The sequence below is a fragment of the Mustela nigripes genome, chromosome 8, assembly GCF_022355385.1.
Source record: "Mustela nigripes isolate SB6536 chromosome 8, MUSNIG.SB6536, whole genome shotgun sequence".
NCBI classification, from domain to species: Eukaryota; Metazoa; Chordata; class Mammalia; order Carnivora; family Mustelidae; genus Mustela; species Mustela nigripes.
The window spans coordinates 51,897,380-52,041,558 of record NC_081564.1 but is presented as its reverse complement, the minus strand read 5'-3'; the positions used below and the strand labels follow the sequence as shown (position 1 = coordinate 52,041,558).

Below are 144,179 nucleotides of genomic sequence, written 5' to 3'. Positions count from 1 at the left end.
TGAGATATTTATTAATTCATTAAATAATGTTAACCCTACTATACGTTTACGTAAATAATATCTTTTAATGGAAAGTAAGAACATATTTTAAAAAATAGTGGGAAGAGTGGCATTGCTTTACATTTTGACAAATCTCTTAACGTCTGGCTTCTCAGTTGGATTCTCAGATCTTCTGCATTCAACCCATTGCGATATGTTGTCACGATTAAAGCATATGAAGAAAATTCAGCTTCAAACAGAAACGTAGTAGAAAAGAAGAGCATTTTAATAGCATTTTTAGATCATTGTGGCTGTTAAATCCTGCACCCAAATTCTACAAGCTGCAGTTTCCTTTTTTTTTTTTTTTTTTTAAGATTTTATTTATTTACTTGAGAGAGAGCATGAACGAGGAGAAGTCAGAGAGAGAAGCAGACTCCCCATGGAGCTGGGAGTCCAATGCGGGACTCGATCCCGGGACTCCAGGATCATGACCTGAGCCGAAGGCAGTCGTCCAACCAACTGAGCCACCCAGGCGTCCCCAAGTGGCAGTTTCTTAAATTGCATCAGTGGGGGCGCCTGGGTGGCTCAGGCGGCTGGGTATCCCAACTCTTGATTTCAGCTCAGGTTGGGATCTTAAGGTCATGAGATCAAGCCCCATGTCAGTCTCTGCTCTCAACTTAGAGTCTGCTGGAGATGCCCTCCCCTTGCTTGTGCTAAATAAATAAATAAAATCTTTTTTAAAAAATTATAATGGTGAACTTTTCATACTCTGTTATATTAAAATCCATTGGTCTGGACTTGCTTTTTTTTTTTTAAGATTTTATTTATTTATTTGAATGAGAAGGAGAGAGAGAGAAAGAGAGTGAGAGAGATCACAGAAATAGCGGAGAGGGTCAGAGAGAGAAGCAGACTCCATGCTGAGCCGGGACCCTGACATGGGACTCAATCCCAGGACCCCAGCATCATGACCCAAGACAAAGGCAGAAGCTTAACCAACTAAGCCACCCAGGTGCCCTTTTGCTCTTTGAGTGGATCATTTTCCTATGCATGATTTGTAACAGTGTTTGTCTTTTTGAAAATCTAGATCTTGCAAGTGTTAACACATTTTATATCCCTTATCAGAGAAATCTTCTGGTTAATGTCACCACCAATCTCGTCAGAGAAGTTAAGTTTATAAGTGTTTAGGAAACTATCAAAGACACAACAGCAGACATAGGTTTTCCAAAATTCTTCCTCTTGAAATCTCTGGTTTTATCATTGGCAATAAATACTGTCAGTTGGTTTCCTTGATAGTTTCAGCTCACCCCATTCATTTTCAAGAAAATTTCTGTGAAATACCGAATAACCATAGTTTGTCTATCAGTTGTTCCTCAAGCGAATATGGTGTTCTGTGAAAAGGCGGCCGGTGCAGGTCACACCTCAAGCAATCACACAAATGCTTTCCTCAAGACAAAGACCATATTTTGGAATGCAGCAGAAGCACTCTGTGTGTATTTCCCATTTTGTCATGCAGAATATTAAAAATATGTGCACTCGAGGGCCTAGATTTAATAAAATTAATTTTTTATAGCTTCATTGGGATGTTTTAAAGTGAGCCCATGGTTGTTTTTCCTGCAAAGGCATGATACTGAACAATACAGTGGCTGCTCCTGCCCTTGCTTCTGCAATTGTCAACAGAGGGGAAAAAAAAAAAGGGCCCAAATGTCAGTATTATTATGAAAATAGTTTTGGCCTGTGGATCCCTGTAAGAGTCTCAGGGACATTTCAGAATCCTGTTGACCACACTTGGAAAACTGTTGCCTTGGAGGGGAACGTAGAACGAGACCCAGAAAGCCTGGTGTTTGAGCCCTTAGATAAGAAGTTCAGCACTAAGGAGCACCAGGCTGGCTGAGCGAGAAGAACATGTGACTCTTGACCCCAGGGTCATGAGTTTGAGCCCCAGGTTGGGTGGAGAGATTACTAAAAAAATAATAACAATAATAATAATAATAATAAGATTAAAAAAAGAAGCTCAGCAATTTAACAGCTACCTGAACATGAGTAAGTTAAACTCCCTGGGTCTTAACTTTCTTATGTGTAAAAGAATTTTTTTAAGAGGGCATGATCAGCACTTTAAGAATTATATATGTAAAGTGAGTGCCTAGAATACAGACCAAAGTAGAATATGGACCAGAGATATGTGGGTAAGTGAGTTAGTTCATGAACAAAGGACATCATTGGAGAAAACTCAAGTATACCTTAATTAACATATGCATTCCAAAATATTTATAGAGAGCCACAACCAGCCTCTGTGTTCCGTGGACACACAGAAACAAGTGGCATGATCCCGGCTCCTAAATAGTTTATAGGGGCATTTACATCAACTTGGTATTTAAATCAACTATAAGGACTCAACCTGATCAGTGTTATAAGAAAGGTATGTGCCAAGTACCAAGGTCAAGCAGTGAAATACTTGCTCATAGACTACATATGGATACAGGAAACCAATTGAAACAGGAAGATGGACTCTAGGGCTAGTCCATGTGGAGAAGATGACAGACAGCCCGGTTTTTGGCCAGTTTACTGGTCACCAAGCCACTTGATAAGCTAACAGGGAGGGGGGAGCCCCATCGCTCTGAACTACAGACTAGACTCTTGAATGGGAAAGACAGTCCTAGCAATAGCGTCACAAGCACAGACGGGATTTCCAGATCCCTGCCATGGTGATGAGATTCCTCACACATACATTGTGGGAACCTCTGGAGATAGATGAACAGTGCTCAGCACAGCTGTGACCAGGACCTTGTGCTTTGACAGGTGCTGGTGTGAGTTCTGGGCCCTGAAGCTGTTGACTTTGCTCTCTACGGCCAGAAGGGCAAGGTGTGTATGGAGTAGGCGATACATGATTCATTGCCATTTGGGTAAGAATAAAAGGGAAAGAAAAACATCACTTCAAGAGTCATAATTCAAGTATCATAATTGAAGCCACTTGTCAGTGTTTCCATGGAGTTGGCTATCCGGATGAGAGTTCTGAGGGGTTAAGCCTCAGCCTAGAACATGAAAGAACAAAGCCTCACAGACACAGCAGATTAAGTCATTGCTGTTTTCTGACAAAGCAAACAGGAAGTACAGGCGGCTGTTCCATCTTCATCTGAGAGAGGAGAGAGGAAAAAGAGAGATAATGTGCAATCATGGAAACGAGTGTCATTTACGTGTGGGCTGGGGGATTTCACTGCCAAGCATTAGACATTCAGGACTGAGGACCAGGAGCCAAAAATAGCCCACATATTTCACAAATTAGGCCTAAAACCAGGCCTGCATAGTGGAGTGACTTGATTTGCTTTAATAATCCTAGAGGATGTTTCAATCGTAGGTAATACTTCGTACTAATGTAGATATTTCCCTGAATGAGGTTATGAACGAGGGAGGTAAGTTACACATTCTTATCTTTACATCATGATATCATTACTAATTGTATGGTTAAATGTTTGGATGGATGGATGGATGGATGGGTGAGTGGGAAGGTGCATTAGTGGTCGTCTGGTGTGAAATGTGAACTTTAGAGCTAAAGATGAAATAAATTCTAGGAAGAAATTAAAAACTTCTAAGGTAGGATACCTCAGGAGAGCTGTCTGGGGATCATTTACCCAAAGAAGCAAGAGTACAATTTGGAGTCCTAGCTCTGGCCTTGAACTAGAGATTAGAAATCACTTTGAACATTTCAAATACTCAAAGATATTTAACCTTTGTCTAACTGATACTACATCAAGGGAGTTAGAGACTCAGCCCCAGAATCTGTCAGGCTTGAGAGTCACTGGGTGTCTATAATCCTCCGACATAATAATTCATGTTGGTAGAGAACCCTTTGCCCTCCATTGATCCTAACTTGATGTCCACACTCATGGGTAGAATTCAGGAGTTCTGTGAATCTGATGTGGAAATTAATGACATAAAACAATTACATCTCAAACTCATTAACCTTTCATTAAAATGTAACATTTCTCTTCATTGCAAAATAAGCAACACACTCAAGTAGTAGTACTCGTACCTGACTGTCACCAAAAAATTAAACAAAACAAAAAATTAAACAAATATTTTCATATCAGATCATAATAAGTGCTGATCTCTCCGAATGTTGTGTGTAACTCATTGCTGCTCTGAGGGATGGTAGTTATTCGTCCCACAGCTAGGTCTTGTCATTACTATATTAACAAACACATATATTATTATATCACAAACATTCTTTTTGGTAACTATATTTCAATATAATGTGGGTTTTTTGGTAAACTTCTGTAATTTATTTTATGCATTTAAAACAATATCCTGAGAAGGGATCCCTGAGCTTCATCAGACTAACAAAGGCATGCGTGGCCCAAAAATGTCAGGGGGACAACAGCATGGATGGCTCTAGAGGTGTAATGCTCAGTGAAATAGATCAGTGAGAGAAAGACAAATGCCATATGATTTCACTCATATGTGGAATTGAATAAATAAAACCAATGAAGAAAGGAAAAAAAAAAGACAAACCAAGAAGCACACTCTCAACTTCAGAGAACTGCTGGTTACCAGAGGGGAGGTGGGGGTGGGGGGAGAAACAGGTGATGGGAATTAGGGAGGGCACTTGTTGCCGTGAGTACCAGGCGATATATGGAATTTTAAATCACTATACCTAAAACCAATATAGCACTGTATGTTAATTATGTTGGAGTTAAAATTTAAAACAATAAAAATGAAAAAAAAAAAAAAAGCTAAGGTGAGAGCTGCCTCTTTCCTTTGTACCTTTTCTTCCCTGTCTGGACATCACGCTGAATTCTCACGAAGGGATAGGCAGTGTTTTCATGACATTTCCAGGAAGCAGCTCAAACCCTCAAGCCTGAGGACTGTAAGCAAGCTGTTTTATCCATTAGGCACCATAGAAACGGGGCCTAGGGCCAATGAGCTTGAACAATGCCGTCTACAAAACCGCTTAAGACAGACCTAGGGGGAACATTTTTTGCTCTAAACTAAAAATAAAGCTACAGATGTGAAATTAATAAATGCCTAATTAAATGTACCAAATCGCGTATGTGAAATTCATCTGTCATTGCATTTAATATGCATAAATATTTTTGCATTTGAAAAAATTTGCAGATCAGATTTTCTCACTTTATAAGAAACCGCAAGTAAACATGATTAGGAAGAAAAGCAATCAAAAACTGAAGTTATATAAATATTTTCAGAAGCAGAATTTTATAAATACACCCACTATTTTATAGGGGCAAAAACGATACTTGAGTAATGGAGGACGTCGGTACATTCAGTACATTTTAGTTTGTTTGAAAGGATGTGTGGTGAGGCTTCAAAGAAGAGAATGGACCCAGGCCTTCAAAGGTCTCAAAACCGCGCTGGCTTGAAATGGCCAACTTGTCTTCTTGGCCCTCAAGAAGAGCATATCGTCTCAGAACCTGGGCGTCCAGAGGACTCCGACCCTTGCCGTCTCCCAGACACGAAATTGCAAGGCTTCCCAATCCTTCCGGCACTCTTCCATGCCCCTCACTGCTGGCCTCACTCCCTTTCCATGGCATTTCACCTTCTCAGAAAAGTAAGAGCGTTCCGGCCACTTGTATTTGTTTTGGTGGAGATGCCCAGGAATCCGACACAGAGCCTCGTGTACATGAGCCCCAGCACTCCCGAACTCCTTCAGGGTTTTTCAAATGGCATTTCAGGTGCACTGGGACCTCAGCTGGGCTCTCCTCCGCGCAGCTCTCTGACCCTCTCACAGGGAGAGCCTGGCCCTCCACGAGTCAGAATTCTCTTGGGTCACTTATCTTGGCTTTTCCTCTTTCCATCAGAAATGCTCTGTCTGGTTTCCTGCAGAAGCACTGGACAAGCCCTTTGTCAAGTGGAGGAGAAACTGTCCTCCATCTGGATGTCATCACGCACCCAGCTGTGGTAGGCGGTCGAGTTGGCTGGGCCGTCTCTAGAGATGAAAAGGAGAAAGATAATCGAGGTTGTAGACGTGTCTGCTTGTCCATGCCCAGGACGTCTGTAAGAAACACACGAGAAGATGCCAGTAAGATTCAGCTCTGAAGAAAGGAATCGAAACCTGGGGGCCTTTTGTGTTTAACGGTGGACCTTGTAGTCAGCTGGACTAAGCATTTGCTCAGGGCCATAAAAAAGAAGAAAAACATTTGAAAAGGACATTTGAAAATTTGCTATGTGTATTTGAAAGCACTAAAGAAGTCAAGGAAAATTCAGAACATTAGTGTTCTTTCTTATGCTTCATTGTAAGGTGAGTGTAAACAAAAAATTGTCCCAAACCAGGACTTGGGAAAAACTTCCTCCTGGGAAGAAGTTAGCACTCCTGATAAAACGCAGAGGCCATTTGCTGATGAAGGTTAGTGGGATCAAGATCTGTCCCGGAGAATCCAGGATTCTCTACCCATCCACTGGAAAATCAGGGGTCTTTTTTTTTAAAGATTTTATTTATTTATTTGACAGAGATCACCAGCAGGCAGAGAGAGAGAGGAGAAAACGGGCTCCCCGCAGAGCAGAGAGCCCGAGGCGGGCCTTGATCCCAGGACCCTGGGATCATGACCTGACCAGGCTTTAACCCACTGAGCCACCCAGGTGCCCCATCAGGTGTCTTTTTACCAAAGTTTTTTTTTTTTTTATTGATGTATCTGATCTTATGATGGTGATAAAAATGTTCTCTTCTTCTATAAAATACCCCTACTAAGAATAAATCTTTGAATTAGCCTCCTATACACCCCTTGCTTTGACTGCAAGAATGCCATAAAACTTTGATATCTGCTCATGACTAAGTTGTCTAAAAAATCTGTCTTCAACGGTATTGTTTTTATTTTAAGATAAAGGGGCGGGCATTATGATCTTTCCCAGGTTTAAGATATTTAAGATTGTTGGCTTCTGCCGAGTTGAATTGTTTTATAGTTACAAACAACCTATGTAGATTAATTCTTCTAAAGATTGTAGGCAGAAGAATTCTGTTTTAATTACATTTCCACATAGACTGTTAAGGCACAATACTGCTAAAGTATAATTTTCAAGAAAGTAAAAGTATGACTGCCATGTGAATATAAATGCAAACATGTCTGAGATTTTATTCACTTAATTACTAAAGTACCAGTACAATTAATTACTAAGAACCAGTTTCAAGAAGAATTTGAGGGACAGTCATTTATAGAAGCAATCAGGAATGTTGAAATAAATATTGTTAATAGTTGGGAAGCTGGTTAATCTTACAAAGGAAAGGGATGTATAGTACTTGGGTTATCTTTTTTTTTTTTTTAAGATTTTATTTATTTATTTGTCAGAGAGAGAGAGAGAGAGAGAACAACCAGGGGGAGCTGCAGGGAGAGGGAGAAGCAGGCTCCCCAATGAGCAGGGAGCCCGATACAGAACTCAGTCCCAGAACCCTGGGATCATGACCCAAGCCGAAGGCAGATAGATGCTTAACCAACTGAGCCATGCAGGCATCCCTGGGGTTCTCTTTCTATAGGGCAGAAGTCTGTTATAACTCTCCTGGACAGAAGCATTTGCACATCTATTGACAAGAAGCATGTCAATGATTGTTTGCGTGACTCCCAGTTTTCTGTCACTTGAATTTTGCCTTGGTTAATAGGAGACAATCAAAGGTATACACACCCTACAAAATCAGTTAATGTTCTCTTGACTGTGCCCAGCACTCTGACAAAAGATAACCCCATAATTTTTTTTTTAACCAAGTCCCAAGTCTCAAATCACTTTCCCTGCCAAGAAACCATTTTATCAACAATCGCACCCTATCAAAAACCAAAGTATAGAACAAATTAGTGAGGGGTGGGGACTATGAGAATTATAGCTGAACAATTGCTGGCTCCTCTGCTTTTCCCTCGTCCAGACTTTATCACAACCACCAAAAATGCTTTCTAAAATGATTGATAGTTACACTACAATTTCACTCTAAATCCTGTTTTTCAAAGAGGGAGAAACTGAAAAAAAAAATTCTTAAACTCAACTGGGAAAATAAATATCTGGAAATAATCAAGAAAAAAATGTTTTAAACATTTTATTTATTATTTGAGAGAGAGAGAAAACACAAAAGAGGGGAGGGCAAAGGGACACACAGGCTCCCCACGTAGTAAGGACCCGGAGGGGCTCGATTGCAGGACCCCAAGATCATGACCTGAGCTGAAGGCAGATGCTTAAGTGACTGATCCACCCAGGTGCCCCAAGAAAATTTTGAAAATTAATTGGGAGAAAGGGATGGGTGTCAGTGGTGATGCAGGAAAAAAATAAAAAGGCTTGCTTTCCCTAATGTTAGATATTAAAAGTCATTTGAAATTTATAGTAACAAAAACAGGAATAGATTAATAAAAATTTAAATCCCCAAGCCAGACCCAAGTTTAAGAATATGCTGGATGTTGGGGCGCCTGGGTGGCTCAGTGGGGTAAGCCTCTGCCTTCATCTCAGGTCTTGATCTTGGGGTCCTGGGATCGAACCTGGCATTAGGCTCTCTGCTCAGCAGGGAGCCTGTTTCTCCCTCTCTCTCTGCCTGCCTCTCTGCTTACTTGTGATCTCTCTCTGTAAGAAAAAAAAAAAAAGAATATGCTGGATGTGACATTTAAAATCAGTGGACAAATAAATGATGGTTATCAATAGAAGATATTGAGATAAACTGATACACAGTTGCTCAAAAATTTATTTTTATTTTTATTTTTTTTTAAGATTTTATTTATTTATTTGACAAAGAGAGATCACAAGTAGGCAGAGAGGCAAGCAGAGAGAGAGAGAGGAGGAAGCAGGCTCCCTGTTGAGCAGAGAGCCTGATGTGGGACTCGATCCCAGGACCCTGAGATTATGATCTGAGCTGAAGGCAGTGGCTTAACCCACTGAGCCACCCAGGCACCTTAAGATTGTTTTTTTAAGTTCTCTCTATACCTGATATGGGACTTGAACCCACAACTCCCAGATGAAGAGTTATACTCTCTATTGACTGAAAAAAAAATTTTTTTAATTACTGAAGCATCAGCCAGAATTAGCTCATTGGGGATAGGGGAGAGAGCTCTGATATTTTAGACAGAAGGCAACCAAAGCAAAGGAATTACAGTACAAACAAGGATAAAACAGTGGGTCCAGATGGAAAGCTTAATGCCCAACAGAGAGTGGTGAGCTGAGCTGAGCAGAGCAGAGTGGTAGGAACCAGCCACGTCCGTGTGGAGGTTCTGTGAAAAACAGACTTGAACTTGGTCTTCAAGTGGGTGCAAAGCCTGGACATCTTCTAAGCAGGAAATTGTCATGATCAGGCTTTCATTTTGGATAGATTACTTTGCTCTCTATTCAGAGGATAGGTTCAAAAAGGTTCAGAAAAACCATTTTGGATATAGTTGCATAAGGAGAAGTTTCCAGAAATATCTAGGAGTGGGAGCCAGATCATAAATGTTTAAGGGAGGAATAGATGGAAAAGAAATGGAAGTCGTCAGCACAATCTTCAAGTTTGAGAATTTGGAATGTGAGAAAAAGCAGAAAGGTAGGGAGTGACGTACAGGAGCAGCAGGTTCTAACAAAGGTTTTAAGGAAAGAGAAAGACCGTGCATGTTGGCAGCAAGTCTGGCGTAATGGTGGGAAGCGGGGCAAACCGGAAAGACCTGGGAGAGAAAGGTCAGGGGAGCTGTGGGGGAGCCATCTGTCCAACTATGTAGAAAAGGACGAAGCTGTTGTGCCATGGACCACACAGTCCTAGGATCAGCTCTCATGTTCTCAACTTGATCCGTTTCTGGAAATTCTTCCTTAAAAAAAAAAAATTCCCATAAAAAGGGCAAATCTGCTTGCTGCTCCAGAAGGCTCATAACTATCCAGTCCACAGATTTCCTGTCCCTATTTTATACCAGTGTTATTCTCAGTGCTGGGGATCAAGCAGTGAACTAAACAGATGAAGTCCTGCTCTCATAGCACTTGTGTCCTCATGGGAGACAAGACAAGCATCAGACATGTTGCTCTAGAACGCCATGTGAGGAAGTGGTACGTGCCCTCGGGAAGCACAGAACTGAAGGAAAGGAGGTCTAGAACAATGAAAGGTTACCATTCATGTGAGCTGGTCAAGGGAGGAATCTCTGGCCAGATCATATTTTTCTGAAACCAGCAGGATGGAATTTAGTGAGAGATGGATAGGAAGTCAAAACTCGAGATCCTATAAAACAACACCTTTTAGGAACATGACGAAAGGAAAGTAGCCTGGTCCAGTTATCAGTCACATTGACAGTGGTATTTCCTGACTAAAAAATTGGGCTGCAAATCCACTTGCTGTGAATCCCAAATGTGACCGGTCTCATTATAAAATACCACTTAATATTTCTTTCTGATCCCCAAAGCAGCTCTCCATTTTAGAGAACTGAAGGACAAAATGGGTATTATAACAGCCCGATTTCAGTTACGTTTCCACAGAAAATGCTAAGAGAAAATAACTCTTAGAAAAGCTGAAATAAATAGCTGGGATTTAAAATGTTAAAATCTCCTTGTAATTTCATTTTTCATCAAACACATGCTGTGTCCCTTACACATGCTAAGCACTGACCCAAGCCCCAAGGGTGCAGATTTGAACAAGAGTCCCTTCTTCGAAGAATGGCTGTCTGGAAATGCTAATTCTATCATGTAACTGCAGCAGATCATGGCCAAAGAGCTTTGGGACTGTCACCTCCAGAGAAAGGAGATACTGAGGGGGCCTTCTCAAAGAAGAGCCCTCTGCCTTTCCTAATTGCCCCATTCAGAGGGTAGTTTGCAATCACTCTTTTCCTGGTCCATTGTGCTTCCTTGGGTGACGTGGACTATTTTCTCATTTGTAAAATCCTCAACGTCCCTGGTTCCCCTGACACCGGTTTTTTCCCATTTTTCCAACTGCTCTAAATTCCCCCAGATCGGCAACCAGGCCTCACTCTCCGTCCGTGCCCCCAGAGCAAGATATCCGGCAGATGGCAGGCACCCACAAGTATTTGTTGAACTGAATCAAACCAGGTGACACCTTGGCAATGTTCTCACTCAGGTTCTCCATCTACCACACATCCGGCTCTCTGATTGCCCCATTCGTCCTCCTACACTACATTCCTTCATTCATTCCCTTCTCCCTCCGGTAAATACATATGCACAGTGATGGAGCGCAGCACCTGTTCTGAGAGCCAAAGAGACAGCAGGCAACAAAAACCGGCAAAACCCCCTGCCAGGAAAGCGTTTACATTCCAAGGTAGGAGACAGATGACTAAAATATGTAGCAGGGTGATGGGAGCTCCGGAAAAAAATTTAAATAGGTCTATTTGACAAGGTGCAGTCAGAGAAGCAAAAACCACTGGGACATCCTCCCAGTGGCACCCAGGACCTGCTTAGCACTGGCCTGAGAGAGCTCACTGCCAGCCTCTCTTCCCCAGTCCCCTCTTACCGCTATCCCATCAGTAGCTTAAAATGGTCAGAGTGGGAATATTTATACCAAGGAAATTGGCAGATGCTAGATTGCGGCCTTTTTTTTTTTTTTTTCCCACAGAAGCCAGTTGTTCAACATTTCCCAGCATAAAACATCCCCATACGCACGTGCACGCACGCATACAGGCACAAACGCACACGGATTTATTATAGGAATTTGACTTTATGCAACCATGGGAACTTTTGTGGCTTCCGTGTCTGGAGCTGGTGCCTGAGGTCAGCAGGGAAGGCAGGCAGAAAGGGAAGATGAATGTGCAGTAAGGGAAGTCAGGGGAAACCAGGAGGATGGACTCGAGTTCTCATCGCTCTCTCTTCATCTCCGAGCCTCTGTTTTCAGGGATGTGGGGAAGTCCTACAGGAGAAGCTAGCAGCCTTCATCTTGAAGCTAAACACATCCTTGACCCAGGAGTCCGAGACACTACAGGAGCCTCCAAGTGAGCGCTGTAAGAATTGGGCCAACCAGGTGAGCCAGTGGGCAAGCCACACTGGGGCAGGCTGCACCAGCATTTTGCACACCAGAGTGCTCCTCTAAGTGCAAAAACGGTATGGCCATTTCTTCACTTCTGCCTTCCAAATGTCACGCAGCATGTTTCTGTGGCCATCCGCCTGAGAACTCTGTAGGGAAGACAATCAGGGAACAGTTCCCACCCAGCCCAATGGACAATACAAACCCACCACACTTAAGAAAGAGAATAAAGACTGTGGGTGGCAATTTTCAATAGGATTTTCATGGCAGGACCTACTGAGAAGGTGATATTTACATAGTGATCTGAAAGAAGTGAGGGAGCAAGATTTGGGGATTGTTATGGGAAGAGAGTTCCAGGCAGAGGGGATAGCAAATGGAAGACCCTGAGTTGAAGCCACAGCTGATATGTTCAAAACACAGCAGGGATGTCAGTTTGGTGGGCGTGAGTGAGGGAGAAAGTGGAAAGAGGAGAGGTCAAGAAGGGAGTTGTGTGTGTGTGTGTGTGTGTGCGTGTGTTGGTGTGCTGAGGAGGGGGCTTGTAAGGCTTTGCCAAGAGCTCAGCTTATACTCTATGTGGTATAAAGATCTACTGCATTGCTTTTTTGAGCAAGGGAATAATAACAAGATCAATTCAATCTTAGGAGGATCATTGGGGCTGCCATTTTGGGAATAGCCTGAAAGGTCAGTGAATACAGATTATTAAAAGGTTATTGCAAAAATCAACACGGAACCAATGACAGCTTTGATCAGGGAAGTACCAGTGGGGATGGAACAAAGAGGTGGGATCCTGGTCATCTTTTGAAGGCTTGAGTCAACAGAATTTGGAGTGGATATGGGATATGGGAGAAAAGGAAGAATCAAGGATGAGTCTGAGTTCTTGGGCTGAGCAACCAGAACACTAGAGATGTATTAACTAAAATTACAAAAATTGAAAGACACCCAAGCTTGGATGAGAAGAGGGATATCAAGAGCTCAGTTTGGACAAGTTGAGTTTGTTTTCCTTTAGACATCAAATTGAAGATGACAGTTGGATGTATGAATATAGAATTTAGGGAACAGGTATAGACTAAAGTTAAAAACCCGAGATTAGCAACATACAGAGAGTGTTTAACACCATGAGACTGGATGAGACCACCAAGGTGTAAAGTAGAAGAGGAAAGAGGACTGTGTGCAAGGACTTGTGCAGAGACCCTACATACTAAATGCTCAGAGAGGTGAGGAATAAGCAAGAGATGCTAAGAAGGAGGGACCAGAGAGGTAAGAGAAGATCCAAGAGACTGTGGTAGTCTCCAAAGCAAGTAACAAGAAGAGGAGGGAGTGGTGAGTTGAGGCAGACACTGTAGATAGGTCACGAACAATGAGAACTGAGAGCTGATTCTTAGCTTTAGCCAAATAGAGGTCTTTGGACACTTGCTAAGAACAATTTTGGCAGATTAGAAGCCATAAAGCTACACGTACACGTTCAAATAAGGATGGAATGAGAAGTTAGAGAATGCATAGAGGCAACTCTTCTGAGATGTAAAAGGAAGAATAAGAATGGAACATGAGCAAGAAAGCAGAGTCGGGGTCAAGAGAGTCTTGGTCTTTCTTTGAACTGGGAGAAAGCATTGTATGTTTGTCGGCAGGCAAGAATGATCTAGTGGACAGGGAAGTTTTTGTAATGGATGGAGAGAGGGGGAAATTGTTGAAACAGTGTCTACGGTGAGCAAGGATGAGATCTAGTACTTAAGTAGAGGGATTGCACTCTGAGAAGTGACTTGGTAGAAGAAATACTTGAGGCCAGCAGACCAAGGACATGAGGCAGGTAAATAGATTCAGGGGGAGTTTATAAAAGTCCGCATTATTATTCCCAATCTTTCATTTCTACATAAATGGGGTAAAAGTATCAATTGAATGGATTTTGGGAGAATTAAATGAGTTAATACATATGAACTCCCAGAAAGTGAGTAATGAATGTAACAGCTGTTAAATATCATTACACATCAGCCTGGGTGATCTAATCTGTTCCCACGGTTTCAATGACCTCCTCTCTGCAAGCTTCAGATTCAAGATCCAACTCCTGCTGGACAGCTCTCAAAACCAACAGGCCTAGAATTCAACTCAACTTTGGTTTTCTCTGGGCAACTCCATCTTCTGCAAGCTTGTCACAGTTAAGGGATCCTTCCATGGGGGCCCATCAAGCAGAATGCTGGTTTTCTGAGTTTCTTCCTCTTCCTCATAGGCCCTCCTCAACATTTTGGAAACCCTTTCACTCCTCCCTTCTCTTCTCTATCATCTTTCCTACTGAGCCCTCTCAGACATCTCTTTCTTCTGGACTTTGACCTCCTAACTGATCCTTCCTGTCAACATGGCCCCCTGTGAATCTCTCTTCCACATGTACAGAAATGCAAATACTATGTCACTTTCTGGAGTAAACATTTCTGTGGTCCAGTCTTACAGGATAGGGCTCAAGGCCTTCCATGCTATGTTTACATTTAGCTACATCTCCTGCCCTTTCCAACCTGGTACTTTATATACAGTTATGCCAAGCGTTTATGGCTTCCCTGCACAATGCTCCCCCAAACTACCCCCCCTCAAACTGTTGAGTACAGCCATGCTGATGTCTGATTATCCTTCATTTTTCAGTTTTGGCACCATCTCCTCCAAGGAACTCTCTCTGATCCAGCTTGAGCCAAGGGCCATTCCTCAGGACTTTCATAATATCAAATCCAAACAGCCAGCATATTATAGATGTGCAATGAATTGGTTGACACTATATTAGATGAACTACATCTAATTAATTAAAACTTACTAGATGAGGGTGCCTGGGTGGCTCAGTGGGTTAAGCTTCTGCCTTCGGCTCAGGTCACTGTCTCAGGTCCTGGGATTGAGTCCCGCATCGGGCTCTCTGCTTGTCAGGGAGCCTGCTTCCCCCTGCCTCTCTACCTTCCTTTCTGCCTACTTGAGATCTCTCTCTCTGTCAAATAAATAAATAAAATCTTTTAAAATTTTTTAAAAAATAAAACATACAAAGTGATATCTTGAAATCCTTTCCATTATTATGACACTGCAGCAGGAATTTTTCTTTTGGAGATATATATATATATATATATATATATATATGGCTTATTCCTTTATTTGAGAGAGAGAAAGAGAGAGAGCATATACCAGCGAAGAGAGGTGCACAGGGAGAGGGAGAGGGAGGGGAAAGAATCTCAAGCAAACTCCACGCTGGACACAAAACCCAATGTGGGGCTCAATCTCACCCTGAGATCATGACCTGAGTCAAAACCAAGAGTGTGACACCTAACTGACTGAGCCACCCAGACACCCCATTTGGTCATTCTATTTTTTAATATCAGTATAATTAACATAAGTGTTATTTCACTTCAGATATATAATATAGTGATTCAACCATTCTATACATTAGCCAGTGATCATTACAGTAAGTGCACTCTGAATCCCCTTCCCCTCTTTCACCCATCCCCCAACCACCTCCCCTCTGGTAACCGCCAGTGTTGTTCTCTATAGTTAAGAATCTCTTTCTCGATTTGTCTTTGTGTGTTTGTTTTGTTTCTTAAATTCCACCTATGAGTGAATTCATACGGTATTTTCTTTCTCTAGCTGATTTTTTTCACTTACCATTGTACTGTCTAGATCCATCCATGTTGTCACAAATGGCAAGAACTCATTCCTTCTTATGGCCAAGTAGTATTCTGTTGGATCTATATACCTCATTTTCTTTATCTATTCATCTATTGATGGACACTTGGGTTGCTTCCCTATCTTGACTATTGTAAATAATGCTGCAATAAACATAGGGGTGCATATATCTTTTCAAATCAATGTTTTTGTATTCTTTGGGTAAAAACCCAGCAGTGGAATTACTGGATCACATGGTAGTTCTATTTTTAATTTTTGAGGAACCTACAGCAATGGCTGCCGGGGTTTGCATTCCCACCTACCATGCACCTGCTGCCGGCCACAAAAGCCCAAAACTAAGATTCTACTCTCCAGGCTCTAGGAGGGGTTTGGACCATGGCTTCCAGATAAAGCCCCAGCCATTGTTCCTCTTCATTCATCATCCACTCCTCAGTAACATCTGAATTTAAAAATACTGTGTTTAAAACAGCATGCGATTCTTGTTATTTGTTTTGTGATCTTGTTATAATTGTGTGATAAATCTATTGGCTTTAATACACTGGAATATTTACATACATACAGTAGCCACTGATTATTTGGATCATTTTTAAAAATAAAATAAGGGGGCCTGAGTGGCCGCGTTGGTTAAGCATCTGACTCCTGGTTTTAGCTCAGGTCATGATCTCAGGGTCCTGGGGTTGAGCTCCGATTCAGACTGCACACTCAGGGCAGAGCCTGCTTGAGATTCTCCCCTCCCTCTCTCGCTTGGGCGCATGCTGCTCTCTCTCTCAAATAATAAATAAATCTTTAACAGACAAAAAAAAAAAAAAGAACACCACCTAAATCTCTCATCATACCCAAACCAGCATACACTGTATAATCTCAGAAGTTCAGCTGCACCAAGTCACTGCCCTCTTCAAAGACCTTTAGTGCCTCCAGGTTCAAGGACAGATGTTTGGCTTGGCTCCTAGGGAGTCCTCTGCTCTTCGCACCTCCTTCTCTGCCTTATTTCCTGCCACACCCTCCATGACCTTTGTTCCATCCACTCTTCTCTTTTTACTGTCTCCTGAGCACACCTTCCCGAGCCTGTTCCTGGCCCCCTGCTCTAAGAACGGACCCCTCCCTGCCCCTTATTATCTAGACGTGATTCACGTTCCAAAGTCCAGGTCAATGGCACTCTCCTGTGAATGTTTCAACATCAAAGAAGTGATCTCTCCCTGATCTGGGATTCTACCGCATTTATTTCTGCCATTCTTCATTCAGGATGGTTTTATGGACATGTCGTCTTTTCCCACTAAGTTACAAGTTTCTTGAAAGCAAGATGATACAGTAACATTTGCCCTATCTAAAGGCATTGTTTTTAGCCTAGTGTGTGTGTCTGGGGAAAGGTGATTTTGCTAAAATTTAATTTTGATTTGTTAGGTACTAAACAAAAGCTATGTTTTAAGTACTATACAAATGGTTTACTATAACATTTCCTTTGAATTACTCCAGTAATTCCCTATATCCATGCGGTTCACTGCTTATCTTTTGAATTCTTTTTGGGCAGGTTGGGTTTGTAATGTACCTACTCTGTGCACAGTACTGGAAATAGGAGTTCAGTTAGAACAACTGGTGTTCAAATCACTAGAAGGCCATGTGGACATGGTATCAGTTTGGATCAAAGCTGAGGAAGATGGGGCGCCTGGGTGGCTCAGTCAGTTAAGCCGCTGCTTTCAGCTCAGGTCATGATCCCAGGGTCTTGGAATCGAGTCCCACATCAGGCTCCTTGCTCTGCAGGGAGCCTGCTTCTCTCTCTGCCTCTGCCTGCTTGTACGCTCTCTCTCGCTCTCTGACAAATAAATAATGATAAATAAAATCTTTTTTAAAATGTTCATTTCTTTAGTCAACCTTAAAACAACAACAACAAACCCTGAGGAAGAGATCCTGAGTCTCCTGGACCCTTGGATGTGGTAGGTTTGCTCTGAGAAGAGGCAGAGAAGTGGGCATTCTCTTTTCTCTTGTTGCTTTTTACCCATCTACACTATGTTGACTAGTGTGTGATTCTCCGCACCATGACCCTCTCTGACCTCTACACTGTGCTGAATTTTTGCCCTGCTGCTAAGTCTGCACCTTCTTTTCCCTGGACGCTTTAGCTATGTTTTCCTTCAGTTCAGTTTAGTAAACATACATTGAGCACCTACTGCATGCAAGGAAGGATGGAAACCACTGGCTCCCTGATTTATCAGTGTATGTTATATATTTTTATAACACATGAGACATATTTATCTATAACTATATGCACATTTATGAAAGTGTATTTTCTTAAGCAGGGTAGAGTAACATAATATAAGAGGGTTAAGTTCAAAAGTAAATACATTAGGTGAAAATCCAATAAAAGCACAATTACCCTCAGGAAATCCTTAAATAGTCTATGAAAGCGTGAGGTACATGGTAGAAAGGAAGTGAGGGCCACCTGAAGACGGCCAAGTTGGGCATGAAACATCCCAGACTCACTAAGGGGCTTCTTGAGAGTAAGGGGGACTCAATGTGCATTTGTGAGACTGCGTCTGGGCGTGTACGTGTGTGCTGGCCTGTGATTCCAGGGAAGACAAAATTATAAAGAGGTACGCAGTAAGGACTACAATCTCTTTCTCTCTTCTGATTTTGAATTGCTCTCCGAGGCGTTGGGTCTGCGAGTTTGATCCGGAATGTCCTGGTTCTAAGCTGCCACCTTGTGGCTGTTCTGTGTCTGTGCATCCGCCGGCCTTCGCCAGCGCGCGCAATTGGATGCGGTGCCTCCTACCTCCTGCCTTTTGTCACTACAGCGAAATCCACCTGGCATTTAGCAGCAGTGTGTTACTTATGTGACAGATAAAAAGTAGAACAAAAAGCATGGAGGATATGGGGAGTTAGAGAGAAGGGGGTTGGGGTAAATTGGAAGGGGAGGTGAATCATGAGAGACTATGGACTCTGAAAAACAATCTGAGGGGTTTGAAGCGGGGGGAGGGGGGGGGTAGTGGGAGGTCGGGGTACCAGGTGGTGGGTATTAGAGAGGGCACGGATTGCATGGAGCACTAGGTATGGTGAAAAAATAATGATACGGTTATGCTGAAAATAAATAAATGGGAAAAAAAGTGCATGAGAATAAAAGTTACTAAAAGAAAAAAAAAAAAGTAGAAATATGTGCTTCCTTCCCCCCAGAGCTGCCAGTTTTCCTGTCACAGAATCATGAGCGTGTGTTACAATACTTTTATATCCTTCAGGACCACAGCTTGCCCATGACTTAGGAGTCTACACATAAGTATCATTGTCCTTATTCCCAGCTGCCCTGTTATCTTTCTTCTATAATAGTGGCATCCCACAAGCAATGACAACTTCCTTTCCCAGGCGTTGGCTGAGTGCCTCTGAGCTGCAGCCTTGCGCTCCCAGCCTTGTGAAGAGACACTCTGGGCAGGGGGACAGTCGCGGGAATGCAATCCCCTACACCCGGGGGCTGGGGAAGAGTCCTGGACTCTCTCTAAAGGGGTCAGTGATGTCTTCATAGAAGAATCTAGGCTGAGGGTAAGCCAGGAGGTCACGGAGGTGAGGAGAGGTTAGGCAGTCCAGGCCAAGGGAAGGAAGAGCACCCACAGCCCATGTCTGGGACTTCAGTCCCAGAGTTTTGACTCTGAGTGCCCGAGTAGCGCTCCAGAATCTTGCCTGTCACACGCTGGTTTAAACATTCTTAGGGGAACTGCCCCTCCTGCCTATTTTCTAACGAAATCTTACACTGAACCATAGCAGATCCTGAGATACAGTTTGACCAACCAACTGCATTACCCAATGCTTGTTTTCTCTTTCCTTAATATAATTTTCCCGTTGCAAAATGATTGGGTGTCAAGCAACAACCACCCACCCCCTGAAACTGGACTGGAGACCGGCTGAGACTAATGCCTGCAGGAAGTGGCTGCAAAATGCGCTTCTGGTACTTAGTAGGGGAGGGTAAAAGAGAGAAGAGAAAGGTCTCGCTCTCTCTTTGACCCGTCGTAGATGCCCACAAATTGGCTCAGGGAAGGAGCACCCTTTCTGGGCACCAACCCAGAAAGCCTTGGAGACTATAAGGAGGCCGCACATTGTAGCAAGTATTGCCTATATAGTCAGGAATTAATATCCCACGGAAATAGAAATACGGTTCAACTGTATGAAAGTGTTGAGAGATTCGTGCATTATAAATCCATGCAGTGTCGTTGCTGGATTAGCCGCAGTGGGTATTTCATCGGCCATAAAAATCTGCCATCCCCCGTCATGTGGGGAGGTCTGAGAAACCTTCTGAAGTTTGCAAAGAGTTTGCAATGCTGGAAAGGACTGGAAGAACTAGTGTAAATCTTTACCCTGTTTTCTTCCCCCTCCCCCAAATATTTATTTATTTGAGAGAGAGTGAGAGAGAGCATGATGGGGGGAGAAGGTCAGAGGGAAAAGCAGACTCCCCAAGGAGCTGGGAGTTTGATGCGGACTCGATCCCAGGACTCCAGGATCATGACCTGAGCAAAAGGCAGTCGCTTAACCAACTGAACCACCCTGTTTTGAACTGGTTTCAACTGAATCTCTTCTCTGGGACATAATCAAATCCTGCGAGTTTGCGCCTTTACCCCGAAAAGCTTATCACAGTTGCAGTGCGGGATTTGTGTCAGTATTTAATGTCTCTCTCTCACCTGCTGCTCTAAAATGTCAGAGGGGCAGGACTGTGTCTTTCTGCTCCCAACTGTCTGCCAGCGTGCAGGACACATCCTGGCCTATATGAGTCATTCATTAAATATAAATTGTTCACTAAACAAGTAAGTACAATAAGTTTTAAAGTCCTGAGTCTTGGTCCTGGGAGATAATTATAAAGAAGGTACGTAAAAATATATCATTTTAGGGCCTTGGTAGTTGCTAAATCCTTGGAGGGGAGACCCAGAGTTGTAGAAGAAAGAGAATATGGACTAAATGGAGTAAGTGTCTTCCCCTAGACAATGAAACTCAAGGGACATTAATCTTTTGTGGACAGCCAGTGTGTTGGAAAGAGCACTGGATTAAGAACTAGGGACAAGATTCTAGTCCTTGCTCTACCTACCGTCAAGCTGGAATATAATCCTGGACTGTCACCCAAACTCATCTACCATGACTCAGATTCCTCATCTGTGAAGTGGGAATGATATTTGCCCTATGTGCACCATCGTTGTGAACCTCAAGCAAGACAGTGGGCCCCAAAGTACATTAAAATTGTAAGTATTTAATAAGCATAGGGGTGGTATTTTTAAACTGTTTTTCTTTTTTTTCATTTTATTTTATTTTTTATTTCATTTTTTATTTATTTTCAGTATTCCAAAATTCATTGCTTATGCACCACACCCATGTGATGTTCCATGCAATACCTGCCTTCCATAATGCCCACCACCAGGCTCACCCAACCCCCACCCGCCTCCCCTCCAAAACCCTGTTTGTTTCTCAGAGTCCACAGTCTTTCGTGGTTTGTCTTCCCCTCCGATTTTTTTAAAACTGTTTTTCTTTCATGATTCTCCTCTTCACTATCTCCTAATACATAATTTATTCTTTATCTTTCCTTTTCCAAGGTTTAACTTCAGGGTTTTTCTCAAGTCTCTTCATAAAATGCTTTCTATAGTTTTTCTGGATATCATCTTTTTAAAAAAAATCTTATTTGCATTTATTTTATGCAAGATTTATTCCCAGGCTGGAAGTTTTTGGTTCTTCAGTTTCTTCTGGGATAACTTTTTTCTTCTGTGCAACCTCCTCTTCTGGCTTAGGAACAATCTGCTCTTTTCAGGAAGGAGCAACTCAGTGTGGCAGGGAGGGCTCATGTGTGGGTTCATCCGGCCACAAGCCCTGTAAGTTCAACACCACACCTTGGGGGCTGTGTTTACCTGAATGTGCTCAATGACCAGAGAATCTTCATCTAACCCTTTTAAGTGCAGCATTACTCTCTGCATTTTTAAGCCTGTGCAGTAACAATTCAGCCCTCTTGTGGGGTCCCTGACCCTGTCTGTGTCCTGCCCCTCTGTTTGGCCTGGGGTGCACCTGTCAGCTCCACCACTACAGCAATGGCGTGGCACGTATTGTTTCTGCTAAGTGACATCCTTCAGATACTTGGTGGCTTTTCAGATATGCATACCCTGGATGGCCTTGGCAGCTTTACGTGTGTTCTTAGAGTGGCCCTGAAGATTTGAACCTCTCGCTTGCATATTTCGCAGGGTTTTCTGAGTCAAGTGAACAGCAGACCATTTTCAGAGATTACCTCAGGGAAGAGCTGGATATTGTCTATTACATTTTTATTGATCGTGCATCTTAATCATTATCTAAAATGCATGCAAGGGGTGCCTGGGTGGCTCAGTGGGTTGAAGCCTCTGCCTTCAGCTCAGGTCATGATCCCAGGGTCCTGGGATTGAGCCCCACGTGGGGCTCTCTGCTCAGCAGGGAGCCTGCTTCCCCTCCCCGCCACCTGCCTCTCTGCCTACTTGTGATGTCTGTCAAATGAATAAATAAAATCTTTAAAAAAATAAATAAAATAAAATGAATCCAATTTCTTAAAGTCTCCATCCATCCTTCTCAACATCTTAGTCCCTCAACAAAGGGAGAGCACATCCATTTCTCTCTACTGTCACGAAAGAGTTCAACAAACACGTATTCACTGCCCACACCTGTGTTAGGTGTTGGCAATGCCACGTGAGGATCATAATCAAAAATTTCAGTCTAGTTTGGTGCAGTGTTTGAAGATGTACTTATTTGAGAGAGTGAGAGCACGAGCACGTGCACATGAATGGGGGGACAGGCAGAAAATTTTAAGCAGACTCCACATGGAGCCTGACACGGGGCTCAATCTTACGACTCTGAGATCAGAGCCTGAGCTGAAACCAGGAGTCAGATGCTTAACCAACTGTACTACCCAGCCGTCCCCAGTGCAGTGATTCTTTTTTTTTTTTTTTTTTTTTCTTTGACAGAGAGAGAGATCACAAGTAGGCAGAGAGGCAGGCAGAGACAGAGGGGGAAGCAGGCTCCCTGCTGAGCAGAGAGCCCGATTCGGGGCTCCATCCCAGGACCCCGAGATCATGACCTGAGCCAAAGGCAGCAGCTTAATCCACTGAGCCACCCAGGCGCCCCCAGTGCAGTGATTCTTAACCCTGGCAGTATATTAGAATCATGTGGGCCTTCCCCCAAACCAAATAAATCAAAATTTCTAGAGATGGCACCTGGAATGCTTGTTTATGCGAAGTTTTTCAGGTGATCTTATGGAGCAGGCAGTGTTAAAAAACAACTGGTCTAGTTGGGAAGGAGACTGAATACAAATTGTGATGTTTTGTTAGGGGTACAAACAGATTAATCACAAATTAATCTCTAATCCAGACCTCTGATACAGTAACTTAGAAGTTAGGGTCAGCAATCTGTGTTTTAACAAGACCTCTAGGTGATTCCTATGCACCCCAAATTGTAAGAACCACTGGAGTAAACCTGGGCATGAGGAGGAGAGAGCTAGCATGAGCTCAAGATGACTGCAAGAAAACCAGGAGTGCTGAGCAGGTATCGGAGACATGGGTCTGGTGCTCAGAGGAGAGGGGTGGATGAAAATTCGAGACTGGTTAACAAAGATGGTACCTGAAACCTGTACAAATGTGATCACTGACGTACAAAAATGAGATGCTTGATTAGGGATTAAGTCTGTAGTGAGAGAAGAGAAGGGACAGGACTGAGCCTTTCCTGAATAAAATAAGTACTATCTCTGAGACTGCCGTCCAGGAAATAAGGGACGTTTCAACACGAAGGTTCTCAGGATACAAATCTGACTTCCATCTTTTCTGCTAAGGAAAATATTTACCATAAACATGGTTAATAGAGAATGGAAGCTCGAGATACCGGAGTACAAGTAAACAGCTACTTCGTGTGAACTCCTCTCTCTAATTCCAGATAAACTGCACCTCGGTTTAAAAGTGACAATCCCAGGGTGCCTGGTTGGCTGAGTGGATTAAAGCCTCTGCCTTCAGCTCAAGTCATGATCCCAGGGAACTGGGATTGAGCCCCATATCGGGCTCTCTGCTTGGCAGGAAGCTTGCTTCCCCACCCCTTCTCTGTGTCTGCCTCTCTGCCTACTTGTGATGGATGTCTGTTGAATAAATAAATAAATCTTAAAAAACAACAACAACAACAATAGAGTGACAATCCCATGATAATGGTTGAGAGCCTCCCACATGAAAGCTTCACATCCAGACTTGACAAGAATGAAAGGAGTGCCTGTGCTTAGAGGATCTCCTGATGCTAAGGTTTGCCTGAACCTAACTCACACCACAGCATACTCGTGCTTCATCACTTCTTTTCTTGCTCTGGGTCTGCTTCTATGACTAGAAGCATCTCCATACCCTCCATACCCTCTTGGCTCAGTGCTTTTGACCTGGTCACCCACAAACTGACCTCTGGCTTCACCTCAAGATTTTGATTTTTGGACCTGGCTCCACAGATAACCTAAGACACACGCACAACCCAGAGGGAGAAGGTGGGCTGAATATCAGTCTATGATGGTTATGACACTAACCACTTTTAAATTTGTGATGTTATGATAGATCTATGGCAAATAATCCTTGAGCGATAATAAAGGCAAAATAAGAGACAAGTAAACCAGTAATTTCCAGGTTTATTTTCTTTTTAAAAGCAGTATCTATGCCCCACCCGGGGCTCGAACTCACTAACTCCAGATGAAGTCACATGCTTCACTGAATGGGCCAAGTGCCCCCAGTAAGTCCCAGGTTTAGAATAACAAAGACACAACCTCCATCGATTTCATGTGCACATTTCCACCCCTGGATTAAATGATGTGGTATCTTAAAGCCAATTCAAACTGCTATAAAACAAATATAACTTTTGCTGTATTATAGCTGTAACAAACCCCAGATCAACTTGCCTCCTTAACATATTCGGCCACACCACATAACCACCAGCAGGGTCATTTATCAGGAATATGAAAGCAGTAAGCCTGCAGATAGAATCTTCCCTTCTATTTAGACATGCTTCCACTGAGAAGTGTTATATTCATATCACAAGCCCTCAATAAGCACCACTCAGGACCCAAGAAACCCTGTCTGGATCAAACGGCTCCCAAATTTTGTGCAAGAAATACTTCTTCAGAATCAGAATGTCCTCCCTAATATTCAAGTCCTAAGTAACAAATGGAAGATCCAAAAACTTCCAGCTCTATTGAAATAATACACCTATGACGACTGAAGACCATACAACATTCCACATGTAGTCCCCTTTAAGCATTCTGAATAGAATTTTCCAGAGAGAGAAACTGCCAGTGAGAGTTAAGTTGCTTGACAAAATTGTAGAGCAGCTAGCTTGTAAGCAATTAGAAAATAGTAATTAAAGGACCCACTGTATATTCACTAAGTCAAATTGAACTAAATACATTTATTTCATATTTTAGCACATTTAATGGACCAGTAGATGAAGAATTGTTAGTCTTGTGAACAATATGCAAGAGCTGGAGACTAGAATGTTTAAGCGTATTCATAAGTGGCTTGATAACTGTACTCAATTAGTAATAGATGAAATCTGACTAAAGCAGTCTTTAATGATTTGCTCCTGGGCTGCTTTGGTTGTGTGCAGTAGGGTCAAGGCCTTGTTTATCCAATTTGCAAATGAGTCTTGGAGTGATAGCTAATGTGTTTAATGCCAAAATTAAAACTCAAAATACGAAAGTAGCAACAAGCCAAAACTACAAAAAGAAAAAAGAAAATTTACTAGTCATAAACGGACAGTCCTAAATTATGAAAAACATTTTAGAGGTTATAACTGATACAAATTGCTATCAATGCTCATATACTCTTGAACAGTTTTGGTGAAAATATGGTTTCTAATACAATGCATATAATAAGGGTGCCTGCGTGGTTCAGTCCATTTAGCGTCTGCCTTCAGCTCATGATCCTGGTGTCCTAGGATCAGTCCTGCATCAGCCTCCCCACTCAGCAGGAAGTCTGTTTCTCCCTCTGACCCTCGCCCTTCTCATGCTCTTTCTCTCTCACTCTCTCTCAAATAAATAGAAGTTGTTTTTTTTTTTTTTTTTAATTAAAGATGACAAGTTTTGGTGAGGATATGGAGAAAAGGATGCCTTTGTGCACTGTTAGTGGGAATTGCTAAAGCAGTATAGTCACTATGAAAAACATTATGGAGTTTTCTCAAAAAATTAAAAATATAACTGTCATATAATCCAGAAATTCCATTTCTGGGTATATATCCAGAGGAAATAAAATCAGGATCTCAAAAATATATCTGCACTCCCATTTCACTGGAGCATTTCTAATAGCCAAGACATGGAACAACCTAAGTGTGGAAACACACACACACACACAGTTACTCAGCCACAAAAAAAGGAAATCTTGCCATTTCCAACAACATGTATAGAAGTTGAGGGCATTATGCTAAGTGAAATAGGTCAGAGAACGACATATACTGTATGATCTTACTTCTATGTGGAATCTAAAAAACAAAAACCAAACTCATAAATTGAGAACAGACTGGTGGTTGCGAAGAGATGAGGGAGATGGGCAAAAATGGGTGAAGGTGATCGAACAGTACAAACTTCCAGTTATAAAACGAGCAAGTCATGGCAATGTAATGTACAATATGGTGATTATAGTTAATACTGTGCTGTATATATGAAAGTTGCTAAAAGAGTAAATCTTAAGTTCTCATCACAAGAAAAAATATTTGCAACTATGTGATGGACGTTAACCAGACTTATTGTGGTGAACATTTCACAATATAAATATTTAATGACTATGTTGTATACTTGAAACTAATGTTATGTCAATTTTATCTCAATTATAAAGACACAAAATCAGAAGTAGTAATTTTGTTATTTTTGATCAGATTAAAATGTAGAATTATGAAGTTATTTTGTGGAGATCCCTTAGATGGGATGTCATCAGGCCAGAGCCTGAAAACATTCTGGAAAATCTCAGTAGCTCAGAAAGTGCTCCTCTTGGCTCCACAGCACTAACTTCACAGACTTAATCTTTTTTTTTTTTTTTGCTAAGCCATACTTTCTATTCAGCTTATCTTCCCCATAAATTGCCAGAGTTCTGCAGCTTGCCAACTAAAGACAGCTTAAATTTCAAAAGTCAGGGTTCAAAAAAGCAAAAAAAAAAAAAAAAAAAAAAAAGTTTTCTTGGGAACTTTAATTTGCCTAATCTGGTATAAATTACTTGTTTTTCTGTGGTATCCCTAAAGCACCTTCTTGAAGTATCCAAACTGCAAAAAGCGCCAGCTAGTACACAAGAATGAACTTTCCCACAACAAACAGGTAGGCAATGGAAGCATGTTGGATTAAAAGATTTTTACTTTACGTAGAGTTTTAAAAAGAAACAATACAATTTGCTTAAGGATGTTATTTTAGTAAGATGTTTGTTAGAAGGGCTTTTTGGTTTTTGGTTCTTTTTTGTTTTTAAGGAATAAACTTATATTAGGAAACATCTTGATTAGATTCCAGGTGAAGGAATAGCCAGTCATAGGTGGGAAGTATGTCTGCCAGTTCTACAAGAGCATTTTCTACGACTATTTGTTAATACAGCCCAACTACATAAATGTTTAGAAAATTACTGTTTTCATATATTTAGGATCATATGCTATGGCAGAATTTTTTTTACACCAATAATTGGGAGTGTCATGGGGACCTGAGACCAAGAAGGCTGAGAACTGTTGGTCTAACGGACCTAAAATTACTTTATAAACATAAAAAAATGCTCTTAAGGTGCAATATTATCAATTCTATCTAGAAAGAGAATAACGAAGTTAGCATAAAGTAATGTCAACACTGATGAATATTTCAAAAAGTTCAGAAAAACTAAACCCTTTAAGACTACTGAATAACCAAACATATATAAGCTATTAAAGTAATAATATTACAAAATAAATTTTCTTCTAGACAGTGGTTTCTTCATGTTAATTATTGGCTAAAAACTAGGTATGTTAAAAATAAAATGGGTCATAATGCTCAAAGTGAGGACTATAAACACTGCTATACGACGTCTGAAAGTTGAGAGTAAATCACAAGAGTTCTCATTACAAGGGGGTTAAACCCCCCATTTTTCTGTACGTATAGATAGGTGTTAACTAAACTTACTGTGGTAATCATTTCACGATACTGGCCAATCAGTAATTATGCTATACACCTTAACCTTCTACAGTGTTGTATGTCAATTTTATCACAATAAAATGGGGGGGCTGAATAAGTTTCTCATCAATAAATCCTGGGCATACATTACTTAGTATGATTATCCCCTGATTATTCTTCATAATGATTATTCTAAAAGACATACTGTTTTTATTTAGAAAGCCTCATTGTCTATTGAGTGTTTGTACATCTTGGAGACAAACAATGTGTCAAATCTTCCTGCAAAAGTTGAAGATAACAAAAACTAATAACCCTTTAGGATCTATATTGGGAAAGGAGGAAAACATTACTTGACTTTCCTGGGAGGACTGAGAGACCGGACAGATATAAGCATAATTGGTAGATTTGGACTGAATACACGGGAACAGTAAAGATAACAAGCACTTTGTGTGTTAGCACACCGAATCCTCACAACCCACAGAAGTGAGAGGCTAAGTAATTTGTCCAAAACCATGTTAAGTGTCAACCTGCAGGATCATCAAAAACATTCTAACCCAAGAAATTAGGCTTCTTTTTTTTTTTTTTAAAGATTTTATTTATTTATTTGACAGAGAGAGATCACAAGTAGGCAGAGAGGCAGGCAGAGAGAGAGAGAGAGAGGAGGAAGCAGGCTCCCTGCTGAGCAGAGAGCCTGATGCAGGACTCGATCCCAGGACCCTGAGATCATGACCTGAGCCGAAGGCAGCGGCTTAACCCACTGAGCCACCCAGGCGCCCCGAAATTAGGCTTCTTTTGTATCCTCTGTAACCTCCCTTTAGTTTCTGTTGGTGCATTACGCAATTCCCAGGAAATAGAATGCTTTGTAAAATCCGCTGCCTACAAAATGCTCTGCAAAGAGAACATCCTCCATGCAGCTTCAGAAAAAGGTCAAATAAGAGCTGTGGAAGGCCACTGCCTCCTCTCTTTACCTGTCTTTCCCGTTATAGAGGGGCAGGGCGGGGCGGTGGGCCAGTTTTCAGTTTTTACCTAGATCGGCTCCTGTGAGTGCCAGCATTCATGAAAAGAACCTTACAATGTATCTAACAATTCACAAAAGCTACTGTTCAGCTTTTTTTTCTGGACAAAAGAAAGGTTACTGTAGGCAGCAGTTGACAAAATTAAGATGTACATACGAAAACCTCAAAACAATGTTAAGCAAAAATAGCCAGATAAAATTTTTACTGTCCTTCCTTATAAAAAGTATAAAAGCAGGCAAAACAACCTGTGGTATTAAAAGTTTGTGATGGTAACGAGTTATGACTGCAAGTAGAAATAAGGGGATTACGGGATTTTTCTTGACCTAAGTTCTGATTACTAAGGCCACTGTTCACTTTGTGCACATTATCATGCATTATTTTGCCACACTGACAGATAATTTCTTTCATTCACCTTTCCTGTGTTTCTTCTCCCTCTCCACAGAACAGCTGTAATTCATCTGATTGGGTCTAATCCATATCCACTCCCAGACCCTGCTCATTTTGAATTCTGTAATCATATGTCCTTGACCATTATACTCTCAAGAATTCCTATTAACATAGGAAACTGTATGGTATAGCGAATGCAAGTTTGCCAGGTAACTACATAATGGAATACACACATTTATCTTTCTCATTTCAAGGGTGGGAGTGTGGCAACGGTCACCTCAGCCCCAGGACTGGACAACTGCTGTCAGATTAGAGGGGGGATGCAGGTGGGAATACTCATTTTTAGAGGATCTTGTATTCTTTTAATTTCTTAACATTAACTCCTTCCCATTCCACGCTTTTTTCGAATTGTACTGCATAATCAGAAAATTATATTGACACTAAATGGTATCATGGAATGAGTACTTTATTCATATTTCTATCATCAGTTTTATACTACATGTATTTACATGTTTTCTGGGTCACAAAGGCTAAAATGTCATCAGCTCCTCAAAAGGTTTATTCTTTTGAGCAGCAGCCGTAACAGATTTCCATAAAAGTTATGATTCAATGAAGATTAATACTTCTTAAGCAACCCAAAAGGTATATGACATTGTATTTGGCAAGATGTTCTTACAACCCTGATATCATACTTAAGGGTAACTTCTCCATATAAAAGTGTTTATTAACCAGTTAACTAGCTTTCTGCCTGGTTGCTAACAGGACTTGAAAATCTTGCGGCATAAACACTTGACAAATAACCTTATAAATTGATTAACATTTGAAATGAAGATAGAATAGGTTTATAAAGTTAAATGCAACATATAGCATCAGCATGTGGTAGCTTTCTCCTATCCACTTTTTCAAGAGCAAAATAATGAGTTATCTCCTACATGTCTTCCAGGGTGAGTTATGAGAATTAAATGCTATCGTGTTTGCCTCTAGACAAAATTTTAATTAGACACACAAGTAGGAGAAAACCACTTTTAATTGAAAAATAAAGCAATACATCTCAAATAAGACTCTGTTTAACAACATAAACTGTAACTTGCTGAGGGAAATCGCCTTCCTAGAAGTGGTATTGTGAAATTTGGGTATCAGCAATCAATAGTTTCCCTCCTTTATTTTGACTCAGCTATAGGCATATTAAAAATAAGGACTTTCTCATTAATTTAAACTGTAAATCTGTAAAGCTTGTCCCTATTCCTAACCCACTGACAAAAGGTGAGATTAAACAAACATTTCCATACTGAGGAGTTCCCAGGTAATAGCAAATAGGCAATATTTTCCTTAAGAAAAGTTTATAGGAAAGACACACAAGACTATTATTGATATTTAACTAATCCACAAACTTCCAAACACAATTTCATCAAGATGATCTCTACTACAATTTTCCTTTAAAGAAGTTCTCAAATCTCAGAATGGTTTAAAACTTGATATACTGGAAGTATTAACTTTGAAAGAAAGTAGTAAAGTTATTGCTTTAAACTGGAAAAACCTATGGTCAAAAATCTTTTTAAAAAGAGTTCATTAAACAGCTATTCTTACAATTACACTCATGTAACTGCAGAGAAAATGTTCAAGCACATAGTAAACATCACTCTTTCGAATGACAGAACAAAGGCATATGCTTATCAAGATGTATGGCTTTTTTGGTGATTGTTATTACTACCATAGTCATTGTTTGACTGAAAAAGGTTTTTACAAAACTCCACTTTCAAAATTAACATTTTTATTAAATCAAGTTAAAAAAAAAGTTCACTGTAGAAAAGTCAACAAGGGTTTTAACAAAACCAAAATATACCCTTTTCATACAATATATGTATATATTAGCAGCAAACTACTTCTGAGATTTTCTTTTATGTTCTTTTAGTTATTTTAAAGAAAGCATAAACAATGCATATTAGTATGGAATGTCAGCTAATACACACTTCCTCTTTCATTCTGTGATTTAGGCCTTCTAGTACAAATTATTTTATGATTCTTATTAATAAATACTAAGAACAAACCCAGTGTTGACTAAGAAGTAGTGAAACAGAGAGGCTGGTGGCATCCATCTCATTACTTCATAGTCATGCATTATCTTTGAGAGTAACAAATGAGCACCATATAAACAAGGTAATTTTGTGTGTAAATTCAACTTTAAGGTGTAACAGTAGCCAACTAAACCACTTAGCATTTGGCCATTGCTTTTTAAAAATTTGGTGATATAAAAAATTTTAATCAAATCAGATATTCAATCCCATATTGCTTGTCCATTTTTAAAATCTTAATAGAAATTCTGTATATAACCTGACAAATTGCATGCATATGTTGTGTGTGTAAATACACATAAAAAAGTATATGCATATATACACACACATCTTTAGCTTTGAATGAGTTTCTAAACTGAAATGAAACCAAACCTCTCATTTAAACATACCTGTAGAATATGATATCACCAACTGGAGTTTCTAATCAAAGTTTCATCTTAGCTAAAGAGAAGTACTGGCTAGAAAATTTTGAGGACAAAGAGCTATAATTTGTCTTAATATACTTTAGGCTTACAAATTAGTCGGCCAAACAAGATTTGAAATCACCAACCTCCCACCTAAGAAATAAATTTTTCTCTTAGTATTTCCTTCTAAGGCAAAAAGAAAATACCTTTACGATGAACCTTCACTTTTTAAAGAGTTATAATTATTAAAGAAATCTCACTAGTCTTCAAAAATACTAAACATTATATAAATACAATTTTCTTATAGTTGGATTCTTCAGCTAGAATCTGTATTAAAAAAGTTTCCTTTGGATTGTTTCATTTAGCACTTTAAGTCTCCATTCTGCAACTCTGGTAACTGGCTCAGATTTAGTAGGTTTCTATCAATCACATCTTTCAGAGTGTGCTACTGTGTGTTACCTGTGTACAAGAACGTCCATGGGAGGAACTGCACCAAATTCCAAAAGCAATGTAAGGAAAAATTTAAGACTGTATAATATAAAAAAAGAGAAGTATAACATGAAATCCCTTTTGTCCATTTCAATATTTTTAAAGATAATGTCCTAACTTTCATTTTTAACTTATCAAAAAGATGAAGTTTTCAGATGGCCCACCTTTATTTTTTAATTAAAAACCTAAATCAATAGACTGAATTACTTTTATTAATATACACGTCAAGTTACTGAAACGGTGACTTCATGTAGTTTTCCCCTTGAAGATGGCACTTGCAGGTACAAAGATGCAGAGATGTCTATAGCCTTCAGATGTTTACTTGAAAAGATTCTTCAACTGCAGTTTGATACTGGGTTTCCTCATCTAGCTGAAGATTCTAAAAACAATGACATTAACGTATCAATAGGAAAGATATACTCCACTACTCAATACTTTGCCCACTTAAAATGGTTTATGTTACAATATATGCTATCCTTTAAAACATAAGATTTAAATGTCTGAACTTTAGTAATTAAGTTCAGTTGTAATTATTTAAATATAATTGATAAACAACAAATTAGGATGAGCAGAAAATGAAATTTGAAAGTTATAGTGCTTTAAAATGAGGTAGTTAATTAAAAGTACAGTTAAAGGTAACCCACAATTTTAAGTGATAATAAATGTGTCATCTCTAGAAAACAATGTCAAACTATCTAAAAAATTTAATTTTAAATAAGCATTTATTGAATTAAGAGAACTAAATAGCAGCTTCTTAATCCTAACATGAAGCTAAAAACTATAGCTTCCTCAATCTTAGTTACACCAGCCTCCTTCACTTAATTCTACTTGCTGCTATCAGTTATGTTTTATGGGTTTGCTTTAAAATGGGCTTCCACTTGACAATCTCGAATAATTAAAATTACATACTCTTCTTTCGCAAAATAAAACTGGACAATTGATCAAAATAGATCACAATATCACAATAGATCAAAAGCGGTTTATAAAATATATTTTCATTTTTACAAATCATATTGTCCACAGTAAACTTTCTTAAAATGAGAATTTAAGAATCTGTATTTCATAAAAATGCTAAAATCATAAAAGTACACATGAATTTTACACATTTGAGGTGTTACTTTAAAACAATATAACTAAAAATGCAAATTCCACAAAATAAAAAAAAATTTATCGATAATGATATAATTTCAACACTGGAGAACAGAGAAAAAAATAAATTCTGTTCATGTCATTGTCAGAATTGCACATGCCTGTGCTTACCTAAACTGGAAAATAAGTATCAGCCATTCTTTATCAGGATTAATATTGAATTAGATATGGTTTTAATTCATTGCAGTTGAATAAAATGTAATTTCACAATAAAACAAAAAGTCATCTAATTTCTTTAAAAAATTATAATGACACATTTGGGAGGTAGAAAGTAACCCCATTTTTGCTTTAGGGATCTTTTTTATATAACTTCTCTCATGCCTGTTAAAGCGATCGTCTAAGACCAGAATCTACTCAATCTGGCTTTATTTAATAATTATGCTCCCTCATTTTTAACAAGGATGTGGGCACCTGGCTGGCTCAGTTGGTTGGGTGTCTGCATTCGACTCTGGTAATGATCCCATGGTCCCAGAGTCCTGGGATCAAGCCCCCTGTAAGGCTCCCTGTTCAGCAGGGAGCCTGCACCCCCCTCTCCTCCTGTCCCTCCCTGACCTTGTGATCTCTCTCGCTCTCTCAGTCACCCAATCTCTCAAATAAAATCTTTAAAAAAAATAATCTGTCTCATATGTAGACATGAAAAATCTATTATAATAAGCAACTTATACTACATGAGAACAACATTCTCCTCCCATCTGTTGCACCAGTTTCACTTCTCTAAACAGGTATAATTATCCCTTAAATCTAGACAGTTTTCACATAAATAGTTATTTTGTTCAATCTGGGGGTTTACTCATCTTACATTAATTATCTCTCTAGTACAAGGAGGTAAACAGTAAATTTAACTGTACCACTTCCACAAATATAGAACCAAAGTACACCTATATTATATAAACAACCCTGGGGTGCCTGGGTGGCTCAGTCATTAGGCATCTGCCTTTGGCTCAAGTCATGATCCCAGCATCTTGGGATCGAGCCCCATATGGGGTTCCCTGCTCAACAGGGAGCCTGCTTCTCCCCCTCTAGCTCTCCCATGCTTATGTTCCCTCTCTCAATATCACTCTCTGTAATAAAATCTTTTAAAATAATAAATAAATAAATAAATAATAAAAACAATAGCTTGTTTCAAAACTCAAGTCTAGACTGAAAAAGTTAATTTAACTTGAATATTTACAGGGCATTTTCTTAAGCTTAAAGAATTTCACTTACCACAAATTCTCCATAATCAAACTGATGTCTTTGATTTAGATGACTAACGAAATTTCTAGTAATCTGGCTAGGATCTCCCCAAGGAAGAGACACACAAATAGGACATGTCTATGAGAAACAGAATGTTTTAAATATAATGAAAATATCCAAACATACTAATTATTGGAAGTATTAAAACAACACAAGCTTATGTTACTGAAAATGTCTATATAAAAATCATTTCTGGGGTGCCTAGGTGGCTCAGTGGGTTAAGCTTCTGCCTTCAGATCAGGTCATGATCTCAGAGTCCTGGGATCGAGCCCCGCATCAGGCTCTCTGCTCAGTGGGGAGCCTGCTTCCCCCCCTCTCTCTGCCTACCTCTGCCTACCTGCAATCTCTGTCGAATAAATAAAGAAAATCTTTAAAAAAAAATCACTTCTAAGGTCCAAATTTCAAGAAATCATCATTTCCTGACCAAAGTACCTCAGATAAAGTATAGTAATCTAACACAATAAAAAAGAGAGATACATTCTATTATTTATATCTCTGACTACAAAGATTTGTTTGAACAGAAACATCATAGTCAGCCTTTAATAATGCCACAGTTGCTATCATTAGCCAGCATGTAATCTCATTTGAACCACAAGTAACTATAATCACTATTAGCTTAATTTTATTTATAAGTAAAATGAAAGTGAAGTAAACTTCAAATCAATCCTTAAGGTTTTAAATGAAGGACATGCTAAAAAGTGAATGGATGAAACACTCACATCAAGTAAGAAGAAACTTTTAACTGGACTCTAACCAAAGTTTGTGCTGTTTTGAAAATAATGCAGAACAAAAATTGGCCAATGCAATATAAAACAAATCAAGTATCTTAAATGTGAGATTTTTTCCTGGAGAGATCTTTGGCAATTGTATTTGTTTATTAACTGACTGTCCCCTAATGAACGGAGTAGGTGATGTGTCTCCCTTTGTGCTATGTAAGAGTTTAAGTGTAGTCTCAGTAGTTACTGAGGCATATCTTTCACACCTTTTCTAGCACTACCAACTAAATCTGCTTAGAAATACCTATAATCCTTATTTTATTTATGAAATGTTCTTTCTACTCTATTTCTGAAGAAAATATATATCAAAATGTACAGGTGAAAAGGAAGTATCTCTTCCAGCTCAGTTTCTCCTGTACCATCCACAGCTGAAATCACTTACCTGTGTAACTCATGTTCCAAAAGAGGACTTGTAGGACCATTAACACAATGCTGGAATCCTGCAGTCCACTGTCTCCCTCATTCATCAAAAAGGTCTCCCCCTTTCTTACACAGCCTCAAAATGGCATCAAAAAGATATGTATGCATCAAAAAGAAAGTATGATTCTTTTCCTTCCGTGCTTTATGCATTCATATACTAGATTCTGCAAGGATACAATTAAAAACACCTACTGACTTCATTCTTATTTATAAATGCTTTCACCTACAACAGGTCCACCAGGCCAGATCCAGCTGCCTGAATCCTACAGATTAAGAGATTGAGAGGTCTCAGTAGAGGTTCTGCCATTCCTCAAATGAAAATCCCCAGTTCACCTTTCATGATTTCACTCTCCTCCAGCCTATTCTCTTACATCACCCTTATAATAACCATCTCCCTTTCTATAAGTGAGTTAGTGGAATTTTAAATATCTTATTTTGCTTCTGGTCATCAATTTTTTGTTGACAAAAGTCTACCTTCTTGATAATGCCCATTCCAAGTTTAAATCAACTACTTTCCCTTATACACATGAAGTAAAATGGAAGAGCATATTTAAACAGAAGACTGTCTTTAACATAGGTACTTACCACAGGAACTATCTGAAATAGGTGATTACTGTTACAATGATCCAGTAAACGCTGTCTGGTAAAATTTGATTCTTGACACAAGGGACATTTAAAGGTAGGATGCCCAGAAGAACTATAAAATAATTTTAAATGAAATGTACTTAAGGTGAAATCGTAACAAAAATGATGCTTTTCTATTCTTTGACCAATTATTTTAAGTTTCGTTTTTTAAAAATATACTTATTATTCAAAGATTTCCTCATTTTGCAAAAACTATTTTCAGTAAATTATCTACAACAGATGTTCCCAAACAATCTCAGTTTACAGTACCCTTAAAATGTTTCAGTACATTTTCTCGTGGCGCCTTTAGCTTAAACGAAAACAAACCTAGCTGCCCCATATGTTAAGCAGTTACGTCCAAACAACTTAAATTTAGTCATTTGTGTAAGGCCAACAGATGTCTCTGTAACTCTCCTGAAAGTTGTAAACACCCTGTGGTGTCCCATATCTAGGACGTCAAAACTTTTTATTAAAAAGATTCCCATCAAGGTCAGATCCTTAGTCTATCCCAATCTCTAGGAATCTAACATCCAAAATTCATAGGAAAAGTGAAAAACAATAGTGTCAATCATCAGAACAATCAACATTTCAAAACATTTTGAGGATCATGCATCACTGAAGTTTAATACCTCAGAATTTCAGCAAAGGGACAGTTTAATACTGACATCTCTACCTAAATTATGCATGGAAGAAACTGGACCACAGTAAAAGAGGAGATCTACACTATTCTAATTTAACGTGATCTGTAAAAGCATCTGTAGCATTTATTTAATTGCTAGTCTAGCATTATGCCTGATGATTTCATTTTATAAAAAAATTTCAGGGGTGCCTGGGTGGCTCAGTGGGTTAAAGCCTCTGCCTTTGGCTCATCTCAGGGTCCTGGGATTGAGCCCCACATTGGTCTCTCTGATCAGCAGGAATCCTGCTTCCTCCTCTCACTCTGCCTGCCTCTCTGCCTACTTGTGATCTCTGTCTGTCAAGTAAATTAATTAATTAATTAATTAATTAAAAGATCGATTATAAAGTGACAGATATTATATACTAAAGTAGTAAAATTTTCAAAAGCTTACCTTGTATTCTCTTGATAAGTTTCTGTGTTATCAGATGTAGATGTTTCACTCCTATTACTTAAGAAGAATAGAGGTGGGAAAACGTTAATACCTCAAGTAAAAAAGCACATTACAGATTCACTAACTTGAATTGCTAATGAAAGGACTAGTCTGAATTTTTTTAAAAGCCTGAACTTCAGGATGCCTGGGTGGCTCAGCCAGTTAAGCATCTAATTCTTGATTTTGGCTCAGGTCATGATCTCAGCATTATGAGACTGCGCCCCATATAGGTTCTGTGTTGAGCACGGACCCTGCTAGAGATTCTCTTTCTCCCCCTCTCTTCACTCCCCCAACTCGCACATGCACGCCCTCTTTTAAAAAAAATAAAAATAAAAATAAAAAAAAAGCCTGAACTTCAAATAGTTCTGAACTATGAAATAATTATAGCATTACTTTCTAAATAAATTCTGGTAAGAAAACTGCTTATTAAATCTTTATTTACATCCTTTTCAAATTAACTTATGCAGTTACAAATATATAGAGAATATAGAATTTTGCAGAATTATCTTAAATTTCTAGCATGATAGTATTTCCCCAGGTTCTTCAGACTTTCAAAGAGACTCTTCCACCTAGACTACCTAGTTTTTGAAAGCTGAGGTAGAAGCAAGAATCTGTGAACTTTCTGACTTGTAACTAGAATGTGGTTTAAAGATGCAGCCTCCAAAGCAGAGTAGTTTTAAGAGAAGATTTAAATGTTCATTATGTTCTTATTTTCCAAAAAAGGAACTAGACTTTCCAACATTTAATATACAGAACAATTTGACATCTTCAGAGGGACCCTGTCCTGGAGCCAAATGTCATATGCAGTATTAGAGAAATCCAGAGGGATGAGTTGGTATGTTCCAAATGGGGACTGTCACTTATGCATTACAGAATATTATCAGAATGGTCAATTTTATAGAAACAAATCCTTTTAATAGCAGAAACATTAACAGAAATGAGACAGGTAGTGGGCAAAGAACTGTACCATGCAGATGTCTGCTTTTATATCTCAATACCAGAATTAAAAGAGTTGTTAAACCTAGAAAAATGCTTATTCATTTTTTATAAAAAACAAAACCGTTACTATACCAGCTGCCTAACAAATGTTCTTTTCTTTTTGAATTTTCCTTTTTTGATTTTTCATAATAGAGCTACATACAACAAGGTTTATTTAGTGTAGACACCCTCCCAAAGACTGTCCCTTCTATGAAAATAACCATGTTCTCTCTCCACACACATCTATCCAATGCTGAGCCAGCAAGCGAGCTTCCCAGTTTTCACACCCAAAGAGCAAACTAGTAAACCATTCTTTTCTGTACCTTTCCGGCAGATACTAATCTGTCTCTTCAGGTAAAGATGGCATTTTAACAATGTGAAGACTAAACACCTTTTTAAAATAAACTCAAATTATGGAAACTGCATTTATTAAAGAGTTATTCTGAATTTGTTAATGAAAACAGTATGTGTCACCTATTTTTTAAAAATCTCATATCTGTATCTTTAAACTTGGTAACAGATTTTTCTAATTGTTTTTTTAAATCTTTTTAAAATCTTTCAAATAGGGGTGCCTGACTCGCTCAGTCGGTACATCATATGACTCTTAATCTCAGGGTTCTGAGTTCAAGTCTCAAACTGGGCACTGAGCTTACTTAAAAAACTAAAAAATAAAAAACAAATAAAATCTTCCAAATAAATATAATCACTGGGTTTTGAATGTGTCCTTTAAAAACACTGTAACGAATACTATGCAGCCATCAAAAGAAATGAAATCTTGCCATTTGCGACAACATGGATGGAACTAGAGCGTATCATGCTTAGCGAAATAAGTCAAGCAGAGAAAGACAACTATCATATGATCTCCCTGATATGAGGAAGTGGTGATGCAACATGGGGGCTTAAGTGGGTAGGAGAAGAATAAATGAAACAAGATGGGATCGGGAGGGAGACAAACCATAAGTGACTCTTAATCCCACAAAACAAACTGAGGGTTGCTGGGGGGAGGGGGTTTGGGAGAAGGGGGTGGGATTATGGACATTGGGGAGGGTATGTGCTTTGGTGAGTGCTGTGAAGTGTGTAAACCTGGTGATTCACAGACCTGTACCCCTGGGGATAAAAATATATGTTTATAAAAAATAAAATAAAATAAAAACACTGTAACGACTTCTAGTTGGTTTATAAGAACAACTGTAACATCATTAGGGAAGATGAAAATTTCAACAAAGCTCTTTTGACATTTAATGAATGGAACTGAAAATTTTAGTAAGCTCAACCTGTGACATACTTCTTCTATTTGGATCTATAAGCTTTTGTATGGTAAATATCTTTTTCAGCCATGACAGTCAGCAAAATCAGTATCGCTGTAAAAAGAACTTAGTTTCAAATCTTTGATTATGTCATAGTGTTAAACTAAGATTTAAAAAATTTTAGGGGGCACCTGGGTGGCTTAGTCAGTTAAGCATCCAACTCTTAATTTTGGCTCAGGTCATGACCTTGGGGTAGTGAGACTGAGCCCTGTGACAGGCTCCACGCTCAGCAGGGAGTCTGCTTGAGATTCTCTCCTTTCCTCTCTTGCGTCTACCCCGCAAACTCATGCACGTGTGTGTGTGCTCTAAGTAAATCTTTTAAAAAATTTTCTAGAAAGTATAGTCAACAATACTAGTTTTAGTAAAAGTATTAATAAAACATTAATAAAAATATCTCATACCATTAAGCAAAATTTATTTTTAAAGTAACAATTTCATCTTTAGCTCACTTAAATTTTGCATACTTTAAATGTACATAAAGTATTTGTACTGTAAAATACATGCATGTTTTTTATTATTTTATTTTTACTTTAAGATTTGTGTATTCATTTTAGAGTGAAAGAGAGAGGGTGAGTGAGAGCACAGAGAGAGGCAAAGGGAAAGAAGCAGTTTCCTGTTGAGCTAGGAACCCGATGCAGAGCTAGATCTCACAATCTGGAGACCATGACCTGAGCCAAAACCAAGAGTCAGACACTTAACCAGCTGAGCCACCCAGGTGCCCCAGATGCATAGTTTTAAAATAAACATACATGTACTAGGAATGCATTCTTTATTTTTTTCACTGATGGGGTATACAACCACAAAAGTGATTTAAAACATTTTAATATCAAATTTAATGCCCTTTTCAAATGCTTTCTCCCTTGCCTCTCCCATTACAGTTCTCTATTTTCCATTATAACTGTCATTATCATCACTCTAGCCCTTCCTAATCATCCTGTACCATGTCTGGGCTACTACTGGTAGCCTATTCATTTACTCCAGAAATGCATGAATGGGTTCAACAACAGAAAATCTATTACAGGTACCATATTATCAATTAAAATTATTAAAAGATCATTTCATCTGATGCAGAATAACCATTCAATAAGATGCAACCTCCATAATGAAAACAAAAACAAAAACAAAAAATCCTGATCGTTCACAATGCTTCTAAAAATACAAATGCCTACACCTTAAGTACCAAAATATCTGGGAATTGTGTCAAATGTATGTAAGTTTTAATTCCATAAAAGATTCCATTTTTTGAAAAGATTTTATTTATTTGACAGACAGAGATCACAAGTAGGCAGAGAGGCAGGCAGAGAGAGATAGGAGGAAGCAGGCTCCCCGCTAAGCAGAGAGCCTGATGTGGGGTTCAATCCCAGGACCCTGAGATCATGACCTGAGCGGAAGGCAGAGGCTTCAACCCACTGAGCCACCCAGGCGCCCCAAAAGATCCCATTTTGAACAGAACCATTTAATGGGGAAATCTTAAATTCAGAATGATATCATTATGACACAGATAAAAAATACCTATGTTAAAAAACTACAGTAAACATAATACTTAATAAAATTTTAGATGCATTCGCACTTAAAATCAAGAACAAGAGAAAGGTGTCTCCTACTTAATATTGGATAGAGATCCTAGTTAATGCAATAAATTATGACATGAAACACTAAGACATAAAATTACATTAAAAAAAAATTTTCCACATAGTAAGTCCAAGAGAATCTACAGGTAAATTATTTGGAACTATGAGAACTAATAAGTCAACAGTTGCTAATACAATCTTAACGTAAAAATCTGGACTATTCCTACGCACTAGTAATAATCACTTAGATTACAAAACAGGAAAAAACATCCATATGTATACAACAGAAGTTTTACTAGGAAAAGATACAACAAAACATATTTACACATGCTCTAAATGGAATTTTTCAGCACATTTTTTAAAAAAAATGCTCTTTTAAAAAAAGAGATGGGGCACCTGGGTGGCTCAGTTGGTTAAGGGGTCTGCCTTCAGCTCAGGTCATGATCTCAGGGTCCTCAGATGGAGCTCCAGGGCAGGCTCCCTGCTTCTCCCTCTCCCTCCGTGCCACCTCCACCCCCCACATTCCTGCCCTGTCTTTCTCAAATGAATTTAAAAAAAACTTTTAAAAAAGAAAAAGGGAGAGAAGGGTGCCTGGGTGACTCAATGGGTTAAAGCCTCTGCCTTCAGCCCAGGTCACAGTCTCAGGGTCCTGGGATCCAGTCCTGAGTCAGGCTCTCTGCTCAGCAGGGAGCCTGCTTCCCCTCCTCTCTCTCTGCCTGCCTCTCTGGCTACTTATGATCTCTCTTTCTGTCAAATAAAAAAATAAAATCTGTAAAAAAAAAAGGGGGGTGGTGGTGGTGCCTGGGTGGCTCAGTCACTAAGCATCTGCCTTCAGCTCAGGTCATGATCCCAGTGTCTGTGGATCGAGCCCACATGGGGCTGCCTGCTCAGTGGGAAGCTTGCCTCTCCTTCTAGAGCTCCCCCACGCTTGTGTTCTTTCTCTTGATATCTCTGTCAAATAAATAAAAATCTTTTCTAAAAAATCACATTAAAAAAACTGGGGAAGACAAGCTGTTTCCCTGTTTAATGTAAACAGGGAAAGTCAGGATCATATGATGTCAATTCCCTACAAATCTATGATTTCAATGAATTCAACCTCTATAATGCTTCTGATCAAAATCTCTACAGAGATTTTCAGGAGACTCAAAAGTCTGATTCTAAAATTTATGTGGAATATCAAGGGGACAAGAATAGTAGAAACAATTTTATAAGTAAACCAAGGAAGGAAATTTTCCTTACATGACATTAAAACTTATTGTTGAAGCAATAATAATTAAGATAGCCTGATATCAGAGAAATAAGCAAATGAACAGAACAGAACAGAACACAGAGAGATGTGTAGGACTGAAATGGCACTGTAAATCTGTGAGGAAAAAATTGACCCACTGAATGGTACTGGACAAATGGCTAACCACATGGGGAAATTTTTTCTACCTCACATTATACATTCAAAATAAATGTGAAAAGCAGAGCTTTAAACTGTTCAAAGAAGAAAATATCTTATAACCTTGACATAGGAAAAAATTTCTCAACATGATACAAAATGCAAAAATCATTTAAAAAATTATATATATATATATATATATATATACATACAAATAAAAATAACACATTTTTGTTTGTCAAAAGATACTATAACAAGAGTAGCCAAAGACATTTGCAATCAGGAAATAAAAGCAAAAATAGACAAGTAGGACTACCTAACTTAAAAAGCTTCATCACAGCAAAGGAAACAACCGAAAGAGTGAAAAGATGACCTATGGAATGAGAGAATATATTTATAAACCACGTATCTGATAAAGGGTTAATCTTCAAAATATATAAGGAACTCCTACAACTTAACAGCAAAGAAACTACCAACCCTATTACAAAATAGGGGCTAAAAACTTGAATAATTCTCCAAAGATGAGATAGAAATGGCCAACAGGTATATAGAAAGATGCTCAAGGTCACTAATCAACAGGGAAATGCAAATCAAAATCACAATGAGCTGTCATCTCATACCTGTTATGACAGCTATTATCAAAAAAGCATATAAGACGAGTATTAGTGAGGGTGTGGGAAAAAACTGGAACCTATGTACACTGTAGGAGGGAACGAAAATGTTACAACCACTTTGGAAAACAGTAGGAAGGTTCCCCCTCAAAAAACAAACAAAACTACCATATGATTCAGGATTCTTACTTGTGGGTATTTACCCAAAACAACTGAAATCAAGATCATGAAGAAATATTACCATTCCCATGTTCACTGTGGGGCTATTCATAAAAGCCAGGAGGCAGAAACAATCTTGTGAATGTATAAAGACACAAAGATACGAATAGATAAAGAAAACGTGGCATATACATACAACTGATTATTCAACCTTAAAGGAAATCCTGTAAATGAATGAATCCTGAAAATGACAACATGAATGAACCTTGAGAATGTTCTAAGTTAAATAAGCCAGTCACAGCACAAATATTCCATGATTTCACTTATATGAACTATGCAAAATAGTCAAACTCATAGAAGCAAAGAACAGAATTGTGGTTGCCAAAGACTAAGAGACAGTGAAATCGGGAGTTACTAATCAATATGTATAAAACATTAGTTATGCAAGATAGGTTCTAGAGATTTGTTGTACAACACTGTGACAATAGATAAGAACACTATATTATACACTTAAAAATCTGTTAAGAGGATAGCTAGCTAGCTCATGTTAAGCATCCTTTCCAAAATTAAAAAAAAAAAAAAGGAAAGGGGCCCCTGGCTGCTCAGTTGGAAGAGTGTACAAATTTTGATCTTGGGGTTGTGAGCCCCAAGTAAATAGAGATTACTTAAATAAATAAAACATTTTTAAAAAGGAAGAAAAAGAATTAAAATTATGTATGACTATGCCATTTAATGCTAAATTAAGTTGCAATATTCCTTAAAGCAAAATTTTCAAAATGCTTAAGTATCTCATTTCTAGTCTTTTAAAAATATGAAGAAAGGGTGCCTGGGTGGCTCAGTGGGTTAGGCCGCTGCCTTCGGCTCAGGTCATGATCCCAGGGTCCTGGGATCGAGGCCCGAATCGGGCTCTCTGCTCAGCAGGGAGCCTGCTTCCCTCTCTCTCTCTCTGCCTGCCTCTCTGTCTACTTGTAATCTCTGTCTGTCAAATAAACAAATAAAATCTTTAAAAAAAAATATGAAGAAAAATCCCAAAGTCTATACTTATGTGTTTTACAAAATGGCAAAAAAAAAAAAAAATTTTTTTTTGAGGAAAAAAAAAATTTAAAAATTATATATACTTGTAATACATGGAATAAAGGATTGGCATCTACAATATATAAAGAATGTTTATAAATAAGGAAAAGTCATTTTACCTAATACTTATACCAGATTCCTTAATAAAGAGCTATTTAGCAGGGTGTCTGGTAGGCTCAGTTGGTTAAGCATCGGAGTCTTGTTTTTGGCTCAGGTCATGATCTCAGAGTCAAAAGATTGAGGCCTGCATTGGGCTCTTCACTTGACATGGAGCCTGCTTAAGATTCTTTCTCTCTCTCCCTTTCACTCTGCCCCCCTCCATGTCCCATATACATGTCCTCTCTCAAGAAAAAACAAAAACAAAAACGAAACCAAAGAAAGTTATTTAGCCACTTAAAATGTTCAACATCTTGGAAAGAAATCTGTAGGAACAACCTAAGACTGCTTGTAACTTTCAGTCTCTCTGAAGGGCTGTATTGGACTAAACTATATGCACCTACTGATATCTACAGATTAATATTTTCAAAGAGTCAAAATTAGTAAGAAAAACCTACAACCAGACCAAACAATTTCCAAGGAAGATAAAATGTGTCTGGTATCTCAATGATTATATGCATCTTTCCTCCCTATCCTCCTCTTCCTCACTTCTAGTGGCTAAAGAAAACAGCATATACTCTTATATGTTAAAACCAGAATTTTATTAGTATCAACTAGAGAGGGCCTTAAACAACTAGGACTGCTATATAATTATCATGACAAACTACCCCATACTAATGAAATAATTTTATTAAACATCCTCTAACATTTATTACTTTATAGTAAATAATTATACCCTGAATGATCTGACTGAAACTAGTGGGCTAGTTTATCTTGGATTATTCAACTGGAAGTTAAACTGTTTATATATAGAAAAGGGGACTGTGTTTTACTTATTCCTGTGTATTGAACATGTAGAGTGTGCCCAGTAGTTTAAAAGTACAATAAATCTATGTTGAATTAATAAAACGATCAACGGATTTATTTTGAATTTTTTTTTTTTTTTAAACTGCTGAGATAGGTACATGCAGACACCACTTTAAGAATTTCCACAGCCGGGCGCCTGGGTGGCTCAGTGGGTTAAGCCTCTGCCTTCAGCTCAGGTCATGATCTCAGGGTTCTGGGATCAAGGCCCGCATCGGGCCCTCTGCTCAGTGCGGAGTCTGCTTCCCCCCCACCCACCGCCTGCCTCTCTGCCTACTTGCGATCTCTGTCAAATAAATAAATAAACTCTTAAAAAAAAAAAAAAAAAGAATTTCCACAGCCATGAAGTTCAGAGTTTAAATCATCCATTTGTACTTACAAGGAAATACTGAAAACTGTATTCTGAGAAAACACCTGCTCTACTCTCTTAGGTAGTCCTTTGACTCTGCCACAAAGAGGTTTTATTAAAGCAATGAATTTTCATAAAATGTCACCAAATCCTGCTTAACTGTTAATTACATGATTCTGTTCTTTTTTTTTTTTTTAAAGATTTTATTTATTTATTTGACAGAGATCACAAGTAGGCAGAGAGGCTGGCAGACAGAGAGAGAGAGAGAGGGAAGCAGGCTCCCTGCTGAGCAGAGAGCCCGAAGCGGAACTCGATCTCAGGACCCTGAGATCATGACCTGAGCCGAAGGCAGCGGCTTAACCCACTGAGCCACCTAGGCGCCCCATGATTCTGTTCTTAATCAGCAATATAAAATGTACCTGTTCTCCAGTAACTTGACAAAGAGTAAGACCTTAAATTCTCCAAACTGAGCAGTTTTAAAAAGCTTAGCTGCTAGCAATGATCTTCATGGAGAACTGCATGAATTTATAGATCCTCTCCATTCTACCAATACACCTAGATTAATTAAGCCAGCATATCAGAGAAAAGACCCTGGAAGAAAAGTTTTAATAACAATAAGGCATTATCATAAGCTACCTTGAAGGGGGCCTTTAAATTACAGCCCTATGTACCTTGTTTTGTATTTACCACAGGAAAGATGACGTTTAACCGCACAGTTTTCTTTAAGGGTGCTATGGGCAAAATCATTTCAGTATCATTTCTTTTTTTTTTTTTTTTTAAAGATTTTATTTATTTGACAGACAGAGATCACAAGTAGACAGAGAGGCAGGCAGAGAAAGAGGAGGAAGCAGGCTCCCTGAGGAGCAGAGAGCCCGATGCGGGGCTCGATCCCAGAACCCTGGGATCATGACCTGGGCCGAAGGCAGAGGCTTTAATCCACTGAGCCACTCCGGCATCCCTCAGTATCATTTCTTTTAGTATCAGGAATAGCTGTGTTTTTCATTAGAAACATTTTGTTTATAATATCACAGACAATGTTAATAACATAATGGATGTTTTCTTCTTTGTAGTAGCTACTTGGAGGCTATGAAACATAGTTGATAGGATATTACAATATATTTGGCTACTAACTGAAATCTTTATATGCTGGGTTATCTTTTGTCCCTCCAGATCTTCTCTCCTCCATTTTTCACCATGCTTTGTGTACTGAGAGACTAACCTGCATCAATAGGCTCCCCGCTCTGCTTTCCAGTTGGGTTCAGCCCAGCAGGCAATTGGGAGGGTAAAACAAGAGGAGAGTTAGGGTATTTATTTCCCAGACTCCTTCCTACCAAAACTGCCTCAGCTGGCTGCATTCCTCCGAGCTGCCCTCTCTATACAGCTCACTTTCTCCAAGTTCTGGTGTCTACTTCCTCCCCTCCCCTGCTTTCAGCAGACCCAGAGTACATCGCTAACTATTGTGATTTCCAGCTGCTCACATAGTGTACCCAACACCTTTGAAAATAGTCCCCTTACTAAATTCTCCTCAAAATACCTAATTTGAGTGCATTATCTCCCTCCTCTTGGTGGAGAGGAGATATGAAGCCTTACTCTGGCCTCGTATCTTCCTACCTCCTACATTAAAAAACAAAAACAAACAACCTTCGTTTCCTTCCTTCACCAATTTCCTTACTAATAATTCATACACAAACCCAATTTTTCCCATTACAATTATAATTTTTCACAGGACATAAAAATGAATAAGACCAAGAAGTCCATTCTAGATTTTAAAAAGAAAGGCAGTAAACAAATAAATATAATCAAGTCTTAGAGGACCTAGTTGGAGAATAAAGAAAGGGCATACCAAAAGGAAGAAATTCTAGAGGTCAGGGAAGATTTTACAGAGTGATTAACACTTGGTCTAAATCTTCAAAGAAAAGAAAAAGTCCACTGACTGGCAAAGTGTGGGTTAGGGTGGCGGGAAAAGGGACTACTACTTGTAAAAGTATGGAGGTGAGGGAATGATGAGAGTGATAATTAAAAACTACCCTTTTGGAGCACCTGGGTAGCTCCGTTGGTTGGGCGACTGCCTTCAGCTCAGGTCATGATCCTGGAGTCCCAGGATCGAATCCCGCATCGGGCTCCCAGCTCCACAGTGAGTCTGCTTCTACCTCTGACCTTCTCCCCTCTCATGCTCTCTCTCTCTCAAATGGATAAATAAAATCTTTAAAAAATAAAAAAATAAAAACTACCATTTACCAAGCAAGGTACGATTCAATATACTTTGCCTTTATTAACCTATTTAATGGCTCCCAACCCAATAAGGTACTAATAGTATTATTACCATCCCCCCTTTTAAAACAGAGGAGAAAATTGAGATACAGTTTCTTGCCAAGATCATATAATTAGTAGACCCAGGTAGTTTGACTCCAACGGTTCATTTTCTAAAACTGCTAACTTATACTGCTTCTTAAGGATGGCGAGGAAATGGTACAAATAATTCAATGTAGCTAAGACATATGATATAATGATGGTTAGCCAAGAAAGAGAAAGGCTAAAAAATGCAAGGCAAGTTCCAGATCAGAAAGGGCTTTAGAATAAAGAATTCTGTCTGATAAAACAGTTGTTGGATTTTAGATCATGGAACCTCTTGAGAATCTCAACATTCTTTCCCCAGAAAAACACACACACACAAAATATTTGGCAGTTTAGGTAGTTCAGAGTCCTTGCTGGCCCATGCGATTCAGAATGAGAAGCACTGCTATGGAGTCACGCTATGGACTTCCAAGGTACACGGAGTAAGGTATAAGGACAGGGAGAAAGAGATCAGAGTTGCACTTGTGAAATACCACTTTGGCAACAGCATATAGGACAGGTTAGAGGAGGACCACCAATAAAAAGACTACCGTAATAGTTCAAATGAGAGATGATGAAGGCTCGAGCTAGGGAAGTGACAATAGTGTTAGAAGAAAAGCACAGATGAGGAATACTGCTATCAGTAATCAAACTGGATCTGAGAGGTAAAGGAGAAGGCAACAAGACTTCTGAGGAGAAACTCTGGTCCTTTAACAAGCAGTGATTACACAAATCATACATACGAGCAACTTTGCCAAGAACTGGAAATACAATGTTAAACAAGACAAACACCACCTCACACTTAAGAATAATCTATTCAGTTAATAAAAAATTGCTGAATAATTGCAATATAGCAGAGGTACAATAATAAAGAAAGCACAGAGATGAAGGAACCTGAGGAGACTTTTTTTTTTTTTTTTTTTTAATTACAAAACAGGAGTGACCCATTTCATCCAATGATGCTAAGTCAAGTAAAATGAGAATCTAAAAGAATTTTGCAGACTGGGCAATCAGAAAATTCCTAAAGACTAGACCAGTTTCATATGAGTAGAGAAGCCTACAGTACATAAGCCTAAGTACTTAAGAGCAGTTAATTACTGAAAATTAGCAACACATGAAATGAAATGCTACTGAAATAAAATCTTAAGAGACTCTGCTTAATCCAGTCTCCTGGGAGCCTTTCCACACTACTGCCAATACTGCCTTTTCCTTACACAAAAACTATGTGTGTACTTGCTATTATTGAGTGTTTAAAAACTAAGTTAAAAATTAAGCACTTTATGTCTAGGGATACATGCATAGATGGTAATATTACAAAGAAAAGCAATGGAATGAATAACCTAAAAAGGAGGAGAGTGGCTACCTCTGGGAATATGTGGTTCAAAAGGATAGGGCTATGGACTCTGAAAAACAATCTGAGGGGTTTGAAGTGGTGGGGGGGTGGGAAGTTGGGGTACCAGGTGGTGGGTATTATAGAGGGCACGGATTGCATGGAGCACTGGGTGTGGTGAAAAAATAATGAATACTGTTTTTCTGAAAATAAATAAATTAATTTAATTTTAAAAAAAAAGGATATGGGCTCACAAGGAGATTCTAAGACCCTAAAGAATGTTCTATTTTTCAATCTGGGTTATAGTGGTTAACTGGATATTTGTTTTATCACTATTTTAAAAATCATACATGTACATTTTGGTCACTACTCTGTGTAAAGTACATTTCATAGAAATGTTTAATACATACACATCAGAGACAATAAGATAAAGCAAACCAAGATCTAGTTTAAAAAGCGGAGGGGACTAAAATAGAACTAAGAATTTAGTAGTACCACATCTCACTTTTACATGACATCTTATTATGAGAATTAAAATTTTTAACAACTCTATTTCTCAGATAGCAAATAAAGATTTTAGTTGAAAGGGATTTTCTTTGGTTTTCAAGTAATTTCAGTTGCAAAAGAAAACAGGCTTCAACTCTGTTTTTTATTTAAAGAAATGTAGATTTTTTTCCTTAGAATTATTTTTAAATAACACAAGCTTAAGTACATTATAAAGATGCTCTCCCAGATGCAATCTTACATGAGTTAAACAAGCTTGAAGACAAATGTTATAAATCTGTTACCTGGCAAAATACTTTAAACACACATACATACCCCCAAACAAAAAACACTTTATCATATAGTTCTCCAAACAATTCTACTTGAACTATAAAAATTCTCTTTTTATAAATAAATATTGCTTACCTGTTCCCTACTGAATCTTGAGAGATCTGAAAGTTTGGAATGATAGAGGAAACACCATATTCATCTTGATACTTCTTACAAGATTTGTAATGATGTCTCATGCGATAGAATTTAATCTGTAAATTATTGATCAAAATGTAATGTGACTTTTAATTTCAAACAGAAGTTGTAAGATTTGAGATATTGTCAACAGAAGAAAAGCAAGATAAACATAACCAAGCAAATATTCCATTTAATTTAAGTAAATGATTTAATTCTTAAGAAGCTGAAAATAAGTAATAAGTTTCTGTCCATTAGATGCAGATGTGAACTCACTGCAAAAAAATATTAACAATAATTTTGTACTTGAAACTATGCTACTAATAATAGACCAAAAACGAGTAAATTAAAAGCAGTAATTGGTTTGCCTTATGGTATTGGCCATTTCTTTATTCTTTATTGCACTGACAGAGTTGGAAAGTGCTTTTAAAAAAAAATTAGGTTCCCAGGTTAACACCTGGAACATTTTTCAGCTTCTCACAGAGAAGCAGAGCCTGAATCTCTCAAGTGTACTTTCTGGCTTCACTTCACTGCCCTGTCAGTTAACACCTCCCTCAAAGAGATGGAAAAGCAGATCTGACTTGTGTGAATGCATGAAAAAGCAACTGGTTTTGCTCACTGACTTTATTAGCTATTTGAAAAAGTGGCAGCAATAAATCCATAAATACATGGATATACTCAAAGCCTAACCACCCCTCACCACTTCACTCCCTCTTCAAATGAACAGACTGGAGAATTAATGCCAGTTATTTGCCAACACCTGATTTTCTCACCTGTTCCTTAAAAATTAATTAGTTTTCTGCAAAATATCCTGTGATTTTTTTTTTAAACACAAACACAAGTAAAGTGGGCAGCCAGAGAGCTCCTTGACTACATAAATCCATCTGGCCCATTTCTGTGTACAAAACTGCATTACTGAAGCTGTTACCATCACAATTTGTACCAGAATGGGGTTTAAATGAGTTAAATGCCAGTTTGTTCATTTGGTTCATTTAGTAGGTAATCAATGAGCAATTACTTTGAGAAAAATACCATGCTAAAAATTATGACAAATTCACAGACTGTATCTTTCAGTCTGTTCTCAATAAGTTTATGATCTATCAAGATCTATAATCAGGTTTTTTGGCCTTTCTACCCAATTTAAGTAACTTCTTTCTCTTCAAACCAGCACCTACCAAGAAAATTCAAATAGGAATTTGATTTTCAAAGTAGAGTAGAACCTTCATTTTCAAAGAAGAGCTATGTTGCATTTACTCTACCTGTTTTGCACAGCATCTGCAGCTACCAGAAAACTTCCTCATGATATTTTCAAGGTCTAAGGCCCGTTCAGGACATGCTCTCTCTCTTCTAGTCACATTTCCACGACAGAGGGGACAATGTATTCCGCTTTCTCTCATTGCAGTCAGGAAACATTTTCTACAGAAACTAAACCAAACATTTGTGACATGTTAACTACAGAAAAAAGACTTCATTTCTATGATTAAACACACTCAAGCAGTTATAGATATATATTCAAGCTAAATGAGTTAGGCTATTCATATGTATATAACCTGCGGAATTTTAAAAACTATACATGTATTTCTCGGAGTCTAAGGCTAATAATTGGGCTAAATAGGAATATAAAAGAAACTACACTCAATTATGCTTTAAACTTTTTAACATAATATATGAAAAGTAAGTATTAACATTACGTAACATTATCAGAGGAAGCGTCCACAAAGGAATGACTGGCTTATCCTGTGTCATTTATTAGCAGTGTGATCTTAGGTAACACACTAAACAAAACTGGATCTCTATTTCCTCCCCTTATGAAATGAAAGAATAGACCACATCAGTTTTTGTCTCAAACTCATGTACTTTGAGATAGTCCATAAGATATGAATAGGTCTACCACCAAACAGTGCACAAAATGATTTGGGAAATTCTAGAATGAACCAGTTAAAGGTTTCTCCGCTAATGATAACATTAAGTAGTACCCAAACTTGTGTTGTCAGGAAATATGAAAATTTCCCAAAACAGAGTGCAATGGAACAGAATCTGAGAAATATTTAAGGATCCTTCCAGCTCTGAATTTATGTCTAAACATTCTAATTAGAACCAAACTCACTAAAATCTCTATTTCCTCTCTCCTAACCCAATCAAATACCAAACTTGATCATTCTGCTGTTAAAAAAAAAAAATTAGATAAATCATAGACATCTGCATTTGGGATCCAAAGTACATATAAATTTAATCCAATCCCCTATAAATGCAAATATTCAATCTTCCTCCTCTAACAAAAAGGGAAAGCTTGTAGTATAATAACAGATCATAGAAAATGAGTTTCCTAACTATGTAGCATTGAACAAGTCACATTTCCCCTCTACAATCAGCTTCCTCATTCATAATATACCTATAGCTGAAACAATTGTTCAAAGGATTAAAATGGGTAGTAAGTAAAATGCTTATCACAGTACTTTTGAGTTACAAAGTACCCCATAAATAGTAGCTAATATAAAACATGGCATTTGATATGATTACCAATTAAGACCACAAGTTAAAATATTAAAAATATTCATCACAGTAAAAACAATAATAATTCATCCAAGAAAATGCAAAGTAAACATGGCTGAGATACCATCTTTCAGCTATCAAACTAAAAACTAGCTTTAAAAATAATAACCACTATTAGAAGATATATAAAGAAATGAGTATTGTGTTTCTGGCTAACAATTTGTCAGTACTTATCAAAATCCTTAAAGAGAGGACATCCCGAAAGTCTGAGTGCCACTTTCAGCTTTAATAATTTTGGAAAGCATGAAAATTACAAAGTTATAAAACTATCATTTGTAAGTTCAATTATTAAAAATCTGAAATTTAATTGTCTATATATTTTGTAAATTTTGAATATTAAATGTTTAACTTAAATTCTTTGTTTTAGTCGGTGTTTGCATTCCATAATCAAAGGGACCGTAAAAGAGAAAAAAAAGAAAGATGAGTCAGAAAAAACAAAAACAAAAAAAGCAAGACCAACTGGAGCAGTAGCCTCAACCATGAAAAGGTCTATAGTAAGGCAGGGGTAGAAGAAACCGAGGTTCTCTATTTCAGAGACACAGTTGTCAGTTTGACTGTGTATACAGGGAGCTTCCTATGTTAACAAAACCAACAGAATGTTATGACAATCGTGGGAAGATAAGAAAGATAAGCATTTCTATCCTAGAAGACTGAATAAAAGGTGACTGGATTCATCAAGTTAAGAAACATTGGAAGAGTTGGTTTGACAGAGGAAAGATGGGTGCAAGTTCAAAGTACCTACAAAAATCTCAATGCGTGATATCCAGTAAACAACTGCAAATACAGATCTTGAAATTAGGGAGAAAAATATGGAGAGCTGTTCAAGTGCCAAGAGCACTACAGAAACAATCTAGAGAAATATAAGCACTTACAGGAGTGTTCAGAGAGGAAGAGCCAAAGAAAAAGAAAGACTAAGTAATATTACAGAAGCCAAGTCTAATAACCTATCAAAGAGAAATAATATAAAGATGAGAGTAAACTGTCACCAAACTATTAAGCTAAACTTTCTTCTTTAAATAAGGAATCAAAACCCATCAACAAAATTCACAACAGTAAAATTCATTACAAAGAAATAATCATGCATAAAAATGATGATACTTGAGTGAAAGAAATGAAGTAGAACACTATTGGAAGGTAAATTAGTCAAATACGCTGGCTAATTTAACAATTAATTATAAATAAAACATAAACATAGAATATTAAAAGATCTTGAGCAACCAAGATGCACAAATGAACACTGTATTTAGACGGAAGAGATAAAATAAAGGAAAATTTCAAAGCCCACTCGCTGATTAAATAACTAAAATAGTAAAAATGTGGTAACACCACATACCAACCAGAGCTACTAAAATGAAAAAGGTAGAAAATACAAGTATTGAGAAGGATGTGAACCCACCCATTTGATCTATGATAATGCAAACTGATACAAAACCATTTGGAAACTGACAGTATCTACTATAAACCAGTAATTTCATTCTAAGTTTATACCCAACAGAACTGCATATATAATCAGAAGAAATTTCTAAGAAGTTCACAGCCACAATACCGGTAACAGCCAAAAGCTGAAAATTATACAAATGTCCATCAAAAGAAGAATGAATAAATTGTAGCATATTCATAAAATTAAAACTGTAAGATATTGTAATGAGAATGAATATGGATGAATGTAATGTTGAGTTAAAGAAGCCAGATGTTAAGGGTACAACTACATGCTTCTATTTTTATGAAGTATAAAACATGCTTAAATGTTGAATGGATTTTTACTAAAAAGTAGAAACAGAGTAATTTCAATTCACCACTTTCAAAATATTGGCAGTGGCTATAAAAATAAGACTTAAAGGCATAAAATATAGAAAAGCAAGAAATAAAAATTACTTTAGAAGACAAACTGTTTTGTTAGAAAATACTCAAATAGCCCCCAAAATAATAACACATAACAACTGTACAATACAAACTCTCCAAATAATAATTACATTACTAAAGATCGATAGTGTCAAAAAATGAAAAATATTCATATAAAAAACAAAAAAAAGTATTCAGTTAAAATTAGCTTTATTTTTAAAATTTTTTTAAATTTTATTTTAGGACTTTATTCAACATGTAGACATAAATGAAGAAACAAAAATCTCTAGTGGAAACAAACAAAGTAATAAAGGCAAAGCAGGGTTTTATTAAAAAGATACTGAAACATCTTATACACTGGCAAGAATATATCTTAAAAAGCAAAAATGGGGGCACCTGGGTGGCTCAATGGGTTAAAGCCTCTGCCTTCAGCTCAGGTCATGATCTCAGGGTCCTGGGATCGAGCCCAGTGTCGGGCTCTGCTCAGGAAGTAGCCTGCTTCCCCCTCCCTCTCTGCCTGCCTCTCTGCCTACTACTTGTGATCTCTTGCTCTCTCTGTCAAATAAATAAATTTAAAAAAAAAAGAAAAGAAAGAAAAGCAAAAATGATTGGGGTGCCTGCTGAGTCAATTCGTAGAGCACATGACTTAGTCTCAGGCTGTCAAGCCTCATGCATGGCACAGAATTTACTTAAAATTAAAAAAAAAAAACTTTAAGCAAAAATTATTAACAAAGGTGCAAAAGTGATTTAACAGAGGAAAAGACAAACTTCAATAAATGATGCTAGAGCTATTTGATGTCCATAGGCACAAAAATGAACCTCAATCTAAGTCTGCCACCTTATACAAAAATTAACTGGAAACAGGTTAGACAGCAGTAAACTGGGAAATTGGCATACAAAGATACACTCACTTTCTAATGCCCAGAAAGAGTGAGTATTACCTTATAGTTCAACAGTTCTGATTAAAATTAAGGATTTGGGAATGGGGAAATTAGGTGGGATTATCCAGATGGGTTCTAAATGCCATCACAAGTATCTCTGTAAGAGAGGCAAAGGGAGATTTGACACAGACACCTGGGAGAAGGCCATGTTCAGATGAAAGGAGAGATTAGAATGGTGTGACCCCCAGGGCTTCAGAAGACCTTTGTCACACCTTGATTTGGGCCCAATGCAATTAGTTTCAGACTTCTACTCTCTAGAACTATGAGAAAATAAATTTCTGGGGACAGCTGGTTAAGCATCTGCCTTCAGCTCAGGTCATGATGCCAGGGTCCTGGGATTGAGTCCCACATCAGGCTCCTCACTCAGCCAGGAGCCTGCTTCTACCCCTGCTTAATGCTTTCCCTTTGTACTCTCCCTCTCTGGCAACTAAATAAATAAAATCTTAAAAAAAAAAAACAAAAAACTGAAGAAGAGAAATTTCTGTTGTTATAAGCCACCAAGGTTGTGCTTTGTTACAGCAGCCCTAGGAAACTAATACACAGAATTAAATGTAAAACATTAAACTACAAAAATTTTAGAAAAAAAAATAGAAAATATTCACAATCACAAAGTCAGATTTTCTATTTAGAATAGAAAATAGATTTTAAATAGAAAAAAATGATAAAGTAGACTTCATAAAAACTGAGAACATTTGCTAAGCAAAAGACTTTAGTAGATCACTAAAAGGATAAAAAGATAAACTATAGACTGGAAACATTTTGAACTCACCTAACAAAGGTACAGTTATCTACAATACTTAAGTAAGTCTCAAAGCTCAACAGTGAAAAAGGAAACAACCTAGGGGTGCCTGGGTGGCTCAGTCAACTGAGCTTCCTAGTCTTGATTTTGGCTCAGGTCATGTATCTCAGGGTCCTGATATCAACCACCACAGGATGGGCTCCATGCTCAGTGGTGAGTCTGCCAGAGATTCTCTCTCTCTCCCTCTGTGCCCCTCCCCCCACTCACTGTCACTCACTCTCTCAAATGAATAAATCTTTTTTTAAAAAAGGCAATCTATGGGATGCCTGGGTGGCTCAGTCAGTTAATTATCTGTGTTTGGCCTGGGTCATGATCCCAGGGTCCTGGGCCCAAGTCCCACATCAGGCTCCCTGCTCAGTGGGGAGTCTACTTCTCCCTCTGCCTGCCACTTCCCCTGCTTGTGCACTCTCTCTCTCTCTGGCAAATAAATAAGCAAAATATTTTAAAGAAATTAAAAAATAAAAAGGCAAACTAATTAAAACATGGGCAAAAGATATGAGGAGACAAGATTTTACATTAAGACACTACAGATGATAAGTACACGAAAAGATGATCAACATCATTAGCCTTTAGGGAAATACAATAAAATCATGAGTATCACTATATACCTACTGAAATGGCTAAAATTTTAAAATACAACATAAAATGCTGGTGAGGCTATAAAGAAACTGGATCACTCATATAATGCTGGTGGGAGGGGCGCCTGGGTGGCTCAGTGGGTTAAAGCCTCTGCCTTCGGCTCGGGTCATGATCCCAGACTCCTGGGATCAAGCCCTGCATCGGGCTCTCTGCTCTGCTCCTCAGGGAGCCTGCTTCCCCCTCTCTCTCTGCCTGCCTCTCTGCCTACTTGTGATCTCTGTCAAATAAATAAATAAAATCTTAAAAAAAAAAAAAAAAACAATGCTGGTGGGAATGTAAAATGGTTCAGACACTATGGAAAATAGTTTGGCATTTAAAAAACAAAACAAAACAACATACAACTACCACATGACTCAATAATTGCATTCTTCAGCATTTATCCCAGAGAAACAAAGGCTTACTTTCACACAAAAACTTGTACCTGAATATTTATAGCAACTCTATTTGTAACGGTAAAAAACTGGCTATTCCAGACGTCCTTTGGTGGGTGAATGGTTAATTAAAGGTGGTACATTCATACCATGCATACATGTATACTCAGCAAAAAGGAACAACTGATACACACAACAACCTGAATCTCCAAAAAATTATGCTGAGTGAAAAGAGAAATCCCAAAAGGTTTCATAGTATTTGATTACACTTACATAACATTACAGCACATAACATTCTTTTTTGGTAATAGCTCTATTGAGATATAATTCACATACCATATAATCACCCATTTTGTACTAATATTTACAGACTTGTTCAATACATAAGATTCTTTTTTCTTAATAAAGATTTTATTTATTTGACAAAAAGAGAGACAGTGAGAGAGGGAACGCGAGCAAGGGGAGTGGGAGAGGGAGAAGCAGGCTCCCAGCTGAGCAGGAAACCCACCATGGAGCTCCATCCCAGGATCCAGGGATCCTGACTTGAGACAAAGGCAGACGCTTAATGACCATCCAGGCACCCCAATACATAAGATTCTTGAAATGACAAAATTATGGAAATAGAGAACACAAGAATGTTAGTGCTTGCCAAAGGTTAAGGAAGGGCGGGGCGATAGGAAGTGGATGTAGCCCCTTTTGGCCACCCCAAAAGGGCTTTATGAAGGATCTTTGTGGTGATGGAAATGTTCAAAATCTTTACTCTACTGGAACAGATATTCTAATTATATTTATAAGATGTTACCATTTGGAGAAACTGGGTCACAGTACATAGGATTTCTGTATAATTCCTTACAACTATATGTGAATCTACAATGATTTCAAATAAATTATATAAACTTAATAATGATTTCAAATAAATTATATAAACTTAAAATTATATAAAATTATATAAACTTAAAATTCAAATAAATTACATAAACTTAAATTATATAAACTTAAAAATTAAAAATTATATAAAAAGAAAAATAAATCCATCCTACCAGACTTCTAAAAATTATGCCCGTAGACTATAAAGCATACTACTAACTCAATAAAAATGTATTAAGTACTTACTACACACAGACATCGGGCTTCTAATAGGCAACAGAAGTGACAAAATCCCTACCCCAAATGGTGCTTACAGCATTATGTATATGCAGGTACTTGTAGCAGGATTTTGTGTATACACTATATCCCCCCTCAAAATTTAATAAGTAATATTAAAAACAGAAAAAATAATGAAAGGGAAAAATCTCCAATAATCAAATTATTTTAAGAATTCAAATATACTGGGGCGCCTGGGTGGCTCAGTGGGTTAAAGCCTCTGCCTTCGGCTCAGGTCATGATCCCAGGGTCATGGGATCGAGCCCCGCATCGGGCTCTCTGCTCAGCGGGTAGCCTGCTTCCTCATCTCTCTCTGCCTGCTTCTCTGCCTACTTGTGATCTCTGTCTGTCAAATAAATAAATAAAATCTTAAAAAAAAAAAAAAAGAATTCAAATATACTAAAGATAAATATCATATGATTTCACTCATGTGGAATTTAAGAAACAAATGAGCACTGGGGGAAAAAAAGGAGGAAACTAAGAAACAACCTTTTTTTAAAAAACATTTTATTTATTTGACAGAGACAGACAGCAAGAGAAGGAACAGAAATAGGGGGAGTGGAGAGGGAGAAGCAGCCTTCCCGCCCAGCAGGGAGCTCGATGCAGGGGCTCGATCCTGGGGCTCGATCCCAGGACCCCGAGGGATCATAACCTGAGCCAAAGGCAGGTGCTTAATGACTAAGCCACCCAGGCACCCCCCCAAAAACAAACTCTTACCTACAGAGAACAACTGATAGCTACTAAAGGGGAGGTTAGTGGGAGGATAGGTTAAATAGGTGATAAGGATTAAAGAGTGCACTTGTTGTGATGAGCACAGGATGTTGTATGAAGCATTGAATCACTGTAGTGTATATGTGAATCTAATATTACACTGTTATCTAAGTGGAATTTAAATAAAATCTAAACAAATAAATAAATTTTTTAAAAAATATATTCTTTATTTATTTGACAGACAGAGATCACAAGTAGAAGAGAGGCAGGCAGAGAGAGAGAAGGAAGCAGGCTCCCTGCTGAGCAGAAAGCCCAATGTAGGGCTTGATCCCAGGATCCTGGAATCATGACCTGAGCCGAAGGCAGAGGCAATAAATAAATTTTTAAAAAAGAATTCAAATATACTAAAAAGGCTTTTTAAAACAATGGGAAAAAAAAATGCCCTTGAAGAAATACTGAAGTGAAATGAGTAAGAATGGCAAATTAAGATTCAAAGGCACACACATTAAATGTTTCAGTAAACTCCAAGTAGGTACAAAATTGGAAAAATTTTTTAAGAGATTCAACAAATAAAATCGAGTATCATCATAAACTTAAAAAGAATCAACTATCTCAAATCTGAATATATAAAATATAATACACAAAAGCGAAGCACTAAATAGAAAACCATCTCCAATCTGAATGTATAAGATGATGTAATACACAAAAGGAAAGCCCTAAATAGAAAAAACAATGTAAAGCAATAAATATAAAATAATCACTAAAATATGGTCATAGAAATGATCACAATATACTTAGAGCACTCTGGGAATAGTAAAAATATAAAAACTTAATATAGAAAAATGCACAAAGCCTTGCCAGCGACCAAAAAAAACAGATTTTAAAGTAACTTCTAGACACCATTTTGAGGGGTGCCTGGGTAGCTCATTTGGTTATGTGTCTGCCTTTGGCTCAGGTCATGACCCCAGGGTCCTGGGATACAGTCCTCCATCAGGCTCTCTGCTCAGCAGGAAGTCTGCTTCTCCCTCTCCCCTTCCCTCTGCTCCTGCCTGCTCTTTCCTTCTCTCTCAATAAAATCTTTTTTAAAAAACAGACACCTCGGGGCGCCTGGGTGGCTCAGTGGGTTAAAGCCTCTGCCTTCCGCTAGGGTTATGATCCCAGGGTTCTGGGATCGAGCCCCACATCGGGCTCTCTGCTCAGTGGGGAACCTGCTTCCTCCTCTCTCTCTGCCTGCCTTTCTGCCTACTTGTGATCTCTGCCTATCAAATAAATAAATAAAATCTTAAAAAAAAAAAAGACACCATTTTGTACTTTCCTTTTTTTAAAAGATTTTATTTATTTATTTGGTACAAAGAGAGAGACAGCTCCTAGGAGAAGGGAGAAGGGACAGAGGGAGAGGGAAAAGCAGACTCTCTACTGAGCAGGGAGCCCCACAAGGGGCTCAATCTCAGGATCCTGAGATCATGAGCTGAGCAGAAGGCAAAGGCTTAACCCACCGAGCCACCCAGTGCCCCTAGAAAAAAATGCTTAAAAAGGCGGGGGGGGGGGGCATCATTTCAGGATCCTGGGATCCAGCCCCGCATCGGGCTCTCTGCTCAGCAGGGAGCCTGCTTCCTCCTCTCTCTCTGCCTGCCTCTCTGCCTACTTGTGATCTCAGTCTGTCAAATAAATAAAATAAAATAATTTTTTTTAAAAAGTTGGCAAAGATGTCAGAATATAGATATACTTTAATCATACTAATGGCATTTTGCAAGTTACCCCAATTTTGTGCAAGGATTATAACATTTATACAAATAACAGTAACTATTTATTGAGTACTCAAAATGTGGTAAGCAGAATTCAAGATACTTTACATTTATTACCTTGAATTCTTTAAAAATAATACTGTAAATATTTTAAATGGTCCTTTATTTTACAGTTGAGGAAACTAAGGCTTAAAAAATGAAAGGTTAAGAAGCCTGTAAGAGGGTGAAGGCTAAAAGATACTTCTTCATTAAAATACAAGGCCCTGTGCATTCCCCTCCACTTCAGGGTCTTTGCCTAGAATGTTCCCTCTCCCCAGAATTTTCTATACACAACATACCACTCCACAAATTAACACCAAACATCACTTAGATCTCAGAAATGGTCTTTAATTACCTATCCATCCACCCATCAACCTCCCTAGATCTGGTCTCCTTCTTATTCTCTCTCCCTCTCAAAACCCGTGAGTTTGTAATTACAAGTTTATCTGAATTAAAATGTCTTATCAACACCAGTTTCAAGGGGAGTTATCATATCTCTCTGTTCACCACTGTATGCCCAGCACTATAACACAGCTGAGCACCTAGGAGGCATTCATTAATATTGTTAAAGCAATGAATGTCAATCTACCTTAATCCCAAAACTGTTAAATCCCTTAACTCAAAAGACAGAATCCAGTTTTCAAATCAAAACCATAAGCACCTTCCATGTACAAAACACTCCCCTAGAGTTACAATCATCCTGTGTGACATAGCTGACAAATTCCCTGTATTTATTCTTTGACCCAGCAATTTCACACTTAAGAGAATTTATCTTACAGGAAAAACTCCCTGTGAGTTTTGCTATGTGAAATGGCATTTATACAAGTTTAATCACTGCAGCATTTGAAACAGCAAAAGACTAGAGATAACCTAATATTCATCAATATGAAATTGGATAAATAAAGATACATCAAACAGGGATGCCTGGGTGGCTCAGCCAGTTAAACATCTGCCTTGGGCTCAGGTCATGATCCCAGGATCCTGGAATCAAATCCCACATCAGGCTCTCTGCTTAGTGCAGAGCCTGTTTCTCCCCTCCCTCATCTTGTGCTCACATGCTCGCTCTCTCTGACAAATAAATAAAACCTTTAAAAAAATTGACACATCAAACCATGTAATACCAGAACACTAAATATGTTCCATGAAGTCAGTGATTTTTTATCTCATTTGTTGAATATTCTAGCCCTAGCAACTACAATACTACTAGCTCATAATGGCCACTCAATGTTGGTTGAATAAATGAAGAAAACTACAACCAAAATATCTATACATGTACTGATATAGAATGATCTCCAAAAGGACATGAAAATAGCATGGTACAAAAGAATGCATACAGAATGCTGTTCTTTCTGTGAAAAACAAAAAAATATATTTATAATCTCGTTTATATACACATCTCTGGAAGGATATGTAAGGTAATAGTGATTGTGGAAAAGAGATGATTATTTCCTATTGTACCTTTAAAACTGTGAATTACAATATTCTCTGTTCACAATAATGCCTTTGGTATTAAATGTCTGGACCAAAAAACTTGAAACAGATTCCTTTCCACTTATGATAAATCTAGCTTTTGGTGTTAGATATTATAGTTATCAAACTAACAATAATTTTACACTTGTATAGCTTTTGAAAACTGTAAAACAAGTAACAAGATTATTATTTTTCACAAACATTACCTAATTTGGTCCTTGCAACAATCCTGTGAATATATGTTGTTTCTACCCATTTTACAGACAAGAAAATAGGCTGAAAAGAAGTTAAACAACTTGAAGTAACACAGATAATAAGCTATGGCCTCCTAAGACAAAACCATCTATTCCTCTACTCAATACAAAATGTGTATAGTAGACTCCAGTAGGAAAAAGGAGACATCTGCTGCTGCCTTTATAGAGCTAACAGTGAGAAGGACATTAGTCAAATCATCTGATTCAAAAAATGTTATGATTATAAACTGTGAAGAGTGCAAAGGAGAATTACTGAGGTCTTTTGTCAACCAATTCTACCATTTCTTCCTCTGTACTACCAAGCACCAAGTTTCCTCAAATACAAAACTTGCTTATTTCTCATCTCCCTTTGGCTGGACTGCTTGAATTTGCTAAATAGAACCTGTTTCAAAACAAAGTAGAAGGTGCAGGAAAAAGAGGCAAATCAAAATTACCACAATTATTTTGATGTATCAAAGCTTGCATCTTTAGGACAGTGCATTAGCCAGAAACAACTTGAAAGGTTATTTTTAAGTTTCCTTCAATTTTAAAATAACAGACACCAGATGAATTTCTATTCTTACTCACTCTCCTAACAAAAGGCGGATAAACAGACATTGGAAGAGAAAAACTTTCCCATCTATCACGTTCCTGAATTTAGTACTAATTAAAAATTTAGCATTTTTTTAATAGTTAAAATTTGTAAGGACAAATATCCCAGACTATCACAGGAAAAAGTTATAGGCGCCTGGGTGACTCAATCAGTTAAGTGTCCAACCAGGTCATGATCTCAGGGTTGTGAGACTGAGCCCCAGTGGGCTCACACTAAGCATGGAGCCTGCTTGGGGTTCTCTCTCTCCCTCTCCCCCTCCCTTCTCCTGCGCGTGTGCACACTCTCTCTGTTAAAAAAAAAAAAAAAAAAGAAAGAAAAAGGTCATAAAACAGTACCTGTAATATCATCCCACCTAGTCGATCAAATATTAATAGGTACATGACAGAAAAATAAAGATACATAAATCAGTTAAACTCATCAGTCAACCAGCCAACCTTTAGAAAGGATACATCACATTGCTCACAGCTTCCATCAGGATGCTGTGACTGTGAGTTTCACTTCATTCCTTACATCTTTTTGCACTCTGCATTATGTCACTTTTATAAATAGAAAAATAAAACTTCTAATTTTGGAAAGAAAAAAGTTGCAATTATCAAAGTAAGTTTTTGGTATTCCAATTTAGGAGATGGACAACCCAAAGCAGGTGGATAGAGAATCATACAGTAAGTGCCTAGTAAGAAGTGAAAGCTGATTTATATAGCTCATTTTTAAAGATGCCTCCTAACAGAGATGCCCCAAAACAGATTAGAGTCCATCTTTAAGGGGTGCCTGGGTGGCTTAGCTGGTTAAGCATCTGCCTTTGGCTGAGGTCATGATCCCAGGGTTTTTTGGTTTCTTATACTACTAAAGAATAGTTGACATAAAATGTTATATGGTCTTAGGTATACAACATAATGATTGGATACATTACTCAGTGCCTACCACCCTGTATCTATGGGTCTATTATTATTTATATGTACTTTTGTTTCTTAGATTCCACATGTAAGTAAAATCATACGGTATTTGTCTTTCTCTGTCTTATTTCACTTAGCATAATACCTCTAGGTCGATCCATATAGTCACAAATGGCAAGATCTTATCCTTTTTTATGGCTGAATAATATTCTTTGTGTATTTTTATATACACAAATGTCTACATATACATAGTACATACATATACATAATGCAGACACACACACCTTATTTAAAAATCTAGCATGTTTTATCTTCCTAATCAAACAAACTTATGAAAAAAAATCAGTTTGTCTTTGGGGCTTAAAACTAAGTCAACCTTGTTACACAAGTTAAGTAGCATAGTTGTTTCCTAATTATGTCATTTTATAAATATTTGTCAAGCAAATTTGGATAAAGTCTTAAAACACTTAAGAAAAAAGTCTGGAGCAGCATTTATTAAATCAGCAAGAACCTATCTGTTTGACTTTAAGAATTACACGTCCACAGGAAAGAAGAAATTTTAAAAGTACATATTTAGAGCATGACTGCTCAAACAACAAGGTATCAATAAAGTTGTTAAAATGATAAGAAATGTGGGGTACCTGGGTGGCTCCGTTGGTTCAGCCTGTGCCTTAGGCTCAAGTCATGATCCCAGGGTCCTAGGATTAAGTCCTCCATCCCTACTCCCTTCTTAGCAGGAAGCCAGCTTCTCCTTCTCCTTCTGACCCTCCCCACCCCACATTCTCTAGTGCATGCATATGTGCTCATGCGCACTCTCTCTCTCAAATAAATAAAATTTTTAAAAATAAATAAAATAAAATGACAAGAAATATATACTGAAAATTTAGGAGTTGGACAACCCAAAGCAGGTGGATAGAGAATCATACAGTAAGTGCCTAGTAAGAAGTGAAAGCTGATTTATATAGCTCATTTTAAAGATGCCTCCTAACAGAGATGCCCCAAAACAGATTAGAGTCCATCTTTAAGGGGTGCCTGGGTGGCTTAGCTGGTTAAGCATCTGCCTTTGGCTGAGGTCATGATCCCAGGGTCTTGGAATCCAGCCCCACTTCAAGGTCCCTGCCTCACTGGGAGCCTGCCTCATTCCTCTCCCTCTGCTCTTCCATACCCCCTTGTTCTCTTGTCTTGCTCACTCTCTCTTTCAATAAATAAATTCTTTTATTTTTTAAGATTTTATTTATTTATTTGATAGAGATCACAAATAGGCAGAGAGGCAGGCAGAGAGAGAGGAGGAAGCAGGCTCCCTGCTGAGCAGAGAGCTCCATGCAGGCCTGAGCCGAAGGCAGAGGCTTTAACCCACCGAGCCACCCTGGTGCCCCTCAATAAACAAATTGGTTTAAAAAAAAAAAAAAAAAAAGATTCCATCTGCAAGGCATCAACTTATTACATGTAATTTTCATTGTGATGGAGCTTACTTTTAACCATGTACAAAAGTTATTCCCTTAACCACTCAAAACAGGAAAGAGGAGAGGTTTGGTTCAAGGAGACTTTGAAGATTACAAATGAAAACAGAGAAAGAAATACCTTACGACTATGCCAGTTTGTACCTTCTTCTGAAACCTTGCTTTGACTACCTGGTCAACTTTAATATTCCCCCCTTTTTTTTTTTTAAAGATTTTATTTATTTATTAGAGAGAGAAAACATGAGCAGCGGAGAGGGAGAAGAACATGAGCAAAGGGAGAGGGAGAAGCAGGCTCCCTGTTGAGGGACCCTGGAATCATGATCTGAGCTGAAGGTAAACAGACTGACAGCCATCCAGGCACCCCTCAAGTTTAATATTCTTACTTCATCTTTACTTGCTTTCTAAAATACGACTGATCCCTCTAAAGTAACTAACATTGCTTCCTTAAAATTCTTCTCAGTTTCCATACTGTCACCCTCTATGCTGGATTTCTTCCTATCCTGTCCATTCCTCCTCAGGCTGCACTTTTCTCCACTCCAGATTTAAATATGCATTCTCCAGCACTTTGTCCTATCTAGGCCCTCTGCTTTCTTACAACTTACAGACCTCCCTCAGTGGCTCATACTCACATACTCATCCATACTCACAGCTTTAGTTCCATGTATTCCAAATCCACATACATACACTTAACTACTGGGCATCATCAGATCTTACATGATCTCTTTAAAATGTCCGGAATCTCTCCTCTCCATTCTCAACTATCATTACCTGGATTTAGGTTCTAACCCCCTCTTCTCTCAGACACAGCAATGAATCATCTATCCCTTCACTAGTCTCACCACTACATCAAGCTGGGTCTTGCTAATAAAGTGAACTTTCTAAAACTGAAACATGATCGTGCTGCTCCTCTGACAAAAATTATTGAATAGTTTCTATGATTTTCAGGAAAAAGCTCAAACTGGCTTACACAGAAAGTTCCTGCCAATATCTCTAAACTCTATCTCTACTACACTCATCCTTTGGCTTCAACCTGAAAACAGGCATCCTGTGTAACCCGCTCCGTGTGTCTGCATATGATGTAAACCCAATCAGGGTATTCCCCAACAAACCCTGAATAACTAATTCTGACCTAAAGTATTACTACATTCAGGAAATCTCCCCTTTAGTCATAGGCTGATTTAGAAGCTGCTCTCTATGCTTACATAAAATTTTCCTCCTAAGTCACTTCCGTATCAGTCACATTCATTCTTAGGTCTTCTCCATTAGACTATTAACAGTCCCCAGGGAAACAGCACTTTGTATTCTTTGTACCTGACATACAAAAACACTCAGCAATTGCTATTTGAAGGAATAAATGGGGACTATATAGAAATTTATTATTATGGTGAAGTTATTCTAATGATAATGAACTTGTTCCTTTCATTAGAATAGTCAGTGAAATCCTCTGCTGTCATTGAAAAAGTGATGAAAATTTTTCATTTTCTAACAGGTCCACAGTGACCCAAAACACTTACCACCTCATTTCTTACTATCTATGAATCAAAAACTGATTTTGAAACTAAATATATTTTTAAAGGCACAAGTTTGTCCTTTGTGAAAAAGGAAGAGCAAATGACATAATAAAACTAGATTATTTTAAATAATCCAAACTCCTTCCAATCAGTCAACTTCCGGTTCCTCCATGATCATCTCTTCCAAATTAAACTCCCCCCACCCCCCACCCTGCTTTCTTTAATTCATTGAACCTTAAAGCAACTGTGTGTGTTTGGGGCTCCCATTGATAAAGGAGGGGGATGGAGGAGGGTGATAAGGCAGTTGAGTTTCCATTCTTCTTATCAAGAAAATCTACTCTACATTTCACTTCCCCATCTACTCTAATCACATCCAAGTCCAAGGAGATGATTAGAAAAGGTCCTCAACAATCTTGTCCACTCTCTTTTCCATACGGTTGATGTCAAGCCAAATTAGACTGATTTAAAATGTCCCAAAAGGGAAGTGAACTAGAGCAAACTGCATGGAATTTTAAGGAGAGCTGAAGATTACAATGAGTTCTATGAGGTCAATGACCCAAAGGGTAACTGAAAGGATTCTGTCCAGAAACACCTACTTCCTCTCACTCTGACCTCCAACCTTCCTTTTTGTCCACCTACTGCCAGCACAACCACAGGAAAGGCATCAAGTTGTAATAATGAATACTGACATCAAAGGCCAAAAAGTTATACACTGTGCACTGAACAGCTCAAAATATTTCTCTAAACAATCTGCATTTGTGGAATCAAATAACAAAGCAATTTCAGACTGTCATTCATCTCCCATACCAGCAAAACATAACTGGCACAACTCCTATAATGAAGTCACATACTCCTAGCTCACACAACTACCGCAGAATAGGAATAAGGTAAAAAGTGCAGTCAAGATTGATGATCAGTGAGGAAAATGGCTATCAAACAATAAAAATCAAATACCTGATTAAGAACCCCAAATTCAATCCATTTTTTACAAAATTACAGAACCTATCTCTCAAAACGAAAAAAAAAAAAAAAGGTCAAAGGAGATACATTTATAAACTTGTTCCACTCTTTTCAGCTATTTCCAAGCACCCAGAACTTTCAAATCTGAGTGTATTTTTTCAAATAAAGATTTCCAGGCTTCACCTGCCAGAAATTCTTTTGTAAATTTGGAATGGAGCCTGGGTATTGGTATGTTTACTTAAAAAGTTCCCCCAAGGACTCTGATCAGCAGCCAGGTTTGTCAGATGTGCTATGGATCTTTACAAGAAGGGCTCCTGCCGATCCTTACTGACATTCTAGCCGACCGTAAAATTATCGAAGTTCTTCCTATAAATGTGCCAAATCCAACAGCACCATGCCACCTCACCTAATCCCTTTGTGTTCTCGCTCACCCCTGGAGTTACTGCCTTATCTTCTGTTCATTCCATGAAACTGCAATCTTCCTTTCCTATCTCCACCTCGTTGTAGTGACCAAGTAATAAGCAGGAGGGTAAAACAAAGGGAAACTATCACTTCAATACCCGGAAATCCTGTCAGTTCTAACATAGGAGAGAAGAAAACCCATTCTAGATCTTTCCCACATGTACCCAGTTTTAAAGGAAAAAGAACATTTTCAAGGGTGGTCCGTGAGGCAGGGTTGAAGGGTAAGTTAGGTAAGACTTCTTGGATCTGAAAAGAATAGCCCCAGGTTCTGAAAGAAGGGAAAACTTTAAAGCCGGGCAGGTCACAGACAGGAGGCAGTAGCGGGGAGCGGGCCCGTGCCGGCACCTTCGGCCGGTTTTGACACTCGACACCCCAGCCTTCACTCAGGTTGCTAAGAAACAAAAAGGCTCCACGTTCCCTGCAATTCCTCCCGGGCCTGGAGGAGAGAGGGGCCTCTGGGGCCTGAAGACACGACCGGGACGAGCCCGGCCACCACCCCGGGGGCGCGAAAGCAAGGGAGGGATACCCGGGGGACAGGGGGCTCGGGCAGAGGGGCCGGCCCAGGAAGCTGGCCCCGAGCTCGGGAGGAGGGCGGGTCGGAACGCGTCCTCCGCGCTGAGGGGCGCTCCGGCAGGTCACGGTGGGCTTTGCTCCAGCCAGGCCGCAGTCGAGGGTCTGGGGCTGGATGCGGGGCCTAAACGACCACCCGGCTCCGCGCGGGGGAGGACGCGTCTACTCACACGTGCTGACAGGCCGCGGTCCTCACAGGCGTTTTGAGCACCTCCTGACAGACAGGGCAGTAGAAATCATCTTCCGTGTACGACGTGGCCGCGGAGAGTTCCTCGGCCATGGCGGGGGATGGGGGATCAAGGAGATGGCGGCAGCAGCGGCGGCGACAGCGGCCGAGCTGGCGGTGTCGGCCCGGGGCCCGACTCTACGCGAACCCGGAGGGGGAGGGGAATCGCGTCAGGAAGCGGCTCGCGCCGGGAAGGGGGCGGGGCGGGGCGGGGCGGGGCGGGGCCGAACGCCGGGACGCTAGGTCCGCACGCGCCGGGCGAGGGCCGGCCCCTGGGGCTGCCCCTCCCGACGGGGGCAGGCCAGGAGGGCGGTGCCAGGCGGGAGGCGGCGGTGGAGAAACCGGCCGGTGGCTTCACTTTCGCTTCCACCCCGGCTCGGAGCCCCTCCACCCGGGAAGGAAGGCAACCGCCCAGCCGTCCCCAGCTGGCGGTCGCCCGCACGGGCCGCTCCCTTACCTGCCTCCACTAGGCGGCCGCGGTTACGCCCTCGGCGGTCTTCTCCGCCTCCGACTCCTTAGCCCCCACCCCCACCCCCGCCCCCGGCCCCCGGCCCCCGGCCCCCGGCCCCCCGCCCCAACCCCAACCCCAGCCCCAGCCCCAGCCCCAGCCGGCACAGCCCGCACAGCTGTTCCACTGCGGGCCTCTACCCACCCAGTTCGGCGACTGCCTGCCCCGCCCCACACCGCCTCCGCCCCGCCCCGCCCTTCCACTCTGCTTGCGTAAAGGCTCACTTAGGTGTCCCGAAGTCGCGCCGCTGAGAGATGCGTTTTCCGGGCGCGGTTGATGGAGAAGTGGCCTTGCGCCGTCCCCGGGCTTCTTGTCCGGCCGCTGCAGCCTTCGCCGCGGAGGCCGGGAGGGGAATGGTGAGCGGGGTGGTCAGTGTTCATCGGCCCGAAAGGGGGCCGGGCCCGAGGCTCATGGTGCACCGGGATCCCACCGCCCCCTCCAGCAGCTCTCCCGCGGCATTGCGCTGCCCGCAGCCAGCCCGGGGTTGTCACCGAACACAGGAGGGCGACGAACAGGGGGACAGAGGAGTGAGGAGAGGGCGGGGTGGGGAGGGCGGCCTCCATAGCAACCGGCGCGTGGCACCCGCAGCAGGTTGTGACATAAACCGCTGGGTGCCCACCTGTACCCACGTCCCGCAGTCTCCCTCCAGCGGGATCCCATTTCTCACCGCTTCTATTAAATATATTGGGTTTTTCAGGAATTTTTCCTAAAAAAAAATACCGTCTAAAGTTAAAGGTATGGATGGATGGTCCTTACTATATGCCCTTGACAGAATGTATGTCAAGATGTGTTACGAAGCCCAAGTAAAACCCGTTACGGGATTTTGATCCTTTGGGGCACAAGAATTAAAAATAAGCTCCCTTGAGAGGGTTTGAACTTTCACCCTTAACAGTCTGAGGAGTTACAGTCTCAGATGCAGGCTTCCGCCACCAACACCTTTGCTTTTTGATAGCTTTGAAGAAAAGTGAGGTAGGAGCACGGATCTAAGCATTTCACTAATTAGTTATTCACTAATTTAAATGTTTCTATTTTTTTCAGTGGGCCCTTGGTTCCCAGATATATCCACACAAATGATAAATCGGGAACATGGGGCCGCAACCACATGAAAGGAGCCGAGGAATATCTGGAACATCACAAAGCATCCTCAATTCGCTTCGGAAAAGAAAAAAAGATTTCAATTCCATGCTTCATTTCCACCACAGTCTCAGTGAATCATAAACAGAAGCCGTTGAATAGTTAATTCAATTCTGTCATTTATTGTCTACATTGTCCTTAGAACTGTTAGATGTTATGCTGGTGTCATGAACTTCGTTTTCAACTAGTTTACACTCTGGAGTGCCTAACGCTATAAAAGAACGAAAAATGGTATTTGCTAAAGTGTTGCTTTTCATAAACATGACAATAATGAGGACAGGAAGTGAGATGATTGCATTGCTATGGGTTTAGAGAAAATCTGATGAAGGAAATAGGTCTTCATGTGCATCTTAAAATGACAATTCCTAGAAAAATACAGAATTGTTTGTCCAATGAACAGCTAATTCCCTTTACCAAAATACAACATTTTGTATTTTTGTTCCCTTTCCTTCCAAGCAAGAATAGTGGAAGCAGACCAGGAAAGCTAATTTTAGCTTCACATTTCCTGGGAGGAGAAAGAGAACTAGACAGGAGGGACACCAAATAGCAGTAGTCTAGGTACTTTTCAAATTCATTTATAAAAGTGGTTCTTGGATTTCAAACTTCATCTTTTTCACCTTATGCCCAATCATATCTCACTCATTTTGACCCCTTTAGAAAAAAGTATATTTTCTGTTCAATAGCGTGTTTCCCATTACTCACTGGGAATCCTTAACCAGAACTTAATTTTGTGACTTGAATTTTATTTGCTTCATTGTTCCTCTGGCAGCTTTACTCATGCCCTAATCCTAACATGTTCGGGTTACTTCCTTATACATTCTAAGAAGTCATTTTGGGGGTACGTGTAAGCATATAGTTGTTAGTTTTTATGGAAATCCATAAAAAATGGTATAACGAAGATGTGGTTACCCTCTGAGTGTTAAGCTTTGACAAATAAACTGTAATGGCCAAAAGACACAATCTGCTGTCTTGGCAGCATTTCCTCTGAAAAATTACTTGGTATTTTTATGGCAATGTCACAGATTTACTCAAAATCCCTTCAGCTGTGTAAATAAAATATCCTCAGCCTTTGGGTAAAAGGGGGAAAACTCTACATATTATACAACTTGACAAACTTAGTCTGTTGCAATAATTTAATCCATTCCTTTGCATTTTGGTTAAAACACTTAAGCTTTTAATATGCCACCTCTCTCAGTCTGCTCCTCTCAAAATGGCATCTGGAAGGATAAGAGGGAGGACAAGGGACGGCTGACGCAAACTTGAGACACTATTGGAGAATCTCAGTCCAAGGTCTCCTTTGAATTTTTGCTGGACTATTCTGCAGAGAGGCTAATGTTGACTCCTCTCTGAGATGCAACGTGTGCTGGCCATTCTGCTGATGGTGGTACCTGCTAGTAAAGACTACTCCTGCCTGCGTCAGCTAGGTCAAGGCCCTGGTTGATTCAGGATTCAGCTTCACCAACACTATAGAACCCTATGAATCTCTCCTGCAGTCATCTTCCAGTTCTTGGTCCTCAATATGGAAGGTCCCTCTTGCTCTGCTCTCAACACATCTACTGTCCATGGCATCCCTTGGTGCCCTCTACACACTCACTCTGGGAGGGAAAGTCATTCCTTCTAAATATCCCGTGTCACTGAATTTGCGTGAAGTGGTGACCCCTAGTTTGGTTCTACATGACCTATAAGGCGATGTGCTTTCTGCTCCCCAGCCCTCACCACTCCCCTCAACCCATCTAATACACCTTTCCCCTATTCCACCTCTCTCTTCCAACCACAGTCCCTTGGCCTGGAAAGAATGGACCATTCTACCTTGCTGCTTCCTGCTGATTACCAGTAATGCTCCCTTGCAAAACTCTTTAGCCAAGTCGTATGGCCAGGTAATTAACATACTAAAAGAGGAGCTGGATGAATTTAGAAAATTAATTTCTTTCTTCACAAAGCCTGGCTTTGTCTTACTACAGGGCCTCAAAAGTCTGTTTTGCTGGTAAAAGTGGTTGCTTGCCTTTAAAGAAGTGATCTGAGAAGCTGGGGATGGAGGGGGAGGGAGGCTCATGTTTCTCTGTCTATCCTTTGGTATCTTTTTTAATTGGTACCATGTGCAGTGTCCACTTTCAGCTGGTTTGCACCAGCATAGCTCTGTGAGTCCTTTTCAGCTTGCCTATTCTGGTTGGGCAATAGTCTGTCCTGGTTGGCCAGTGCCCATTTGGTTCCAGTTGTTAAATACTCTGAACGTTAATCCTGACCATGTACATAAATAATCTCTTTGCTGAAGACATATAACTTAATTGTTTAAGCCTGTTTTGGAAATGTTCTTTAAAAAAATGTTTTAAAAAAACATTGTTTACATTCCTGATGAATTAATCCTTATTTCTTCTTTTTCCCACCTCACCCCAACACACACACACAGGCCGATGGATGCCTCAGGCTGAGTAGGAAGGAGGTCAAGTGAATAAAAATGTGAAAGGGAAACCATACAGGGCACAATGTTCCCATCAACAAACATTTATAAACCCTATTCCCATCCCCCACTCTAATAAATCATGATTTTTATTCAATTTTATTTTCTTTTTCTTTTTTCTTTTCTTTTCTTTTTTTTTTTTTTTGGCTATGCAACTACCATGATTGAGAGGAACCAGTTTGAATGGGTCATGTCTTCTTGCCAGTAGTTTAAGCTGGGCATATGATTCAGTTATGACCAAGCACGTGTGAGGAGAATTCTTCTGAAGGCCTTCCGCAAGTACCTTTCTTCACTGATTAAAAAAACAAACAAACAAGAATAAACACTTCCATGCTACATCTGAATGTTTTCTTGATCATCTGTGCTGCCTGGGTCTCTGCAACCGTCATGAAACCATGAAAAGAACAAGCCAAAGAATAAGCCAATATGCTGACCGTGGTGGAGTGAAAGATAGAAGGATGCACAACCTTAATGTAGTTGAACCATTCTAATAATCTAATTAACCTTGAAACTGTCCTATCTACTGTTAAGCCTTTCTGCTCGAAACCGGTCCCATTCAGCTCTTTTGCTACTTGTAGCTCAAAGTATCTGAGCCAGACATTTGGGGGTTGACCATCAGATCTGTTTCCCTCCCTGTCACCTGTTCTGGCGTGTATTGCTGGAGCTAACCGTTACAGACAGCTTCCCGTTTCCCCTTGCCGACTGACTTCTGTCTATATTCAGCCAATGTCAGGTACTGGTAAGACACTAGAAGGAAGAAGCCAAGGTATTTTTCCCTCTCTCTCTCTCTGCTTCTGGCTGTGTCTTCATTTCTTCCATGTTTTCAACTTCTGGAAGACCACCCTTCCCTTTCAGGTCCTGGAGCCTGCTGGGCAGTCCCTGTTTTTTCTCAGTGGTTTCTGTGTTTGCCTTGCTGTCACACATGGTCTTTCAGCTTTCCTGACATCTTTGTAATTGTTTTCCATATTAAACATCCTCTTTTGAACTACTTACGGAGAGCTCTGTTTCCTGATTGGACCTCAGTGGACTTTCCTAACAGAATCAACACTTTAGGAGGCGATAGGAAGGCAAAGGAGGATGAAACACTGCACAAGTGGTTCCTCTTCCCCCAGAGACCAGGAACCAAGTTACTTGTCATTGTGAGTTTAAATCCTCTCCTCATAATTCTACAAATTAACACAAACAGAAACTCAAAAGTAAGATTAATAATATCAAGTATGGAAAATAAGGGAATTTACCCATTTTTAGTCCACCCCAGTTTGGGATGGTTACATTTCAAATCTTTCATAGGGATTTTCATAAATCCCTATGAATATGCATTTTTCATGCTATTTAATAACATTTAATTTCCTATCAGCAGTATTTTACATACTATTGGACAGCTATCATTTTTTTTTTTTAGATTTTATTTATTTATTTGAGAGACAGAGCAAGTGAAGGAGAGCATGAGAAGGTAGAAGATCAGAGGGAGAAACAGACTCCCTGCAGAGCTGGGAGCCCGCTGCAGGACTTGATCCCAGGACTCCAGGGTCATGACCTGAGCTGAAGGCAGTCGCTTAACCAACTGAGCCACCCAGGCGCCCAGACAGCTCTCATTTTTACTAATATTTCTATTCGTAACTCTAAGGGCCTTTTGATCCTACAGAACCCGGCTTCCATGATACATTTGAATAAAATAGAGGGGATATAGTACAAACATGTGCCAGTTACACTCTCTCCCAAGAAGGTAGAATTGAGATTCCTCTGTTCTAGTCAGTCTCTATTAGTGCCTTACCTTAGTAAGTATATTAACATGATAGACAGTACCCTTTTCCTTTGCCCAAGCAGAGAAAGCCGCTCAGTAGAGAAACCCAGCCAAAAACGAAACAGGTATTTTGAACGCAGCTGAAACTGTTTCATGGACTGAACTATGCTGTCCTAAGAAGCAGAGCTATGGATTAGACCAGAAATGGCAAAAGAGTCCAACCAATTAACTCCTTTCAACTTTTGTTTGATGTTGCTGGGTTGCTGGGTTTTTTTCATCTTTGAGAGAAATTCAAAATTTTAAATTAAAACCTCTCCTTTTCTTTTCCTCTCCCCTGCCTTTTTTCTTTTTCCTCCCCTCTCCTCTTTTACTTCACGCCTTTATTGACATCCTTTGGGAACACAGCTTGGATAAAGGCAACTATAACAAGATTAGTTCCAGTGTAACAGTAGAGACAAAAGCCTGACACCAGTTTTAAAAAGCAAACAGCCTGATTTTTAGAGAAATAGAAGAACCCTCCAGCGGAAAGATACACCTTTATTTCTTTTTTTAAAGATTTTTATTTATTTATTTGACAGGCAGAGATCATAAGTAGGCAGGGAGGCAGGCAGAGAGAGAGGGGAAGCAGGCTCCCCGAGATGCAGGGCTTGATCCCAGAGCCCCGGGATCATGACCTGAGCCGAAATCAGAGGCTGTAACCCACTGAGCCACCCAGGCACCCTACACCTTTCTTTCTATACCTAAAGTTGAATTATTCAGTCCATTCATCCTTAATACATACACATATATTACTTCTTCAGGACACAATCTAAAGTACCATCCAGCTATGATCCTAGAGGCAATGTCATGAGACCACTGTTTTTCCAGTCCAGTGTCTCATAATTTATTTATTTATTTTTAAAGATTTCATTTTATTTATTTGACACACAGAGAGAGCACACAAGTAGGCAGAGTGGCAGGCAGAGTGAGAGGGAGAAGACGACTCCCTGCTGAGCAGGGAGCCCAATGTGGGGCTCAATCCCAGGACCATGGGATCATGACCTCAGCTGAAGGCAGCCACTTAACCGACTGAGCAACCCAGGCTCCCCTCATAATTTATTTTAAATAATTTATTTATTCCTTTAGTTAAGTCTTAATCTGATCCAATTGTAATACCTCATGATCCTGTAGCCTTAGACTAAATCATAAATGTAATCCCTATGAACTACCTTTTATGTACCACAGTGCAGAACAAATACAACTACTACAAAAACTTCCATTTAGAACATGGAAAGGGGAAGAAATCACAGGGTGTGTACCATTTGCTGCTGGTCAGAGTTGATGAAGTGAAGCTGAGAACCATTGAGTTTCATTGGCATCATTTAACTTGGCAGTGGTGAGAGTTCTGTTGTCACTAATACAGCTCTCTGATATTGTGTGCTAGAATCGTTCCTATCACTAAGGGAACGCCTAAAAGGCCATTAGAGTAAACAACCTGTTTGGGGAAAGAGGAGGGGCATATTTCATTTGCAATTCATTTGTTAAAAGTATGGGGTGGAAAAATGGCCTGAGGCCATCTAAGGAGTTTGGACATTCTGTGCCATTGATTTCAGTGCATCACAGGCCTGTTACACAGTTTGGTTTTTGCTGGTGCTACAAATTCGAATAAAACCACAGTCACCTGTCTTATCAGTTTTATGTAAACTTCCTAAAAATTAAACACCAAAAACTTTATCAGGTCAGCATAGCTGCTCAGTGGAACAGCCAAGGCTGGGCTATAACTCACAGATTTTCTGTTCAATAGCAGCAACTTTGGAATCCACACTTATGCAACACACTCTGTTTGACAAACTTTATTTCAGGACAGTATGGGTGAAGAAACTGTCTGGGCTGGCAGAGAACTCTTCTTTCTCTTCTAGAATAGCACCCTGCTCCCAAACTGAATTCCAGGCCAGTGTAGTTTGCACTGGAAATGTCATCCTGTTTGTCGGGAGGGGAAGCAGGGTGAGGCACTGTGGTGGGGCCCTGTGTGTATCCAGGTACCCCACATTCTCCATTAATCCCACCCCTTTGTAGTTGACAAGATCTCCCACTTTCTCAGTCAGCATTTCAGTCTTACACAGAGAAGATGAAGCAAGTCAGAGAACTTGATGTCTCTGTCCTTTGTCTGTCTTGCTTTGGACCTCAGCCTTATTAGTTCCCAATTCCTTTTTTTCTGCTCACATTCAGGAAAATCTTGATGGCTGCAGGCAAAATTTTTTGTTGTATTTTATTGGAGGTACTCGGGAAAAATCAGCATAATCTGATGTATCACTCTGGGTACAATTCAGAGAAAGAAATTACACAGTAATTTGACCAGAGAAACTTTAATATAAAGTTTTTTCACTCTAATAGGGGATTGGTATAAGAAGTAAAGAGGAACGTGAAGAATATAAGCTCGAATCCTTGCTTTAGCAGTACATGTCCTAAAATTAGAACCATACGGAGATTAGCAAGGCCCTTGCACAAGGATGACATGAAAATTCATGAAGCATTCATGCTTCATATTAAAAAAAAAAAATTAAAAGAGAGTTGAAACAGAGTACCCAGAGAAGGGCCCTACCACTCTGGATGGAGATCCAGACCTTGCTGGAAAGGAGGACCCAGCTGTGGTTCACCCAGATGGCAAAAATATCTCTGTGGTATCATGCTGGTAGAACTGGTTGGAAACATATCCCCTAGGATGCAAGGAAAAGCTGTTCACAGAGACATGTCTCATGGAGACATTCTGTTGCAAAACCATCTAGGGGGACTTTGGAGGAAAATGTGGTCTGGCAGATGCAGCTGGGCAGTGCACACAGCCGAAGCCAGGGTTGGCTCTGTGCGCCATGGGAAGCAAGCAAACGAGAACTGGGAAACAAAACCCTTTTCCTCCCGCAATTTCTCTCTAGTGCCCTCTGCTGGAAAAGCTGACAACTATTATTATTATTGTGCCAGCTGGCAAAGGCAAAACATTTAAGGGCCCAGATCTATTTTCACGCAGCAAGCAAAAAGTGTAAATTTAGAACTTCGAATTAACAGACCAGTAACTGGCAGACTGACCCAGTGACATTTTGCTACTAAATTTTCTAAAGCTTTAAACTTTATAGCCATATGCCTTAAGCCCAAGAAACTTAAGGGTATAGTGTTGGCAATTGCTTTGTTTCTACATACAAAAATCTTAAATTTCTCACCTTACAATGTAGGAATCTGTACCTGCCCCGGCCCACCATGGAACCACAGCTCAGCTAGTTCTGCATTTTCTCTGATGATCTGAAACAATGATCCCACTTCTGGTATTGATGTCTATATCACTTGGGACACTGAGGTTGTTAATTACAGAATCCAACCTGAACTAGGTAATGGGGGATATACATTTTAAGAATGCAGAAATATTGCACAGAAGCCATAGGAGTCAAGTTTCTTTTTGCACAGGAAATGATAGAAATCAAAGTATTAAAACGGCTTAAGCAATAAATAGAATTCTCTAGTTCACATAATTCCAGTGATAAAGCCAAGATGATATGTGTTTGAAGCCAGACACTCAAAAGATAGCATCAGGATTTAGTTTTTCACTTCCTCTTGGCTTACTTTTCTTGAATTCACTTTAGCCTTAGGCATACTTCCCTCATAGTGGTCCCCCAGTGCTAAATTATTTGAGCTTAACATACTCAGTGCGGGGCGGGGGGGTGGTGGTGGTGGTGGTGGAGTAACAACAGCACCAGCAACAAGAACAAAAACTGCCTTCTTAAGAGTTCCATCAACAATCCCATAATGAAGTGATATGAACCTAGATTGGTGACTCAGAACAATAAATATCTAAGAGAGCGTACAACCACTGCAAATAGGGGGGAAAAGAAGCAAACAAAGCTGTCTGCCTTAAACTTTATCCCAAGTCTGGAGGGAGAGCAGTGGGTGGAAAAAATAGCAACAGGGAGGAGAGTTGTTCAGTCTCTATATTTAAATAGTTTATTTTTGAAATCTCAAGAACTTTACCAGTGTGATACTTCTATCCTAAATTTCACTGACAATTATAATTTTCCAGACTGGGTGGCACAGAATTATATATAGACCATGGTATTTGGTTTATCCACACACCAATTTTGTTTGTTTGCTTGTTGTGGTAAAAAAAACATATAAAATTTACCATTTTAGCCATTTTCAAGTGCATAGTTTACTAGTGTTAACCATATGCACCTTGTTATGCAATGGGTCTCTAGAACCTTCTCATCTTTTCAAATTGAAGCTCTAAATCCATTGACCAATAACTCCCCCTCCCTCTTGCCCCTAACAACCACCATTCTATTTTTTTTTCAATTTTTAATTTTTTTTAAGATTTTATTTATTTATTTGACAGGCAGAGATCACAAGTAGGCAGAGAGGCAGGCAGAGAGAGAGGAAGAAGCAGGCTCCCTGCTGAGCAGAGAGCCCAATGTGGGACTCGATCCCAGGACCCTGGGATCATGACCTGAGCCGAAGGCAGCAGCTTTAACCCACTGAGTCACCCAGGCGCCCCAATTTTTAATTTTTTTAAAAAAGATTTTATTTATTTATTTGACAGAGAGAGACAACATAAGCACAAGCATGGGGAGCAGCAGGCAGAGGGGGAAGCAGGCTCCCCACTGAGCAGGGAGCCGAACATGAGGCTCAAACCCAGGACCCTGGGTTCATGACCTGAGCTGAAGGCAGACATTTAACCAATGAAGCCACCCAGGTACCCCACCATTCTATTTTCTGTTCCTTAGAGTTTGACTAGATGATTACGATTTTTTTTTTTTTAAGATTTTATTTATTTGACAGAGAGAGATCACAAGTAGGCAGAGAGGCAGGCAGAGAGAGAGGAGGAAGCAGGCTCCCTGCAGAGCAGAGAGCCCGACGTGGGGCTCGATGCCAGGACCCTGGAATCATGACCTGAGCCGAAGGCAGAGGCTTTAACCCACTGAGCCACCCAGGCGCCCCGATTACGATTTTTTATTAGAAAGTTATTGTTTTTCTCTTTAAGATAGTTTTCAAACCAGCATGCCTTAAGACTGAGTATTTAAAGAACACACTTTCGAAATACTGTCAAAGGACAATATGGGTTTACTTGTAAGATTTTGACCTTTTTTTTTTTTTAAGATTTTTTTAATTACTCATTTGGAAGAGAGAGTGTGTGTGAGAGTACAAGCGGAAGGGAAGGCTAGAGGGAGAAGGTCAGAGGGAGAGGAAGAAGCAGACTCTCTGCTGAGCAGGGAGCCTGACCTAGGGCTTGATCCCAGGACCCTGGGATCATGACCTGAATCAAAGGCAGACACTTAACTGATAGAGCCACCAGGCGCCCCAGATTTTGACCTTTTTGCATACATTATTAAGAATGTATCAAAGGGACAAAAAAATCAAATAACCCTTAGTATATTAAATCTTATATGTTTATGTTTAGAAACATGTTTCTGTATATGTTTATATATATATGTATGTATGTGTGTGTGTGTATATATATATATAATATAAAATTCCTCATGATGGGGTCCATGCCCTTATAAGAGAATGCTCGTGCTCTGTTTCTGCCACTTGAGAGTATACAGCAAGAAGGTGGCCATCTGCAAGCCAGGAAGAGAGCTCTCACTAGAAACCAAACCCTGAGGGAACTTGATGTTGGACCTTCTAGTCTCCAGAACTACAACAAAATACCATTTCTGTTCTTTAAGCCACTCAGTATAAGGTATTTTACTACAACAGCCCTAACAGCCTAAGACATATATATTGATTAAATTTATAGTGAGGCTCTTTGGAGATAAAGATAAATGCCATTTCCTGCCCTCAAGGAATTTCAGTCTCTTTTTTTTTTTTTTTTAAAGATTTCATTTATTTATTTGACAGAGAGAAATTACAAGTACACTGAGAGGCAGGCAGAGAGAGAGAGAGAAGGAAGCAGGCTCCCTGCTGAGCAGAGAGCCTGATGTGGGACTTGATCCCAGGACCCCGAGATCATGACCTGAGCCAAAGGCAGCGGCTTAACCCACTGAGCCACCCAGGCGCCCCAAGGAATTTCAGTCTTGAGAGCATTTGGCCTATACACAAAGAAATATGATGACTGTAGCAATGAAGGTGAGGTTGAGGGACAGATAAAAAGGATAGTGTCATTGACTCTACCTGGATGGCTCAAAAGAGTCTTTACAGAGAAATCATGAAATTTATTTTACGCTAAGTGGAAAAAGTATACAAAATCACCAAGGCATGAAACCATATGATGGCTTGGGGTTAGGAGAACTGGAACAATAAAATATTTCTTAAGAGCTTAGAAATGGGGGTGCCTACTATTTACCCTAAAAATACAAACATAGTGATGCAAAGGGGCACGTGCACCCGAATGTTTATAGCAGCAATGTCCACAATAGCCAAACTATGGAAAGAACCTAGATGTCCATCAACAGATGAATGGATCAAGAAGATGTGGTATATATGCACAATGTAATACTATGCAGCCATCAAAAGAAATGAAATCTTGCCATTTGCGACAACATGGATGGAACTAAAGCGTATCATGCTTAGCGAAATAAGTCAAGCAGAGAAAGACAACTATCATATGATCTCCCTGATATGAGGAAGTGGTGATGCAATATGGGGGCTTAAGTGGGTAGAAGAAGAATCAATGAAACAAGATGGAATTGGGAGGGAGACAAACCATAAGTGACTCTTAATCTCACAAAACAAACTGAGGGTTGCTGGGGGGAGGGGGTTGGGAGAAGGGGGTGGGATTATGGACATTGGGGAGGGTATGTGCTTTGGTGAGTGCTGTGAAGTGTGTAAACCTGGTGATTCACAGACCTGTACCCCTGGGGATAAAAATATATGTTTATAAAAAATAAAAAATTAAAAAAAAAAAGAAAATGGGGGTGCCTGGGTGGCTCAGTGGGTTAAAGCCTCTGCCTTTGGCTCGGGTCACGATCTCAGGGTCCTGGGATCGAGCCCCCCATGGGGCTCTCTGCTCAGCAGGGAGCCTGCTTCCCTTCCTCTCTCTCTGCCTGCCTCTCTGCCTACTTGTAATCTCTGTCAAATAAATAAAATATTTTTTAAAAAAAGCTTTTAAAAAGAGCTTAGAAATAATTTAACTCTCTGGGAGTTAAAACTAATCAGAGTTGACAGGGTTTAAATGTGATAATTTAGATATAAATTCTGCCCAGGCTGACCTGACAGTAAACTGAATGATATATTAACATATTTAGTGACAGTGTCGATTAAAAGGCCACATTTTTTTTTAAGATTTTATTTATTTATTTGATAGAGAGAGATCACAAGCAGATGGAGAGGCAGGCAGAGAGAGAGAGATGGAAGCAGGCTCCCTGTTGAGCAGAGAGCCTGACGCGGGACTCGATCCCAGGACCCTGAGATCATGGCCCGAGCCGAAGGCAGCGGCTCAACCCACTGAGCCACCCAGGCGCCCCGAAAGGCCACATTTTTAAAAAGGACTGGCCTGGGGGTGCCTGGCTGACTCACTCAGTAGAGCACGTGACTCTTGGTCTCTGGGCTGTGAGTTCAAACCTCATGTTGGGCATAGAGATTACTTTTTTAAAAAAAGCAAAATACAAAAAAACAACAAAAAAGAGGTCTTTAAAAAAATAATAAAAATAGGGGTGTCTGGGTGGCTCAGTCATTAAAAAGCGTCTGCCTTCAGCTCAGGGCATGATCTCAGGGTCCTGGCATAGAGCCCCACATCGGGCTCTGCTCAGCGGGAAGCCTGCTTCTCCCTCTCCCACTCCCCCTGCTTGTGTTCCCTCTCTTGCTGTGTCTCTATCAAATGAATAAATAAAAAATAATAAAAATAATAAAAAATAAAAATATTGGACTCTTAAATTTATGCACATTTTTTGTGTGAATAGCACTGCAATAAATATGATCCTGCATATAGGTTCCATTTTGGAGTAGAAGTGCCGGGAAATATTTCCAGAAGTAGAATTATTATGTCCAGAGGTAAGATACCACTACCAAATTGCTTTGGAATTTGTAAATTATACCACTAAACCACCATAGTGTGCCAGCTCCACCACAGCTTTCTTGTGTGAAGAACTATCAATTGAGAAATTTTGATGACAGACTGATTCAAAAAATATGAGAGATCATACTATGTCAGACATTGTGTTGAGAAAAATAGTATCATTATAGTACTCAGTATCTCTGCTAACCAGTAATGTTTGCATGTTTTATATATATATATATATATATATATATATATATATATATGCTTAACAATGTTTATTAACTATATATTTGCATTCATTGCATATTTATTGTTACAGATGAATGTTATCTCCCAGAGTTCATGTTAAAGTCCTTACTCCTTTTAATGAAAAGGAAAAAGTGACTCAAAAGACAAAATTACTGTTTTATGTTTGAGAAACTGAAACATCTTTCATTTGGTAAAATAATCCTAAATTTTGAGTAAAGTTAAGCAAAACAATGGCAAAATGAATATGAGTTTATGTTTCTAAAAAGGTAGTCTTTTTTCGGCATTTTGTCTCTCCTGGCTCAAATTCATGACCCCGAGATCATGCTCTACTGAGCCAGTCAGGCGCCCCTCCACACGTGTTTGTAATACCCTTTCACTGTGGACCTCCTGGTCTCTGTCAGCTCTTCCTAGCTTTCTGCTCCCATGGTCAGCATTACTATTATATCCCAATATTCAGTTCTCTTCTACCTAAGTTAGATTGCATTTCTCCCAGTGGCTTGAAATTACATCTGGCCATGACTTGCCTTGGCAAATGAAATATGAGTGGAAATGACCTGTGTAACCAACTCTCCAGCCCACTGTGGTAAGGGGTGGTGGGGAAGCACGAGGTAGTATACAAATGCCATGAAATCAAAACAATCTGGGATTCTGAGGCTGGAAAACAGCTGTCTGGAGAATAGCCAGGAAACACAGGAAACTTTGGGTGAGAGCAGGGTTTGGGGCTGTTTGTAATCACAGGATGACCTAATCTATCTTGACCAATCTCTCACTTTTCCTGGGCTCTCATATGGCTGCTTTGCGGCAATGATTAGCCTTAATCAAGATCCATGGGTGGCCTTCTCTGAAACCACGATTAAAAAAAACAGATGATTTTCCAGTTAAAAAAAAAAAAAGTAGAAATTTAAATGTTTCTTAACTTCAAGGATCTCAGGCATACATTTCCCTCTGGAAATATTTTGTCTTATCTTCAGTAAAGATAACCTAGGTGATAAAGATAAGTCTTCTTAACCCATTCTGAGTTGCCTATACCTTTTACTTTCAGTAAACAATCATGAGAGGTCAAGTCAATAACATATGTGTTCTGGCCTTCACCTCTTCTTGTGAAAAATCCAAGCTCTTATATATGTTTGAACATATTCTGATCTGGGGTAAACATGATAGCTATTGCCACCCAAAATTTCATGTGTATTTAGTAAGGAGTAGGATTTAGAGAGTCCATTTACATCTTACCTTTTAAATTTCAATGAAGCCCCTTGTAAACAGAACTAGTACTAAGTCCATGAGGCTCAGCATTACCGTGGCCTAAATCTGGGCTTCTAAACCTCAGCACTACTGACATTTTGGGCAGGGTAATTCTTTGCTGTTGAGAGCTGTCCTATGCACTGGAGATGTGGGGCAGGATCTCTGGTCTCTACCCACTTCCCTGCAAATAGTACACCCCAGTTACAACAACCAAAAACGTATCTGGACATTGCATTGTCCTCTGGGACGCAAAATCACCCCTATTCGAGAATTACTGGCCTAAAATGAAGGTATATGTTTACGATAGATATTGCCAATGATGATAATTTTAAAAGCGAAGTTTGTAAACAATTATCAAATCCATACTTAAGAACAGACACAGTGGATATTTGAATGAAAGCAATGGTCCTGCCATTCTTTATTTCTAACAATACTACGTATTTACAGAAGGAAAAGAATTGTACATTTTAAATTCTGATCATTACACAGATTTGTTGTTGCAACTGAATAATAAAAGAACAAATCTCTTAGTGACTTTTTAAAATAACTTCAATGTTCAAAGGTACACATGATGATATCATAAACTTTCCATAGCTGGAGTAAGCTCACTTCAAAATGAAAGACACCTAGCACCAGGAAAAGAAATGAAGCAACAAAGGATCTCTTAGGAGATCTGATCTGAAGCTCTGTTTATCATAGAGGCACTATCCAATTTTTTCAACCTACATTTTAGAAACTTGAGGAAAAAGCACATGAAGAAAATCTCTGTAGGTTTTTATTGGGTTAGAAGACTTTAGCTTTTAAAGAGTAACATGTGAATCAGTTTTTCCCTTTATAAGGCCTTGAAAAAAATGCATCTTGAGGTGATATAAAGAAAATGAGTGAAACTTTTTTGTTAGTAGTCAACAGCTTCAAATATTGGTTTTCATCCCCCTCCCCTTTATTGAGAAATAATTGACACAGATCAGTGTGTAAGGTTTAAGGTGTACAGTATGATGGTTTGGTCTGTGGTTTTCCCTTTTTAAAACAATTAATTATAAATTCCTTTTTATAAAAGGTTAAAGGCACAGTGAAACAATGAATATTTGCACTTCACCATTTTAGAACTCAAAATAATTCAGAAGGCAAAATAATTCAGGTGGCCAGCACCTCATTTGTCCTGTAGGTGGCAAAATTATCCTAAGAGGAATCCAGGGAGAGGCTGCAGATTTGCTGCACTGAGGTTAATAGTGGTAGATGACTTTTTCAAGCTTTACTTAAAAGCCAGGTTTTAAAGTTTTGAAGTTTTTTCAAGTTTTACAGATTTAAGAATGCCTTTTGTGTAGCTCTGAACTAACGAAGACTTATTTTCTGGATAGTCAGTACTCAAACTCAGAAATACACTGTTTTATTTTTTAGGGATTAGATTTTCAATCTGATTATCTCTGAAAAATTCCTCTCTTTTTGCACTTGTTGTCCAGCGGGTTTTGCTTTATTGGATAACCCATCCAAATTGCAGGACAAGAGCTTGTAAAACTAAAAATCTGTTTTTACTTGTCTGCAGCTGTGAAAAGCAAGCTTGAAACCAGTTATCTAAAAGGCAGGGAATAAGGCTCTCTGAGAGTGGTGGTAGAGTCATCAGGATAGCATGTGCAAATTGCCCAGCCAGTGCCCAGACCTTAGTGAGTTCACAATAAAGAGTTGTGACGATGATTATGATTCAGCCAAAATTAATTATAAGCTATGACCTTACCCTTGCTTTAAGAAAAATGTTTTTTCAGATTTCATCTGGGTTTACCTTTTTCTAAATACTTCACAGTGGATGGCAGAATAGTAATCAAGTCTTTAAAGAAGGAAAGGATAATTTGGATAATTTATTATAAAAAATTAGGGGCACCGTGACTATGACTATATTTATGTGTAAGGAACTAAGTTCATAAATGATGACAATTAAAAAGCTAACTACGGCCAACTATTTTATCCTCAGTTGTTATCACTAGTCTTCATAGCTTCCTTTGCTTGCTTACACTACAGAGACGTCATTCTGCATCCTGGATGTGTCATTAAAGAGCCAGACATGAAAAATAGAGCCATCAGATAATCACTAGTAGCAAGCACTGACTATACAGTTACTCGAAGAACAAAGACTAAATAGGGGTTAGAAGGGAGAGAGTATAGTATGTTATACCAGTATGTTCTGGAAACGCTGACATTGTATGACTTCTGAAAACAAAGAATGGGAAAGGCAAATGGAAAAATTTTAATTGTTTCAGTTATCAAATTGGTGGTGATTGTATTAGCATTGTTATTCTGAGGCTGCTGCATGTGTAAGGTAAGTAAAGGAAATGAGTAATTGTGGGATATTCTAACTCTATCATGCCCTATATAGATCCTTGAAAACCAGGATTCTCAGTATAGAAAATGGAAATACAGTTGTATTAGAAGCATTAAGAAAAACTGTGTAGTACTCAATTTGATTTGGAAGTTTCACAATAAACTCACGTGTTTTATTGTACTAAAAAATAGAGATTTCCTAGCACTCTCCTAGAAACAGTGGCCAATCTAACAGCAATGAGCATTCTCAGAGCCCTGATGATGGTTTTGAAATACCATTTCTTACTGAAAGTAACCAGGCTTCTTAGAGAAATGGCTCATTCCATGTCTGGGGCAGGAAACACACCAAGTTGAGCCTGGAATATCTTGTCTTCCAGATAGCAAGGAAGGTAATAAAGACAGTTAGTGTAGTGTCAAAATGACTCAGAGGCAACTTGGTAAGGCTCCCAATGGCAAAAGATGGGGACAATTTGAACTTAAATAAGGTAATATTTGAAATGGGTTGAAGCCTATCAAATATGTTTGAAGCCATGAGTTCGTAACACTGAAAAAAAGTGATCTCTGGAAGGTAATTGGAAACAAGTTTATTATCTTATCTTGAAAATTAGTCAATGAGAGGAAAATACAAATATTTAGTTTCCCTTTCTTATACAAACTTGACCAGTGGTAAGCCAAATAGTGGATGTGGGGAAACATCTCTTTATTTTCTAACTAATAAATGAAAGAGAAATGATAGAATTAGAATATCCTCCAACTCACAATAAATCAGTGAGTGGATCTAGGCATTGAGTGTCAACTTCAGCAGACATCACAAATAGAGAGAACCAGACATTGTGTACCCTCTGGTGAAAGAACAACACCATAACCTATAGTCTTGACAAAAAGGACTGAACCTGAGTCTATTCAAACATCTAGATCCATGTGTCAACATCCAGAGGAAAGAGGAACATGCTGAGTAGTCAGCAAAATACAGCAAAAATACAGATTGTGGGAAACTCTATAGGTCATGAGATGAAGTTCTTCAGTAAATTCTAAGGAAAAGAAAGAAGGGAGAACCTATAGGTTAAAAAGATATAAGAGATGTAGCCAATAAAACAATTTTAAATAGATTAAGATTAAAATATAGTGTGCAAAGATACACACTTGGGTAATAATAAAGAAATGCAAGGAGGTGATTACAATGGGTATCACTGTAGTGGTTACTTCTGTGGAATTGGGGAAGATGGTTGATAAATGTGACTGGACACACAGAGGATAACCACGTCGCTGTCAGAGTTCTAAAACAGTGTTTCCTTATAATGATGTAAAAAGCTACATTTTGTTTGGTTTTCAGTATTTATGTTTTGTATTTTTTCTAAAGGAAAAGAAGTAAAAAAAATCAAAGCCCTTAGGGTTTTCCACTAAAAATTATGGATGTGAACACTTCTATTATAAATATCAGGTTCTTAAGAAACTGCCTACCTTGTAGAAATAGTTCTAAATAATAAGCTACAAATATTTGAAAAATATAATATTAGATTCTTACTGTGCATAGTTATAAAATTCAAAGAATTAAGTATACATTCCTAACACAAAATTTATTTTGTTACAGTATTATGTTTTACAATGTGGTTAAGTGGACTTTGTTGACTTCCAAAATTTTCCTTATCTACTCTAATATAAGGCTACTCATATTATCCTATTAGAGATTAGATGTGCACTAGAACAGATTCTGTATTTCCTTGAATGTCCACACTTGGTTTTATTCTCCATCTTTTTACATAGAACAAAGATTAGTTATCTTGCTCAACCATGATAGCAGATATTAACATGTAACATTACACACAGTATCATTCAATTTGCAAATAAAGACCCTTCACCCACATATCCTGCCCTATGTTCTCTTCCATATACTAATGGCTGATGGAGACTACTTTTTGTTAAGTTTCTAAAAAACTCAAGAATGTAAAAACAGATGTAAGCCATCAAAATGAAAGCAGTTTTAAAACGCAATATAACAAGAACCATGGACAAATGTATAACTGTGTTGTACATTTTCACCCATCGAACATTGACAATTCCCCTCCACTTGTTCAAGCAGCATCTTAACAAATGGTGCAAGTGTATGGTCTCCTTCTCTTTCCTTTTAATAAAATTATGTGGTGTTTGAATGATTCACATATTCCAGAAGTGACCGGTCTAAGACCCTTCGGATAAGAGCTTCTTCAATTATATTAAAATCCTACAATAAAGAAAAATAATTAGAAACATAATCAGAAATGATAGTTTTCCGCAACTGGAGGATAAAGGTCAAGGCAGTGCCTCATCCGGTGGGAAGTAGAGCCCTGAATTTAGCGACCAATCCAAGTTTCTACAAAAACTATCATAAATACCCAAGACTTCTGTTCTGGGGCTAGTGCATTTTCTATTTAATTTTACTGCCTAATAACTAACTCGTTATTGTCACAGTAAAATAGTCTTGATTTGGAATTTAAATTAGTAATTTTAGTCAACATTAGAAATGGCAGTTACAGTGCTATGTTCCAAATAAACATGTAATACAGAGTAAAGTCAAGACATTGCTGCAGAATTCACCAATCTCAGGAGTACTACTGAGTATCTATTTCTGAAAAATATGTTGAACACAAAACTCTCTTTCTCCCTGCCTCCCTATGGCCAAAATGGCTTTCAAAACTTTAAGTCAGCACATTCTGTAAATAAAACAAAAACTATTAAGAGCCCTATTCTCTGCAATCCACCTCCTCTTCTGCAATAAATCGAACAAATAGAAAAAAATAAAATCCCTTTTGGAAATCCATTCTGAAACATAAAAGCATAAAGGTAAATCAACAAAATCCAAAGGGAAGCCATAAAGCCCAGGAGAGCACAAGATCTGGAGTAAATGCTGGCTTTTTCGTAGGCAAATATTAACCTTTGAGCTTAAGAGGTTTCATGCTAAGTGAGGACAGTGACACAACACTCACTTCACAGAAGCTGCTGTAAGGAATAAAATAAGACACTATACTTAAGGTGCGCAGTCTAGTACCCAGTAGCTTGGGAAACCAAAAGTCCAAACAAACAATATGGCTTCCACCTCACTGCCACATCCAAGTGGCAACCAGTTTTGAGTGGGCTAAAAGGACTCTCATCAAAGTTGCTTCCTCCTGACCAGTCCTGGATCATACTTTGGAAAATCCTGAGAAGAATGGAGAGAACATAATAGCTGGGACAGATATGAAATCAACCTGGTTTTTAGAACATCTCATGGAGTGAAGGTAGAGGAAGCCCTACGAGGTTGTAAAAAATGAGAACCTAGAGACCAGAACAAGCCTCTGCTGAGTCTGTGTGTGGTTCAGGTTCCCAGAAAAGATATTGTTTGAGCATTGGAGCCTGTGTTGTGGCGCCTGCTCGGCTCCTCAAGTGATCCTAGTACCTCCATTTACCCTCACCCCTTTTCCAGGTGGCCTAATGTCCTTGCCCAAACCGTGCACATCACTTTACGTGCACTGTCACATTTAATTCTCAACAAGAGCTCTGGGGCTGAAGTGCTTTTCCTCTCCTCACTTCACACATGAACAGACAGGTTCCGTGGTTAAGTACCTTGCCCACAGTCACAGAGCTGTGACCGAGACGAGCTGTTACTCAAACCCAGGTCAGAACCCACGCTCCTTGTGTTCAATCTGGATACAGGGGGCAGATCAGAAAGCAAGGAGACATTTTCAAGGGATAATCTTCAACAATTATTAAATTCTATCTTGAAATTGCGTAAAAAGACAGCAGTCAAAAATCATGTGAAAATTACATGCAAAGTTAAATTTAGCTCTTAACACTTCATGTATTTAGATAGCGGTGACAATAATAATGCACTACTTCACAACATGGCTATGAGGGATTTTCCTTCCAAAATAGGCAATACCCCTTTGCTCAAAGGGACTCAGGAGAAAACACATTACCCTCACATGGCAACACATGGAGCAAAGCAGAACAAAGGCTACATTAACTTTTCACTTGTTATTCTCATTCCTGATCATGGGAAATACAGTCATAAGTTATAACTATTCATACTACATCAAACTTTTCTTCTATCCTAAAAAAACAAAACAAAATAAAACCTACGTTAGAGCTATTCATACTACATCTAACTTTTCCTCTATCTTAAAAAAAAACATCTTGGGTTGGGGGAGGGAGCATGGGAGGAAAAGGCGTCAAAAGGCACAAACTTCCCCTTGTAAGTTAAATAAATACTGGGGATGTAATGTACTACATGAGGACTATAGTTAACACTAATGTATGGCATGTTTGAAAGCTGATAAGAGAGTCAATCCTAAAAATTCTCATCACAAAGAAAAAAAAATTTGGTATCTTTAGGAGATGATGGATGTTACATTATTGTGGTGATAATGTCACACTACGTAAGTCAAGCCATTATACCATGTACCTTCAACTTACACAGTGCGACATGTCAATTATTTCTCAATAAAACAGAAAAATGGTTAATATAATGAGATTGGCCATTAGTTGGTAGTTACTGATGGGTAGTTACTGATACATGGGGGTCCGTGGTACTATGTTGTCTGCTTTTGTATACATTTATGATTTTTTTTTAAAGATTTTATTTATTTATTTGACAGAGAGAAATTACAAGTACACTGAGAGGCAGGCAGAGAGAGAGAGAAGGAAGCAGGCTCCCTGCTGAGCAGAGAGCCCGATGCGGGACTCGATCCCAGGACCCTGAGATCATGACCTGAGCCGAAGGCAGCAGCTTAACCCACTGAGCCACCCAGGCGCCCCACATTTATGATTTTTCATAATACAATTTTTTCAGTTTAAAAACATTCAGTAGACACGAGTTTTGTGTCTCATGTAATTTAAATTAAAAATGAGGCTTGTATGTCTTACTACACTGATAATGCCGTATCTGTTTTTAGCCATTCAATGCAGTATAATAGCAAGATGCAGAACAAACTCTGAGCCATTTTGTTACTGATGTGATTTCATCTCATCTCAGCTACCTAAGTTTTCAACTTCATAAAAATTACAACTATATATAGGGACGGGCCTAGACTAGAAATTAAAATAATTTGAAAGTGAAATCTAGTACCTTATACAATCACTAATTACCCAGATCACAAAGATAATAATTTTGTCTAAGGCAGATGAGATCAATAGTCAAGTTTATAAACATTGTATTTTTATAATTACTTGCTTAATGCTAATACTTAACTTCAGGTCTATACATATTTTTTTCTGCTGTAATTTTATTCACTTGGATTTAAAAAGGTAAGCTTAATGCACAACAAACAGAAACAAAATGTAAAAGTAAAATAATATACTTACTATGAAATCATCATAAAACAAAGTGTGATTGACTTGCAGATGTCTTATTAAACTGCCATTAAAGCTGCCTGGATTCTCATTAGGTAGTAAGCGGCAAAGTGGACAGAACTGGAAATAAAGAAAATCAGGAGTTCAAGAAAGAATTTAAAATAATCAGTGTCGGAATTAAAAAATTAAATAACCACTCAACAAAATGAAGTTTAACTTTATGAATCTACTGGCCATTTCTCAGCATAATATTTAAAAACCGTAAATATTAACAATATTAACCAAATAAAATTGCATTTATTTCTTCATATGCATTTCCTGTACTTAACAGTATAGCTATTTATTTCATATTCATCAATCTATTATTATATAACAGTATAGCTATTTATTTCATATTCATCAATCTATTATTTAACTAATATTGCAGTTAGTAGATGTACTATAACTTACTTAATTAGTTGCCACCTTTTTAAAATACTTAATGGCTTTAAAAAATAATCTTTTTAATTTTCAAGTATTTATAAACTCAGGAGAAATTACAAAAATAATGCAAGATTTCCCATGACTCCATCATTCAGCTTCCTCAGTGCTAATACTTTGTAAGTGCAGTACTTTACTGAAACCAGGAAATTAGCAATTGACTAGACTACAAACCTTATTTAGATCTCACCAGTTTTTGCATGAACTCCATTTTTTTGGGTGTATGTGACGAAAGACTCTGGGCACCTGGGTGGCTCAGTCGGTTAACTGTCTGCCTTGGACTCAGGTCATGATATCTGGGTCCTAGGATCAAGCTCCATGTTGGGCTCCTTCCTTGGTGGGGAATCTGCTTCTCCCTCTCCCCCTGCCCCTACCTCACATGCACCTGTGCTCTCTCTCACTAATAAATAAAATCTTTAAAAAAATATATACTACTTTATTACTTTTTTTTTTTTTTTACTGCTTTATTACATATTAACCTAGGGTTTTAAAAATTCTATTTCTTCATATTTTCCTCTTTTAGAATATGAGATGCAGCACCATTACTGATAGCCAGGTGTGTGTTAGGCATCAAATTAGGGGGTATTCTCATCTCATTCTCACAACAATCTAGTGAATTATCCTATTTCTTTCATGAGCCCAATCTCAGAAAGAAAAAATTAGCTTAAATTTATACCACTGTATATCCGAACTGGGATCTAGGCCTCCTAATAGACAATTCAACATTCTTTTCATATTATAATAGAGCTTAATTTATCTGTCTGGATGGTAACATCTCTCTTTAAATTTAAAAGAGGCTTTCTTGTAATTCTTATTGTTTTATAGTGGTCTCAGTTTCGGTATCAGTTACCTAAACATAGTTCAACTTCCCAATCTTGCTTTACTCCATTAATCTTTGTCTTATTTTGAATAGAATCACATCATTTAAGTTACTCCTGCTTTATAGTCACTTACGATTTTCTAAAGCTCTAGCTATCTCAGTTACTTGCCAACACTGGCTATCTCCAAGATAGTACTTAATCTACCCTGAGATCCCCAGGTGGTAATGAGAACATAGCTGAGACCAAGAAATATTTTAACAAAAAAGCAACATCAATTTTTTTGTGATGTGACGGAAGGGACACTAGAATAGAAATTTGTTCACTCAGTACTCTTTAGGGTGCCCTCTACTATATGCTGCGCACCTGGAATATGGAAACCAGTGAAGACACAGTTGTGTTGCATGACCTGTGAAGTCAGAAAGCCTTCGAATCCCAGCACCAGCTCTTACCAGCTGTGTGACTGACTTCAGCACATGAACTTCTCTCTTGGGTCAAGTGGAGATACCACCACCTAACTTGGAGAGTCGTTAGGATGTTTAGAGAGAATGTCCTCTATATGCCCGGTACATACTAGGCCTTTAATAAACACCATGTGTTTACTACTGTTTGATCCTTGTTTCTGAAGAGCTGGAGCTCCATGAGGGAAGAAAGTTCATGTGTCCTGTTCACTCCTGCATTCCTAGGACCAGGAAAATAGTTTCCAATTTCATCTCTGCCTCTCACTGACTTGGCCTCGGCAAGTCCTTAATCTTAACCTGCAACAGGAGACTTAACTCTGCTTTGCAGAGCTGTTTGTATATTTAAAAGATGCCATTTAACATTATGAAGCTCAGTGATTCTATTAGCTCAGTCCTTGGCACAAATCATAAATGGTTGCTATTGTTATCATGTAAGAAGATACTTTCAATACTGCATAGCAAGTGCTATACCCAAGATGTTACACCATATATTCAAATGTTATTCTCAAAAAGGCAGTTCAAGACCTAAAAAAGGAATCATGAATTTTGCCCAGGAAATCAGGAAAGGCGTCAGCCAAGCTGCTGGTAACTGAAACGAGTCTTGCAGAATGAGCCAGCAATGCCAGAGTGAGAAGCATCACAGGCAGAGAAATTAAAGTGGGAAAAGGACAGGCCTGCTTAGGGCATGGGAAAAGCTCTGGGAAGCTGAAGGCACGGCATATTGGGGGAAGTGGTAGGGGACAAGTTTGGAAGGATAAGTTGGAACCAGTTCTGCTCAACAGATATTTGAGCACCTATTATGGTTTCCGGAGGACCCATGACAAGAGTCAGAGGAACAGGGACACCTGGGTGGCTCAGTTGGTTGGACGACTGCCTTTGGCTCAGGTCATGATCCTGGAGTCCCGCATCGGGCTCCCAGCTCCACGGAGAGTCTGCTTCTCTCTCTGACCTTCTCCTCGCTCATGCTCTCTCTGTCTCTCTCTCAAATAAATAAAATAAAATCTTAAAAAAAAAAAGTCAGAGGAACAGAGATGCTAAGCCCCGATCCAACTATTAAGGAGATTCCAGATCTAGATAAAGAGAAAGATACAGAAAATCTGGAACTTTAAGCCAAGTAGTTTTTGTTTTCAGTCTGATGTTGACAGGAGGTAGTGGAGACTTCGATCTTATGCTGTACATAGTATTTAGTTGTATAACTCAAGAGATTTCTTCCAGAAGGACACTGGAAAACAACAGGTGACTATCTGTACTACTCTAAGGATTTATTTTGTGTCCTAAATCGAGGGATCTGACCTGAGGGAGGAGTAAGAAATGGTAAGAGACTGACTAATCATCGCCAAGTACCTAAGTGTTCACCTACATTCTCGCTAACATTGCCAATTTGCTACCATCAGCTCATCCTTTATCATGTGCCTCCACTCAATGCTCCCAAGGCCATGATACTCATATTAGGAATCAATTAGTGCACAGTGTATAGTCAAAGGATGCTGACCTCACCTCAGTATGGACTTTATCTGGTGGTGAACTCCACAGGTGAGAATAGCTACCATACCAGAAGTTACCACCAACTTCAATCCTTCAAAATATTTATTACAAGGAAAACCCAGTTCTATCTATAGTTTAGATTAACCTTCACAGCAACTATCTAATGGCTAGTGCCATTTCGGGAAGAAATTCAAAATTCCTAAATCCAAAAAAAGAGAAAGAGACATGCGCTAAAATAATTACAGGCAAATATGTAACCAAAATTAAGGTACCAGATTGCACATCTAATTTAGCAAGAGTCTGAAAGCAAATTTAATAAAGATTTTTCTTCCTTCCAAAACATTTATGCACATATACTCCCACAGCCTAGTCGACTCACAGATATTCTAAATACCCACAGAAATAAACCACTGTGGGGCAGGTGGCTCAGGCTCTAGTCACCATAGTTTATGTTCCAAACCAATAAGTCCTGTCCCTTCCCTTAAGAAATGAATCTTGGGAGCAAGGCAGAAAATAAGAGACTATTGGAACACTTGAATCTGGGTGAATGGAATTATGTTTTTCTTCAGTATTTTCTTTTTCATTATCACTATAGCCACCCATGCGCTAGGTTCTCTGCCAAGAGGTGGGCAGGCAATGTTGAACAAGGAAGTTGAGTTCCATGACTTCATGTACCTGACAGCTTATAAGGAGAGACAGACGTGAAATGAACACATAATTACAAATTGTGATAAATGAGAAAAAAAGAGGGGAGGAAAGCAAGAGCTGAAAGTAACTTGAACATCATGGAGGGCTTCCCTGAGAAGAAAGATTTCAGCAGAGTTCTAAAGGATGAATAGGAGCCAACCACTGAAAGAAAGAACACTCTACGGAGAGAACAGCCAGAAACAGTGGCTCTTGCTGAAACAGCTTCTCTCTCTAAAACAAAATACCAAATTTCCCTCAAAAGTGGTCTCTCAATTTAATCTGAAGCATGCTGCTTATGTCACTGGTCTCCTGTGAGTTTAATATTCCACAGACACAAATTTTCAAAAAATAAAACATGGCAGGGGTGCCTGGGTGGCTCAGTAGGTTAATGAGTTTCGGCTCAGGTCATGATCTCGGGATCCTGGGATGAAGCACAGAGTAGCCTCAGAGCTCAGGGAGGGAGCGGTCTGCTTCTCCCTCTCCCTCTGCCTGCCCCTCTATAACACCCCCCACTCCCATGAACATTCTCTCACTCTCTAATAAACAGATGAATCTTTAAAAAAATAAAACATGACAGAAATAATTACTATGTGACAGAAAGGAGCTGTGGGTTCTTAAAGCTGCATTTAAGAAAAGTCAAAATTCCTTCATGTTCTTAACCTGTTACCCCAGTTGTGAGCAGCTCAGAAAAGATTAGTTGCTCAGGGTTTGACCTCAGAATTACCTAATTTTATCTAGAAGGCAAAATCACTTGCTCAAATCTCTAACTGTCATGAAACTTCTTACACTAGATTAATTCAGATGAGGTCAATGATCTTATCTGCTAGCAATCCCAACAACCCAGCCCCTCAGAGCAATAATTCCTGGCTAACTTCCACACCAATCCACAATTAGCCTTGGATCTAGAACTTCTCTTGGGGTGTTTTTGCCAACATGTCCCCGCTGGGCATCCCTAAGCATGCGGACCCCAAATATGCCACAGTATCTACTTCCAGCATTTTCATAATCAAAGCACATATCCTGAATTCTAGTGGTTCCAGATCCTTCAGAGTGACACGTGGCTCAAGTTTCTACTCAAGGATGAAACATTAGCAGGAAAACTGAAGGTTTTCTGTTCTAGAGACCACCTCTAGACAGCCCTCATGTATTACAGAACCACAGATTTTGTGAGCAATCTGCTCTTGCCGCAAGGCCATGACAGTATCCTGGTCTTTTGAAATTCACCATTTCACTCCCCTACCTTTCCAGCTTGGGTTCCCCAGCTGCAAGAGTACACGGCTTTTCCTCAAAATCTCCTCTAGTCTTGGTTTTATGTAGTTGCTAAAGTGGTAGTAGCCCACCATTAACTCCTGACTCATTCACTGCTACCCTGTGAAAAGGGCATCATTATCATCACCCCCATTCTACAAATGATGAAACAGAGGCAAAGACACTGGCATTGCTACCAAAGTTTATCCCCTCCAAAGACTAGGTTTTTGACTATTAATTCTATGGGCAAACCGATTCCACCATTCTTGGTTTATTTCTTCCCTCAGATCCACTTTCTTCAGTGTCCTCTATCACCTTTAAATCAAGGAAGACCTAACCTTCATTGGCCACCTTCAATCTGATGGTCAAACTGAGCAGCACGGGAACTGGGATTCCTGCTGGAACAGGTGCACAGTACCAATGGCCAGCCCAGTACCTGACCTGCCCCAGAGTGCGGTTGCCATGAAACCCAAGACCACAGTCCCAAGCAGCTGGTGTTCTTCCAGCCAGAGCAGCACCTGGGTCCTAGTGGTTAGGGCTCAGGTTTTCTGGCTAATACCTTCTTAGGATTGCTAGGAGACAAAGGAGCACTTAGAACTCAGTTAAGTGGTCACTATTATTATGCCATTCTAACGCTTTCTTCTAACTTCCTCTAGCTCCCCAGGGACCTGTCATAAAACAGCTCTGTAATCCAGTTCCTCCCACAGAGCAACTACAGCAGTAGAAGCCCATGATAATCTCTCTTGCTCTCCCAACCCACATCAAGCCATTCCAAGAACCGAAACCCCTAAAACATTAGGATTAGTAACACATTCTTTTGACTGTACCATGTGGCTTTTCTTGGGAACTTTCTAGTAGAGCACAGGGGTTCACCATGCTTAGGGGCTAGACTACTGTGTTCAGACTGGCTCAGCTATTTTCCAGCTGTGTGAATTTATAAGACTTAATTAACTTCTCTGAGCCTCAATTTATCATTTGTAAAATGGAAGCAATCACACCTCTCTTCTAGGACTGTGAGAACTATCCTTGTTGGTAAATTATCTATCTAGTAGAGTAACTATGTTTCACTCTCATCACTTTCCAAGAGGATTTTATAGAAAAAGAAAATCCTTAATACTCAAATTAAAAAAAAACCTCATATCTATACTAACGAAACACATACACATATGTCTTTGTATACAGACATATACACATACATACATATATACAAATATATACGTGTACATATTTATAACATAAAACATTTTCTATCTCCTAAGGCTTTATTTTAATTTTAAAATTAATATACCCAGTATCAGCCGGGTTAAGATGAAAGTGGTTTACTCCTAAACTACAGACACAAATATAAATTGACACAACCTTTTTGGAATGCATTTAGAAGTGTATTTCAAAAGCTATTAAAAAGTTTGCAGTTTCTTGGTCCAGAAGATAAATCTAAGGAATTTCCTCTTGGGGGAAAAAAATCCAACAGAAGGAAAAGTTCAAATGTACAAAATGAATTAAAATCCTAAAATTGGTAACAAGTGTACAAAAAATAGTAATGGTTAAGTAAATGAGGATGTACCCAGAACCACCCTGCCTTCCTTCACAACTATACAAAAATGAAAATTCTCAAAGCCACACTGCAAAGTAGAACTAAAATGCCAGGCTGAAAAGAAAAAAAAAGGAAGCATCACAATGAACTAGGAAATGATGAACAGTATGTATGGGTAAATACTCAGACTATGAAATAAAACAATAAACTAAGGTGAGTAACTTTCTACTTTTCATTTCTAATAAACTGTCATGTTATCCCTATTTGTATTATTATTTTTCAAAGATTTTGTTTATTTTTTTGACAGAGATCACAGGTAGGCAGAGAGGCAGGCAGAGAGAGAAGGGGAATATATATATGTGTACATATTTATAACATAAATATGCTGAGCAGAGAGCCCGATGTGGGGCTCCATCCCAGGACCCTGGGATCATGACCTGAGCCAAAGACAGAGGCTTTAACCCACTGAGCCACCCAGACGCTCCCCTATTTGTATTATTAAAAAATGTTTTTTACTTAAAATGTGACCAAGGTTAGTATACTTAAGTTGGATCTAAGCTATGTATTTTGGATCTTCTTAGTTGATGATGCCCGTAATTATGTGTAAGAGAGAATGTCTAAGTTCATAAATGAAAGAACGACTTCACATTAGTAATTCTTGCCACTTTCAATTCAACCCCTTCGCAAATCATTAACAGTCTCGGAATTATCACAACCTTGACATAAACTATCCTTTAGAACTATGAGTAGAAGCCTACTCAATGATTTCTAGTATATATTACACGTAGACATTACAGAAATGTCTAGTAATGGAATTCCTTACCACAGACCTCCTTTCTGATCTGTGATGAGTAATACAGTGATCCAGCAAGCTCTCTTCTTCCAACTCCCTCTGACAAAATGGACACACACACCTGGAAATCGCACAGAATACAAAACTTACTGACATTGTCGGCATTTAACTAAAGGTAAAGAATAGAATGCACGCAGATCTAGTTCCCAGGCCTCGTTCTTTCTGATTTGACATTACTTTTCCATTCTGATAATGGGCAGGTGCCCACGTTTTTTCTCGTGAGAAAATTAAGTATCCCCCTAGGGACAGGACAGAGAAACAGTTAAATAAACTGAACATGAAGCACTTCATTCTCTTCGAAAGAGAAGCGCAGACCGAGCTCCCACTGACTGAGAAACTCGGGCATCACATCACCCAGATGTCCCTGGGTTACTTTTTCTGTTTCTTTTTTTCCCTCCCTTTCCTAATTCAGGTCACACAACTGGGTGTTACTTGTTCTCCAGCTTCACCAAGCATCTGTAACTACCGCGGTAGTTAAGGAGTATTTGTCCCTTACACTATGCTGTCCACTACAGGAGGCTGTAGCCATGTATGTCTACTGGTACTTGAAATGTGGCTACTGAAATTGAGTTATGCTGGAAGTACAGAATGCACAATGAGTTTCAGAGGCTTAATATTAAAAAAGGAGTAAAATATCTCAATAATGTTGATATCGATTACATTTTCAAATGATTGTATTTAAGCTATCCAGTTAAATAAAAATACTAAAAATTAATTTCACTGCTTCTTTTTACTTTTTTAGTGTGGCTATGGGAAAATATGAAATTACCTATCTGTTCTATTGGACAGTGCTGCCTTAAACTCTTAGGGACAATATGGAGGCTTGGAATTTTTTGCTCACTTTCCATCATAGACACAAACTCTTGTTCCCTGACACTTGTACTCCAGATAAGCTGCCTGTGTTAAGAATTTTAAAAATTTCAATTATGTACTAATAACTTCTTTTATAAACAAAGATTTCTACCTTTGATGCAAATATTAATTTATCTTCTAAGACTGATTAATCAAAACCCCTCCTCATTTTCTGTTATTTTAATTCTTTATTATCAATTCTAATTAGCAGAAGAAATTAGTATTTAAATGAGCTCACATATATTTTTAAATCTTCATGAAGCCTATCAACCTTACAATCAAACCCACACCTTTTCATAGCCCATTTATTATCCTTCCTTCTTACTGGTCCTTGCAGCCGATCTAACAGAATTCATACTCCACTTTGAGCTAAAACCCTCATTTAAATTTATAACATCACAGTATAAAACTAACCCTACAATAAAGAATACATGTGCAAAGCAATATCTAGTAAAACAAAAGGAATTATGGCAATCTTTTAGACTTTCCGGCTACGAAATTTATGCTTTGAGTGTATTTTCTTAAATAATGAAGACTAACATTTGCCTTCAGGAGAGAGAAAAAGAAAATCACACTCCTACTGAAATACCACTATTTGTAACTGAGCTTATAAGGAGATTTAATGGTTTCCAAGCCATTAGCCTATGTAGGGAAATACAAATCACTTCCTTATTTTGTTGGGAGAGAGACTCCAAACTTTGCAATTATAGGACAGGTCACGGCCTAGCAGGATAGTAATGGCCCAGATTCATTTCTCTCTCTCTCTTTTTTTTTTTTAAGGGAAAACAAATAATGATCAATATTCTCCACTGCCCCTACTAACCACCTCCATCCTTCCTCCAGCCCCATAAAGATCACCCACCAAAAAGTACCAGATTCAGGATGCCTGGCCCAGGCCTGTTCTTCCTTGCTAGACTATATACTGAGATGTCACTTCCTACCTTCTAAAGCCAAACCAGCAATATCAGAGGAAAGGAGCGGTGGCAGTGGAAGGGTGAAAAAGAAAAGGCTCTGAACCAGGACCGACTTCAAGCCATTAGTCAGAAAGCAGAGCCTTGAGGAACTTGGACAGTTCCACATTCTATTTTTGGATCTTCCTTAATGCAAACTTGTCTGAGGAAGTTCTCCCAATCTCTCCAGCACTCGGTTGGTTCCCCTCATGAAATGTTTTTTAAGTAGAGAAAGCAAAATTCTTTCACAATTATTGCATTTAACAAATGACTACCAACAGCAGGTGTTACGGTTCAGAGCCTAATTATTACTCCATACATATGTTCACAATAAAAAGGTTAGCCTGTCCAGCCTATTAACTTCTTTACAGGCAAATCAAGTTTAACAGTCAACTACATTGTGTCAAAACAAACCTGGTTGTGGTCTCCCCAAGTTCCTGCAGCGGTCCATACTTATCTATATACTTCTCACAAGATCTTATGTGTGCTCTCATTTCGCTGAGGCAAACCTATATAAAAAGCAAATTCAAAATAAAGTCCCTGTTGAAAAGGGGCTCAATGAAGTCTTTTGTGATCCAGTTTTATTACTTTCATTATTGCAAATAAGGTCATAGCAATGGATCAGCTGATTAAAAGGATATATTCCTGACAAAAGTAAAACAAAGTTAAGGCATTATCAAGAATAACACTTTACAAATGTTTCTAGTACTTAGAAGACCCCAATGTTGAGTTCTTGAGTTTGTTCTTCTAGAAAGCATTTTTTAAATTTTATTTTTATTTTTAGAATATTTATTTATTTGAGAAAGAGAGAGAGCAAGCGAACACATGCCTCAGCAGTGAGAGCAGCAGAGGGAGAGGGAGAGAGACTCCTCAAGCTAACTCCAAGCTGAGCACAGAGCCTGATGCATGGCTCCATCCTAGGACCTGAGATCATGACCTAAGCCAAAATCAAGAGACAGATGCTTAACGGACTGAACCACCCAGGCTACCCTAGAAAGCATAAGTTTTTTAAAGTGGAAAGACAGGGCACCTGGGTGGCTCAGTCGGCTGGGCGTCTGCCCTTGGTCAGTTCATGATCCCAGGGTCCTGGCCTCAAGTCCCACACTGGCCTCCCTGCTCAGTGAGGAGCCTGCTTCTCCCTCTCCCTGTGCTTCTCCCTCTCCCTCTGCCCCTTCTTTCTGCTCATGCTCTCTCTCAAATAAATAAATAAAATCTTTAACAACAACAACAAATAAAGTGGAAAGACGTATTAACTCAAATTTACTTTTTTTGGACACCATTACCTAACTTGGTGATGGTAAGAAGTGAGAAAGAGAAAGGGGAGAGGGGAAAGAGATCAAGCAAGATGGAAGGGAGGAAAGAAGTGAGAAGAGACGGAAAGGGAAAGAGAGATAAAGAGAACCAATAGATGCATTTTAATTTTAAAGATGGCCATAGGAAGTAAAAGGAAATCCTGTGCCTCGGGGAAGGATATAAATACCACGGTTTTATACTATACCCAGCAGTATTACATGAATTCACAATACACAGTATACTTAATGACCCCATTAAGAGCAAACATAAAAGACAGCTCTTAGAGTTCATTTTTACCAAGGCAGAATAAAGAGCCCTTGTTCCTCCAGATATACATTCGGAGATCCTCACCATGAGGGATCTGTGGCTAAATAACACAGTCTACTAAATGTTTCATTAGAAACTCTGATAAGATCTTGCACTAAAGGAAGCTTTGCATAGATGTGGTAAGGTGGTCCACCCACCCTGCTTTATTTTGCTTGAGCTACGGAAGTTAAACCTCAAACACGAAATCTACCCAGTCAAGGAAACTGTTATGATTGCTTAACAAAAGACAAAAATAAGAGCAAGTGAAAAAGCGAAAATAAATCCTTGTTTTACCAATATCCACCTAGGCCCCACTGAGGTAGCTGCCTTAAACACACAGTTTTCCAAGCCTTCATATCCAGCTTTGCTCATCAATTCTCCCACATCTCTATTACTTTTCTTAAAAGTACCTTTCTTCCTCTTTGTATTCCTTGAACAACAAAAGATAAGCAAGCATTTTTTTTTTTAAAGCAAGCATTCTTGATACAAATTAGAAATCATGGCATGTCTAGACACAAAGTTATAGAAGACATTGTAAGAGATGGCAGAGGAAACATAAGCCACTGTGCTTGCTCTAAAGGGGCTTATCACCTAATAGAGGGGGGAACCACACCTGGACAAGTAGACAGGAAACTGTTTGGTACTGGGGACTGCAATACTAGGAATGGAGACCTCGTCGGGACTCAAGAATAGAGTCTGAACATTTGATTCTAGAAGGAATGGCAATATTCCTGGAAGAGGAGTAACATAAAAAGGAAGGGACAGATATAAGAAACACCTTAAAGGAAAAATAAAAATACTTGTGAATAATCAGATATAAAGAGTGAAAAAAGGAAGGGGCTCTCTACTCAGGATAATTTGAGAGAATATCCCCGTTTCTGAGAGCCACCAAAGGTGGAACGAAAAACTGGATGACAGAATGCTATAGTGAGTTTGACTTTGTGCGTGTTGAATTTTATATGATGACCAAAAAATACCAATGCAAAAAGTAATAATCTATTATTATGAATGTAAAAAGCTATTGATTTTGAGCATTTACCATGTTCCAGACAGTGCTACGAGCATTATATATTTTATCATTTTCCCTTATAACTATTCGCCATTGTGTGACATGAATGTTATCTTTTCTCTCCTTTTATAAAAAGATGAACAAAAACTTAGATAATAACGTCCCGACATCACAAATAATGAGGGAGGGAATTGGCGTTTGATCCCAGAAGTCTGACTCCAAAGACCGCGCATACATTCTGTAGTCAGACAGCCCTGAGTCGGTTACTAAGTCTTTGATAAATATTCAAAAACTGTATCAAGCACTAACTATGTGCCAGTCCCCGTTCAAAGGGATGGGTTCACACCCAGTCTCCAGTAAAACACACACAGTCCTAACCCTCATGGAACATAACTTTGGTGGGGTAACTGACGTATATAAGCTTAAAAATCACAAAAGCACAATTCCAAATGGTGACAAATAGTACGTAAAGAAAGCGCAGGGTCCTCAGAAAGCATAACGGGCTGTGATATCGATTAACAATCAACAAAGTTTCTTTGAAAAAATTCAGACCCTTAACACATCATCTCATTCTTGATCTCTATAGACTCCCTATGATAGTTATCTTCCTGTTAGCAGTTCAAACGTTAACATATTTAAAAATTGGTGGATTCTTCCCCAAATCTGCTTTCCGTCTCAGCACCCGTCTCACCTATACCTACACGTCAGAAACCTAGGAGGTATTTTTGACACTGTCTACTCTCATTTGGCCCACATCCAATCTGTTACCAATTTCCTTCAATTCTCTCCTAAGTGCCCCTTAAAAGAACCTCTAATTCCCTGCCCAATGCTCTCACCCTAATCCAGCTTCCTTACCTGACCCATCCCAATAGTCACTGAACTGGCTCCACCAATCCTGCTCTTGACCCTCGGAGCCATTCTCCATGCACATGAGAGAGCAGTTATCTTAAAAATAGATACCCGATCTGGGGCGCCTGGGTGGCTTAGATGGTTAACCATCTGCCTTCAGCTCAGGTCATGATCTCAGGATCCCAGGTTTGAGCCCCACATCGGGCTCCCTGCTCAGCAAGGAAGTCTTCCTCTCTCTCTCTGCCCCTCTACCCCCCCCAGCTTGTGCTCTCTCTCTCTCTCTCTCAGATAAACAAATAAAGATCTTGATAAAAATAGATGTATAAACCTGATTAAAAGCATACACTCTTTCTATGACTCACTAATGCATTTAGGATAAAATCTAGACTCTTTTCCACAGCCTCCCAAGTCTTCACATGATCTAACCAGGCTAGTACAGCATCAAAGGAGGGAACTCGCAACAAGAGGGACAAGATCAACACAGAGAAATACTGCGAAGTCCAGAATATAGAAGGAATTATGCCGCCAGATGTAATAATAAAGCTATTCATGGATAGGCTGCAAAGGGGTAGCAGGACAGGAGGCCACATGATGGAGGGGGTGGCTTGGTCACGGGAGTGATGGGAAGGGAGGAGATGGTGGTGGCTGGTGAAAGCATTTGTTTGAAAAATGAGGAGATGGTAGGAGTCGGGTGCCAAGTTCACCACAGCCTACCCATACAAACTTGGAGAAAAGGCAGGGGAGAGGCAGAGACAATAAACCTGAGAAAGATGGGGTAGGATGAAACCAAAGGCACAGGTGAAATGATCTGCCAGTGACAATCTTCTCAGCGGTCCAGTAACCTTGGGCACAGGCAGAAAGAGGGTCACATACCGGGGTGTCACACTCAGTGCACTTCTGGTACTCGGATTTCATTCTTTTGGCTACATCAGTTGCTGGAACTCCTTCCGAAGGAAGATAGGCCCGGCAATAAGGACAGGTCCATTTGTTGTTCTTTAAACTGGTAGCAATACAGGAACGGCAGAATCTGCCCAAAATAAACCGAAAATATGTTATTTTCCTTAAAAGGTACAAGGGAGCCGGCACTATGTGTTCCTCTGTGTAAAGGGTATTTTAATGACACCTTGTACACTAGGAGCTGTGTTGTCAAGTTCATGGTGCATTTGCACCCGCAAGCCTCTTACCTTCCCAGGAAGACTGCTTTGGAGTCACACGTTCTCACTACACACATGGCAAGCGTTTGAACAGAAGGGCACAAAGTGGTGAAAAGAGCATTCTGATATGCAGGATTAAAACTATAACCCAAAGGATAGCTAATGTGTTCTGCCTATTTTAATATAATTTAATATATTTTAATATTTTAATTCTAATCCTATTTTAACCCAAACTTGGAGGGGGGGCTGGAAATAGGTCTTTGCACTGTGGGATTTTGTATGTTAGATAAGAAAATAGCACGAGGCCAAGGAGGCAAAATACCATGCATGTTATCCATCTTGTTAACAATTTTCATGTCCTCCCCAGGTATAGAAATTTATCTAATCCAAATGACCACTATTAGGAATGTCCTCTGAGTCAAGAAATCTATTCTCCAGTATATTTAAAAATGATCATTATAAAATCTAAACACAATCAACAGAATTCACAGAAAATCTGAACCTCTTTATAAGATCTGTTGAAGGCTAAGTGCACACAAATGTAAAAATGACATTTAGATAAGTTATATACATTAGAGTGATTTGAGAGCTCTTTTTTTTTTTTAAGATTTTATTTATTTATTTGACAGAGAGAGATCCCAAGTAGGCAGAGAGGCAGGCAGAGAGAGAGAGAGGAGGAAGCAGGCTCCCTGCTGAGCAGAGAGCCCCATGCGGGACTCGATCCCAGGATCCTGAGATCATGACCTGAGCCGAAGGCAGCGGCTTAACCCACTGAGCCACCCAGGTGGTGATTTGAGAGCTCTTAAGATACTCACCATATACTATCTATCTGGGAGCATTACTATATGGCAAAAGTTAAGCTTTTTAAAAATTTAAATATACAGGGGCACCTGGGTAGCTCAGTTGGTTAAGCATCTGCCTTTGGATCAGGTCATAATCTCAAGGTCCTGGGATCGAGTCCCACAATGGGTTCCCTGCTCAGCAGCGAGTCTGCTTCTCCCTCTGCCTCTTCCCACCCCTTGCTTTCTCTCCCTTTCTCTCTGTGCCAAATAAATAAATAAATCTTTAAAAAAATTTAAATATACGATATATACTGAAATCTTCACATACCAGAGGTATATAGCTCATTGAAATGTCCTAAACTGAACTCTCAAGTGTATTAGCCATGACTGATGACACTTAAAAGAACTCTCTGCTGCATCTGTTATAAAATTCTTATATGCACACAGAAGATGCTGACATTTGTACTGTTGCTCTTGAGGCATCTGCTTGATGTTTATGTCTGTCAAGCATCCATTTCCTCTTTTTCTTGCAACAGCACCCTGATTTCACTCTGCAGGAACTGTACCTCTTATAGAAGATACAATCTGGTGGGACCTCAGTCAAGGGGCCCACAATGCCCTGCTGAAGACGAAGATCTGAGTCCTCTGCTGTCTTCCACTTCTCTGTGCGTCAAGTGATGAACAAGTTCTAAGACACAATCTGCCCTTGCATTTCTCTGAGTCCCTGAGAAGTGGCCCTCAGAATGTAGTCTTGATGACGACAAAAAATATCAAGCAAAAATAAGTAATAATCTATTATTATGAATCTCTTATATTACAAGTGGTTCAGATGCTCAAGTTGTAACCCTCATACAACATCTCGGGTTCTGACATGAATTACTCGTTTACATGATGTAGGGGCAAGCAGATGATACTTTGTTTTCTTGGTGAACGAAAGTCTTCCCCTTTCCTCACAACTTACTCGAGTTTTATACCAATACAAACAGAAGATATTGATGTCGAGCCCTGTGGTGGGTGCTGATGGACATGATCTGGTTTCGCTCTTAAGAGTGATCCTAACATGCTGCTCTGCTCTCTCCTCACCTGACTGGAGGCGAACAGACGTTCAGAGATGGAACAATTTGCCGCGTTTACACAGCCTGAAGACAGCAAGTACAGTGAACCTCGCACAGCTTCAGAAGAGGCTCAAAAAGCATGAGGGGAAAGTCCCCAACTTACAATGGTTCCACTTAGGATTTTTTGATTTTATGGTGATGCAAAAACGATCCTCATTCATTAGAAACTGTATTTCAATTTTTGAATTTTGAGCTTCTCCTGGTTGGCAGTAAATCCTCTTCTCTCCAGGCTGGGCGGCCCCCGGCCAGCCCTGCAGATGAGCAACAGCTATGCCTACAACCACTCTACACCCATCCAACCGTTCTGCCTTCTACTTTCACTACAGTAGTCAACACATTACACAAAATACTCAACACTTTTATTATGATATAGGCTTTGTGTTAGATGATTTTGCCAAACTGTGGGCTAGTGATGTTGTTTCGAGCTATTTAGGGTTGATGAGGCTAAGTTAGGATGTTTGGTGTAGGTTAGGTGTATTAAATGCATTTTTGACTCACTTTAACTTAGGATATGGATCAGGACATGACCCCACTGTGAGTCAAGAAAGGTCTGCAGTCCTTTTTTTTTTTTTTTTTAATTTTTAATTTTTTATAAACATATATTTTTATCCCCAGGGGCTTTTTTTTTTTTAAATACAGATTTTTGTTTATTTATTTGATACAGAGAGAAACGGTGAGAGAGGGAACATAAGCAGGGGTAGTGGGAGAGGGAGAAGCAGTCTTCCCGCTGAGCAGGGAGCCCAATGTGGGGCTTGATCCCACAAATCTGGGATCATGACCCGAGGTGAAGGCAGACACTTAATGACTACACAATGAGCCACCCAGGCGCCCCGTTATCTGTAGCCCTTTTTAAGACACCTCAATTCCTCCCAGTGACAAGCAGAAGCAGCAAACCTATTAGACTGAGGATGTACCTGTATAAACCAGTCAAGTCTATACAGAGTACATTTCTACTGTCATTTTGTAAGTGCTTTTGCACCTGTTTTTGTAGCTACAACTGATAACTACAACAACGGACAGTAACGCCTACTAGATACACAAGAAAAGCAGCACACTTACAGCATTTTAAAAAAAATTAAGTCCCTCACTGTAACTCCCTTACGTTTGCACAATGGTGTTACATGTGGCATGAAACCCTCAAATAAGCATTAGACAGACATTACTGTACTCTATGAGAATACTAGTTGCAAATCCTATACAGCAGTCAATTAGCTGTACCTATTTTAAAAAAAGCGATTATTAAATGGAGAAAACACATCAAGACTTAAGGTGTTTTGGGAAAGACTGAACTTGCTGGTTATGAGTTACATAAAAACCATGACTTTTTATTTTATTTATTTTCTTTTAAAAAAAGATTTTATTTATTTATTTGACAGAGAGAGATGACAAGCAGGCAGAAAGGCAGGCAGAGAGAGAGGAGGAAGCAGGCTCCCCGCTAAGCAGAGAGCCCAATGCGGGGCTCGATCCCAGGATCCTGAGATCATGACCTGAGCCGAAGGCAGCAGCTTAACCCACTGAGCCACCGAGGTGCCCCAAAACCATGACTTTTTAAAGTGTTACCAATAAGGAGAGGAATGGATGCCACTGCAGCTTACGTCTCGGTTTTTGGGGTGCAGAAATGAGACTGCAGAATCGCTTAGTTCAAAAAAATCTGAGGTTAAAAGTCTCCCATTAGCAGTATAGTTACCAAATTCAAGTCTTGTGAACAGGAGAATTTAACATCCTTACTCTGGTACATTAGCATACAAAGTACTCCAGTACTTACTGGGATGAGCTCCTGGTATTTTATGCAACTGATGAATCACTAAATTCTAAGCCCAAATTAATCATACACTGTAAGTTAACTAATTTGAATTAAAAAAAAAACAAAAAGAAAACAAAGTATATATATATATATATATACTTAATCGACTGAGCCACCCAGGTGCTCCAATACTGTGTATCTTGATATAAGAAGGAAACAGAATGTGCTGATCATCGTAACCTACCCTGAAATGCATCCAAAAGAAGATGAATGGATGATGGGTAGGTATGTGATAAAATGAGAGAAAAAAGCAATATAGCAAAATTGATAATTGTAGAATCTAGGTAGTGAATATATAGTTGTTCACTGTACATTCAACTTAGCTCTATGTTTAAAATTTTTCATAATAAAATGTTAGGGGAAAAATGTTAGAAAAATTAACCACCTTACTATGACTTAAATTTTCTTTACTCCTGAGAAAAACTGTGTTGTAAAATTAGGAAGGGAAATGTTTGGAGGGTAAGAGGCCTGAAATTTTTAATGGAACATGAAGAGAAAAACATCTAAAAAAAATATTTTTAAGGGCATTCAAATTCAGTGTGAGGAAAAGATTACACTGCATTTATGATTATTTAAATGAACATAAAGAACAGAACAATTTTGCATATAATAAAGGGCTGAGGAGAGAAAATATAAACCATCTAAAATTGGGTATGTGTAGCTTTTAGCAAGAACGGCTAATCCATGGTTCTAGAGAAGACTATGAGAGAATATATAAAAGTGCACAAACATCCCTAGACCCACCCAAATCAACATTCATGCACTGGTGAAACGTTTAGCAAGAGCTTACTACTGACAGCTTACATCATGCCAGGGACGAAACTGTGGCAGTGCCTAAGGTCCCTGCGTTCTAGAGTTCTAGAATGAGGTGGGAGGCATTACGATTACAGATCGGCAAATGATAAATCCTTTGAGAAGAAAACATCTGACCATGAAAATAGAGTGAGGGGGGCAAGGGGAGATTTAGATGGGTGGTTCCTGAGATGATATTTGAAGGCACCCCTCTAAGGAAGATCTGGGAATGGTTTTCCAAACTGAAAACAAAGGGTACAAAAGATAGGGACCATCCTGTTGAGATACAGAAAGCCAGCATGCTTGAAAGGCAAGGGGCCCCAGGGAGAGTAAATGGAGATTGTGGGAGGGGGAGTAAAGTGAACAGGAGACAGAGCATTAAGCCATAACTCAGGGTGATGCATACGTACTTGGACGGTTTTTTTTTTTTTTTTTTTTTTTTTTTTTTTTTTTTATTTTTTTTTTTTTTTTTTTTTACAGAGAGAAATCACAAGTAGATGGAGGGGCAGGCAGAGAGAGAGAGAGAGGGAAGCAGGCTCCCTGCTGAGCAGAGAGCCCGATGCGGGGCTCGATCCCAGGACTCTGAGATCATGACCTGAGCCGAAGGCAGCGGCCTAACCCACTGAGCCACCCAGGTGCCCCACGTACTTGGACGGTTTTAAATAGGAGGGTGACACAGTTTGATTTACATTACATGGATCACTCTGGTTCTTGTGTAAAGAACAGATTACAGGGGTACAAGAGCCACAGCAGTGAGCTCAGGTTTAAGTCACTGGAAGAGTCAGTTCAAGAGAGGATGATGGCTTCAACCAACAAAGTGACAGGAGGCAGTGTAAGTGGTCAGACAGATTTGGGATTTATTTTGGAAGTGAGGCAAAGGGACTTACAACATACCAAATGACAACAAACACATTATACTAAGTGAGAAAAGTCAAACACAAAAAAGACTACTTATTGTATGATTCCAAAACTTAGTGACAGAAAACAGATGGGGTTGTTGGAGCCAGGGGCTTTGGGAGGGGATTGTGCACAACAGATTTGAAGGAACTTTTGGGGGTAATGAAATTAACTGTTCTAGATCTCATGTGTGTGGAAGAAGTTATATAATTACCAAAACTCCTCGACTTACACACTTCGTATGAATTATACTATATCACGTCAATAAAACTGAAAAACAACACAACCAAACAATAATGCCCCAGTGACAACAGGCCAGAAACAACCCTTGCATGAAGCAGATCACAGAAATACACACAGCTCAGAACCATTCAGAATCTTGCTGGCCTCCCTCCTCCACCACTCCAGGCACAGAGTAGTTACTCGGTAAATTCAAATAACTGAAGCAGTTACGTGGAACGGATCAAAGGAGCATTTTCTGGACAGGACCAACATTCGCATTAATAAGGAAGAGCATAAAAGTGCTGGGTCCTTCTGAAAGAACCCAAGGGATAGAAATGAACACAAACCGAGGCGCCTGGGTGGCTCATTGAGTTCAAGCCTCTGCCTTCGGCTCAGGTCATGATCTCAGGGTTCTGGGATCAAGTCCCGCATCGGGCTCTCTGCTCAGCAGAGAGCCTGCTTCCTCCTCCTCTCTCTCTGCCTGCCTCTCTGTCTACTTGTGATCTCTCTCTCTGTCAAATAAATAAATAAAATCTTTAAAAAAAAAAAAAGAAATGAACACAAACCCAAGGAGATAAGAGATTCCCATTTTTCTCCCCCTTCTCCACCTTCATAAGGAGGCTGAGAATGATGAATGAGGAGAAGGAGGAGAAATTAGGTGAAAGAAGCTGAGGATAGAAGTCAATTACTTGGGTGGCTCAGTGGGTTAAGCCGCTGCTTTCGGCTCAGGTCATGATCTCAGGATCCTGGGATCGAGTCCCGCATGGGGCTCTCTGCTCAGCAGGGAGCCTGCTTCCTCCTCTCTCTCTCTGCCTCTCTTCCTACTTGTGATCTCTCTCTGTCAAATAAATAATTAAAAAAAAAAAAGAAGAGTCAATTATTTTTTTTTAGACCAGTTCAATGTTTTCAAAAATTCTGAGTTGCCATTGCTTTAATATTAGATTTTGTGGGGTGTCCGGGTCTTAGGCTTTGTGGTGGGTGTGGAACCTGCTTAAGATTCTCTTTCCCTCTCCCTCTGTCCTATTCCACCTAAAATTTAAAAAAAATAATAATAAATCAGATTTTACAACTAAACTTCTGGCTTCTTTTAAAAGCTAGTCTTCTCCAACTCTGGACTCAATTCCCATGTGGTCCCATGGGCGGGCACCCCCATCCTGTGGAGGACTCATCCTCCACATTCATTTATATCATCTGGCAGTCTGCAGCTCCTGAAGACCTGAATTAGGAACTGGATAATGACTCTATGAACTTTGAAACCAGATGGAAACTTAAATACCCCACTCCCTTTGATAATTTTATTAGCCCCTTTCTATTTCCCTAAATTAAGTGATTATCAATAAAAATCCTTCTATAATGAAGAGATCAGCAAAGCACTGTAGAAAAATGAGGGAAGTCTTGCTGAGGACACTGGGTAAAATTATGCATCCAATCTTAGGAGGTAAAACTGAAGCCTAAGTATTGTAAATTTAAGGCAAGAGGGATGCATTAGGGACTCCATGGATCTAGCACTAGACAGGCAAAATAAGTATTCAGACATGGTTCCCAAATATGGCTCTGCAAAAACCACTGGCGACATGAGGTCATGTAACATTTTATTTATATTCTCAACACTAGGCTGCCTCACTATAGGGAGGCCAATAAGAAGCTGAATGGATAAGAAGCCCTCAAGAAGGGGCTTCGTGAGCTTTAAACAGAATAAGGGGGATTGTTATTATTATTCTAAGTGATGATAAAAGTCTCACACTAAAATATTCCAGTGTAAGGCAATAACACACACCCACACACACACCCACATACACATACACACTCTCTCTCTCTCTCTCTCCCTCCCTCCCTCTCTCCCCCTCTTGGCCTGCAGGTCAGCCTAGACAGCCCTGAGTGCAGCTATTCCTAGAGCAAAGCCCTTCAGCCCCCCACTGCTCCTGAGATTTCCTTTGATGTTATTTCTGCATTCAGTTAGGTTCCAGAGTCCATCCTGGACTCATTTAGCCTTCAAACCTCGACTCTGCATATTTCTACACGGCATTATGTGTTGATTTAAATTTAACCCCTTTGGGGACACCTGGGTGGCTCAGTTGGTTAAGCAGCTGCCTTTGGGTCAGGTCATGATCCCAGCGTCCTGGGATCGAGTCCCACATCAGGCTTCTTGCTCTGCAAGGAGCCTGCTTCTCCCTCTGCCTCTGCCTGCCATCCTGTCTGCCTGTGCTCACTCTCTCTGACAAATAAATAAATAAAATCTTTAAAAAAAAAAATTAAAAAAAAAATTTAACCCCTTTGAGACGATTGTATTTCCTTTAACTTAAAATCTTAGCGGGGTGCCTCTCTAGAACCTTCAAACGTGGTCCTCAACTTGCTGTATTTTACTGCCAATTAAATAGGGTTAGCTAAAGTTGAGCTTCAAAAGTGAATATAAATCACCTGAACACCCTATTAAAATGCAGATTCTGATTTAGTAGGTGGGAGATGGGGCTCAAAATTCTACAATGCTGCTGGTCCGCGGGGCCTGTAGCCAAGTTATAAGGAAAATCTGGGCATAAAACTCCATCTGCTACATTATTTAGGTTCTGTTTGTTAGAGAATACATAATTTAATAGATCACTAATATTTAATTTGCCTGTGACAATACTAATGTTACTAAATAAACACACAGCGGTCCAACGACCAGAGGAGGTAAATTTCAGGCCAGCTTAATTACATCTTTCTGAAATTCTCAGTAATCCAAGGACAGATGAGCAACCCCATAAAAAGAATGGAGGTCAGAAACTATCATGGGACTCCTATCTATTATTCAACCACAGGGCATCTGTTGGCTGGCCCTACAGAATGGCTGTCCTCGCTTGAGGGGCATTCACCAAAGTATTCCAACTGCATGGTATTTTGGAATCACCCATTAATTCAATGGATACTGAACACCCACTGAGCGCCAGGCCCTGAAGGAGTAGCAATGTAGAAAGCAGCATTCCTTTCCTAGAGCAAAGGCTCACCAGAGTTTTTGGACCTTGAGGGTACCAAAGACTGTCACCACCCCATTTTAAGTGATACTCACCCAAGCACACTAGGAGGAGGAAGCATTCTATATTACATTTGTTTTAGCATCAGAGGCCTAGATGTTCATATTTAAACGTCAAAGTTTCATCTTGAAGTCAAGTCACAGGTCAAGTAATATGTCAATGGTAAGTGGAAATCAGATGGAAACTTCCACAACATTCCACCTCTTCAACTCCCTGCATCTGTGCCGCTTTACTGCCCTACATCCCATGAAATGGATGGACCGTCCATTCTCCTGCTAAGGCCAAACCCTCTCCTGGCCCCCAACCCCTGCTGCAATTCCCAGCTCCTCTCTCCTACTCAGGGGCATTGTTCCTGGAAGTTTCTCTTCTCCTGTGCATCAGTTTGCCTCTCCCTATTGGGTCATTTCCATAACCTTATAGAATATTCCATTTTCCTTCTCTTAAAAAAAAAATTTTTTTTTTAAGAAAACTCTTTTGATCCCACTTCTCCTTTCAGCTATTACCCAAATTCTCTTCTTCGCTTTGCTTCTCAACTCCAGGAAAGGGCCTTGCACGCTCTCTGTCTGTGGCTCCTGTGATCACACACGAACCCACTCCCCTCCCCAAGCGGTGGGGCCCACCATCCCACTGAAACTGTGCTTCTCAAGGTCCCCAAAAGCCTCCATATTATGATATCCAGTGCTCAATTCTCTTGTATAGAAATCTGACAGGTTAATTTCATGTCTGTTGAATGTAATTAGTAATATTAAAAATGAGGGCTTGTATTTTATATAACTTTGTTTTTTAATTTTGTTTTTCCACAATACATTTTTAAAATATAAAATATTTTTATATCTTAAAAAATAAAATACTTATATAAAATATACTTATATATATTTTATTTTATAAAATATAAAATATAAAATAAAATATCAGCCAGCGATGGGCTGAAAACAACAAACCAAACCAAACCACACTGTTTTTTTTCAGCTGATAATTTGAGAAACGCTGCTCTAAATATCTTAAAATTGCTACTCCCCCACATACTTCCTATCACACTTCCTTACTCATTTTTTTTAATCCTTTACACCTGTCATTATATAACAAGCGACATACTCCTGACTGGAATCTTGTTTATTGTCCACTGCCGCATGAGAATGCAAACTCCAGGAGGGCAAGCAATTGTGTCTATGTGCTCAGCACAGAACAGGGCAGATTTGCTGCATCGATACATGACAGCACTCCATGCGACAGCAGATCTAACCAAACAACCCATAAAAGACCAAAATGATAAGGATGAAGTAAATGAACAAAGATTTTATTTCAAAGAACACTTTGCCGATTCCTACTGTCTGCTTGAGTGTAGTGTGCACATGGGTGCCTGACAGCCAGACTTCTTAGAAGAATTCTAAAGGGCCTATCAGAAAGCCTGATAATGATCTAATTTTTGTTTTTGATAATTTAAAAACTCGGTTGGTAGATGGGATGGTTAGTCCTGTGTCAACTTGGCAGGATATAGGACTCCGTTATTTAATAAAACACTTATCTAGGTGTAGCTGTGCAGATATTTTGTAGGTTTGGTTAACACCTATAATGGCCTGACTTTAAGTAAAGAGACTATTATCCTCAATAACAAAGCAATTCCTTAAAATTAGTCTTTCTCACACATGTGCGCGTGCGCACGCTATTGGTTGTTTCTCAGGAGAACCCTCATTAACAAATAACATCCGAGCGGTCCATAAGTATCTGTAATGATTAAAAAAACAAGTAGCTTTATAATCTTATGTGAAAAATGAAGTCTTTGGGATTATACACCTCCTGTAAGAACGAAAGGGGCGGCAAAATGGGCAAAAGGGGGTCAAAAGGTATAAACTTCCAGTTATAAATCAGCCATGGGGCTCTGAGGTACAGAATGGTGGCTGTAGTTAAGAAGACTGTGTTGTATATTTGAAAGTTGCTAAGACAATAGATCTTAAAACGTTCTTGACACAAGAAAAAAATGTGTAACTATGTATGCTGACAGCTTGCTAGACTTTCTGTGGTGTTCGTCTTCCAGTATGTACAAAGTTCAATCATGATGTTGAATACCTGAAAACTAACATATGTCAATTACACCTTGACAGCATTTAAATAAAAAATAAAATATACTAAATTTTAAAAAAAGATTGAAAGCACTATTGTATATTTCTGGGTCAGCTGAAAACTCATCAGGAAACTCTCGGGCCCTCCTCAGAGAAGCCTAATTTGATGCAGCCTGTACTTGACCACAAATGGAAAGTTTTAATCTGCTTACCTCAAAGTCCTTCAGAATTATCCTCAAGAGTTTCCTTTTAAAAATTAGGAAAATTCTGTGACTTAGAGCAATTTAATCCAACTCAATTCAGTAAATATGGCTCTTTGTACCTTCAAGTATGCCCCAGTCTGTACCTATTAGGTTTGCTAGACCCATTCTCAACCTCTGCATCCTTTTAGGTAACTCCCTAAGCTCCAGCTCTGACCTTCCCCCAAACCCATTCTCCCAGTATCTTGAGGATATTTCCATTTGGGTATCTCCCTATCAGACTACTATATACCTGACAAGCTGCATCAGGAGTTCTATTATCTCCGGAGCCGAACTCTGCCCCACTTTATCTCTGTCACCTGTTAGGGAGTTGCCTTCCACGCCTTTCTCCCCCTTTATCTATCCTACCCAACTGGTCCACACATTTCTTTATAAATACTTATTTTAAACGTAAATTGGATTCCCTTTCAGTTTCACTTACACAGCTTCAACTTATCAGCACCCTCCTCCCTCCCACTGATAACGGAAGAAAAGGCAGAGGTAGGAAACCTTTTCCCCAAAATGTTTTAACAACTGATAAACAGAGATATGAATAAAGTCAATTTGAAATGACAGCACATTAAAACAGAACTTCTTAAATTAAAGGCCACCAAAGGAAAAAAGAACCAAGCTAAAAGGAAGGCTATCTGGGACATCTCAGAAATGTCAGAGGTCTATCTTTTGTGGCCCAGTTTTATTCCAAAAGAAATACAGATAAGACATAATACCCATTCCTGGATTTTTGCTTTGTGAGATGACTTTAAAAGAAACAGAAATTATGTGTTGAGTCTTTATGATGGGCCACTTTTACATTTTTTTAATACTCTTATAAAAATTCCATTATTCACCATATTTTACAAATGAACAAACAATAAAAGAGATTAAGCAACATGGTGGTCACACAGCAGATCTGTGGCAGGGCTGAATCCAAATCCTGCTCTCTCTTAAGCCCACCATTCCTACAATTTATAGAGTGCTACATACATATTCATTCAATGCATTTTTACCATTATTAATAACTTGCTTGACTTGAAATAGGTTTCAACGGAAATCAGCATCAACAAAAGAGTTCAACAAGTTTGGAAATTAGCTTCAAGATGGGATAATATAGAGAGATTTCATTTGCTTTTCTTCATTTTCCAATCTAAGGTCAATGGAAGGGAGTAATTCACTTAAGAAGTACAAATGGTGTTACTAGCACTCACTCTCGCCAGTGCAGAAGGAACTCTAGTTAACATTTATAAAGTGGAGGGGGCCCAAGTAAATTTGCCAAAAGGAGGAATATGGAAATTCTGCCCACAGCCAGAACAATGGACATAGATTTGTCAAAACAAAGAACAGTAAAGTGAGGGAAGGCCATTCGTCCAGCCCTTGTTGTGCTACTCCATGACTATTTTTCCAGTTGCTGGTTTCCTATTCAAACTCTAACAAAGAAAAAGATTAAACAAAAGATTTAACTTTTTACACATTTTACTATCCTTTAGCAGAGGCAAAAACACTGCAAACAGCAAGTTACAGCCTTCAAAATCCAAACCAGGGAAAACAATCCCCAATCAGACAACAATCTCCAGTAACAAAGTCACCCACTTCAGTTCTACAAAAGGAACCTTCAAGACTTCATGTGGATCTCTGGTGCAACTTAATGCTCATACAGACTAAATTTACCCACACTTACCAGGAGGTTATTACCACCCTGAACTAATCAATAGGTTACACTGTTACACAATGGTACCTTGGCTTCCATCTTGGCCTTGGGATTTATGTCAATGAGCTACATCTGGACCAGCTGGGAAACAACATCAGTCATCAGTCAGGAGGTCAATTAGACTGGAGTTTAAAGTACATAGCTGAAACAACAGGCCTTGAAAAAAGAGCCACAAAATAAGGACTAGGGCACTCGCTATTTAAACACTGTGTGGGCTGCGTTTTTCTTCCTGGATAGCAGCCGGTTTTTCCGTGGTGCTTCTCAGTTACTAGTCTATAGGTGTCAAGGACCACCTAAGTCCTCTGAAAAACCTTTTGTGCCCTTGCATTTTTAATATGGTATTTTTTTCCCCCCTGGTAAGCCAGAAGCACTTCCTAGCCATTACGGTATTGCCCCAGTCAGCCAAAGACATCAAGAGGGCTTCCACTCCCACTCTATGCAACTCCGCCAGCACCCCGCCCCCCACCTCCGCCCACACCAACATGCACACACTCGGTGGCACAACCGTGCAGCCACGGCAAGAAAGCTTCTAAGTAAACCGAAAACACGAATCCAGAGATCCAACTCCCATTTCTAGTTACTCAAGCACGCATTAAGGGTGTGCCTTTTATACAGGGATTCTGTTTTCAAACTCTTTTTAGAAACTACTCGTTTTTATCTGTTCTTTCCATCGATTTAGGGAAGCGCTGTGTAAGGCAGACTGTAGCCTCCTGTCACTTCGTGGTTGGATTTTAAGGGCTCACTCAAGGCTTGGTGCTAACGTTCAAGTCCCCATCACACCCTGACAGGTATTTAAACTCTAACGACTACAGAGTCTCTTGGACGTTCCAATTTGAGTTGATCTTTGAGGGGCTTGAGTATTTGTATTAGAAAAGGAAGGCGGGAATGGAAGGCCAGTTTGCACAGATCTGTATTTACTCAAGAGGCTAGCCTCAGTGGGCGTTCTGGAAGCGTGCAGAGAGCCAGCAAAATAAATCCGACCTGGGTGGGGGGGGGGCGGTGAGGGAAGCACCTCGCAATTAACTGAGCTCGGCGGGTAACTGCTGTGCAGCAGCCTACTACCTTGTGCCCAAGCAGGTGCCGGCTGTCCGGCCAAGAGCACCTTCCCCCGCTGGTGAGCCCTAGCTCCTGGCGGGTCGTTCGCCTGGGAACCCCATCCCTGGGCTCTACACCTAGGCTTCGGGAACAAGCAGCGACCGGCGGAGGGGCCGGGGGCGGGGGACGAGGGATAGGGAGGCGGGAGGCGCTGCAGGGCCCGCTTGTTGCTGTCTTCGCCTCCTGAAATCCTGGGTCACCTTCCGACCGGTCATTTTTCCCGTGGTGTGGACTGCCCAGGTCCGGGCGTCTCCCTGCAGCAGCACCATTCGGGCGCGGGCTTCTGAAATCCCACCTCGCCCTCCCCAGAAGCGGGCGCGCAAGCCGAGCTCCCCCGGCACTTACACGTGGCCACAGCGGGTCCGGACAGGCTGGTGCAACACCTCGAGGCATACAGAACAGTCGAAGGACGTGACGGGCAGCTCGGGGTCCCCCTTGCGCTCCAGGGCCCGCGGGGCGGCCGAGGCGGGGGCGGATTTGCCGCTATCGCTGCTCAGCACGGAGCCCATCGTGCGCTTCTCGCCCAGACAGCTGCCAAGAGCTCAGTGCCTGCTGCCGGTTGTTTTGTTGTCCTGCGGTAGAGGAAGGAAGTCCCGGCCCAGCTGTGATCGCCGCCTCCCAGCGCGTCCAGCTAGAGCGCCTAGCAGCAGCCTCAGCCCCGGCGCCCAACCTCCGTCTAGGGCAGACGAGTGCGCCGCCACGCCTGGAACTGGCTTTCGCTGGCTGCCTCGGCGGAGACGTGCAGGCGGAGGCGGCAGCCGCACGGTGCGCGATGCGACAGCCCGCGCTCCTGGGAGAATTGAAACCTGAAACCTCAACTGCCCAGCCAGGGACCTGGGCCGGGCGTGAGCCTTCCTTCCGGGCGTTCGCATACATCCTCCTTACAAGTTCGAGGGAATGTGGGTCTGGTCGTGCTTTATGGGAACCAGAACCCGCTGGTAAGGTGATGATCCTGTCCACTGTTGTAATCATAAAAGGAAACGAAGACCTTCTATGACGGGTGCGTCTCCTAAGACTGTGCTAACCAGGACTTGAACATCGGATCAATCAATACTCCATTAATGGAGAGGTAGCATGGGGCAGTGAAAAGGGTTCTGGAGACCCAGATTCGAAGCTCAACTCCAGGACAAGGAATCTAGTGCTAAATTCTATCACCCCAGTTTCCTCAGCTCACGGTATCCTGCTGTTGCTCCGAGTCCCTGCCCTAACCTCTTTTAGACATGACCAAATATATCATTTATTAAGTCACACATTTGGGTGCCTGGGTAGCTCAGTCGGCTAAGCGTCTGCCTACTGCTTGGTCACCATCTCCGGGTCCTGGGATAGAGCCCCAGTTAAGGCTCCCTGCTCAGCCGGGAGTCCACTTCTCCCTCTTTTGCCCCCTCCCTCTACTTCTCCCCCTCTGCTCTCACTCTCTCTCAAATACATAAATAAATAAATAAATAAATAAATAAATAAATAAATAAATAAATAAAATTTTGGGGAAAAAAACGTCCCATAAAGCATTTAATAAGATTTCTTTAGTACCCGATGCATTCCAGTAATGGGAGCACAGTTCCTGACAAGGAGACCAAATCCCAGTTCTCACAGAACTTACTTTAAAAAAACAAAAGCAAAAGCATTTCTTTTGAGATACAGATTCATACACTTATCATTTATACATAACACATATAATGTAATACATGTAATTATGTAATATACATATACATAAATATACATATACATATGTGTAATATATGGTCCACACTATACATCATGCAGTAATACATGTAATATGTAACAATCCCATAAACTTTACCCATTTTTCCCCAGATGTTACTTTTAATGAGAAGATGAAAGTAATCAACAGATAAACAAATGAACAAGATCATTTCACATGGTAAGAGCCGTGAAGAAGGTAAAACAGGGACTGAGGGTGGGAATGGGGAGAATAAAAAGGTCAGAGAATACTTTTTGGATAAGGCAACATTTGAGCAGTCATGAATAATGAAAAGGAGTCAGCCATTAAGAGATGTTGGAAAAAGCTTACTAAGCACAGGGACCAGTGAGTGAGCAAGGAACAAAGAACAGAAAGAAGCCATGTAGAGACAGAGCACAGGACCAGTACGGTAGAATGGGATCCCTTAAGATAGGAGAATGGCCTGATTATATTTGATCTCATAGGTCAGGACCAAGAGTTTGGATTTTATTTCAAAACCATGATTTCATTTACTGTTACTGTTCTGTGGTTTCAAAAAGCTAAGAACAAAATAAGAATGGAAGCAGAGAAACCAATCAGAGGCGACTGAATTAGCCCAAGTGAGGATGGTTCGAACCAAGGGGTTATCGGGGTCGAAGGCGAGAGATAGACAGATTTGGGATACATTTATGAGAAAGATGCAAAGGGGCTTACAAATGAATTGGATGTAGAGGTGAAGGGAAAATAGCCATCCCTATTTTTAAAGATTGATTTAATTTATTTATTTATGAGAGAGGGAGAGTGCATGCATGAGTGCGGAGGGATGGAGGAACAGAGGGGAACAGAGAGGGATGCCCCACCATTCCTATCTTTAAAAGAAAAACAGGGGCACCTGGGTGGCTCAGTTGCTCTAGCGCTCAACTCTTGCTTTTGGTTCAGGTCATGATCTCAGGGTAGTCAGATGGAGCCCCACGCTGGGCTCCATGCTGTGTGTGGAGCCTGCTTAAGATTCTTTCTTCTTCCTCTGCCCCTCCCCCACATTCATGTATGCATATGCTCACACATGATCTCTTTCCCTATAAGATAAATAAAATCTTAAAAAGAAAGAAATAAAAAGAAGCCCCTCCCTTTCTTAAAAAGAAAGAAATAAAAAGAGCTGTCCCTCAGCTCCTGCCCAATGTCCTCTTGAAGACCAAATTTCTTGACCTGCTTCTCCACCATCTGTGTCTCCATTTCTTAATTATCCTCTCTTTATCTAGTCTAGCCTGGGTTCTGAACCAACCACACCACTTCCCTCTGTCTAAAAGCTGCTTCATTACCAGTGTCACCAGTGGCCTTCTTGTGGCTGAAGCCAAAGAATCTTTTTAATCTTTTTCTTCTGTGACCTTTCAACTACATTTGTTGGTATAGAGCACTCCCTCCTTGTAGAAACTCTTTGGCTTTCCTTCTTTCTTTCTGGCTATTCTTCTCCATCTCCTTTGCTGGCCTCTTCTTCTCCATGGAAAAGCTAAGTGCTAGAGGTCCTAGGATTCTGTCTTAGGACCTTTTCTCATTCCTTGCTCCCTCCCGAATCTCAAAACTTACATAGATTCTGTTACCATCTTGGTTCCAAAAACTCCCAAGTCTTTATGTCTTCTCTGGCCACTCAAATGCCCAACTGCTTGCTTGACATAACCACCTGGTTGCTTCAGGCACCTTCATTCAACCTGTCCAATAATGAACTCATTGTAGTAAACTCCCACCTGCTCTACTTCCAGTTTTTTATCCCTCTCTTAGTAAATGGTGCTATAGTCCAGCGGGTAGCTCAATCCAGATGCCTGGGCGCCATCTTGATTTCTTCCCCTTCCTCATCACATTGAATCAGTAACAGTCACAATCACAATTCTGCCTCCAGTGTGTCTCTCGGTAGCTCTTGAATGAGTTCTCTAACCCCATGGTAACCACATACTTTAAATCATTGCATTCTCTTTGTGGCCTGTTGCAAGAGTTTCTATCTGCTACACCTGCTTCCACTTCCACATGCCATTGTCCAATCTATTATGCACATTGTAACTAAAGTGATCTTTTGAAAAGCAAAATTCATCCCATACTTAAAGCTTTTAATGGTTCTCCATAACCCTTAGAATTAAATTCCAGATCGTTAATATGATCTACAAAGTCCTGTGTGATCTCTCTTTCAATAAATATAATAAAGATGTCTTTGGTGGTAGGGAAATTCAACAAAAACTGCCTGAATCAATAAGGATATTATCGAAGGTAAATTAGTCCAGAGGTGAGCATTTCCAGAGTTGACTCAGTAGTTCAGTGATGTGCTCAAGGGTCCAGCTTCTTGCCATTGGTGGTGTATCAGCATTGCCTTCCTCAGGGTAGAAAGACTGCAAGAGCAGTTCCAACTATCACATCTACACAAAACAGTCTCCAAGACCAGAAGGGAAAGATGGGGATTCTCCTTCTACCTCTGTCCTTTTATATGGGAGGAAAATGTTTCCTAGAGGCATTCTTTTGCAGATTTTGCCTTAAATCTCACTGATCCAGATTGGGTCCCATGATCATCCTTACACCAATCACTAGCAAAAGACTGAAATTCTATCTGAACAATACAACTGGGAGTTCTTTGACCAAGAAAGATGAGGATAGGGTAATTGGATATGCTAATAATAAGGCTTCCCCAAATAACCATTTTTGGCCCCATCTGCTATCACTCTCTCCCTTATTCTCCATGGTCCTAAATTTTCCTACTTCTTCCAGTTCCTTGAGTAACTAAGTCCTCTTTGACCTCTTTGGCTTTTACACATGTTTTTTTGTTCTGCCTGAACACTTCCTGCCAATACCCACCACTTTCAACTTCCTCTAGGTCAAAATTCAGGTCTTAGTTTAGTGACTACACCACATCCATTTCATATTATCCTTGATTTTCTCATTGTCTGCTGCATTTGCCTTCCTATTTACCTTGCTGGAGATACCTCTAACTACTTCATGAGTTAGAGATAATGGGTGTAAAGTAACTTACATGTAGGAGGTGACATATATATTTATACATGTAATTTATACAAATCTCAAAGGTAGATATTATTGTTCCCATTTTATAGGCTCAGAGAATTTAACTTCGCAAAGGCCACATAGTAAATTATGGAAAAACGATGTTTTAATTCTAGATCTTCTTTTATTTTCAAATTCATGTGCTTGCAGTGCCTGGGTGGCTCAGTCGGCTAAGCGTCGCACTCTTGATTTTGGCTCAGGTAGGGATCTCAGAGTGGTGGGATCCAGCTCCGTGTAAGGCTCCCACTCTTCTCCCTCTCATTCTGTCCCTCCCCGCTGCTTACACCAATGCACTTGTGAGTTCTTTCTCTCCCTGTCTAAAATAAATGAGCAAATCTTTTTTTTTTTTAAATATTTTATTTATTTATTTGACAGACAGAGATCACAAGTAGGCAGAGAGGCAGGCAGAGAGAGAGGAGGAAACAGGCTTCCTGCTGAGCAGAGAGCCCGACGCGGGGCTCGATCCCAGGACCCTGGGATCATGACCTGAGCCGAAAGCAGAGGCTTTAACCCACTGAGCCACCCAGGCGCCCCAAATCTTTTTAAAAATAAAAAATAAAATAAAATCCATGTGCTTTTCACTAAGGAGCTTGTGTAGAGAATAGAAGCACTAAGAATCTTAGAAAAGAATAAGACAAAATTAAATAAAATAAAGCAGAAAAATGGAATATGGGAAGCTAGGTAAAAATGAAATGTCTGATATTATTTATAAGGGTCTTAATAAACTTATGAAGGTGACAATAATAATAATGATGATGATGGCATCAATGAGAAATAAATTCACAATCCAGATTCTAAGTCCTAGAAAGCATCAGTATAAATCAGTATAAAGGAAATTTCAAAGCCTTATGATCAACATCTCTGATATTACATGGAGTGGGAAGAAAGACTTGTACTATATGATCTTTTGCACATTTTGACATTGTATAGTGTATGTCCGTTGCGATAGATAAAAATTGGCAATCTATACATACATATGTCCTTTAACTCAATAAATCTACTTCTTGAACCAATGTGTGGACAAACGTGCACAAGAAGGCATAATCAGGAAAGTTCTTTGTAGCATTGTCTATAATACCAAAAATTTGCAACCAACAAGGTTTCCATTCATAAAGGAATGATTGAATATATTGTAGTCCATACATGTTGTAGAAGGCAAGGTAATTTTTAAAAAGAACAAGCAAAAATTTTATAGAACTTAACTCTATACTAGATATCAATCCAAGTCTTTATATGTGTTAATTATTTTGTTGATGTTGTTGTTTGTTTTGTTTTGGTGGGCAGCAAAGTTTATTGAGAGTACAGTAAAGTACAGATAGTACAAAGCTCCCGAAGAGGGAGGGGACCCAAGAGGGTTGCCCTGTGTTAACTAATTTAATCTTCATAATATCCTAGGACATAGGTAACTAATATCCAGATTTCCAAGAAAGAGAGGTAAAGAGAGCTTAAAAACTTGCCTTAGATCACATTTATGGTAAAAAGCAGAGTTAAGAGTCCCACCCAGGAAATCTGGTTCTTCAGGTCTACAAACTTCATCCAGTACTGGCCTTCCTCTATTGTAGATAACATGGAGGTATCTCTAAGACACTGTTAATAAAAAAGGATGCTGCTGGAGAAAAGGATATTATTAAACCAAACAAAAATCAATATAGTGTATATTTCTCATGGAGAAAAAGCATTATATATTTCTCACTGAAGGAAGGCAGCACAGTATATTTTCAAGATCCTAGCTTTTTCTCTTGCTCTCCCTTTTCTCCTTGTGCATGCTCTACATTACTGCTTTGGTCTTAGTTCCCTCAGTTGAAAAACACAGATAATGTTTACTTGTAGAATTGTGAAAGGCTGACTGCAATAACATTGAAACCCTCACTCATTGCCTGACAGGCAGTGTTAGTTTTCCCCCTGATGTCATTCATTCTCCAAACATCTGGCAAGAACCTACTATGTGGCAGACTCTGCTGGGGACACTGGGGGCACAATCAGGAGCAAGACTCAGTGAGGTGAGCAGCTGTTGTTTTCCACCACTGAGCTTCTCCTCTCCATCTGTGACAGCACCACACACTCTTTCTTTGGAAGAAGTTTCATTCCATCATCTCACGTGACTCTGGTGGGCTTGCCCATCACACAGTCTGCTTTTTACCCCTTATGGGTAGGAGTTCCTGTTGCTGTGATCTCCAGTTTCCCTGGTGTCTGTCCTTCCTAAGTATAGTTGACACACGTCCTTTTTATCTCCAAGCTATGCTGCATCTTACCAATACCTCCCTTTGTTCTTGATTAATTTATTCAAAGTTGAGTTTTGTTGCCTGCAACCAAACTCACTAATATATGTGTCCTGTGTCCTCAAGGACTTCCATCACTTAACAGGTAAGATGAACAGAGAAACAGAATTATATTTATAATTTGGTAAAACCCATGTGTAGACAGAGAAAGAACGATAGTGCTGGCTTATGTCAGGGGAATATAACAGAGGGGAACACTGCAGATAAGGGAGCCTGGAATGAAGGAAAGAAAGGCAGAGCATTCTAGAAAGAGGGGACCTGATATGCACAGACAAGGAAGAAAGAAGGAGCGTGCTCTGTTTGAAGGGGGTACAAACATTTCCTTGTTCCTGGAATTTTAAGCACACAGCGGGCGATGGGGACAGAACTAGAGTTCTGGGCACAGGCAAGGTCATGAAAGCTGTATGCAGGTTAAATATTTTCAACTTGCTTTGTGGTGTGGTGGAGCCAATCAGGAACTTATGTAGAAGAAAGACATGTCAATACCTGCAATTTTGACAAGTCACTTTGTATATGCCAGGAGTTCTCTGACTTGGGGTGCGTGGGTGGCTCGGTCAGTTAAGCGTTTGCCTTCGGCTCAAGTCATGATCCCGGTGTCCTGGGATGGAGCCCTGCATTGGGCTCCCTGCTCAGCAGGGACTCTGCTTCTCCCTCTGCCTCTGCAGCAACCCCTGCTTGTACTCTCTCTCTCTCTGTACAAATAAATAAATAAAATCTTTTAAAAAATAAAATACAAAAAGGAAAAGTCCTCTCACTTAATCCAGCAACAGAATCACCTGAGTAGCTTATTAAAATGGCCCCATTCCAAGATATTTTAAAACGGTGGGCTGGGGTAAGCTACAGAAGCTGCACTATTTTTAAGAGGAAGCTCCACACCCAATTTTGGGGCTTGAACTCACAACCTGGAGATCAAAAACTACATGCTCTACAGACTGAGCCAGCCCAGCCAGCATTTTTAACAGTCCCCCGGCTGGTTCTAATGCGGGGGTCAATGGATCATTCTTGGAGAAAGAGGATTCCGAAGCAGCAGATGCTTCGGGTGACTTTGACAAGATGCAGAGATGTCAGGTTGGAGGAGAGAGTCACTTACATTCATTCCTAATGTAATCTGTCCACGACCACGGCCATGCCTCCTCAATACTGGAGACATTACACTGGTTCATACTCTGGCACTGAAACATATATACTTCTGAACTCACCGAGACCATTAAAAAACTTCTAATCCATTAATCTGTGGAGAGTAATAAAGATTTATTATATTCTATAGAAATATAAATATCCAAGGAGTGATCTTGAATAGTGTTTAGAAAACCTCCACCATCTGTTGTCTGATGGTAAGATGAGGCATTCTTCTATTCTTCAAGGGAGAAAGATGTCATCATAAATGAAGTTCTATTGAATGAAAGACCCAGGAGTTCAACCAGGGGAGTCAGTCAAGTGCCTGGATCCTCTGCCTTGGTTTCAGTACAATTGGTTTTTCAAAGATGAATATTGTCTTCAGTTTTCCTGCAGGCTGGTCTCACTCCTAGTTGCTGCTAGTCTTCCCAGATAGCATTTTGGCAGCCATGCCATTCTGCCCATTACAGTTTCCTGGAGTTGTGAACAGTCCCACTACAACATGTCTTCAAAACGTGTGCATTACTCCAGGAATGACTCTCAGTGAATACTGCTGTTGACTTTTAGTGGGCAGCACAACTATGTAATTAATCATTGAACCAAGTCCACATTTGGGGTGTTTTACTTCAGTGACCGTGAAGTCATGGCATGCTTGGAACAGGAAAGGGTCACAGAAGGCATCTGACCTAGTCCTCTCATCTTGCAGATGAGTAAACATTTCCGACGAGGTGAAAGCATTTGAGTTGCATCCTTCAGCCTTTCAAATGGACACATCTGAAAGAAAAATTAAGTCACTGAGTACTTGGGAAGAGCTGGCCTGTTTATAAGAGATATAAGCTATTTCTGGAGGCAAGATCACAAAAGGTGAAAATAAAAATAACCATAAATGATTTAAATAGGAGCTTATTTTGTTTCTAAGATTTAATTTATTCATTTGACAGAGAGAGAGATCACAAGTAGGCAGAGGTAGGCAGAGGTAGGCAGAGAGAGGGGGAAGCAGGCTCCCTGCTGAGCAGAGAGCCCGATTCAGGGCTCAATCCTAGGACCCTGAGATCATGACCTGAGCCGAAGGCAGAGGTCCAACCCATTGAGCCACCCAGGCACCCCTGAGCTTATTTTTAATTTTATATATATATATATATATATTTTTTTTTTAAGATTTTATTTATTTACTTGACAGAGATCACAAGTATGCAGAGAGGCAGACAGAGAGAGAGGGGGGAAGTAGGCTCCCCACCGAGCAGAGAGCCTGATACGGGGCTCAATCCCAGGACCCTGAGATCATGACCTGAGCTTAACCCACTGAGCCACCCAGGTGCCCCAAATTATATATATACTTTTAAGTAATCTCTACACCCAATGTGGGGCTCGGACTCCTAACCCAGAGATGAAGAGTCACATGTTCTGTGGACTGAGACAGCCAGGTGCCCCTACTTAAATAGTAGCTTAAAACAAAATTAGAAGCAATATAAGAAAATAGTTGTGATTGGTTGTATACAAATATAAGATCTTTTTTGTGATTTTGCACAACACTGGTAATTATATAAATAGTTTGCCATTGGACATCCTTCTATTACCCATACAACTAGCCATCTTTTATCAAAGGAGAATGTTTATGCCTAAGCTTTAGTTCCAAAACATGTAGTTGCTTCCCATGCTGCCATTATAAAGGTTTAGTATCCAAAATCTATAAAGAACTTAGCAAACCCAACACCCAAAGAACAAATAATTTGATCAAGAAATGGGCAGAAGACATGAACAGACATTTCTGCAAAGAAGACATCCAAAACACATGAAAAAGTGCTCAACATCACTTGGCATCAAGGAAATACAAATCGAAACCTCAATGAGATACCACCTCATACCAGTCAGAATGGATAATAATTAACAAGACAGCAAGTGACAGATGTTGGTGAGGATGTGGAGAAAGGGGAACTCTCTTACACTGTTGGTGGGAATGCAAGCCAGTGCAGCCACTTTGGAGAACAGTTTGGAGGTTCCTCAAAAAGTTGAAAAGAGAGCTACCATACTACCCAGCAATTGCACTACCGGGTATTTACCCCAAAGATACAAATGTCATGATCCAAAGGGGCACGTGTACCCCAATGTTTAATAGCAGCAATGTCCACAATAGCCAAACTGTGGAAAGAGCCTAGATGTCCATCGACAGGTGAATGGATAAATAAGATGTGAGATTATATACATATATATAATGGAATATTATGCAGCCATCAAAAATTGAAATCTTGCCATTTGCAATGATGTGGATGGAACTAGAGGGTATTATGCTAAGCAAAATAAGTCAGTCAGAGAAAGACAGTTATCATATGATCTCACTTGATATGTGGAATTTGAGAAAGCAGGCAGAGAGGATCATGGGAGAAGAGAGGAAAAAATCAAATGGGATGAAACCAGAGAGGAAGACAAATCATAAGAGACTCTCAATCTCAGGAAACAAACTGAGGGTTGCTGGAGTGGAGGGGGGTGGGAGGAATGGGATGGCAGGGTGATGGATATTGGGGAGGGTATGTGCTATGGTGAGTGCTTGCTGGGAATTGTGTTAAGACTGATGAATCACAGACCTGTGCCCCTGAAACAAATAATACATTACATGTTAATTTAAAAATAAGCAAATAATATAGATAATGTTGTCTTTTCACTTAGGGAGGAGATAGAAATATATCTTATCAGTATATACAAGTGTATGTAAATATGTTCCTATTATGGAAGGCTTCTTTAAGCTAGCAGATAATAAAAAAAACAAGAGATACTATTTTGATTGATAACTATGGGTCATGCACAATGTTTAAAGCTATATATGTATGCAGTCGTGTATGTATGTGTTGATATTATAACAATTCAATCATGTATATATACATATAAATACATGTGCGTATATATACATATGTGTGTATAGTTTAATGTTTATGACAATAGTTTTTTCTTATCTCCTTTTCAAAATTTAAGCTCAGAGAAAAACTTGCCCAAAGCCAAACAATCTCTATATGGTAGAGCCATAATTTGAAATCTTGTTGTTTTAGCCTCCTAAGTCTTTGCTTCTGACCACTGTACAAACATGGTACCAATTTTTTTGATCCTACCGTCAGACATATAGGTTGGACTGAGTCTGTTCTGTTTATGTTGCTTGTTTTTTTAATGTGTTAGAAGTTTAATATTCTGAATTCCCAAATCCCAGAAAATAACAGGATATAGTAAAAACTGGCAGGTTGGATTTTCTTAAGGCACAACATTGGTAACTTAAACTATCTTATAATATTGAAGATGTCCCTGGAATAAAACAGATGTAAAGTTTATTATACTTATTTCATAAATGGAAAACTCACACAAATAAAGGGCTCTAAAATACCATTTACTTCTAGCCGATGCCCTCAAAATTGGAAACATAGGTCAGCTGAAAAATAAACACACAGAAATTATGGTAGAGGAGTGGATCTGGAGTGGCAACAACAATTAGGGTAGAGATTTTATGCAGAAATTTCTGGGAAACTTGGTAGTAAGAGCTATTCTTCTGTGACTCCAACTAAAAGATCAACTTCTTTTAAAAAACAGCATCATGTGTTAAGAGGTGTGGACATCATTTTCTGACATTCTATCAAAACCCATATTAGCTGTACCCTGTGAAAGAACTGTGGCATCCTCAGATGTGGAAGTCAACAGCAAATTGCCTATAAGAAAGCATTAGAACAATTGCATTTTGTGTGCTGTGTCTTCCCCTCTCCCTGTTTCTATTTGGTCTTTTGTTTCAACAGCTGGAAAAGTGGGGCAGGGTGGAGAGACATGGCTCACATGGGAATCAGGGGCCATGGACAAAAGTAGGTGCAGACCGGTGGACCAAGTGGGATGATGACATGGAGCGAGGCAACTCTCCAGATGCCGTGCCAGGTGCACAAACCTTTCTCACACCTGGTGCCCTGCCAGGGCAGGTGGCAAAATGGCTGGACGGAGTCACTCTCTGTCCCTTTACAATGAGCAAAAGCTGTTGAAAGAACAGATGTAGTGAATCAACGGACACTGGGTGAAACTTACTAATTTTACAACTTCAACTGGGATTACTAAAAGGGTAGAATTTCTCCAAACCCGGTACAATATTCCAAAACAACATTACTGGTAATGAGTTTATTAAAAGCACAATATCCAAGATTATAGGAAAACGTCATACAAAGAGAATTAACTTAAATTCATAAATCTTTCTTCATGGCCTTGGGCAATTGGATACAGCGTGTCAAGAATTTTCCACGATTATTTTGTAATATATGTATATACCTCTAATAAATTGTATTGGCCTCTTTTCTTCTTCTAATTGATTCCAATAGAAAACTGGCTACCTATCACAGCATATGAAGAGGGATGTTATTAAAATGCCAACATGTATATCGTGAACAACTTTGTGGTCAGAAATGCATTAATATAGTCTGTCACATTTGAAGCTATTAATTTTGTAATTTACATATGAATCTAATCAAAGACCAGTCCACTTAAAGAAAAGTAAGCATCTCTAAGTTTGCTTTTTTTTTTTTTTTAACCTTTATGTATAATTGCTAACCATAATACATAAACTAACAAACTCGGGAGACTTAATGACAATATTGCTCCATTAGATTTGCTGTAGAGTATTATCTGGAACTCCATGCCAAATGAGAACGAATAGCCAGAAGGTTTGTCCAAAACCTAAAGTTATTAAGAGTGATCTGTAGAGTAGCAGTCATACAAGGACAAGAGGGCTTTCAGTGGAATGACGTTTATGTTAAAGTAATATAAAATTCACATTCGTCAAAGGTTAACTCTACCTTAAACACAAAATTGCAGGAATAAAAACGAAGCAAAATATTTAAATGGAATCACAATGTCCCTGACACCTACAAGGCCTAACTCAGAAATAACGGCCTTTCCCACAGCAGAGCAGTGCCCTCTCTCTAGCTGGTCTCTGTGTTAGCAAAGTAAATACAGAAAAATCAGCTGATTCTAGGTCAGCAGCTGCAGACGTAAGGGGAAAAAAAAAATCTTTTTTTTTTTTTTTTTTTTTAAGGCTCTGGAGAATCCCCTTACAGGAGACAGGGAAAAAATCAATGCCAGATAGCTCTCAAGGAGATGCCACTAATGGTTCTTCTACTGCAAGTCCGTTGTGAAAAAAAAATTCCTTCACAGCGAATCAATAGGGCAATGCAGCGCCAGAAGCCGCCTGTCTTGTGAACCACTGATGTCCCCAGCAGAGGACAGCGCCTTCCTCAGTCTCACCCCTCCAGGCCCAGCAGAGACCATTCCTGACAGCAACAGTGATTGATGACGTGGTTCAGACAAAGCAGCAGAAAATGTCCCCCCGTCACTTCTTGTTGTTGAAATGGTATTTTAACCTACTTAAAGAAAATTTATAAATAATATTAGATGCCATTCATAAGGCGCTTACTGTGGGCCAGTGAAGTGTGAAGGGCATTGCCCTTTTTTACTGAAGTATAATGGACATGCAACTATTTATTAGTTTCAGGTGGATGATATGATGAGTCAACCTCTGTATACATTATGGAATGAGCACCACAGTAAGTCTATTCTCTGTCACCACACAAAGTTACAAATATTTCTTTTCTTGAGACAAGAACTTTTAGGATTTGCGTTTTTAGTTTTCTTTTTCCCTTCCTCTCTCCCTTCCTTCCTCTCTGCTTTCCTGCTTTCCGTCTTGCTTTCTTTCTTAAAAGCTCTATGCCCAGTGTGGAGTTTGAATTCACAAACTTGAGATCGAGAGTCGCATGTTGTACGGACTGAGCCAGCCAGACGCCCCTCTTAGCAACTTTCAAATTTGCGATATATTATCATTGACAATAGTCCCCATGTTGTACATTACTTATTTATTTTATGACTGGAAGTTTGTACCGTTTGACCCGCTTTGCCTATTTCACACTCTGCTTCCCCCAAAACAACCAATCTATTCTTTGTATCTATGGGTTTCGTTTTGTTTGTTCATTTGTTTTATTTTCGATTCCACATAGAAGTGAAATCATGCAGTTGTTGTCTTCTCTGACTTATTTCATTTAGCACAATACCATCTAAATTCATCTATGCAGGGGCACCTGGGTGGCTCAGTGGCTTAAGGCCTCTGCCTTCAGCTCAGGTCATGATCTCAGGGTCCTGGGATCGAGCCCCACATCGGGCTCTCTGCTCAGCAGGGAGCCTGCTTCCTCCTCTCTCTCTGCCTGCCTCTCTGCCTCCTTGTGATCTCTGTCAAATAAATACATAAAATCTTTTTAAAAAATACTAAATAAATTCATCTATGTTGCTGCAAATGGCAAGGTTTCTTTCTTCTTAGGCGCCTGGATGGCTCAGTGGGGTAAGCCTCTGCCTTCAGCTCAGGTCATGGTCTTGAGGTCCTGGGATCAAGTCCCCATTGGGCTCTCTGCTCAGCAAGGGGCCTGCTTCCTCCTCTCTCTCTCTCTCTGCCTGCCTCTCTACCAACTTGTGATATCTCTCTGTCAAATAAATAAATAAAATCTTAAAAAAGAAAAGATTTCTTTCTTCTTTATAGCTGATTAGCATTCCCTTGTGTGTGTGTTGGTGTGTCTGAGAGACCACCTTTTTTTTTTTTTTTAAAGATTTTTATTTATTCATTTGACAGACAGAGATCACAAGTCGGTAGAGAGTCAGGCAGAGAGAGAGAGAGAGATGAGGAAGCAGGCCCCTTGCCGAGCAGAGAGCCCGATGCGGGGCTCGATCCCATGAACCTGAGATCATGGCCTGAGCCGAAGGCAGAGGCTTTAACCCAATGAGCCACCCAGGTACCCCCCCCCCAACTTTTAAAAGTAGGTTCCACACCCGAAGTATATCCCAGTTTGGGGTTTGAACTTACAACCCTGCGATCAAGACCTGGGCTGAAGAGTCAGATGCTTAACCGACTGAGCCAGCCAGGTGCCCCAGTGATACCTCCTTGATCCATTCATCCACCAGCAGACAGACACTACGATTGTTTCCATATCCTGACCATTGTGAATTACGCTGCAATTGAGATAGAGGAGCATAGATCTTTTCAAATAAGTGTTTTCATTTTGTTCAGATAAATACCAGAAGTAGAATTGTTGAATCTTATAGTAGTTCTATTTTTAATTTTTTCAGGGACTTGCATCCTGTTTTCCATAGTGGTTGCCCTGGTCTGCATGCCCACCAACAGGACACAAAAGTTCCTTTTCCTCCACATCCTCACCAACACTTGTTATTCCTTGTCCCTTTGATAACAGCCATTCTGACAGGTGTGAGGTGATGTTTCATTGTGGTTTTGATTTGCATGTCCCTGATGACTGATGGTGAGCATTTTTCATATGCCTGCTGGCCATCTGGATGTCTCATTTGGAAAAATGTCTATTCAGATCCTCTGCCCAATTTTTTTTTTTTTAAAGATTTTATTTATTTATTTGACAGACGGAAATCACAAGTAGGCAGAGAAGCAGGCAGAGAGAGAGGGAAGCAGGCTCCCTGCTGAACAGAGAGCCCAATGCAGGGCTTGATCCCAGGACCCTGAGATCATGACCTGAGCCGAAGGCAGAGGCTTTAACCCACTGGGCCACCCAGGTGCCCCCTCTGCCCATTTGTTTTTTTTTTTTAAGATTTTATTTATTTAATTGACAGAGAGAGAGAGATCACAATTAGGTAGAGAGGCAGGCGGGGGGTGGGGGAGCAGGCTCCCTGCTGAGCAGAGAGCCCAATTTGGGGCTCGATCCCAGACCCTGAGATCATGACCTGAGCCGAAGGCAGAGGCTTTATTTAACCCACAGAGCCACCCAGGAGTCCCCCTCTGCCCATTGTTAAAATTGGATTGTTTGTGTTCTTGTTATTAAAACTCCTTCATCCTCCACTCTAGAATAGGTATTATTTTCTCCATTTGAAGTGATGTAAATGGCATGAGGCCGTGCAGCCTGCATATGGTGGAGCTGGAATGTAGACACACGCTTGTAAGGCCCCGGTTTCTAACCACCACACTATATATTCTGTTCTAAAATACGAAGTTGAGAAGAAGAATTTCATAAATAATCCCGTAGCCCTGGGAAGACTGCTTTCATTATCTTGCATTCCCTTTCTTTGTGGTTCATATGAATATTGCTGCAAACTTCTTTTTGGTTTATTGTTGCCACACACATTCCCTTATCCCCCACTGTCTCCTTTCGGTTTAGCAAGAGTAACCGCTTTCCTAGAAGTGACTTTGTACCCAACACACCTCCCCAGCCACCAGTCGCTGTTTATTAGTTCAAGGGTGGCTACCTGAGCCAAGCTGGGCTTGGAAGTTTGTTCAGGAGAAGTTTTGAAATTTGGGCAGAGAGATGTCAAAAGCTAGAGAAGGAGGGAGAAATGGAGGGAGGAGAGGAAATGAATCCCTTTCTCGCTGCTTTAGCTAGAGCATGTAAGTGTCAGAAGCTATGCGCAGTCCTGTTCTTCACCGTGGCCTGCAGGGATTGAGGGCAGCCTTTGCACGGTGAGAAAAAGGCAGAGCACCAGAGAGAGAGGGAGAAGGAGGACCCTTGGACTCCCCACAGTGTTTCAGGCTTTGCTTGGTTCCCAAGGCCTGGCTGTGACTCTGTCCTTGGGTTCTGTGAAATGTGTCGATTTTCCAAGAAGGTCTCTCTCTTACTTAAGACAGTTACAGTCTGCTCTTGTCACTTGCCACAGACTTCGGAACTGATTTTTTGTAACAAAAATAATACTAAAAAGTGTTCTAAGCATTTGCCCAGTTGTCCGTCTCAGAAACATGTCAACAGGTCTGGAGGGGAGATGGTGTCAGTGAAGTGCACAGATGTCCCTTGGATCAGCGGGGAGCATGGACAGTCTGACTCTCACACCGACTGGATCCAGAAGGAGACTCACCGGCTGCTGCAGCTGTAGGCTCAGAGCAAAGGCAGCGATCTGGGGTGAGTTAATCCAAAGACAGTTGCACCATTTCCTTTTGCCTTGCCTCCTCCATGCCCATCTTCTTCTTAGGCCAGTAGTAGGACAACTGCCACCTGTGACTTAAGGAGGTTTTCCTACTGTCCCCAGTGTATTTTTGTGGCCCTCAGTTCTTGCTACAATTCCTGTGGCCAGGGTGGTGGCGTGTGCTCAGGGGAGGCCCGAGTTCCTGAACCAACATCTGGAATGTTGGATGCAGGATGGAGAATATGAAGATCATGACAGTTCCTGTAGGGCAGGCGTGGAACAGATGAGGGAGTTTCTTCCACAATGTCTGCTCAAAGTCCTTTGGGTAGACTAGCATCCTTGAACATGCGCCTTCCTCTTCCCTGCTGAGAAGCAATGGCTATGAACAATATTGGCTGTGGAGACAAGACTGCCAGAGATCTTTCAGATTTCTGGCTTTTCTCTGAATCTTCTTCCTGTCTTCAGCAGCACCTGCTGCTCTTACATTCTTTGCTTAAAAAACACTGGAGTCTTGGATGGAACTAGAGCGTATCATGCTTAGCGAAATAAGTCAAGCGGAGAGACAACTATCATATGATCTCCCTGATATGAGGAAGTGGTGATGCAACATGGGGGCTTAAGTGGGTACGAGAAGAATAAATGAAAGAAGATGGGATTGGGAGGGAGACAAACCATAAGTGACTCTTAATCTCACAAAACAAACTGAGGGTTGTTGGGGGGAGGGGGTTTGGGAGAAGGGGGTGGTATTATGGACATTGGGGAGGGTATGTGTTTTGGTGAGTGCTGTGAAGTGTGTAAACCTGGTGATTCAAAGACCTGTATCCCTGGGGATAAAAATATATGTTTATAAAAAATAAAAAATTATATTAAAAAAAAAACAAAAATAAATCACTGGAGTCTTTGGTCTGCACTGTGGAACCTTGACATGGTGATGATAGCCCCTTCTGAGACAGCCAGGGAGGCCGGGGAGGAGCCAATTTGCTGAGCTCTCCGGGGCTGGTAATCCTTGTGGCCCTGCGTGAGCTGAGCCCACTGCCGAGCTTTATCTGGGCTCATCTGCTTCTTGTGACAACTTGCTATTTTTCTTGGCCCTGAATTTCTGAGCAGTAGTACTGGGTCTGGAGATGGCTGGCACATCATAAGTACTACCCAAGTAGCTGAGAGGCAGAACAGAACTCTCAAAACAGAATGCCTAGGCTTGTATCCTAGCTTGGACACTTACCAGCTATGTGACCTTGGACAGTCCACTGAACCTCTCTGTGCCCCATTCTCTTCATCTGTAAGACAAGGTTAATGATGGCTTAAGTGAGTTAATGTATGTGAATCATTCTGAAGAGTAACAGGTACATAGTAAGCCCTAAGTATTTGCTAACATTATTGTCATTATCATTTATTATCGGAGGTTGAATTCCCAGGGAACAGAGACTGAGACAGGAATTTAAGTAGAGTCACGTTAACCCGCAGTACTTTGCAATCAACCCCTGGAGTGAGATTGGGATTGCGCAGAGGGAGGAGTTGAACTGTGATGCAGGTGTCACCCAGCCCAAAGGGAGAGGTGGGCAGGGTGTTGTCCTTTGAAGATTTTGTGCCGCTCCTCACTCCACCTCCCTACCCCCTGTGAGGAATGTTGGCTGCAGGCTTTCCCTGAGGACAGGTGTGACACAGAGGCAGCACAATTTCTAGGGTGAGACCTGGCTGTGAGCCACTGGCAGACCTGACTCTGGGTCTGAGTGCTTCAGTCATGGAGGGGAGATGTGGGCGGTTCCCAGCAACCACCGCATGTCTTCCTACGGGACCCACTTAAGAGAGGACTCAACCCAAAGACATTGAGCTGTGGTATCAGCACCGGCTTCAGCAAGCGAGGCATTGTATTGTCCTCTTTATGGATTCCAGCTATAGCTCCTCAGGGGGTCTATGTCTGAATTATAAATCACACTCCCCCCCACCGCCCAGTGTACAAAGAACATGACAACTATAAAAAGTTGTAAAATGGGGGGCTGGGCAGCAACACACATTTCCAAACACATATCCTCTCCTGTTGGGTCAGAATAGCAGGAGCTCCAGGCCATGCACCGGGGTGAGGTCCTTTGTTAGCCACACTGGTAAGCTGACACTTACCAGCTATATGACCTTACAGCTGAAGCTGTGCTCCCAAAGGGACTGTCCTTTCTATTGCCTTTGTTGAGCCCAAGTTCTGTACTCTGGGAGGAACTCTACTATTCAGTGTCCTTTCTGGCTATATCTGGGCTGAACATCAGCACAGAAATCCTCTCCTAAAAGATATATATCTACCAAGGAACCTGTTTCTGTATGGTAGGCTTTGCAGGTCATAGAATTACTTGGAGTTTGAATGGTCCCCAAAAGCCCCACAACAAACTTCTCTTATTGGCTTGAATCAAGTCAAATCTAAACTTAAAGTAAGAATGGTCTAAATAGCTTGGGCTTGAGATCCTGAATTAATGATTGGGAAAGGGGATGGGTTTATCAGGTTGGGTATAGAAGTCATCAGTTTCTCAAGCCCTGGGCTGCTAGCCAATGGGAAAGTGAAGCAATCGATGTTGGGCAGCAACCCATCTCTTGGCCCATTAGCAATTTAACTGGATCAACTGCTTGAAGAGGCAAGATATATAAAGCACTGATGAATTTTGAGAAATTTGCAAGCTGATCTCCTCCAGTCACACTCAAGAAGCCACAACTGTACCTTTAGCCTAAAAAAATTGCTTAAGGGAGATGATCTATTCTAGAGTAAGGCTGAGGGATTTTACCAGCAGCAGAGAGGAGCAATTAGCAAATCAATTATTTGGCCTTACTTATATCACTATCATATGATGGCTCATTGTTCATTTCAGAAATCATTAATCTCAAGGGTTACCTAAAACACAATTATCAAGTGCTTTGTCTGTCTCCCAGTTAGGGACCCGATCTCATTCAACCTTACAGACCTAATATCTAGTGGGTCTTAAACATGGTAGAAACATGATGAGAATCTGTTAAATAGCAAGGGGAGGTTCCTTGTATCTAGTCACTCCCAACAACTCCACAGTTACTGATACTTTTAAAATGAGCTTTGCTTGGAATGCAACCTTTTCTTCTCTCATCCGTCTGTATACTTAGCACAAAATGCAGGAATACAGAGAGTTTTTGAGAAATGGAATCATAATATTAATGTCAACATACCTTTAAAGCAAATGAAGTCTTCTAAATTATTTGAAAGTGATGGAAAACAGTTTGCTTTTTCAGGTGTATGAATATGTTAGCTATGTCATGTCCTGATAAACTGTTCCTTATGGGAAAAGTAAAAACGTGTTGAGTTTTTCAAAGCCTTACCTGTTGACAAGCACATGGAAATGTACTCACAACTTCACCGATTCTCAGACCCGCAGTCAGTGATGCGGGAGCTCTTCCACCCCTTCCTCTATGAGCATCAGGGCTTCTGGGGTCCTTCATCAGCCACATTGGTAGCCTGAAGCTGTTTCCCCCACACACTTGCAACTGAGTCTCTTGCCATGGGGGCACCGTCACTGCCGCACAGTACCTTCTTTGTCAGATTGTACCACCCTTTGCTGGCTGCTGCTGGCTGTATACCCTGGCAGGGCTGTTCTGATTCTCTAACACAGGGTGGTTTGCCTGATACCTTTACCTACTCATTCCTGAGAGAGAGAGAGACGGAGAAAGAGTGAGTGTAGGCAGGTGGGTGGGGAGCAGAGGGAGAAGAGAGAGAACCCGAAGCAGGCTCCATGCACAGCCCCGAGCCCAATGCTGAGCTCCATCTCATGACCCTGAGAGCATGACCTGAGCCAAAATCAAGAGTCAGATGCTTAACTGACTGAGTCACCCAGGCGCTCCTTACTTACACTCTTAATAGGTACCCTTCTCTCTGTTGGTTACTATCACTGATTCCATATTAATACATATAATTATATAGAATATTTTCACTTGCTCATATTGTTATTTATGGACACATGAGAATTTGTATAGTTTTACTGCACATTTTCATGGCATTTTATGCATGGACTGTAACTGATTTCATGAATTCCCTATGACTGGACATTTGGTTATTTTCTTGTTATTATAAATAATGCTGCACTGAATATCCTTGCAGTCAAACCTGTCCCTTTCCTTAAATTTTGCTTAATAGCTAATTTAATCTGTTTTACATGCTTCTTAAAAACAAGGAAATGATTTCATAAGTAGTTCAAGGCCTGAGTAGTTTTCAGAATTTAGAAGAGCAACTGACAAAAATAGAAAACACTAACAATCCTACCATGTATACCAGCTTAATTACCAGCTACAACAATTCAAGGAAGAGCTGTCCAATGGCCTAGAGCAACGATCTTCCTGGCGACTTTGGTTTTGTGTAGAAGCTGCTTACCATCAAGTAAACAATGTGGTTTTGAAATAATTTTCAGATGTTTTATTGCTTTTGCTTTAAATCTGTAATGAGCCATTTGAATCTAAAGAAAATACAACTGAATAAGAACTAAAGGAGCTCCTTTCCTTTTTACCATTTTTTACCTGGGTAAGTAGTACAAACATTTAAACAGGAGAGTAGAGTTTATAGAAGGGCAAACTCTGGAGAGACGAATCATGGGAAATCTAGTGAGGGTAAAGAAAGGACTTCAGGAAATTTCTAAAGCAGAGCTGGCTGTTTGATTTGCTAGGACTGTAGGAAAACTAGCTGAAAAGTGGAAATTAGGAAGGAGACTATAGGTGTCACCATTTATCTTAGTTCTACTTTGTTCGTTCTGCTGGTTTCCTCACTATCAACCAGAATCTAAATCTACTTTGTAAGAGGCAAATCCTAGGTCAACTATCCATCTCTTACTCCAGGGCTCTCTCCTTTTCCATAGTGGTTCTGTGCACCATGATCCTTACTCACTGATAGGAAATTTCTCTATATCCAGGTAGATCTCCCAGTCATGACCACCACTTACAAATTAGTTGTCTGCCTAAAATAATAATAGCCATTATTTTTACGTACCACATGCTGGAATAAGGTCTTTATTTTCATTATTTGATTTTACCCTCATAATAAACCTTGGTTCAAGCCTGCTTAAACAGTAAGAAATTGTACTGGTTTGTATTTTAAAAAATGCAAAAGTGGTATTGGCTTCGGCAAGGTTTTATCAGGGTTCTGTTTCCATTCTTCTGCAATTCTACTCAATTGTATGTCTGCTGTATTCTGAAGCTCAATTCCCTGGTTATATGGAATGGGTGCTGGTGGTATTGGGGACTCCTTATATGCTTTTTTGAAACATTGTGGGGGAGGGCTTCAACAGATGAGTTCTGTGGGGACACATTTCAGTCCATAGTCTTTCGTATCTCCTTAGCCATCATCCCTGGCCCACTCATTAGAAGGAGAATGGGATTCTTTTTTTTTTTTTTTAGATATTTATTTATTTGACAGAGAGAGATCACAAGTAGGCAGAGAGGCAGGCAGAGAGAGAAAGAGGAGGAAGCAGGCTTCCTGCTGAGCAGAGAGCCCGAAGTGGGACTTGATCCCAGGACCCTGAGATCATGACCTGAGCCGAAGGCAGAGGCTTAACCCACTGAGCCACCCAGGCGCCCCGAGAATGGAATTCTTATCATTGCCTTAGAATTCTTATCATTGCCTTAAAAAGAATTTGGGGACACAAATTATACGGTATACCACAAAGTATACGGTAAAGTAGGTACACTTTGCAAATGAGGAAACTGAATCTGAGATATGTTAGGTAAACGGCCAAGGTCATGCATATAATGAGTGAGAGAGTCAAGATTTTTAAACTTGATTGACTCTAAAGCCCTTGTTCTTTGCAGTCCATGACACTAGCGTCTCTTGTTTGCTTTCCTAATTTGCAGTTTATCTGCTCCTTCTACTTTTAGGCTGTGTGTCCTCTTTGCATAGCCGTTACCTTGTCCCAGCCTCACAACCTGAGTGGACAACCCAGGACCCTGAGCTCCATGCCCCACCTTGGGCTGCAGGGATGGAGGGTCAGGCCCCAAAAGTGAAAGCTGCCCCAGTGTCCTCTGGACTGCTACTTAAAAACTTTTTACCAAGTCCTTACTTTCTGAAGGCGTTTTAAGTGCTCCTTACTTAACTTTTTTGGTGGGATGCCACCCTTCTATTTTCCTGAAATCTCCATCAACTTTTAGATCTCCTACTACTTGTTCACCCCGTTCAACCTGACTGGAGGCCTCTGGCTGGATTTTGTGACCCTCCTGCTGGGAAAAAATAGAAATGTTGAAGTAAGATAACCACGATACTGTGATTTATAACGGGAAATATAGATTTGGTCTTCATCCTTGCTTCCGTTTCACAGACCTCCAAAAGCTCTTGGCATTTCCTAAGTGATAGGAGCACTGTTATACCATTTGGTCTTTTATTCTTCATTCCTGAAATAGCTCGGGAGCCATAAAACTGTAAGGAATGTCTTGTTATTCATAACAAGCCCCTTTCAACCACACAGGAGCGTATGTTATTGCGGTGACATAAATACAGATGTGTTATTCTAGGGATGGGGGCTAGTTGCCAGGGGAACCAACCATGGTTACAGGATGGAACTTTCGGTCCCACCTTCCAGCCTCCAGGAAGCAGAGAGGGGCTGCAGGTTGAATCCGTTGCGGGGCCAATAATTTAATCAATCGTGCCTATGTCATGAAGTCTCCATAGAAGCTTAAAAGGACAGGGTTTAGAGAGCCTTCGGGTTACCGGGCTAAACACATGGAGGTTTGGGGATGATGGTGTGTCCAGAGAGAGCAGGGAAGCTCTGCACCCCTTCCCACATAACTTGCCCCATGCATCTCTTCCATCCGGCTGTTCATGAGTTCTATCTTTTTTGAAATAAACCAGTAATCTAGCAAATAAATTGTTTTCCTGAGTTCTGTGAGCTGCTCTGGTAAATTAACCAAACCTGAGGAGGGATTGTGGGAAGTTCCAATTTGTAGCTGGTCAGTCAGAAGCAAAGGTAGCAAGCTGGACTTGTGATTGGCAAGGAAAGGGGGCGTGGGAGTGGGCAGTCTTGTGGGACTGAGACCTATTGAAATAAAACTGCTAGGTCCAAGATGGAGCCGCTCCTGCGTGGGTTGCCACATCAG

General features: G+C 39.9%; 2 protein-coding genes, 1 long non-coding RNA gene and 1 pseudogene across 8 annotated transcripts; 2 read left to right on the top strand and 2 right to left on the bottom strand.

Annotated features, from left to right (window-relative positions):
- Positions 1–30,020: 30,020 nt before the first annotated feature.
- RNF138 (ring finger protein 138) lies at positions 30,021–70,292 on the bottom strand. Of its 6 annotated transcripts, none has more exons than XM_059409413.1 (8): positions 70,209–70,292; positions 69,421–69,614; positions 51,555–51,720; positions 50,257–50,372; positions 37,252–37,308; positions 36,143–36,254; positions 34,332–34,439; positions 30,021–32,355 (listed from the first exon to the last, which is right to left on the bottom strand). In XM_059409413.1, exons 2-8 carry the CDS (start codon positions 69,528–69,530, stop codon positions 32,287–32,289), a joined length of 738 nt encoding a protein of 245 aa, XP_059265396.1. In that variant the 5' UTR covers positions 69,531–69,614; positions 70,209–70,292; the 3' UTR covers positions 30,021–32,286. The 6 variants fall into 6 exon arrangements, 5 of the variants coding, with proteins under 5 accessions (XP_059265396.1, XP_059265395.1, XP_059265397.1 ...); XM_059409412.1 differs by lacking the exon at positions 70,209–70,292 and adding an exon at positions 69,934–70,021; XR_009405986.1 differs by lacking the exons at positions 30,021–32,355; positions 70,209–70,292 and adding exons at positions 35,520–35,721; positions 69,934–70,021 and having other exon boundaries at positions 34,360–34,439.
- On the top strand, positions 70,250–72,062 carry LOC132023555 (uncharacterized). The gene is made up of 2 exons (XR_009405987.1): positions 70,250–70,340; positions 71,023–72,062. It is a non-coding gene; the product is annotated as an uncharacterized LOC132023555 (long non-coding RNA).
- A 5,682-nt stretch (positions 72,063–77,744) lies between these two features.
- LOC132024026 (U6 spliceosomal RNA) lies at positions 77,745–77,844 on the top strand (annotated as a pseudogene).
- A 7,315-nt stretch (positions 77,845–85,159) lies between these two features.
- Positions 85,160–120,767, bottom strand: RNF125 (ring finger protein 125). Its single transcript, XM_059409410.1, has 6 exons — positions 120,429–120,767; positions 106,081–106,234; positions 102,165–102,259; positions 99,919–100,009; positions 92,395–92,502; positions 85,160–89,299 (listed from the first exon to the last, which is right to left on the bottom strand). Exons 1-6 carry the CDS (start codon positions 120,590–120,592, stop codon positions 89,213–89,215), a joined length of 699 nt encoding a protein of 232 aa, XP_059265393.1. The 5' UTR covers positions 120,593–120,767; the 3' UTR covers positions 85,160–89,212.
- Positions 120,768–144,179: the final 23,412 nt, after the last annotated feature.

Bases quoted from the DNA above. Each gene is read 5' to 3' on its own strand.
- RNF125 (XM_059409410.1), bottom strand. From the start codon at position 120,592: ATGGGCTCCGTGCTGAGCAGCGATAGCGGCAAATCCGCCCCCGCCTCG. The intron at 106,235-120,428 runs GTAAGTGCCGGG...TATTTTGGGCAG, and splicing joins CGGACCCGCTGTGGCCACGT to ATTCTGCCGTTCCTGTATTG. The intron at 100,010-102,164 runs GTTTGTTTTGAC...TGCGATTTCCAG, and splicing joins CTTGGGGAGACCACAACCAG to GTGTGTGTGTCCATTTTGTC.
- RNF138 (XM_059409413.1), bottom strand. From the start codon at position 69,530: ATGGCCGAGGAACTCTCCGCGGCCACGTCGTACACGGAAGATGATTTC. The intron at 50,373-51,554 runs GTAGAGTAAATG...AATAATTTACAG, and splicing joins GCAGATGCTGTGCAAAACAG to ATTAAATTCTATCGCATGAG. The intron at 34,440-36,142 runs GTAAGTACCTAT...TGTTTCTCATAG, and splicing joins TATTTCAGATAGTTCCTGTG to ACATGTCCTATTTGTGTGTC.